The sequence below is a fragment of the Salmo trutta genome, chromosome 19, assembly GCF_901001165.1.
Source record: "Salmo trutta chromosome 19, fSalTru1.1, whole genome shotgun sequence".
Classification (NCBI taxonomy): Eukaryota; Metazoa; Chordata; class Actinopteri; order Salmoniformes; family Salmonidae; genus Salmo; species Salmo trutta.
Genome location: NC_042975.1, coordinates 50,481,995 through 50,626,173, shown reverse-complemented (window position 1 = coordinate 50,626,173; position 144,179 = coordinate 50,481,995). Strand labels below are relative to the sequence as shown.

General features: G+C 42.1%; 4 protein-coding genes and 1 long non-coding RNA gene across 8 annotated transcripts in view; 2 read left to right on the top strand and 3 right to left on the bottom strand.

Annotated features, from left to right (window-relative positions):
• Positions 1-4,274, bottom strand: part of LOC115153724 (uncharacterized) — a 6,192-nt gene extending 1,918 nt beyond the window's left edge. The window contains exon 1 of the long non-coding RNA XR_003867751.1: positions 4,112-4,274. This is a non-coding gene — a long non-coding RNA (uncharacterized LOC115153724). The remainder of the gene's footprint in view (positions 1-4,111) is intronic.
• Positions 4,275-7,530: 3,256 nt separating this feature from the next.
• LOC115154933 (eukaryotic initiation factor 4A-I) lies at positions 7,531-56,335 on the bottom strand. Its single transcript, XM_029701654.1, has 11 exons — positions 56,212-56,335; positions 44,436-44,493; positions 44,062-44,194; positions 43,294-43,433; positions 42,433-42,601; positions 40,460-40,569; positions 18,812-18,955; positions 14,852-14,989; positions 13,088-13,177; positions 12,636-12,715; positions 7,531-8,606 (listed from the first exon to the last, which is right to left on the bottom strand). The coding sequence occupies exons 1-11, from the start codon at positions 56,232-56,234 to the stop codon at positions 8,462-8,464; spliced, it is 1,230 nt and encodes a 409-aa protein (XP_029557514.1). The 5' UTR covers positions 56,235-56,335; the 3' UTR covers positions 7,531-8,461.
• Positions 56,336-80,208: 23,873 nt separating this feature from the next.
• On the bottom strand, positions 80,209-100,649 carry senp3a (SUMO specific peptidase 3a). Its single transcript, XM_029701653.1, has 11 exons — positions 100,491-100,649; positions 96,522-97,206; positions 94,502-94,681; positions 84,368-84,482; positions 83,957-84,104; positions 83,579-83,626; positions 83,261-83,338; positions 82,845-82,982; positions 82,170-82,253; positions 82,028-82,078; positions 80,209-80,331 (listed from the first exon to the last, which is right to left on the bottom strand). Exons 2-11 carry the CDS (start codon positions 97,159-97,161, stop codon positions 80,221-80,223), a joined length of 1,593 nt encoding a protein of 530 aa, XP_029557513.1. The 5' UTR covers positions 97,162-97,206; positions 100,491-100,649; the 3' UTR covers positions 80,209-80,220.
• Positions 100,650-105,959: 5,310 nt separating this feature from the next.
• LOC115154931 (CTD nuclear envelope phosphatase 1A) lies at positions 105,960-129,133 on the top strand. Of its 4 annotated transcripts, none has more exons than XM_029701651.1 (8): positions 105,960-106,077; positions 106,305-106,483; positions 116,515-116,581; positions 117,765-117,883; positions 118,013-118,084; positions 120,509-120,619; positions 120,888-120,999; positions 127,955-129,133. In XM_029701651.1, exons 2-8 carry the CDS (start codon positions 106,379-106,381, stop codon positions 128,239-128,241), a joined length of 873 nt encoding a protein of 290 aa, XP_029557511.1. In that variant the 5' UTR covers positions 105,960-106,077; positions 106,305-106,378; the 3' UTR covers positions 128,242-129,133. The 4 variants fall into 4 exon arrangements, with proteins under 4 accessions (XP_029557511.1, XP_029557510.1, XP_029557512.1 ...); XM_029701650.1 differs by having other exon boundaries at positions 106,252-106,483; XM_029701652.1 differs by adding an exon at positions 127,741-127,825 and having other exon boundaries at positions 105,960-106,483; positions 127,955-128,120.
• Positions 129,134-141,537: 12,404 nt separating this feature from the next.
• Positions 141,538-142,846, top strand: gabarapa (GABA(A) receptor-associated protein a). Its single transcript, XM_029701648.1, has 4 exons — positions 141,538-141,787; positions 142,191-142,269; positions 142,353-142,471; positions 142,685-142,846. The coding sequence occupies exons 1-4, from the start codon at positions 141,698-141,700 to the stop codon at positions 142,763-142,765; spliced, it is 369 nt and encodes a 122-aa protein (XP_029557508.1). The 5' UTR covers positions 141,538-141,697; the 3' UTR covers positions 142,766-142,846.
• Positions 142,847-144,179: the final 1,333 nt, after the last annotated feature.

Sequence of the window (144,179 nt, the reverse complement as noted above, 5' to 3'; positions counted from 1 at the left end):
CTCTTTAAAATCACCGGATGTTTTTGGAGGCAAAATATTACTGAACATAACGCGCCAATGTAAACTGAGATTTTTGGATATAAATATGAACTTTATCGAACAAAACATACATGTATTGTGTAACATGAAGTCATATGAGTGTCATCTGATGAAGATCATCAAAGGTTAGTGATTAATTTTGCCTCTATTTCTGCTTTTTGTGACTCCTCTCTTTGGCTGGAAAATGGCTGTGTTTTTGTGTGTGTAGGCGCTGACCTAACATAATCATATGGTTTGCTTTCACGGTAAAGCCTTTTTGAAATTAGACACTGTGGCTGGATTAAGAAGAAGTAAAGCTTTAAAATGGTGTAAAATACTTGGATGTTTGAGGAATTTTAATTATGAGATTTTTGTTGTCTTGAATTTGCCGCCCTGCACTTTCACTGGCTGTCGTCATACCGATCCTGCTAACGGGATCAAGCCATAACAGGTTTTAAACAGCTTGGAAAATTCCAGAAAATGATGTCATGGCTTTAGAAGCTTCTGATAGGTAATGTACTTTGGTGTGAAAAGTGCAAATCAATCCCAGAACAACAGCAAATGACCTTGTGAAGATGCTGGGGGAAACAGGTACAAAAATATCTATATCCACAGTTAAACGAGTCCTATATCGACATAGGTCACTCAGCAAGGAAGAAGCCACTGCTCCAAAACCACCATAAAAAAGCCAGACTACGGTTTGCAACTGCACATGGGGACCAAGATCGTACTTTTTGGAGAAATGTCCTCTGGTCTGATGAAACAAAAATAGAACTGTTTGGACATAATGACCATCATTATGTTTGGAAGAAAAAGGGGGAGGCTTGCAAGCCGAAGAACACCATCCCAACCGTGAAGCACAGGGGTGGCAGCATCATGTTGTGGAGGTGCTTTGCTGCAGGAGGGACTGGTGCACTTCACAAAGTAGATGGCATCATGAGGCAGGAAAATTATGTGGATATATTGAAGCAACATCTCAAGACATCAGTCAGGAAGTTAAAGCTTGGTCGCAAATGGGTCTTCCAAATGGACAATGACCCCAAGCATACTTCCAAAGTTGTGGAAAAATGGTTTAAGGACAGCAAAGTCAAGGTACTGGAGTGGCCATCACAAAGCCCTAACCTCAATCCTATAGAACATTTGTGGGCAGAACTGAAAAAGCATGTGGCGATCAAGGAGGCCTAGAAAACCTGACTCAGTTACACCAGCTCTGTCTGGAGAAATGGGCCAAAATTCACCCAACTTATTGTGGGAAGCTTGTGGAAGGCTACCTGAAATGTTTGACCCAAGTTAAACAATTTATAGGCAATGCTACCAAATACTAATCGAGTGTATATAAACTTCTGACCCACTGGGAATGTGATGAAAGAAAGAAAAGCTGAAATAAGGTGTATGTAAACTTCTGACTTCAACTGTATGTGTGAGTATGGGTGTATGTGTGTTGTGAGCGGAAGTCACTTTCATTACCGTGCCATCCCTTGTTTACTCCCTTCGACCTGCACAGTCGTCAGAGTGCCCTCATGCTCTGACAACCGCCTTTGTTCCTCCTGGCCAGAGCCGGGGATTTGTTCGAGCCGCCTTCATCTAATAAACCCCTTGTCTACTCCCTTCGGCCTGCACTCTTTCGAATCTAGTCACCATGAGGGTAATTATTATCCCCAGAATGATGCATTCTATGTGCCGTGCCTGTGTGCCTCTCACGGTTAGTTTCTCATAGCTTAAAGCCCCTGTCCTTGCAAACTCTAGAGGGTAAGGCCCTATCTAGTGGACCTGTTTTGTAAGATGGCCCTCCGACCTGCAACTGTCTTTTATGTTTATATATGTGTTCCCCTTCTTATAATGTATCTTATTGCCCCTTTTACTATCATCCTGGGCTAAGGTCTCCTTAAGAGAGTCATAGTTACTCCCACCATTTACCCACGCTTCATTGAATTTCTTCACTTTGACATTCAGAGCACTGGGCAAAAATCACATCGAGTCAACACCCACCTCGGGCCTTCGCAATGCTTTGTTTTAATTAAACAGTCGGATTCCCCTGCTCCGCACCAGTTCTGAGTCAGCTGCTAGGCGCCGGCTAAGGTGACCCGCTGGAGACCCATGCGTGAACGGGGCAGGCAAGCGCCGTAGCTGGGGAGATCCACGAGAAGGGCCTGGCACGCGTCCAGAGTAGCCGCCGCCAACCGTCGGACCAAACCCCCACCGGTCCGCCATCGCCCGGGGTCACTGCTCAGACAAACCTCCGCACGCAGCCCCATGCGAGACCATGCACGAGAGTCTGCGAGACGGGCCGCACGACGGACTTCCGACGGTTGCGAGAGGATGGCAACAGAGCGACTTCTCCCCAGCTCGAGCCCAGCCCTGCTTCGCACCCCAGCCCGACCGAACCAGCCTTTAGATCTGACTTGCCGACTTCCCTTACATACATTGTTCTAACATGCCAGAGGCTGTTCACCTTGTAGAGATGCTACGGATATGGGTACGGTCCAGGGAGAGATTTACACCCTACCCTCTCTTCTGGAATTTCAAGGGCCAGCGAGAGCTCACTGGCCACTGTCGGAACCGCAACGCTTTCCAGGGCTTTTTATGTTGAAAATGCTTTCTATACTTCAATAGATTTAACCCAATATGACTTGCATGAATACAACCAACTGTAATTGGTCCAGGAACCTCTTCCCACCAATCCACAGAAATACATTTTTTGCAGGGTTTTAGAATTGGGGTGACATAAAAAACAAAAAAACGGATAAACACTCCAAACAACCTACCTCACCGCGTGGAGGCATCCGCATGGACCTAAAGCACACCGTTAACTCGTTTTGTATATCATTCCAATGATGAAACTGGGGGGGGGGGGGACAAAAATGCATATTTCAGAATGTGGGGAAGAACACCCCCCCCATCCCCAGTGAAAGTTGCCCTTTTGACTTAGTCTATTTTTATCAATGTTAATCGGTTTTACATTACAAATACTTCCTTAAAACCTCAATTACTTTCATCACATATGACTTCTATGAATGAAAAAAATGACACACATTTACATTTAAGTCATTTAGCAGACGCTCTTATCCAGAGCGACTTACAACACGACACACACACACGAGACCAGCTTTCGCTCCACTGGCCATTTTATAACAGTGTGTCACCATTTGGCTACCTCAAGAGAGTCATATTACCCGCCGTTTACCCTGCTTCATTTAATTTCTTAACTTGACATGAGGAGCGCTGGCGAAATGGGGCTCGTCTCCTTTGAATATCATCAATTTGTCATTCGGTTGCGCCACATGGCCAGGTAGACTATTATAAATTTTTTGGACTACTTGCAGACTGACCGTCAGTCGACCTTCTAGGGAGGAGGTAAAGGCATTCGGGGCATTCTGTCGGGCTGTATCACAGCCTAGTACGACAACTGCACCGCCCTCAACCGCAAGGCTCTCCAGAGGGTGGTGAGGTCTGCACAACGCATCACCGGGGCCAAACTACCTGCCCTCCAGGACACCTACAGCACCCGATGTCACAGGAAGGCCAAAAAGATCATCAAGATCACCCGATCCACTGCCTGTTCACACCACTACCATCCAGAAGGCGAGGTCAGTACAGATGCATCAAAGCTGGGACCGAGAGACTGAAAAACAGCTTCTATCTCAATTCCATCAGACTGCTAAACAGCAATCACTAACTCAGCGAGGCTGCTGCCTACACTGAGACCCCATCACTGGCCACTTTAATAAATGGATCACTAGTCACTTTAAACAATACCCCTTTAAATAATGCCACTTTAATGTTTACATATATTACATTACTCATATCATATGTATATACTGTATTTTATACCATCTATTGCACCTTGCCTATGCAGCTCGGACATCGCTCATCCATACATGTACATATTCTCATTGACCCCTTTAGATGTGTGTGTATTAGGTAGTTGTTGGAGAATTGTTAGATTACTTGTTAGATATTACTGCACTGTAGGAACTAGAAGCACAAGTATTTTGCTATACTCGCATTAACATCTGCTAAACGTGTATGTGACCAATAAAATTTGATTTGGATTTGACTTGATTTAGTCATCAATGTGCTACGCACTACTTACATGGAGAAGAGAGCTTGACACTGGGGCTGACAATGCTATCGGTCGTCCTTTAGCTGGGGTGGGCATCCGTTTTCTTACTGCTTGTCTCCGTCTGACACTCTGAGACACCTGAGGGCAACATAAGAGGGATTATTCGTCTGGGAATCGGATGGTAGCGCCCTCAGCCATTGTAAGGACGCACAGTACCAGTCAAAAGTTTGGACACACCTACTCATTCAAGGGTTTTTCTTTATTTTTACTATTTTCTACATTGTACAATAATAGTGAAGACATCAGAACTATGAAATAACACATATGGAATCATGTAGTAACCAAAAAACAAATCTAAATATATTTTATATTTGAGATTCTTCAAAGTAGCCACCATTTGCCTTGATGACATCTTTGCACACTCTTGGCATTCTCTCAACCAGTTTCATGAGGTAGTCACCTGGAATGCATTTCAATTAACAGGTGTGCCTTGTTAAAACTTACATTTGTGGAATTCCTTTCCTTTTTAATACGTTTGAGCCAATCAGTCAGGCGGGTATACAGAAGATAGCCCTATTTGGTAAAAGACCAAGTCCATATTATGGCAAGAACAGCTCTAATAAGCAAAGAAAAACGACAGTCCATCATTACTTTAAGACATGAAGGTCAGTCATTCCAGAAAATAAATAGAACTTTGAAAGTTTCTTCAAGTGCAGTCACAAAAACCATCAAGCGCTATGATGAAACTGGCTCTCATGAGGACCGCCACAGGAAAGGAAGACCCAGAGTTACCTTTGCTGCAGAGGATAAGTTCATTAGAGTTACTAGCCTCAGAAATTGCAGCCCAAAGAAATGCTTCACAGAGTTCAAGTAACAGACACATCTCAACATCAGCTGTTCAGAGGAGCCTGCGTGAATCAGGCCTTCATGGTCAAATTGCTGCAAAGAAACCACTACTAAAGGACACCAATAAGAAGAAGAGACTTGCTTGGGCCAAGAAACACGAGCTATGGGCATTAGACCGGTGGAAATCTGTACTTTGGTCAGATGAGTCCAAATATAAGATTTTTAGATCCAACCACCGTGTCTTTGTGAGACGCAGAATAGGTGACCGGATGAACTCTGCATGTGTGGTTCCCACCGTGAAGCATGGAGGAGGTGGTGTGATTGTGTGGGGGTGCTTTGCTGGTGACACTGTCTGATTTATTTAGAATTCAAGGCACACTTATCCAACATGGCTACCACAACATTCTGCAGCGATACGCCATCCCATCTGGTTTGCGCTTAGTGGGACTTTGTTTTTCAACAGGACAATGACCCAAAACACCTCCAGGCTGTGTAAGGGCTATTTGACCAAGAAGGGGAGTGATGGAGTGCTGCATTAGATGACCTGGCCTCCACAATCACCTGACCTCAACCCAATTGAGATGGTTTGGGATGAGTTGGACTGCAGAGTGAAGGAAAAGCAGCCAACAAGTGCTCAGCATATGTGGGAACTCCTTCAAGACTGTTGGAAAAGCATTCCAGGTGAAGCTGGTTGAGATAATTCCAAGTGTGCAAAGCTGCTATTAAGTCAAAGAGTGGTTACTACATGATTCCACATGTATTATTTCATAGTTTTGATGTCTTCACTATTATTCTACAATGTAGAAAATAGTAAAAATAAAGAAAAACCCTTGAATGAGTAGGTGTCCAAATTCTTTAACTGGTACAATATAAGAAAATGTTTGAGCTTTGCCGATATGAGTGTGTGTGTGTGATACTTGTTACCGCTCCATCCCTTCGCACCTTACCTTGTGTTCGTCTCTGTGTGGGTGTGGGTGGCTGTGTGTTGTGAGCGGAAGAGAAGGCCTTTCATTACCAGGCCATCCCTTGTTTACTCCCTTCGGCCTGCACAATCGTCTGAGTGCCCCCTTGCTCTGACGACCGCCAAAGTGATCTCCCAATCGTGGTTGGGGTTTTCGTTGTCAGGAGTACCAAGGAATGTCAAACCCACTTGACCTGATGTAGCCCCGGGTGGTTTAAGCACCCTCGTCACTCAAAGCCTTTTCCTCGAGCAGATCTATGGAGTACAGCAGGACTCTCTGGCTTACCAGCTTTGCGAAGGCTGCCCTTCGGGACTGCTATACTCCCATGGGTCGCAGCACTTGGTTGTTACGAGTGGGCCACATGGCCCTGGTCCCTACCGGGAAGCCAAATGTTTCCTTTGTTGACTCCCGGAAGCTTCTCTAGGATTTCTGGGGCAGTATGGAGATGTGCGTGATCTTTTTAGATCTAGCCAACTCAAGAGTGTCAAAGCCGAATTCGTATGGCACTGTAACATTGACCACCAAAGCTACAGCTTTTTTCACGAGTCTGGTTTCCTCAGTTTCCCATTCTGGGAAAATAAACTTATCTCCTTGATAACGTTCCATCCGTTGCTTTCGGCTTCGGTTACTAATAGGTCAATTACCTTGTTGTGCCTATTTATGCAGGCTCCTTGGATCGATGGGCTTCGACCCAAGATGTGTGAACAAGATTCGTGTCTGGACAGCGCCTGCATGAGGAATCCATCTCTGGCCTTCCTCTTGCAAGCATCTCCGGGGTGGGATAAATGTTGGCCCTCAACTTAAGCCCTTTGATGTACTGTCCTTGCTTGAATCCCACTGAGGAAGGATTAGCCAGCCAAGTATTGCTGGTCTGCCATTACCAAAGGCCCTATACCTATACCTTGAGTTGCCAGGCTGATCCATTTCCGCATTTCCTCTTACTTCCAATCGCACGGTATTAGGCGCCGTGTCGTCACTAAGCCGGTTAAGTTGTCTTCGAGGGAGGCCCTCCCCGTGTCACTCCCACCGGCTTTCAGCCATGTTCCCTTGAACACCGATTCCTCAACCGTGCTGCGAGTTATCCTCCGGGTGCACTCATCAGAAGAGTGCCACAGCCGGTGGATCCTTCTGGCCTGGATCGATGGAATCTGGCAGACCAATATTATTTTTATTTGTCAAACGGCAGCCAAGCATCAATGATCATGTCACCATGAAGACCTTCGATATTGGAGAGGAGCATCAAGCTGATCACATTGCACTTTTACCACCCTGTGAAGTTCGTCATTTATTTCATATGTAGCCTAATAAACTGCAAGCTTTCACGATGAGTCGTTGTGGGAGGACAACACGTCATCACGTGACACCCAAGTTTACTTCAATATGATGGTTATTTGGTAGACACAAAACAATCCCACCTTGTCTAGCATATTTTGTTGTCGGCATTTGGAAAGTTAACCGGAAAATGTTGTTTCCATCAGGCCTGTCATGACATTTTTTATGCAACATGTACTTTACTCGCATAATAAGGTTGGATGGAAACCTGGTTAGTGTCGACAAACAAACAAAAAATCACTGGACAAGTTAATGGAAACATAGCTACTGATTATAATAAGATGATAAATAACTGGCAAAACAAACGCATTATTTATTTGGTAACTTTATTGAAGTCACCCCCCTCCCCCAATTTGTAAAATGAAACCAAACTAATGAATAAAAAAAGGTGTGGAAAATAAATAAAATGTTATACTGGGATTTCATTCCATGTAGTCCATTAAATGTCTTTGCACCCAAAGCAAAACTCCCAATAGCCCCCTCTGTACACCTTCAGTTTCTTCCCCCAAAATGCCAACCTTTGTGAAATGTAAATTATACACTTTAGAATTAAATATTGGTAGTTTTATATATTCAGTCAAAATATCTACCAACATTTTGTGTCTTACCACTCATTAACAGTGTTCAAATGAATAGCTCTACTTTCAAGGAGGCACATGGAGGATTTTTTTATTTTTTTTATAAACAATGTCATCCTTTGTTTGTTTAAAAACTGTCCTGCAGAAAATCTACTGCATATCAGCAATGGAGAGTGATAGAATATAACAACTCCAATGCAAATAACAAAGACTGCAACTGCATAGTGCAATCCCCATTCCCCAAAGAAGTTACCATTTCCTATTGAAATGGAGTCCCAAGGGGTCCTTGTATACAACATAAGGACATGAAGTCTGCTGCTAATGCAAACGTACTGATCCTCGTCTGTGGCCAAGTAAACATAAAATTCTAGGTTTTTATTATGCAAGGCTAGCAGGAGAGGTGGTCTCTTTCCTTTAAGCCATAGAGAACCAAATGAGTGGGGCTGAGCTGAGGGACCGCAGAGGGCATGGAAAAGGAGGGAAACCGAGGGTTCCCCTACCCCATTTAAGAGCGCAAAATTGGGGTACACGGGAGAGGCTTGTATAGGTGGGAATATAGGTGGGTGATAGGTAGGAAATGGGAGATTTTAGAGAACAGTGAGATGATAATAGTGGTATGTAGACCACCAGCAGGCAGGGCGCCAGGGGCAGGGTACTCTACTCTAGATCAGGTCAGCCACATTCATGGGCATCTCTTCTACTGTGGTGTTGTAGAACGTCTCAATGTCCCGGAGTGTGCGCTTGTCCTCCTCAGTCACCATGTTGATGGCAACACCCTTTCTGCCGAAACGGCCTCCTCTCCCGATCCTGGCACACAACAATTAAAGACAAGTTTCATATGAACCCTGCCGATCTGCATTTAGAATTAAAACAGTAGTGAAATAAACATGAAATGAACAAACCAGGAGGAATGTGAGCAGATCAATATAGAAAACTCTGGAAATGTAAAAAAAAAACAGGAATTCCTGATTAATGTGCTTTATAACTAGTGCATGACCTTAGGGTGGCAACAAATTCTACGGGTGGTATTCAAACCCGAGTTAAGCACATGTAAATTAAACATAATTCCCTTTTTATGCACTTCTCTCTGCGCATATTCTGACCTTTAATTTAAGCATGAGAATAGCATGCTATTCACACGCTATTCATTTTGGGGTGGAGATCCAAAAAATGAAGTTGTGGAAAAGGTGTCTTTATTCGCCGTATTCTGACCTCTACCTAATTCCCTCATAATTCCACTACCTTTACGCACGATGAATAACGTCGAGCAACTTGTCAATTCCAAGTGGAACATCTTTCTTTTATCCAACAGAAATAACACCATTCTCCATGCACTATTGATTAGAGCTAGGTAAATTAGTAAGCCGTTTGGATAAGGGGATTGTAAATAAATCTAAATAAATGTGAAACCAGTCATAGGGTAGCAAACTGAAGCATATCAACATATCACCTTTTCCAACAGTGAAGTTCATGAAATGCTGGCCTTATAACTTGGGGTGAAATTTGGAGAACCGAGCTATAGGCTTCTGTAGCCATGCACAAATGACAGTATAACGCCAAACCTATAGAGTTTATTAATGATTTCTAGAATGTTTTATTTACAGTGAGCTCCAAAAGTATTGGGACAGTGACACATTGTTGTTTGAAATGATACAAGGAAGTTAAAGTGCAGACTATCAGCCTTACTTTTAGGGTATTTTCATCCATATCGGGTGAACCGTTTAGAAATTACAGCAATTTTTGTACATAGTCCCCCCATTTTAAGGGACCAAAAGTATTGGGAAAAAATCACTTGTGCCTTGATTACTTCTGGAAGTTCGTTTTGCACAAAGTTTGTTTTGCATTTCCGGCATTGTTCACATGCCAACATCAACTTCTTTTTGTTCTAACCTATTGTACAACTTTCTCACCTTCTAATATTTCATGGATTGAACAATCAGAGTATCAAGATCAATGTATTTTAAATCTACCAATTGGTGCTGAAAAGGAGACCAACGTGTGTATTTACATGGCTTTCTTTCATCGATCCCTAATATTCTGAAGCGTTAGTGAGTGTCGAAAATAAAATAAATAAAAAGGTACAGCAAATTTAAAGTAATGGCTTTAGATAGATGTACTGAAAACCTTATTGACAATCGTTTCAGCGGTTGAATTAAATTTATTCAGAATGTTGCAACGGGGGGAGACAAGTTTTTTTTCTCCTGGTTAGGCCATCCTGATCTCTGGCTTCCTCGAGACATTTGTGGGTCTTAATTATTTAATCAAACAGCATGCTTAAAGCATCAGACAAGTTCAGTAGATATAGTTGATTTTATTAAAACACAAAGTGTGTGTCTATATATGGAAAAGTACACGTTTAACATTTAAAAATGTCAACCAATCGATTGGTCGAAAGAAGAGACTATGTTCGGTCAACCAATATTTTTGGGGGTCGGGGACAAACCTAATCCATACACCCAGTCACTACAAAGAAACAGGCGTCCTTCCTAACTCACTTGACAGAGAGGAAGGAAATCACTCAGGGATTTCACCAGGAGGACAATGGTGACTTTAAAACCGTTACAGAGTTTAATGGCTGTGAAAGGAGAAAACTGAGGATGAATCAAAAACATTGCAAGAGCTTTGCACACCTGGATTGTACAATATTTGCACATTATTCTTAAATTCTTCAAGCTCTGTCAAGTTGGTTTATGCTAGGCAGCCATTTTCAAATCTTGCCATAGATTTTCAAGCCGATTTTAAGTAAAAACTGTAACTAGGCCACTCCGGAACATTCAATGTCATCTTGGTAAGCAACTCCAGTGTAGATTTGTGTTACGTCCGTCGTTCAATGAAGACCAGCGTGCAGCGTGGTAGGCGTACATTATCTTTAATTTTAAATGTACCACCAAAAAACAATACAACGAACGTAAAGCTAGGAGTGCAAACACATGCAACACAAAAGACAAGATCCCACAACTGAAGGTGGGAAAAAGGGCTGCCTAAGTATGATCCCCAATCAGAGACAACGATAGACAGCTGCCACTGATTGGGAACCATACTCGGCCAACAAAGAAATATAAACATAGATTTCCCACCCTAGTCACACCCTGACCTACCAACTAGAGAATTTAAAGGATCTCTAAGGTCAGGGCGTGACAATTTGGCCTTGTGTTTTAGGTTAATGTCCTGCTAAAATGTGAATTAGTCTCCCAGTGTGTTGGAAAGCAGCCTGAACCATGTTTTCCTCGAGGTGCCCTTTTTATAGCCTACTTTCTGAAGGCACTGTAAATGTATGCGGGTATACCTGACAGTGGCTACTGATAGTGGCTATTTAACACGATACAAATTGTAAAAAATACAGTGAAAAGTCTGGGTATAATTAAAACATTCTAGAAATCATGAATCAACTCTGTAGGTTTGTTGCTATACTGTAATTTGCGCATGGCTGCAGAGGCCTATAGCTTGCGTCTCCAAATGTTATCCCAAGGCCAGCATTTCAAATAAACTTCATTGTGGAAATTGCTGCCATATGACTGGTTTCACATTTGTCTCCATTGTTAAGGTAAAATAGATCTAAAACAATTGTAATTTATATTTACAAATGCCTTATTTAAACGTCTTACTCATTTACCTAGTTCTTATCAATAGCTCTTATCAATTTGCTTTTATCAATTACAATGCATGGAGAATGGTGTTCTCTATATATAAAAAAAAAATATCCACATGGAACTGACAGGTTTCATCGTCCGTAAAGGTGGTGGAATTATGTTGGAATTAAGTCACGGTGAGAATACAGTATCTGTAGACGCAGCTCCGCCAAACCATTTCTTTCATATTCAGCCCAAACGAAAAGCGGGTGAATAGCATACTATTCTCATGCTTAAGTTTAAGGTCAGAATACGCATAGATAGAAAAGTGCATAAAAAGGGAATTCCGTTAAATTTACACGCGCTTAACTCGGGTCGGAATTCCCCACTAAGTGATTTCAATGGGGCTTTCTCCATTCTCATTGCTTAATATTGTTAAATCAAACTAAATACTAAGCATTTGAATCAATTTCTGCACTCCTTTGAGATCATTTCCACACTGCTACATAGGGCTGCACGATATGTGCCCAAAAAAATCTCAAATTTACCAAAACATTGTAATTGCGATTTAGATCAAAACACTTGCGTGCACTGTTGGAATCAAGGCAATAGAATTATTATTCAAATTCTATAGTTACAATACAATAGTGAGCACTTTGAATACAGTGTTGTTTGACATGACAATTAATGAAAAAGCCCAGGAATTATTGTGACAGGGTAGGAACCAAAGTGTTGGTCAGTGTTACCTAGGGGACCCTATAATCTAGCTACATTAAATGTTTTCTCTTAGCTACTTCATATAGCTAACATTTTCATGCTTCGCCTATTCCTCTTTGATTTAGAAGATACTGTTGCACAAAAACAATGATGACTTAGGCCAACACCAGCACTGGTATCAGGCTGTATTAGCTAGTTACATTTGCTCCGACTCAGTAAATGTATTAGCTAACTGGAGATTAGCATTAGCAGCTAAAACTAAAAAAAAGACATTAGCTGTTTGCACACCGCAAGACACACAACCTAATAGTGTAATTATAGAACACTTGTGGATTTATATTAAGAAGCAAAGTGGAAATGAGCATCGTTGTCATCAACATCTTGTCGCAAGTGCTGTATTAACCATGCAGACTGAGCGCAAGTGGTCGTAGCATATCACATTTAGCGGAGTAGCATATCACATTTAACAAACCAAACATTCAGGCTTCTGCATCAATACCAGTATATAGTAAAATACGCTATACCGCCCATCCCTAAGGGGCCCTCCTACCTGTGAATGTAGTTCTCACGGTTGGTCGGCAGGTCATAGTTGATAACCAGAGACACCTGCTGAACATCAATTCCTCGGGCCTGGAAGGAGAAACATGATCAGCACTCCTGCAATGCCTGACCTCTAGCTGACATTGCTTTATTACCCTGAACACTGGTGCAGGCTAGCTTAGTCCTGTGTGGGTCAGTTGGTAAGAGAGTGTGGTGATAGCAATGCCAAAGGTTAAGGGTTCAGATCCAACAGTGATCACATACTAAAAATGTATACATGTTGCCACTTGATTCAAACTTTGTCATCACTGTTCATTAAGAGTAGGCTAATTAAATAAATCATATAGAGCCCACTTGCACATTCGATTAATATAATAAGATAATAACATCATTTTACATCCAACATATGAAAAGATTCAGGGCACAGCGTGCTCTACCAAGGTAGTCCTGAACTCAACTCACCAGCAGATCTGTGGTGATGAGGACACGGCTGGAGCCAGAGCGGAACTCCCTCATGATCAGGTCCCTCTCCTTCTGGTCCATGTCACCGTGCTGGGGAGGAAGGACGACATTACATTTAGCAGACACTCTTATACAGAGCCACTTATAGTCAGACAAGATAGTTAGCCTGGATCTGACATCACCTTAGTGAATGAACGCCACAAGCATTTCATGAATCTCGATACTGTACCAAGATCAAACAGTTACAAAAATCATAAAAAAGACACAACAAATGCTGATCTATGGGAATCATCGAAATGCTGATTTATGGGAATCATACAAATGCTGATCTAACCATATCAACGGGATGTTTTCTGCACAAATAGAGGCACTAAGAAGTACAGGAGGAACTTTGTGACAAAGATAGGAACTATACTGTGGAGATCGAAGGCTGTGGCTTCTGTAGATATTGCAAACTAATGTGTTTAATGTAAACGATGACATCTCAATAGGATAAATTACAGACACTTCAACCCTGTGTCCGTATTAAGTGTCCAACTCAATGACGAGTTTGTGCCGATAGCATGTACCAACCCGTTGCTCACGGCAGAGTCGGTTGGGATGAATATGGCTTTGTCTCTCTCCCCCTGGCAGATAAGACTCAGTGCCACTCAAAAGACAGGGGTGGAACTAACCACTTTAAAAAAAATCAACGGCCCTCTCCCAGACACAGATTAAGCTAGTCCGAGAGATCATGCTTTTAATCCAGGACTAGGCATAAATCGGCACCTGGAAACCCAGCTCATAAACTGTTATCAGTTTTCAGAAGGTATTCACACCCATTGACTTTTTCCACATTTTGTTGTGTTACTGCCTAAATTTAAAATGTATAACATTTAGATTTCTTTGTCACTGGCCTACACACAACACCCCAATAATATCAAATTGGAATTAAGTTTTTACAAATTTTTACAAATAAATTCAAAATGAAAAGCTGAAATGTCTTGAGTCAAAAAGTATTTAACCCCTTTGTTATGGCAAGCCTAAATAAGTCCAGGAGTATCAAATCAAATGTATTTATAAAGCCATTTTCACAACAGCATGTCACAAAGTGCTAATACAGAAACCCAGCCTAAAACCGCAGAGAGCAAGCAATGCAAAGGTTTGAATATTTGCTTAACAAGTCACATAATACAGGGCCTTCAGAAAGTATTCATACCCCTTCACTTATTCTACATTTTGTTGTGTTATAGCCTGAAAATGATTGTCGAGCAATGATCAACAAGCAATTTGACATAGCTTGAAGAGTTTTTTAATAATAAATGGGAGACTTACCCAGAAAGACTCACAGCTGTAATTGCTGACAAAGGAGATTCTAACATGTATTGACACAGGGGATTGAACACTTATCTAATCAAGATATATTAGGGTTTTATTTAGATTGTCTTTTTTTATATACAAATGTTAGAATTTTTATTCCACTTTGAGTATTTTATGTAGACCGTTGACAAAAAATAACAATTAAATCCATTTTAATCCCACTTTGTAACGCAACAAAATGTGGAAAAAGTCAAGGGGTACTTTCTGAAGGCCCTGTATGCCTTTGTTCATCATCATCCTCCACATACCTGAGTGGTATATGACAACATATTATTAGTAAAACATCAAAGCCCATAACACTAACCATTATCAACCCATATGTCCATCACCAAACACATACCTGGGTGTTAGGTATGACAACACTGTGGGACATGGACACAGAGCTGGAGGTGCAGGAGCTCTTACCAGGGCAGAGACAGTAAAGTCCCTGGCGTGCATCTTCTCAGTCAGCCAGTCCACCTTCCTGCGGGTGTTGATGAAGATCACAGCCTGGGTGATGGTCAGGGTCTCGTACAGATCACACAGGGTGTCCAGCTTCCACTCCTAACAATGGAAAGGGGGTTGAATTGAGACTGAAGACATGGGAGTAACGTTGCTTTAAAGCTAAGTAGTGAAGAGGGAGAGATCCCAGCCACGGTGGAGAGCAGTCTGCTTTCTTTGCCAAAGAACACCGTTCCTCTAACAGCTTGGGAGACGGAGGGAACTTGGGACCCCAAAAACATTTAAAAGGGTGCTTAAAAGGATATAGCTACACATTATTAGTATCACTGTAGAAAGATATTTTCATACAAAATCAACCATCTTGATAATCAAATAATCAAGTACTACAAGTTTAACGAAGGAGAGGCGATCTCTAAACTCATCACTAGCTATGTTTTCATTAACCTTTCCAGTGATGGTCAACATTTAGAATGCTTGCACAGAAAATACATGCGACAATTGCCTGCTACGGTACGTTTCCACTGAGATATCTTGTATCGATAAACTCAGCTGGATGTAATGACGTCACACTTGACGTCACACTTTCGAAAAAACCCTACAGTGTCGGGAAAAAAATGAAGTGGTTAAAGTGTTGCGATTAAATTTCGCATTAATACATTGCCGACAGCCTGTATGCCCTCACACCAGCATGCATAGAATGCAATAATTGACTAATATTTGCCATATTCTAATAATTCTCATGTGTTGACATATGCCATGGTCCGTGGTATGGTGAAACTTGCACTCCTGTAGCGGTGAAACTTGCCAGCCAACCAGAAAAGAAAAGCGAAGCAATTCCGGCATTCTTGAAAGTCAGGAAAATCAATGTCCTGCAAAAAAACATTTTTATAGTTCGAAAAAATTATTTTGCAAGCAGCATAATTTAGAATTAAATGTGGAGCTTTATAGTTACGTGATGACACCACGTGCCCGACGAATTCAAAATTATTCCGCAAAAACAGTTTCCAGCATCATTTGTCACAACAAAAGTTCCACAAAAGAAAAATCAACCCCTGTTGAACGTATGTAAAAACTTTTTTTTTTTAATCTTTAGAAAATGTTTTCTATCTGCCATTTCCATTACAGATGTCACTAAGATTTTAGCTTTTGTCTAATAAACCTGGGTCACTGGAAACCTGCTTACTGATTAGTATTCTACAGTTGAAGTCGGAAGTTTACATATACTAAGGTTGGAGTCATTAAAACTCGTTTTGCAACCACTCCACACATTTATTGTTAACAAACAATCGTTTTGGCAAGTCGGTTAGGACATCTACTTTGTGCATGACACAAGTAATTTCTCCAACAATTGTTTACATACACATTATTTCACTTATAATTCACTGTATCACAATTCCAGTGGGCCAGAAGTTTACATACACTAAGTTGACTGTGCATTTAAACAGCTTGGGAAATTCCAGAAAATGATGTCATGGCTTTAGAAGCTTCTGATAGGCTAATTTACATTATTTTAGTCAATTGGAGGTGTACCTGTGGATGTATTTCAAGGCCTACCTTCAAATCAGTGCCTCTTTGCTTGACATCATGGGAAAATCAAAAGAAATCAGCCAAGACCTCAGAAAAACAATTGTAGACCTCCACAAGTCAGGTTCATCCTTGAGAGCAATTTCCAAACGCCTGAAGGTACCACGTTCATCTGTACAAATAATAGTACGCAGGTATAAACACCATGGGATCACGCAGCCGTCATACCGCTCAGGAAGGAGACGCGTTCTGTCTCCTAGAGATGAACGTACTTTGGTGCTAAACGTGCAAATCAATCAACAGCAAAGGACCTTGTGAAGATGCTAGAGGAAACAGGTACAAAAGTATCTATATCCACAGTAAAACGAGTCCTATATCGACATAACCTGAAAGGCCACTCAGCAAGGAAGAAGCCACTGCTCCAAAACTGCCATAAAAAAGCCAGACTACACTTTGCAACTGCACATGGGACAAAGATTGTACTTTTTGGAGAAATGTCCTCTGGTCTGATGAAACAAAAATAGAACTGTTTGGCCATAATGACCATCGTTATGTTTGGAGGAAAAAGTGGGACGCTTGCAAGCCCGAAGAATACCATCCCAACCGTGAAGGACGGGGGTGGCAGCATCATGTTGTGGGGGTGCTTTGCTGCAGGAGGGACTGGTGCACTTCACAAAATAGATGGCATCATGAGGGAGGAAAATGATGTGGATATAGTGAAGCAACATCTCAAGACATGAGTCAGGAAGTTAAAGCTTGGTCGCAAATGGGTCTTCCAAATGGACAATGACCCCAAGCATACTTCCAAAGTTGTGGAAAAATGGCTTAAGGACAACAAAGTCAAGGTACTGGAGTGGCCATCACAAAGCCCTGACCTTAATCCTATAGAAAATTTGTGGGCAGAACTGAAAAGGGGTGTGCGAGCAAGGAGGCCTACAAACCTGACTCAGGTGCACCAGCTCTGTCAGGAGGAATGGGACAAAATTCAAGCAACTTATTGTGGGAAGCTTGTGGAAGGCTACCCGAAACGTTGACCCAAGTTAAACAATTTAAAGGCAATGCTACCAAATACTAATTGAGTGTATGTAAACTTCTGACCCACTGGGAATGTGATGAAAGAAATAAAAGCTGAAATAAATAATTCTCTCTACTATTATTCTGACATTTCACATTCTTAAAATAAAGTGGTGATCCTAACTGACCTAAAACTGGGAATTTTTACTCGGATTAAATGTCAGGAATTGTGAAAAACTGAGTTTAAATGTATTTGGCTATTGTGTATGTAAACTTCCGACTACAACTGTATGTGATCAGAACAGTTACTAGTGAGGGGGGGGGGGGGGTTGCAAAAATCGATAGTTACATACAGTATCAAAACTGGAGTTCTAACCAGTTTTAGGAGGGCGTGTCATATTTTTATGGTTCCCCCCGTTGCCCCTCCTTCTCCCGACAGTAGGGCCTGCTCCGCTCCTTCTCCCGACAAGTGAAAGTGCATTTCCCAGCTGATAATCACCCCGAAACTCAACCTAAACAAAAATACGTTTTGTTTACTCTCTCAATACATTTGGAGCCCATTATAATGCCATTATTGCTTTTGTTCTGATTTTAACAAGGCCACTTGGCACTTATAATGATGTTTAGGTTACAGATGTTTTCATCATTAGACGGCTCGTGGTTGGGGTATTTTTTTAAATGTTGTCATTATAAAAAGCTGTTACCGTGTTCCAACACATATGCTTTCTGTTTCATACTGTAGTTGTAAAACAGGCACTCAACCAATAAAATAGATTGAACACTTTAATGAATTTGTTTGTTTTGTTTTTACATATATCCTACAGTAACAAACTAATGAAAATGCTATTGTGTTATTTTAAATTAAATACAAATCGTATTCCAATGCTATCCAAGGCCTTCATAAACACAATCTAATGAATATTTTTGAGATAGCATATATGACATTTATTAATTACACTGTTAGAATGTTGCAGTCTGGTGTTGAATAGGGAGCCAATTTGTTTTGAGCACTTATTTCCATAACTGATCAAAACTTGTTTTCTCATGGCCCTCTCTTGTCTCTCTGAAGCAGACATATGGTGAGCAATGTTTGAAACCTCGAATTGCAATAAAATCACAGAATTGCATATCGTATCTTGAGATCCCAGCCAATTCCGAGCCCACAGAGTTACTGTGTTGTATTGACAAAATGTGTCTACTTCATGACATTTGTTCTTCTTTAAATGTTAAAATCAACTGTTTTAGTTATATAGGCTGCTCCATGACTTTATTTATTACTAGTAGAGCAAAGAGCCTCACGAAACACTTGTATCACAAGCATATATAAAGAGCCATATATTTTATCTATATATACTTTTCTAGAACAAGCATCTAGAACCGCAATACCTCTTTCTCCACGTTAATGTAGAACTGGCGAATACCCTCCAGGGTGAGCTCCTCCTTCTTCACAAGGATACGGATTGGGTCACGCATGAACTTCTTGGTGACTTCCAGCACATCCTGAGGCATGGTGGCAGACAGGAGCACCACCTGGAAAATAGGGTTGAGAAAGGTATTAGCTAGGCTCTATAGAACAAAATACCTGACAGAGGAAAGTCTCTCTCTCTCGCAGAAATAAATATTCTATATTCACCAAGATGATGCTTAATTCTGTTGCGATATTTGTCAGCAAAACAATCTTAATTAAAAGTCCTGAATTTCCAGAGGCAGCAGGAAGAGCATGAAATCAAATCAAATTTATTGGTCGCATTCACAGATTTGCAGGTGTTATCACAAGTGCAGCATAATGCTTATGTTTCTAGCTCCAACACTGCAGTAATCTATATATCAGGAATCAAGGTAAGACCCAAGTGCAGACTGTGTGACGTAACAATGTTTATTGTAACAACAGGGGTAGGCAAACGACAGGTCAAGGAAGGCAGGGGTCGATAATCCAGAGTAGAGGCCATGGTACAGGACGGCAGGCAGGCTCAGGGTCAGGTCAGGCAGAGGTCGGTAATCCAGAGGCGGAGCAAAAGAACAGGATGGCAGGCAGGGTCAGGGACAGGCAGAGTGGTCAGGCGGGCGGGTACAGGGTCAGGATTGGCAATGGTCAAAAACCAGGAGGATGAGAAACGGAGAGACTGGGGAAAAACAGGAGCAGAGACAAACGCTGATTGACTTGAACAAACAAGACGAACTGGCACATACAGACAGAAAATACAGATATAAATACCCAGAGGATAACAGGGGAAGATGGGCAACACCGGGAGGGGGTGGAGACAAGCACAAGGACAGGGGAAACAGATCAGGGCGTGACAGTACCCCCCCCTAGGGACGCCACCTGGCGTTTCACCTGGGCGGATACCTGGTTGACTGGGGTGCCGGCGGTGAAAGGCGGCGATGAGGGCTGGGTCCAGGATGTCTTTAGCGGGAACCGAGCACCTCTCCTCCGGGCCATAACCCTCCCAGTCAACCAGGTACTGGAAATCCCTGCCCCGAACCCTCAGGAGGCGTCTCACCGTGTACGCTGGCTAGCCACCAATGACACGGGGGGAAGGGATGGGCCTAGAAACAGAAAACAAGGGGCAGTCAGACATGGTTTTGACTATAGACACAGAAAAGGTAGGAAAAATACGGAGGGTAAGGGGCAACAGAGGATGAACAGCAGAGGGGCTAATGATCTTGGAGTGGGGGGGAAAGGCCTCGGCATGCCAGCGCCTCAGGCTTGACCTTCTTGGATACCGGTCGGTGCTGCGGAATCGAAGTGGCCCGGGCCTTACTGAACCCCTCCCGGAGGTCCTGGTACTCTGCGAAGCTGGCGGAGAGGTCCGGGGCAATTTCCAAGCCCCCAGGAACACTTCCCGGGGCAGGCAGAGCTGACTTCAGGCAATGAGTGTGGCAGGACAGGCTCCAGCCCACAATGGCACCAGTAGCCCAGTCAATGGAGGGATTGTGTCGCTGGAGCCAGGTGGGATCCCTGAGTGAGCTATTGGGACCGTAATCGCACCTCTTCTCCCTCCTACATTCCCGTAGCCGACCATCGATCAGGATGGTTAAAGCAATGAGTGAGTCAAGATCCATCGGTAGTTCTCGGGCTACCGGCTCATCCTTTACCTCCTCCGATAATCCGTGCAGGAACGTGTCGAACAGCGCTTCCGGGTTCCAGGTACCCTCCGCTGCTAGTGTGCGAAACTCCACCGCATAGTCTGCCACACTGAGGGTGTCCTGCCAAAGCTGGAGTAACTTCTGGGCAGGCTCTCTCCCGGACACCGGAGCCTCAAAAACTTCTCACCTCTACCATGAATACCACCAGACTGAGGCAGACGGCAGATTGTTGCTCCCACACTGCTGTGGCCCAGGCGAGTGCCCTCCCGGACAACAGTGTAATAATGTACGCTATCTTCGAGCGGTCCAAGGGGAACGAAGAAGGCTGCAGCTCGGAAACGAGAGAGCACTGGGAGAGAAAGGCCCGACAGGTTCTGGAATCTCCACCGTAGCGCTCAGAGGGAGGCAAGCTGGGTTCCCGGGAAACCGGGGTGACAGCGCTGCTACCAGTCGAGTTACAGAGGGGCTGGGAGGTTACCGTCGTGGTAGGCTGCCTAGTAGACAACCCATGGAATTTCTCCCGCAATGCGTTCAAGGCTAGGTCGTGACGTTCGGCCACAGCCTGGAACCCTTCCATCAGACCGGGAAGCAACTCCTCGTGCCTCCCAATGGTGGCTTCTTGGGAGGAGATGGCGTTGCGGAGCTGGTCAAAGTCTGCTGGGTCAGTCATAGCCAGTTCTCACTATCAAGAATCAAGGTAAGACCCAAGTGCAGACTGTGTGAAGTAACAATGTTTATTGTAATAACAGGGGCAGAGGATAAGTGGGGAAGATGGGTGACACCTGGAGGGGGTGGAGACAAGCACAAGGCCAGGTGAAACAGATCAGCGCGTGACAGTACAGCAATATACATATAATCCAAAAGTAATAAAGACAACAAAAAATGTAAACATATTAGAACGAGCAATGTCAGAGACCAGAATATAAATATATAGTATTTAAATATATAGTATATAAATGGTGTATATAGACAGTATGGTCAGTAAATTAGGGTTGACCCCATTTAGTAGACAGGTCGATAGGCTGTGCAATAAACACTTGCTGTGCTGACATTTTTCTGCAGTAGGAAGGAGAGCGAGTCAACGTGTGCCAGTCACACAGGCACTCGCTATCATTTTTATTAACACAGTGTGAGTGTTACGCTCTTTGAGTCATTTGTGTGTCTTAATTATTTAATCAAACAGTGTGCTTAAATCATCAGACAAGCTCAGTGCATATGCCGTTTATTTTATTGAAACACCTGTCTATATATGGAAAAATAAAGTTTAAACATTTCAACCAATCAAACTTTTCAACCAATTGACTGGTTGAAAGAACAGGGCTTTTTAGTCAGGGACAGCCCTAATATGAATAGAAAAGGTGTGTACAGCAGTAGTTATATAGGATGAGCCATGACTAGAATACAGTATATACACACATAAAGTGGGCAAGACAGTATGTAAACATTATTAAAGTGGCCAGTGTTCAATGACTATGTACATAAAGCAGCAGCCTCATGGTTGAGGGTGGGGTACAGGACAGAGGCCAACTAGTGATTGATGATGAACAATGAAAAAGAATATATAATAATATATTAATTTTAAAACAAAGGACATCAAGGACAACTAAAATCATAACAGCAATGCCAACTGTATATGTTTGTGTGCATGTCTGGCACTATAAAATGTATGTGTGTGTTCTTGTATGCGTTTATTTGAATGAGAGTGTGTATATGCATGTGTACAAACACCTGCACGGCATCAGCCTCAGGCAAACCGGCATTAGTTGTAAAAACACTGCCCCTCAGTGTCATTCAAACATACTTTTTATTATGTTTTATTTAGACTTAAAAAAAAACGTTTATCTTTGACAAACATTCTATCTCCCGCACAGCAACTCCACTCCCACTTGTCTCCAATTCCACATCCCAACCCTCAGCTTCCCTCAGCCCATCCCATCTATCTCTGCTGGCCATCCACTTCGGGTTTCTACGCAACACATATCTTTCAACTATACTGTGATGTTTAACGTACAATTTCAATCTATCTAATCGAATCCACAGATTGCGAGTTGAAGATAAATATTTTACTAAGAACATTAGTATATTAGTCATTTACTGACCCAGTCTCTCCAGATCTCCTAACAGTACTATTTCTAGGGTCAATTTTAGATCAATGCTATGCATTTTCAGCCATTTCTAAACCTGAGACCAGAAACAGGCTACCAGAGGGCAATACCAAAATAAATGGTCTATTGATTCTGTATCCTCGATGATTTTATGCACCAAATATTCAACATTTTGTTGGTGGCAAGAATTCTATATAATAATTTTAGCTGAAAAGCACGAAGTCTTGAATCCTGCGTTGTTTTATATATCAACTTATGGAATCGGTACATTAAAAATATCCATGAAGGACATAACTCTACCATTACAATTTACAATATAATTTAAGAACAAAATAACCTTTTCAAACATCTTTCCCATAAATACAGGTATTCTATCAACCAGCACATTTGAGTTCAGCCATAATATTTGTTCTATCTTTTCAGGGGGATGTAATTGAAATAGTAGCCAGCTCTGCAATGCTTGTTTGAAAAAGAGAGATACTTTTAAAAAGTATAATTTTCTATTAATCGAAAATGAGACATGGCAATCTGCACAAAGGCAAAAAGGCAATTTTTAAAGAATGGATGAGCTTTTCTTAGTAATCTACTTGAGAACCGTTTAGTGTTCAAATAAAACTTTTGAATAAGTGAAGCTTTTAGAGAGAGGTTTAGTGCTTTTATATTTAATAATCTCAACACACCCAATTCATATTCATTATATACAGTTGAAGTAGGAAGTTTACATGCAAAATAGCCAAGTACATTTAAACTCTGTTTTTCACAATTCCTGACATTTAATCACGGTAAAAATTCCCTGTTTTAGGTCAGTTAGGATCACCCCTTTATTTTAAGAATGTGAAATGTCAGAATAACAGTGGAGAGAGTGATTTATTTCAGCTTTTATTTATTTCATCACATTCCCAGTGGGTCAGAAGTTTACATACACTCAATTAGTATTTGGTAGCATTGCCTTTAAATTATTTAACTTGGGTCAAACGTTTCGGGTAGCCTTCCACAAGCTTCCCACAATAAGTTGGTTGAATTTTGGCCCATACCTCCTGACAGAGCTGGTGTAACTGAGTCAGGTTTGTAAGGCCTCCTTGCTCGCACACCCTTTTTCAGTTCTGCCCACAAATTTTCTATAGGATTGAGGTCAGGGCTTTGTGATGGCCACTCCAGTACCTTGACTTTGTTGTCCTTAAGCCATTTTGCCACAACTTTGGAAGTATGCTTGGGGTCATTGTCCATTTGGAAGACCTATTTGCGACCAAGCTTTAACTTCCTGACTGATGTCTTGAGATGTTGCCTCAATATATCCACATAATTTTCCTCCCTCATGATGCCATCTGTTTTGTGAAGTGCACCAGTCCCTCCTGCAGCAAAGCACCCCCACAACATGATAATACTACCCCTGTGCTTCACGGTTGGGATGGTGTTCTTCGGCTTGCAAGCCTCCCCCTTTTTCCTCCAAACATAATGGCCAAACAGTTCTATTTTTGTTTCATCAGACCAGAGGACATTTCTCCAAAAAGTACGATCTTGGTCCCCATGTGCGGGTTGCAAACCGTAGTCTGGCTTTTTTATGGTGGTTTTGGAGCAGTGGCTTCTTCCTTGCTGAGTGGCCTTTCAGGTTATGTCGATATAGGACTCGTTTTACTGTGGATATAGATACTTTTGTACCTGTTTCCTCTAGCATCTTCACAAGGACCTTTGCTCTTGTTCTGGGATTGATTTGCACTTTTCGCACCAAAGTAGTGTATGTAAATTTCTGACCCACTGGAATTGTGATACACTGAATTATAAGTGAAATAATCTGTCTGTAAACAATTGTTGGACAAATTACTTGTGTCATGCACAAAGTAGATGTCCAAACCGACTTGCCAAAACGATAGTTTTTAACAAGAAATTTGTGGTGGTTGAAAAACGAGTTTTAATGACTCCAACCTAAGTGTATGTAAACTTCCGACATCAACTGTAGATAGGCACGTTTGATTTTGTCTGGTTTAGCGTCCCAGATAAAGCGACATATTTTTTGCTCATATGATTTGAAAAACGAATCATCAGCAGTAGGCAGCGCCATAAGTAAGTGAGTAAACTGAGATATGACTAAGGAGTTAATCAGGGCAATTTTTCCATAAATAGACAGCTATTTACCTCTCCATGGTCGCAGGATCTTGTCTATTTTTACAAGTTTCCTATTGAAATTCATTGTGGAGAGCTTAATTATATCTTCTGTGATATGAATACCAAGTATGTCTACTTCCCCATCAGCCCATTTTATAGGTAAACTGCAGGGTAATGTAAAAGTTGTAGCTTACGGACTTAATATAAAACTTGAGTCATCGGCATACATGGACACCTTTGTTTTTAAGACTTGGATTTCTAATCCTCTAATTGTCACAGGCGTCGTAGTGAACAGACCAAGGCGCAGCATGTTGAGTGCTCATCCTTTTATTTTCGAACGAAAAAGGCACTTCACAAAGAAAAAAACAAACGACAGCCAAACAGTTCTGTCAGGTATACAAACATACTAAACAGAAAGCAAACACCCACGAAACCCAAAGAAAAACAGGCTGCCTAAGTATGGCTTCCAATCAGAGACAACGAAAGACACCTGCCTCTGATTGGAAACCATACTCGGCCACACATGGAAAATGAAACATAGAAACAGAAAACTAGAACAAATCCCCTAGAAACAAACCAACCCCAAAACACACAAAACAACCCCCCTGCCACGCCCTGACCATTCTACTATGGTAAAATGACCCTTCTCACTGGTCAGGACATGACACTAATGTTGTTATTGGATCTGATTTTAATAGCTAGCATTTCAATGGCCATAACGAATAGATATGGTGACAGCGGACAACCTTGTTTAACTCCTCTTGACAATTCAAAACCCTCTGAGAAGTAGCCGTTATTTACTATTTTACACCTGGGGTTGCTATACATTATTTTTACCCATTTTCTAAGAGAATTACCGAAATTTTAAAAATCCAGGCATTTATGAATAAAGTCCAGTCTTACTTTATCAAATGCCTTTTCAAAATCCGCTATAAATACCAGGCCTGACCTTCTTAGACGTTTCATGATGTTCTATTATTTCTAGTAGTTGTCATATATTATCTTCAATGTATCGTCCATGTAAAAAAACCTGTCTGATCGATGAACAATACCTAGTAAAACCCTTTTAATTCTGAGTGCTATGCATTTCGCTTGTATTTTTGCATCACAACATTGAAGTGTAAGGGGCCTCCAGTTTTTTAGATAGACTGGGTCTTTATATTTGCCATCTGGGTCTTGTTTTAATAATAGAGAAATCAGACCTTCCTGCTGAGTACTTGACAGACTACCATTTCTATAGGAGTAGTTAAAACAATCTAACAATGGAGCTTTTAGTATATCAAAAAAGGCTTGATATACCTCTACCGGTATGCCAGCAAGCCTGGGGTTTTTCCAGACTGAAAGGATTTAATAGTCTCAAAAAGTTCTTCCTCTGTAATTTGGCCTTCGCATTAATGTTTCTGTACATTTGTTAATTTTCAATTTTTTATATTATTTGGAAAGAATTCCTTACCGTTATCTTCATTCAGTGGGAGAGGATGAGACGGAAAAGAGAACATCTACCTAAAATAATTAGCTTCCTCTTTTAAAATATATTTCAGTAACGAGTTTCAGCAAGTAACGAGTTTCAGCAAATTCTTTTTGTTAGCGTTCCTGTATTGGAGATTCATGAAGAATTTTGAGCATTTTTCTCCATATTCCATCCAGTTTGCTTTATTTTTGTAATATATTACATTAGACCGTTCTTGAATAAGTTCAAGTTATTTTTGTTTTTCCTCTAACTTATTTTGTATCTCTATAGTAGTGTTTTTATTGCTGTCTACCTGTACTATTTAGTTCATGGATTTCCCTTGTTAGTCTTGTCTCTTTAGCCATGAACTGCTTTTTTATTATTGATGAATATTGAATTGAATGACCCCTAAAGGTATCCCAAACAATAAGGCGATTTGCTGAACCTATATTATACAGGAAAAATTCAGTTATAAATGATTTTGTCTTAGTTAAAAATAAGTTGTCCTCCAGTAAAAGTTGATTAAATTTCAAATATCCCAGGTCCATGTGGAAAATCTATAGGTATCCCAAACAATAAGGGGATTTGCTGAACCTATATTATACAGGAAAAATTCAGTTATAAATTATTTTGTCTTAGTTAAAAATAAGTTGTCCTCCAGTAAACTTTGATTAAATTTCCAATATCCCAGGTCCATGTGGAAAATCTGTGAATGCCAATGAGATGATGATCCAATCGCATTCTGTCCCCTATTAAAACTTTTTTAACCTTTGATGCAAGAGAGAAAGACACAAGAAAGTAGTCAAGACGACTAGCTTGATTAAGTCTCCTCCATGTATATCTCACTAGATCAGGGTTTTTTAGTCTCCAAATATCCACTATTTCTAATGTGTCCATAATATTTGTGATTTCCTTAAGGGCACGGTGATGATAGTTTGAAGAGTGATTACCTTTACAGTCCATTGAGGCACTTAACACTGTGTTATAGTCTCCTACTATAATGATTTGATCATTTGTTGCCTGTAAGTTCAATAAATTGGTATAAATGTTTCGAAGAAGTACGGATAATCCTGATTTGGACCATATAGATTAATGAGCCAAATTTCATTTTCGTCCACTTTGATATTCAAAACGATCCACCTTCCTTGCGAATCCTTCCTGACTATTTGCACATTCAGATCGGAATATTTGTTAATTAATAACATCACACCTTTTGAGTTCCTTTGTCCATGACAGAAAGTTATTTCACCACCCCATTCCTTTTTCCACGCAACTTCATCTAAAGATGTAGAGTGAGTTTCCTGTAAACAGTATTTGTTATTTTCCTTTTCTTTTAGCAATGTAAAGACTGATCTTTTTTTTATAATCTGCTAAACCATTACAATTATAACTGGCTATACTTATTTCACCCCTTACCATAACTAGATACTATTCTCAGTCTAAATTGACCATAATTAGTGCTTGTAAAGTTATTGCCATCAGAGGTATTATGACGGTCAAAAGCTTTCAAATGTCTGATATTTAGAATTCAAGAAATAGGTTCTAGCAATATTTGTTTTATTCCCTTGCCTGTTTGCCTATTATGTGTGTAGTAAATCTGAGTATGTTGATGTGCATGATATTGGATGTGATTTAGTGAGAGTGTGTACGATGTCTGTAAAAGAATAAGACTATAATGTGTGATGTCCAAATAAATAATAACTTCTTGATGGTAGCGGGGTGAACAGGCCGTGGCTCGGGTGGCTGAGATCTTTGATGATCTTCTTGGCCTTCCTGTGACACACAGTAGATGTCATTGAGTGCAGGCAGTGTAGTTGCCGTACCAGGTGGTGATACAGCCCGGCAGAATGCTGTCGATGGTGCATCTTTAAAAGTTTGTGAGGGTCTTAGGGACCAAGCCAAATTTCTTCAGCCTCCTGAGGTAGTACAGGAGGGGGCTGGGCACACACCCCTGTGGGGCCCGTGTGTTGAGGATCAGCCTGGCAAAGGTGTTGTTGCCTACCTTCACCACTTGGGGTCGGCCCGTCAGGAAGTCTAGGACCCAGTTGGACAGGGAGGGGTTCAGACCCAGGGCCCTGAGATTAGTGATGAGCTTGGAGGGCATTATGGTGTTGAACACTAAGCTGTAGTTGATGAAAAGCATTCTTACATATGTATTCCTCTTGTCCAGGTGGGATAGGGCAGTGTGCAGTGCAATGGCAATTGTGTCATCCGTGGATCTGTTGGTGTAATATGCAAATTGTAGTGGATCTAGGGTGTCGGGTAAAGTGGAGGTGATATGATCCTTAACTAGCCTGTCAAAGCACTTCATGATGACAGAAGTGAGTGCTACGGGGCGATAGTCATTGAGTTCAGTAGCCTTTGCTTTCTTGTTGGGGTGTAACGGTACACGAATTCGTATCGAACCGTTCGGTACGGACACCTCGGGTCGGTCTGCACTGAACCTGAATGATTACATAAAAAAAGATGTACAAAATAAAAAAAACTCTAGGAATAGGCTATGACTACACTGCGCTGTATGCCTTGAGTAAATCTGAGCTGAAATAAACATGGTCTATTCCGTTAAAACAACTAAAGCCTATTGCACACGATGTAATGAGAATTCAAATCTTAATTGGGGCATTCCAAACTGTATTTTAGAGAGGCGCAGCCGGGAACTAGTTCTGTGCAATGACTAGTGTTGGGGGTCGATAAACTAGGAGGATTTTCCCTCATCGTTTAAAATGTTTGAAAAACATTTTGGCTTCCCAGTAGATTACAACGGCGATGGACAGATAGAGTATGTCGCCACTGCTCAACGAGAATAGCCTATGCAGCTGCCAACACCTCAAACATGTTGACACATTTACGCCAACACCACCCCAGTATTCATACCAACGGAGCAAGACGGAAACGCAAAAAAAAAAACCTTGTCTCCCGTCTGCATTCAAGCAGCCCTTCACAGCAGATTCTGACCGGGCCAAAGACATTTGAGAGCGATATGTTTATAGCCGCAGATATGCTCACATTCTTGTTCATTGAGAACAACATTGTGTTTCGAGCCACGTTACGAACTTCGCCCTCTCACACCCATTTCAGCAAATAGGTAATACCCGCTCTACAGTGCCTTCAGAAAGTATTCACACCCTTAGACTTTTTCCACCTTTTGTTGTCTTAAAGTGGGATTCAAATGGATTTTATTGTAAAACAAATTCTCAATGATCTATACAAAATACTGTCAAAGTGGAAAAAAAATTGTAAAGTAAAACAATATTTTGATTAGATAAGTAGTCAACCGCCTGAGTCAATACATGTTAGAATCACCTTTGGCAGCGATTACATCTGTGGGTCTTTCTGGGTAACTCTCTTAAGAGCTCTGCAAACCTGGATTGTACAATATTTGCCTATAATTTAAAAAAATAATTGTTCTTAAAGTTCTATTAAATCATGCCAAAATGTAAGCAAATTTAAGTCAAACTGTAACTAGGCCACTCAGGAACATTTAATGTTGTCTTGGTAAGTAACTTGTGTATATTTGGCCTTGCATTTTAGGTTATTGTCCTGCTGAAAGGTGGATTTGGTATTTGGTATTTTATTAGGATCCCCATTAGCTGTTGCAGAAGCAGCAGGTACTCTTCCTGGGGTCCTGTCACGTCCTGGCCAGTATAAGGGTTAATTGTCATTGTAGTTTGGTCAGGACGTGGCAGAGGGTATTTGGTTTATGTGGTTCGGAGTGGTGTTTTTGTAGTAAGGGCATTTGATTTAAGTATTCCGGGGGTTTTTGGGCACTGTTTGAGATTCATGTATTCTATGTTTAGTCTAGGTAGTCTGGTTCTATGTTTAGTTAAAGTGGGTGGGACTCTCAATTGAAGGCAGGTGTGGTCTATTTGCCTTTGATTGAGAGTCCCATATATTAGGGTGTGTTTGTGTTTGTCATTTGTGGGGGATTGTTTTTGCACTGCGTTTGTATAGCCTGCAAAACTATTGCACTGTCGTTGTTTCTTGTTTTGTATAGTGTTCACGTTATTGATTAATTAAATTCAAAGATGAACGCGACCTCCGCTGCGTATTGGTCTACTTTGTCAGATGAGGACTTCTCTATTTCTTCTGAAGACAAAGACAACTGTGACAGGTCCACACAAAACATGAAACATAATACAGAATGACATAATACAGAACATCAATAGACAAGAACTACTCAAAGACAGAACTACATAAAAAAAATGTAAAGGCACACGTAGCCTACATATCAATGCATACACACAAACTATCTAGATCAAATAGGGGAGAGGCGTTGTGCCGCGAGTTGTTGCTTTATCTGTTTTTTGAAACCATGTTTGCTGTTTATTCTGTTTATTTTTATTATAATACTGTACGCTTTCTTGAATTTGTTCTGGATTTGGGGATTGTGAAAAGACCCCTGGTGGCATGTCTGGTGGAATTAGTGTGTGTGTCAGAGCTGTGTGTACGTTAACTATGCAAACAATTTGGGATTTTCAACACATTGTTTCTTATAAAAAGAAGTGACGCAGTCAGTTTCTCCTCAACTCTTAGCCAAGAGAGACTGGCATGCATAGTATTTATGTCAGCCCTCTGATTACTATTAAAAGCAAAATGTGCCGCTCTGTTCTGGGCCAGCTGCAGCTTAACTAGGTTTTTCCTTACAGCCCTCGACCACACGATTGGACAATAATCAAGATTAGACAAAACCAGAGCCTGCAGAACATGCTTTTTGGAGTGTGGTGTCAAAAAAGCAGAGCATCTCTTTATTACGGCTAGACCTCTCCCCATCTTGACAACCATTGAATCTATATGTTTTGATCATGACGGTTTACAATCTAAAGTAACATCAAGTAATTTAGTCTCCTCAACTTGTTCAACAGCCACACCATTCATTACCAGTCAGCTGAGGTCTAGAATTTAAGGAATGATTTGTACCAAATACAATGCTCTCAGTTATAGAGGTGTTCAGGACCAGTTTATTACTGGCCACCCATTCCAAAACAGACTGCAACTCTTTGTAAAGAGTTTCAGTGACTTCATTAGCTGTGGTTGCTGATGCGTATATGGTTGAATCATCAGCATACATGGACACACATGCTTTGTTTAATGCCAGTGGCAGGTCATTTGTAAAAATAGAAAAGAGTAGAGGGCCTAGAGAGCTGCACTGTGGTACACCACACTTTACATGTTTGACATTAGAGAAGCTTCCATTAAAGAAAACCCTTTGAGTTCTATTAGATAGATTGCCATATCATGGATTTGGAGCTGAGGTTGAAAGCCATAACACATACGTTTTTTCAACAACAGGTTATGGTCAATAATATCAAAGGCTCCACTGAAATCTAACAGTACAGCTCCCACAATCTTCTTATTATAGATTTCTTTCAACCAATCATCCATCATTTGTGTCAGTGCAGTACATGTTGAGTGCCCTTTTCTATAAGCATACTGAAAGTCTGTTGTTAATTTGTTTACAGAGAAATAACATTGTATTTGGTCAAACACCATTTTTTCCAAAAGTTTGCTAAGAGCTGGCAGCAAGCTTATAGGTCTGCTGTTAAAACCAGTAAAGGCCGCTTTACCACTCTTGGGTAGCGGAATGACTTTGGCTTCCCACCAGGCCTGAGGACAAAGACTTTCCTCTAGGCTAAGATTAAAAATATGACAGATAGGAGTGGCTATGGAGTCAGCTACCATCCTCAGTAGCTTTCCATCTAAGTTGTCAATGCCAGGAGGTTTGTCATTATTGATCAATAACAATAATTTCCCCACCTCTCCCACACTAACTTTACAAAATTCAAACTGGCAATGCTATTCTTTCATTATTTGTTTTTTATGCATGAATTCAATTGCTCACCGTTTGTTGTTCACATTTCCTGCATAAATTTGCCCACTTTGCCAATGAAATCATTAAAATAATTGGCAACATCCAATGGTTTTGTGATGAATAAACCATCTGTTTCGATGAAAGATGGAGTTGAATTTGTCTTTCTGCCCATAATTTGATGTAAAGTACTCCAAAGTTTTTTTCATTGATCTTGGCTTCATAATACAGTTCCTTCTTCTTTTTGTTGCGTTTAGTCACATAATTTCTCAATTTGCAGTAAGTATGCCAGTCAAATGTGCAGCCAGACATATTAGCCACTCCTTCCCCCCCCCCATCTCTTTCAACCATACAGATTGGTCTCCCAGTGTCTGGTGGAAAGCAGACTGAACCAGGTTTACCACTAAGAATATGCCTGTGCTTAGCTCCATTCCTTTTCTTTTCACCCCCCCAAATAAACTCTAGTCCTTGCCGATTACAAGCATACCCATAACACGATGCAGCCACCCCCATGCTTAAAAATATAAAAAGAGTGGTAACTCAGTGATGTATTGGATTTGCCCCAAACATAATGCACAAAAAGATAATTTCTTTGCCAATTCTTTTGCAGCATTACTTTAGTGCCTTATTGCAAACATGATGCATATTTTGGAAAAATGTTCTTCTGTACAGGCTTCCTCCTTTTCACTCTAATTTATGTTAGTATTGTGGAGTAACTACAATGTTGATCCATCCTCAGTTTTCTATCACAGACATTTAACTCTGTAACTGGTTTAAAATCACCAATGGCCTCATGGTAAAATCCCTGGGCAGTTTCCTTAAATTCCATCAACAGGATCCCTGTAGATCTTTGTAGCAACAGGGCATATTAATAAACCATCCAAAGTGTAATTAATAACTTCACCATGCTCAAAGGGATATTCAATGTCTGCTTTTATTTTTACCCATCTACCAATAGGTACCCTTCTTTGCGAGGTATTGGAAAACCAACCTGGCCTTTGTCGTTGAATCTGTGCTTAAAATTCAATGCTCGACAGAGGGTGTCACGACTTCCGCCGAAGTCGGCTCCTCTCCTTGTTCGGGTGGCCTTCGGCTGTCGACGTCACCGGCTTTCTAGCCATCGCCGCTCCATTTTTCATGTATCCATTTGTTTTGTCTTGTTCCCTGCACACCTGGTTTTCATTCCCCAATCAATCTACATGAATTTATTCCTCTATTCCCCCTCATGTCTTTGTGTAAGATTGTTTGTGTGATATGTGTTTTTGTACGCACTAGGCTTGCGTGCGTTTTCTCTCTTGTTATTTCACAAAGACTGTTTGTATACATCTGATGGTTGTGACTGTTTTTGCGCGTTTTACACTTTGCCTTGTTGGCTGGAGGTTTTTGGACGCAGCTGCGTCCGTCTGTATATTCTCTCCTGACTAAATAATGTGTGTGCCTGTTCACAATTCTCTGCTCTCCTGCACCTGACTTCAGCACAAGTATGCACACGCCTGACAGAGGGACCTTACAGATGATTGTATGTGTGGGGTACAGAGATGGGTAGTCATTAAAAAATTATGTTATACACCATTATTGCACACAGAGTTAGTCCATGCAACTATCTGACTTGTTAAGCACATTTTTACTACTAAATTATTTAGGCTTGCCATAAAAACAGGTTGAACACTTGACTCAGTTTTACATTTTTTATTAATTTGTAACTAATTCTAAAAGCATTATTCCACCGACATTATGGGGTATTGTGTGTAGATCAGTCACACAAAATCTAAATGTAATCAATTTTAAATTCAGGCTGTAACAAAATGTGGAAAAGTCAAGAGGTGTGAATACTTTCTGAAGACATAAGCAATGAGCAAGTCAAAGCCGAAGTTGTCAATGAATTGGCCACTACAAGCTTACTACAGATGGATAGACCCCCAAGGCTACAGAAAGCTACTTAACAGTGACAGCCCATCACATTAGCCTGGAGTGGGAAATGAGAAGTACTGTACTACAGACATGCCCTTTGAGTCACACAAGTATGCATATTTTTCTCTTTGTAACAAAACATAGCATAAACCTATACAATGTCTGAAACATGTTTACATATTGATTTCAAATGCATATAGCACTTTATTTTAGCGTTGTTGTTTGCGTAATCGTGTGTTTTATTTAAGAAAATACAAAGTGTCGGTATTCCTTATTGTGCTCTCATGAGGCATTATATTACATGATTATATACTGTATGGAATCAGGAATACCAACACTTTGTATTTTCTTAAATAAACAAAAATGAACTAGTACCGAAACTAAGGGTGGGAATGTTTAAACATTAAACATTTTTAAACAAAGTTTGGATCCTTAACATTAAGAAAAATCCATAACCGAAAAACATTTCTTTGTTTTTCCCTCCCACTTAATTAAAATCACAGTTCATTTATCACAAAACATTTTCCGAGATACAGCCGATAGGCTATAAAGGCCTGTGGAAGTTGTGTAACTCAAATAAAACTAAAGAGGAAGAGGTGAACTTTAGGCTACTTGGTGAATTTGGAAGTCATGCAAGACAGACATTGCGAGATGCAGATTACCAAAACATAAGAGCAAGCTTCTGCCTCTCTCTTCCTCAAGCTGGCCTGCCTGCTCTACTTGCTCTGTCTCATTGCTAATGATGCAAGTGTGTGTTCAGTCTTCGGTCTGTTGCATTTAGAATATCCTAATACAGTGGTCGCCAACCGGTCGATCGTCGATCTTCAAGGCATTCCTAGTCGATCACCAAATATTTCTGTAGAAAAGCCAACGAACAATAAAGGCTTGTACTCCTTTATTTAAATCATGTTGAGCTGTTGCCGGTAGGTGCACTTGATTCAAAAGTCCTGCGCACCGGGTAAGCAAAGCGTTCCCATGAGACAAAATCTAACTACCCGGCGGACCGGCAAATCTGTGACTAAATCGAGTGCACCTACTGCGCTGCCCAATCGGATAGCTCAAATCAGCGTGGCTACAGAGCTTCCATGACCCTGGCCACAGCCAAGTTTAATAGGCTACTAGCCTACGTAAGATTTAATAACTTTTAAAACCATGACCACAGAGAGACTGTCAAGGAATACAGCAAAGAGCTGCTGTTTTTATGAGCGACTTCATGTTTAGGTTTATAATCAGCACTGTCACTGTTTTTATTCAACACTATTACAAAACGCGCTTCTCCGTACTCGCTCGGGCTGCAGCTGCAATGAATGAGTAGCCAAGTATCGATAGCCTTGCGTTTTATTATTATTAGCAGCTCGTCGTGTCAAATGTTAATATTAAGGAATATTTAACTTTCTTTGGTCATAGGAACAACATGAATTTGTACATGAGGCAGATGCGGTGCGACTCGAGTTTCGCCATCAGGTGGAAGACGGTGTTTCCTCTCTCTGGTCAGTCTCACCGGAGGAAAGGAAGGAGAGAGCAGGGACTGTGAGGGGTAGTTGGGAAAAATTGTTTTGAACGGTCATCCAACTCGGAATTCCAAGTCGGAAACTCGGAATTTTCGACCTGAAGATCACTGACGTCGTGCTTTGACCTCGTTGACCATCAGATGCAGCTACAATCAGTCCAGTAAAATAAAAAAAATGAATTATTTCAATTCATGCTCCACAGTGCCTCACAAGTGCTAAACGAACTGATCTATTTTGTTATCAAAGCTCGAGTTTTGAAATTGAATATGGTCTGATTAACAATATTGGCAGGCCAATCACTTAGCCAATATGATGTGATAATGTATTAGGCCTACTGCCCAAACCTTATTCCTACTAACCTGTTTGCGTGAGGTTAATGTAAAAAATAAAAACTGAGCAGTAGATATCAGCTTGCTTTTTGACTGCGAAAGTGATCTTGACTCAGAAAAGGTTGGTGACCACTGTCCTAGTCTATTCATGGAACTGATGTCTTCAGGCCAGTCTTGCGAGCACGGGTTGCCTACTCTTCGGTTTTGCCTCATATTAAATTACAGTAGGCTACCTGTACCCTGTATTGATTACACATTTCAGCCTCGGCTACGGCATTTTTGTTTGTTTATCTGTCTGTTAGGGTAGGCTACACAACAGTTTTTAAATGCCGACATGGAACCTTCTTTGGTGATATGAATGGACATTTCACTTGTCTGTAAAGGAATGCCACTTCTGAAGCGGGACTAAAGTCCATCAATAGGCAACCAGAACTGTCAATCAAATAATCTTGAGCTGCTGCTGTGTGCAGCCTGCTTGCCTGCGCACAGACCACACTCTGCTAAAAAATAACTTTGTTTGTTAAACACAAAGACATTTATATTTATAGTGAACACAAATATAAACCAACATGCAACAATTTCAAGGAGTTTACTAAGTTACAGTTCATATAAGGAAATCAGTCAATTGAAATTAATTAATTAGGCCCTAATCGAAGGATTTCACATGGCTGGAAATAAAGATATGAATGTGTTGGTCACATATACAGTACCAGTCAAAAGTTTGGACACACCTACAGATTCCAGGGTTTTTATTTTCTACATTGTAGAATGATAGTGAAGACATCAAAACTATGAAATAATACGCCATCCCATCTGGATTGGGCTTAGTGGGACTATCATTTGTTTTTCAACAGGACAATGACCCAAAACACACCTCCAGACTGTGTAAGGGCTATTTCACCAAGAAGGAGAGTGATGGAGTGCTGCATCAGATGACCTGGCCTCCACAATCACCTGACCTCAACCCAATTGAGGTGGTTTGGGATGAGTTGGACCGCAGAGTGAAGGAAAAGCAGCCAACAGGTGCTCAGCACATGTGGGAACTCCTTCAAGATAGTTGGAAAAGCATTCCAGGTGAAGCTGGTTGAGAGAATGCCAAGAGTGTGCAAAGCTGTCATCAAGGCAGAGGGTGGCTACTTTGAAGAATCTCAAATACAAAATATATTTTGATTTGTTTAACACTTTTTTGGTTACTACTGTACACTATTCCATATGTGTTACTTCATAGTTTTGATGTCTTCATTATTATTCTACAATGTAGAAAATAGTACAAATAAAGAAAAATCCTGGAATGAGTAGGTGTGTCCAAGCTTTTGACTGGTACTGTACCACATCTCCGTCACAGAGTTAATCAAGCTGTTGATTGTGGACTATGGAATGCTGTCCCACTCATCTTCAATAGCTGTGCGAAGTTGCTGGATATTGACCTGTGTAATGATCATGCTGTTTAATCAGCTTCTTGATATGCCACACCCATCAAGTGGATGGATTATCTTCACACAGGAGAAATGCTCACTAACAGGGATGTAAACACATTTGTGCACAAAATTTGAGCGAAATAAGCTTTTTGTGCATATGGAACATTTCAGGGATCTTTTATTTCAGCTCGTGGGACCAACACTTTACGTGTTGCATTTACATTTTTGTTCAGTATATAACTTCATTGCCTGGCCCTAGCGGTCAAACAAAAGTAACAGGACCATTATACTGCATTGTAAGTTCACCTGGAATTGTATGACTTTTTTATTATCGTATAATACACTTGAAGGCCTTACTCACGTTGGCCACAGAGATAGGGAGCACACAGTCCTCATTAGCGGCGGTGGCCCAATTTGCTTGTTTTCCTCAAAGTGGGCGAAGAAAAGGTGTTTAGCTTGCCCAGGAGTGAGGCATCGCTGGCTTTCCCATTATAATCTGTGATTGTCTGTCTGGAGTCCCTGCCACATGCTTCTTGTGTCTGAGCCGTTAGATTACAACTCCACTTTATCCCTGTATTATGATTTTGCCTCATTGCTTTACGGAAGTCATAGCTGTTCCCAGTCACCGTGTCGTGGTTAAATGTGGTGGTTCATGATTTCAGTTTTGCGAATGCTGCCGTCTATCCATGGTTTTTGGTTTGGATAATTGCTAATCGTCAAAGTAGGAACAACATACTCTATGCACTTCCTGATGAATCCAGTCACCAAGTCAGTGTATACGTCAATACTATTCCCAGAGGCGAACCGGAAACATTTCCCAGTCCGAGTGATCAAAACAGTCTTGAAGCATAGATTCCGATTGGTCAGACCAACATTGAACAGCCCTTACCACGGGTGCTTCATGCATAAGTTTCTGTCTATAGGTGGGGAGGTGCAGGATGGAGGTGTGATCTGATTTGCCAAAGGAAGGGCGGAGGAAGGCCTTGTTCTCTCCATGTGTAGCACAGGAGATGGGCTGGTAGAATTTCGGAAGCATTTACCTCAGATTTCCTTTATTAACTTCTTGAGGCTACCTGGGACGTTAGCGTGCCACCTGTGGCGCACCCTATCAACAGCAGGTGCATTTCAAGAGCGGCAAATTTGAAACCAAATAAATGTACAAATTCAAATTTCTCAAACATACAACTAACTTACAGCCTTTGAAAGATAAACATCTTCTTAATCTAACCACGTTTACCGATTTCAAAAAGGTTTTACGGGGAAAGCATAAAGTTAGGTTATGTTAGGAGAGTACATTGACAATAGCGGTGTGCAATGCATTGTCGATTCAAAGACAGGCTTCACCAAAACCATACAATCAGCTAAAATTATGCACTAACCTTTTACAATCTCCATCAGATGACACTCCTAGGACATTATGTTAGACAATGCATGCATTTTTAGTTCTATGAAGTTCATATTTATATCTAAAAACAGTGTTTTACTATGGCGTTGATGTTCAGGAAATCGTTTCCCTCCAATACCGGCAGTCAAGTCATGACAACAAAATAATTAATTAATATTAGAAAACATTGCTAAAATATTATATTGTCATTCAAAGAATTATAGATTTACATCTCTTGAACGCAATGGACTTGTCAGATTTTAAATTAACCTTACTGGGAAATCACACTTTGCAATAATCTGAGCACTGCGCCAGAAAAATACGCATCGCGATACAGACTAACCGCCATGTTGGAGGAATCTAAAATCGAAAATACTATATAAATAATCCATTACCTTTGATTCTCTTCATCAGATGTCACTTCCAAAGAGTCCCAGGTCCATAACGAATGTAGTTTTGTTCAAAAAAGCTCATCATTTATGTCGAAAAACCTCCGTGTTGTAGCGCATGATCTAAGCCAGCCGGACTTCACTTCACTTCAAGAACGGAAAAAATATATTTCCGTTCGTTCAAACATGTCAAACGTTGTATCGCATAAATCATTAGGGCCTTTTTTAACCAGAACATGAATAAAATTCAAGGCGGACCATTGGGTTTTCTTTTAAAACGTTTCGGAATGAGAGTACCCACCATCAAATCGCGCGCCAGGGTGAATAATGGACCATCACGTTCCATGGCTCTTATTCGGTCAGATCTCACTGTAGAACACTCAAAACACTTTGTAAAGGCTGGGGACATCTTGTGGAAGCAATAGGAAGTGCCAGAATATACCTCACCCCCTTTGTTTTTCAATGGCATAGGCTCAAAGTCAATTCAACACATCAGGTATCCACTTCCTGTCAGAATCTGTCTCAGGGTTTTGCCTGCCAAATGAGTTCTGTTATACTCACAGACACCATTCAAACAGTTTTTGAAACTTTAGGGTGTTTTCTATCCATATATAATAAGTATATGCATATTGTAGTTACTGGGTAGGTGTAGGAGGCAGTTAAAAATGGGCACATCTTTTTTCAAAAAATTCTCAATACTGCCCCCTATACCCTAACAGGTTAAAGTCAACAGCTACAATAAATGCGACCTCAGGATATGCGGTTTCTAGTTTGCACAAAGTCCGGTGTAGTTCCTTGAGAGCCAATGCGGTGTCTGCTTGGGGGGGATATACATGACAGTGACAACCGAAGAAAATTCTCTCTGGAGGTAATGCGGTTGGCATTTAATGGTGAGGTATACCAGATCGGGAGAACAAAAGGCCTTGAGTTGGTGTACGTTTCCACAATCACACCATGAGTTGTTAAATCATGAGACATACCCCTCCACCTTTGTTTTTACCAAATGGTTATTTCTTCCTGTCCGCGCGATGAACAGAGAACCCTGCTGGCTGTATGGAGACAATAAATCCAGTGAGCCATGATTCTGTAAAACTCAGTATGCTACAGTCCCTTATGTCTCTCTGAAAGGAGATCCTCGCCCTGAGCTCGTTAGCAAGTAATACACTCTGAAGCAGTGGATGATTTGCTCGCCGACTGAGCCTGACTAGAACCCCACTTCTCCCTCTCCTCCAACGTCAACGGTTTGGTGTAACACCCAGGATGAATGGGGCTGCCTCGGGAAGGATCCAGGTCAGAGAAGTCAAATTTCTGGTGAGTGGCCACCGATTGAATGTCCAAAAGTTATTTTCGGCTGTAGGAAATAATACTACAAACATTCCGAGCAAATAATGTATGAAATAACACTCCGAAAATGTCTGCAAATTTGTCTAGGAGCTAGAAACAGGGTGACCGTGTCTGTCGGCGCAATTTTGTCATGATCATAGCTTTCTAACGGACTGTTTGACAGTCTGTGCCCTTACTTGTGCGTGTGGTCCTCTTACCTGTGTGCTGGTACCGAGCTTCTGGAAAATCTCATAGATCTGGTCCTTGAAACCCCGGCTCAACATCTCATCAGCCTCGTCCAGGACAAACATCTTGATGTACTTAGCAGCTGTAGGGGGAAGATGAGCACTTAGTTCAGACAACTTGAACACAAAATAGTCCAATCCCAATACTCCATTCAGCAAACAAATAATTTAATAAAACATACTGATGTAAACAACAACTTGAGAAAAGTATGACATAAACAGTTATGTTATCTCCAGAGGTTAGAACTGAGATTATTTTCCAATCGTTTCGTTCTGAACAGAACAATTATTTTGTTCGTTCCGTTCCACTGTTCCAACCAGTAAAATAAAGTTCTGAACCGGTTCGAACCAAAAAAAAGTAACAGTTTATATCGTTCCTTTCAGTTCCTTTTTAAACTTGTGAAATATAATTTTTTTTAAACATTTAGTTTGCCATTACATTACCTTACCAATCAGTGGGGATAGAGCAGCTTAATTGCTATGGAGCAGGCAAGCTATTTACATGCATTGGACAGATGCGTGTAGGGTGCGACATGTGCCAAAAATGTTGTGGGTGGGGAGAGAGCGAGAGAGGGTGGAGGAAGAGGCTTGAAGTGTTGGGCAAGTTGTTGTTGTGACAAGCATTTATACAATTATACCAACGCAGGAACAGCTTCTATGAAGGAATTTTGAATGTCTTTGAACTTCAGAGTTGGCTTAACGTTGGACCAGCTAGCTAGCAAGAAAGCATGTGTGTGCAGAGCAGCACCAGAATTTTAATTTAAAACAAGTCTTACCTTTTTGTAGTTAATAAATCCAATGTGAATCATGAAAACGATAGTACCCTTAACTAGCATTGAATAAGTTAATCTATTCTCAAATTAAAAATCTCTCACCTCGTTTCTGAATCACGCTAGTAACGTCAGTAGGCTACGAGACTATGCTTTGGAGGGGGAGGGGCAGGTTGTCTACACGCACACACACTGGCAAAGATTTTCAGCTGGCAGGCAGGCATTCACGGGAATACATTTCTGAGTGGCAAAGTGTGGGCTTTGCATAGGCACTTTGTTGCGTTTTTTTGTGGGACTGGAAAAAAATTCCCGAGAACGTAAAAGAACATTATTAAAAAAAAACTAGAGTCGATTGATGCACCCGTGCTTCACATCTGTAAAACCTAATATGTCACCAATATCGAAAGTGGAGATTCCCACGAACACGACAGTCTCTGTTGTTTGGGTCTATGATATCCACAAGCTTTACGGCAGTTGTCTGAACTCTGTCGCGGATGTCCTCATTTCGAAGAGGTCTTCTCAAAACACTGACTGTCCAGACCGAACCGTTGGAGCTACAAACTAATATGCCACCAATATCAAAAGGGGACTCTCACAAACAAGAAGGTGTCGGTTGTTCTGCTCTACGCCAGTACCGGGCTGTAAAAATGGCAAAAAATGCATTAGGGGGTAAAATGTGCCAAAAGGTAAAAAACACTTCAAAACCTTGTTCCTTATGATTTATTTTTTTACTTTGTGTTTTGCCATTTATGAATGGTGTTATTCAATGCGTTTCTATGGGTTATAGCAGTAAAGTCTAAATTCAATGTTTCATCAAATATATATTTTCTATACCTACAGAGGTCCTAAAATTCTAAATCAAATGGCTAAATTATACATTTTATGATCATCTTAAAACAATTTCATATGTTAGCATAGTAGATATTGCGATCTAAGGGCTTAGACCTACAGGGTTAACCAGTACCCATGCTTTTAAAATAACCGTTCTGTTCCGGAACAGTATAGATCACTTTTTTTCGCTGTTCTGATTCTGTTCTCTGGAAAAAAAATATTTTCCGGTTCTGTTCCCTGAACCGGTTCCAACCTCTTGTTATCTATACAAATCTGGTCACAAAAAAAAGAAAATTAATGCAGAATAACACAAAAGTAAACAAAGACCCTGAGGTCATTACTCACAGAGGAACTTGCGGTTCAACATGTCAAACACGCGGCCTGGCGTTCCAACCACTATGTTCGGAGCCTCAGCCTGGAGCTTTGTCACCTCGTTACGGACGTTTGTGCCGCCAATACAGGCATGGCAGGAGGCTCCCATGTAGTCACCGAGGGCCAGGATCACCTTCTGGATCTATTGAAGAAGAGAGGGAGTCAATACTATTTATTAAAACCCTTTTTCACATCCGCAGTTGTCACAAAGTGCTTTTAGAGTAACCCAGCCTAGACCCCAGAGAGCAAGCAGAAGCACAGTGGCAAGAGAAAGCTCCCCCTCTGGCACACATTTTACTACATTTACATGCACACAATACTCATGAAGAACCACATTACAATTCTATTCCATATGTTCTTAGTCGAGGTAATTCCATGGTCAAGATACTTTTAGCTTTTTCATAAAAATGTGTATTACTTTGGCAAGCAACAATATTCATAAGGAATCAGATTTTTGCAACTCAATTATGAGTTTGTGCCCATAGCATGAACCAGCCTGTTGCTCACTGCACCGAGTCGGCTGGGATGAATATGGCATTGTCCCTTTCCCCTTGTCACTCAGTGCCACTCAATGACACTTCCTTGCCCAGAGACAGAGATGGCACAATACAGTACATGGTTTGATTCACACTATGGAGCAAAGCCGAGCCACGCTTTACTGTGCTGGTCTGGTTACTCATCCACCATAGTTGCTAGAACCGTACTGGAAAGGACCATGTCATATTAAAATACCAGAGGCACCATGGTACAGTATCGGTACGACTGTGTAAAGGGTACAGGAGTTGCATTCACAGTTAACTGTTTTTAGGGCAATTTAATGTTTGTGCAACCTGCCTGCTGAGCCAGCTCTCGGGTGGGAGCGAGGACCAAGGCCTGGGTACCCTTCAGCTCGATATCAATCTGCTGGAGGATGGAGATGGCGAACGTGGCAGTCTTCCCTGTGCCGGACTGGGCCTGTGCAATGACATCATAACCTGGTGGGGAATGAAGGGTCGTATTAATTTGTTCACACCGTAGCAAAACATTTTGTAACAGAAAACAAAAACAAGTGTTTCTAATTGGACAAATTCAGGTAGGTCCCTCCCTGTTTCATCCCATTTGGTTCTTAGTTGCAAAGACCAAGGATACACTTTAATAAAGGCATTTGGGTCACTCTGTTTTGAAGCTTAGGAAATGTGTACGCTTAATGATTAACTTGCATGAAAATAATAAAAAATGAAAGATTGAGAACATCTCTAAACCTGACCGGTAGGATACTCTGGAATAAATTAAAGCCAGTATAGTATGATCTCTCAAGAAAACCTTATGTTCTACACAGGAATTAAGAGGATTAAGTAATTAAATAAAGGTTAAATGTTTTTTTTAAATACAATTTTTAAGTAAGTAAGTATAGGTGCTCATGCAACTTCAGTCAGCAACAATTTAGGCTAGATCATCTTGAAGCAAAAAGCAATGTTCAAGAATCAACACATAATAGGCATTTTGGAACCTTAGCTTATACCCATCTTGAAAAAGGTCTGACTGAAACGTGAACAAAATAAACAACTTGCAGAGGTTATATCCTGTGTGTGTGAGTTTATATTTTAGGAAGCTTGTACTTACCCTTGATACAAGGGAGGATAGCCCTCTGCTGAATGGCAGACGGTTTCTCAAAACCATAGGCATAGATTCCTCTCAGGAGAGTCTCACGCAGGGCCATCTCATCGAAGCTGTCCACGATCTCATTCCAGTTACTCTGTGGAGAGATAAAATGATCGTAAAGCACGGTCAGTATAAATAGCACGCCAGTACTGTACTTCTTATACACAAACCCCAGTACTGTTTTTTTTGCCAGCGGAGACAGAAAACCAAGTGTGAGATACATGCTTCTTTTCTTCCATTCCATTAGACAACATGCCATTCGATATTCAACAATGCAACCTGTCCTTTATCCAACATTTAACAAAGTGTAGCTTGACACACACACAAACACTTACCTCAATGATGCCATCTGGCTCCATGCCCTCTGGGCCATTGTCTCTGTTGGAGAGGTCTCTGTAGGAAAACGTTCAATGTTGGATACTTTATGATACATGTCATGTTGCATACATTTGCTAATTATAATGATATCTTGGGAGAAAAAAAAATTCTAACCAAAAATCTATAAGGGGTCTGCCAGAACGTGATTGGCTCATTACAATGATTGCATTGAGGCAGCCATGTTCAATAAACTTGCATATCGTTGCTGACGAACAGCAATGCAAAAGCTGGGGCACACACCTAACTTGCGTGATACATTCTGAGGACGAGGTGAAGCGAGAAGCTCTACTCCCATCAATCTGTCAACACGAAAATACAGCAATAAGCAGACCAATTGGGATTTTTTTTTGATGGAGGTCTATGAGTGTCAGATTTAGTCAACAACATTTTTTATTGCTAATTTGCTAAGTGAGGCTTATTTGATCTAATATAAGTTTCGTAATGTTTAGTTTGTTATGAACGTACTGATATAAGTGGACGCACATGGTATTTCCGCAACTTTGAGAAAAACTATTTTATATCGTAGTTGTCTGTTGTTCACATCCGTAATCTGCCCTCTCATTGGCTAGAATGTTCATGCCTGATCTCGCCTCCTTCCGCTTGACTTTCTGCCAACAACTACCATTGTTATGGCACAGATAAGACGATCTTGTCATTAACTAAAGCAAGGGTGCACAATTAGAATTCAAAGAGGTCCAGTGATTAACAACAGGTCCAAACCATTAAAATGTCTAACGTGCGCTATGTTTTGGGGGCATATGTAGTTGTATATGTATAGCTAATAAACAAAGTAATACATTTCAATAGCATTTCAACAATATTTATTGCACATTTTCAATGTAGACACATTAAACATGTGGTAAAATAAATAGGCAGCGTAATCATAAATAAAAGTAGGCTATCACAAATGTTTTCACTTCAAGCCAAACAAGACTGCATCTTCACAACATTTTTTACAAAAGTGCCTGTTTCTGAAAAAAGTGCTTTGATTTTTGAACAAATAAGAAACCACAGGTTTAATATTTATCTTTACGACTCTCTCCCGCTCCACTTCTCCATCTCTCTTCTTTAGTGAGAGAAATGGGCTTTTGCTTGCCCTGCCAGTAATTTGAACCTTGGCTGGAATGGAGTCAGTGCCATTCTCATGCACATATGTAGGTGCTCATTGGTGAGTCTAGAACGGTACTTATTTGTAATGATGTTCATAGTGGAGAAAGAAGACTCACAACGATATGTGGAGCCAAACATGGTCAAGGTGTGTAGTTCTACTTTGGTTAGACCAGGGAAAACAGTCTCAGACACAGCCTGCAGCCGGAAAGTGTCATGATCAGTTAGTTGAAAGTGCTCTCTTAGTGCAACATTTGCTTGCAGATCAATCAGTTCCATCTGTAGAGATCCAGCATGTGCCCACTTGAAGGTCTGTGTCACCTCCTTTGCAAATCCCCTGACATCTGTGATGAGGAATGGATTCTCAATTAGAAGGAGATGCTATCTTAGGCTGAAGCTGTCAAAGCGATTTCTGAAGTTTCCAATCAGCTTATCTATGAGGTCAACATGAGGAGAAGCATCTCTCTCACCCTGAATCTGTTTCTGCACTTTTGAAGATCCTTGAAGATCTTCATTTCCTCTGGAAGGAGAGGACAGATGTCATCAAATCACAAACTGAATTGTTCTTGCCCTGTAGTTTCACATTGAGCTCATTAAGGTGTGATGTGATGTTTACCAAAAAAGCAATATCCATTTTGCTCGTCTTGCAAAAAATGTGAAAACTGTGTTGCCTTCTGACTCTTGAGCTGTACTAGGAAAGCTTTTATATCCTTTCGAATGGACCATAAAGCGTTTCAACACCCTGCCTTTACTGAGCCATCTTACGTTGTTGTGCAGCAGTAGGTCATTTGCATTTGCCTCAACTTCTTTCAGGAATTCTCTCAGTAGGCGATGTTGATGAGACGGGGATGCCCTGAGGAAGTTAATGAGTTTCATCATTGTATTCATCACTTCAGCATACTCTTCTGACAGATTGCTGTGAGATCAGGGTTTTCCTCTTTCAGCCATGCCCCACAGCTCCTCTCTCTCTTCCTATCATGGCAGGGGCCCCGTCTGAGGTGATAGAGACCACTTGTTTTAGATCTATTCCCCTCGTTCTCGCATGTCCTTTATGGCCATGTATATGTCCTTTCCTCTTTTATGTGTCTCGAGTGGTGTTACACCTAACAGGTCTTCACAGAATTCCTTCTTCTCTGTGTGGTAAAATCTAACATACACCAGAAACTGGTCATTATCACTCACATCAGTAGATCCATCAACAGCTAATGCTATGCATGGTGCACTCCGAATAGCTTCATCAAGCGGTGTTAATACATCCTCTGTTCGTATTTCACTCTTTCTTGCTGTTGTTGTACGTGACATTGGGATTTTCTTGATCTTTTCACACAGCTCGTCTTTTTGTTTACCGTCAAGTAAAATTTCAGCAACAGCATTCACGCACTCCATCGCCACTCCCCCGTCAGTAAAACGGCATTTGGTGTTGACCCAAAATCCAAGCTATTTTTAGTGAACATTCATTTGCACGTTGTTGGGCAGTGAATGCATGGGAGAGGACTCTAGACCAATCATACTGGGCTTTGAGTTTGTTTATTTTGCGTGCCTTCACCTCAGACTGCTGTGGATATGTTTGCTCAAAAGATCTGTGCTTTGTCTCGTAGCGGCGCTTCACGTTGGCACTTTTTATTAGAGCCACGGTCTCTGAACATATCAAGCAGAGTGGTTGGACACTCGCTGCGGAAAGGATAAAGGCATATTTGTCTGTCCACTCCTCTTTGAAAGCTCGATTTTCTGTATCGACTTTCCTGACTTTTGCGCACGCCATTCCTCCTCTCGCTTCCGCCTTTTCTTCTCTTGCGGTCTCTCGCTCTCTGACAACATCAGTCTCCTAACATGCATTGTAAACATTCGCTTTGATTGGCTGAGTTTCGTGAAGTGATTTAAATAACGCACGCGATTGGACAGCACACAGTAGTATGGGGCGCTGTCTGGGACCTTCCAAGCTGCGCTGTATGTGTACATTGAAAAAAAGGGTTGCTTCATCAGTATTTAATTTAACAATCCGGACCGAGGTCCGCCAATTGTGCACCTCTGATATAGAGTATCACTAGCTAGGTTGCCATGCAATTTACAACTATCTGAAAATGTGCATTACATTTTTTTTGCATTTCCCCACCAGAGGTGTGTTTCCATCAGATAAAAGGCTTTGCGTGATGACGCAAAATAAGGGCTATAAATACATAGGCCTACCGGTAGGCTGAAACATGGGGCTTGTCCATCTGCATTTACCCCAATGGAAACATTCTGATTATTATTATTCACAAAAAAAAAGTTTAATATTAAAGTATTCTCATTGTAAATATTCTAACTTTTTAACCATAAATGGTAGAGACAAGGGGTTTGGACTATTGTTTTTCTAACCTAATGTTCTATTGAGTGGGCATATTTTTTATAAACCTTGAATGAATTTATCATTTTATGGGTGAACACCCTACAAAGTATGTCACTGCCCTTCTAAGACACCAATGTCCCTTTAAGAGCTCTGTTGGCCGAAAGACCAATACACGCCGTGACGTTTGGGTGAGTTTTTTTGGAGCAACGCGCAACTTTTGGTAACATGAAACCCTAGCCGGTCCATGTTTCCATGACTCTTATTCACAAGGGGGCGATAGCTTTGTTATTTTTTTGGTCTTCTCATTTGTGGTGAAAGCAAGGAAGAGTCATCTTCCCATGTTAGTAGTAGTTAGCTGGCTTTAGCCTTTTCAGCGTCCCACATCTCAGATTTATAATGAAATAATATGACCTGGCAAATGTTCGTATAGTTGTCAGTGTAACCTACAAAATGATCCTAGTTTGATATGCTGCTTGTATGTATTCACTCCCATATTAGCTAAAAATAGACTGTCATGTTTTGGTCAGAGAGGGGAAAAAAGCACACGGTAACAGCAGTTTTTACCGTTTCATAATAGCCTGGAATCATTAGTTATTATTTCTAAACAAAATGCCTTTTGGGGGAATTCAAATAAGCAATAACCAATATTGGTTGGTTTATTGTTTGAGCAGTTGCTGAGATTATATTGGGTTATCAATGCAAAATAGGCTACTTTGATGCATAACATATAGTTCAGATCAAGGACCAATGCGACATGGCAATAATAGTAGCACGGGAAAGTTACGTCCTGAATGATAAAGTATAGGCTTTGAATTACTTTGCCAGCAGCTACAGCAAAGATTGTAAACTCTTGCTACAGTTACCTACACACTGCTGTTTGAGTTGAGCGCTGCGGCGTTGCGCATTAAAGACGACTTAATTCCCTTCATTTGAACATCGGAGTGTGAGCAATAACCATGCATGTCAGTTCAGTGCACAATGCGTAACAGAGGAAAATAAAACATTTCGGCTTCTGATCAAAATCGAAGTATGCATACACTGATTAAAACACCTGTTTTTCTGAGCAATCTTTCAAATGATTAATAGGAGTTCCAGTTGTGTATTTGATCTGCACATGTTCTAGCACCAGCTGAGCGAGCCTCCCTCTTTAGCGCGAATGAAGTGAGTTTGGAACAACTGAATGGCTGTTTCTCAATATGCGACACCGTGCGCCACACTTTCCGAGTGCATTCTCCGAGGACGTTCTTGTGAGGACGAGTGTGGAGAACGCATGAAACATTACATTTGAAAAGCACTCTCACTCCCCCTACTGTATTACCTCACGCTGCACATTCACTGAACCTTCTTCTATCCAGGACAACAATACAGACAAAACAAGATATACACAAAGCAAGGTAGATGTACATTTTTTTGTGGGTAGCTAGCTACCAATTCTTCGTGGCTAGCTAACTATAACTATAACTTGACTATGGCCTTACCCATTCACTGAACATTCTTCCAGCAATAGAGATTAAACAAGCGTTTTCCTTCATAACTATCAGCTAGTTATATGTGAATCATAATAATGTAGCTAAAATGACCTAAAACGAAGGTAGATAGCTAGCTAACAATTATTCATGGATATCTGGCTAGGTAACAGTAGTAGCTAGCCAGTTAGCCCTATTGAATTAGTATGGGCTTGCAATCTACGATAAGTAGGTAGGTAAACATGCCAAAATTAGCATAGCGGGTATTTATTAACATGTCAATTTAAAATATTGTAGTCAGCAAATAGGGCTGTCTTGTTCAACCGAAAGTCGTCTGTACTTTCGACCAATCGATTGGTCAACATTTTTAAACGTGAATTTTTCCATATATACAGTGCCTTCGGAAAGTACTCAGACCCCTTGTCTTGTTCCACATTTTTTTTACATTACAGGCTTATTTTAAAATGTATTAAATTGTTTCCCTCCCCCACATCAATCTACACACAATACCTCATAATGACAAAGCAAAAACGTTTTTTTAGATTTATTTGCTTAAAAAATATATTTTAAAAATATCACATTTACTTAAGTATGTATTTAGACCTAATCAGTACTTTGTTGAAGCAACTTTGTCAGCGATTACAGCTTCGAGTCTTCTTGGGTATAAACGCAACAAGCTTGGCACACCTGTATTTGGGGAGTTTCTCCCATTCTTCTTTGCAGATCCTCTCAAGGTCTGTCAGGTTGGAAGGGGAGCATTATGCACAGCTATTTTCAGGTCTCTCCAGAGATGTTCCATCAGGTTCAAGTCCGGGCTCTGGCGGGCCACTCAAGGACATTCAGAGACTTGTCCAGAACCCACTCCTGCATTGTCTTGGTTGTGTGCCTCGATCCTGACTAGTCTGGTAGACTAGTGTAGCTGCTGAAAAGCAACCACACAGCATGATGCTGCCTACACCATGCTTCACAGTAGGGATGGTGCCAGGTTTCCTCCAGACGTAACGCTTAGCATTCAGCCCAAAGAGTTCAATCTTGGTTTCATCAAAACAGAGATTCTTGTTTCTCATGTTCTAAGAGTCTTTATGTGCCTTTTGGCAAACTCCAAGCGGGCTGTCATGTGCCTTTTACTGAGGAGTGACTTCTGTCTAGCCACTCTACCATAAAGGCCTGATTGGTGGAGTGCTGCAGAGATGGTTGTCCTTCTGGAAAGTTCTCCCATCTCCACAGAGGAACTCTAGAGCTCTGTCAAGAGTGACCATCGGGTTCTTGGTCACCTCCCTGACCAAGGCCCTTCTACCCCGATTGCTCAATTTGGCCGGGTGGCCAGCTCTAGGAAGAGTCTTGGTGGTTCCAAACTTCTTCCATTTAAGAATGATGGAGGCCACTGTGTTCTTGGGGCCCTTCAATGCTGCAGAAATGTTTTGGTACCCTTCCCCAGATCTGTCACTCGACACAATTCTGTCTCGGAGCTCTACGGACAATTTCTTCGACCTCATGGCTTGGTTTTTTGCTCTGATATGCACGGTCAACTGTGGGACCTTACATAGACAGGTGTGTGCCTTTCCAAATCATGACCAATAAATAGAATTTACCACAGGTGGACTCCAATCAAGTTGTAGAAACATCTCAAGGATGATCAATGGAAACAGGATGCACCTGACCTCAATTTCGAGTATCATAGCAAAGAGTCTGAATACTTATGTAAATAAGGTATTTCAATTTATTTTTAATTATAAATGTGCAAAAAAATCTAAAAAACGGTTTTCGTTTGTCATTTTGGGGTATTGTGTATAAATTGATGAGGAAATGTGTCACGTCCTGACCATAGAGAGCCCTTGGTTCTCTATGGTGTTGTAGGTCAGGGCGTGACTAGGGGGTGTTCTAGTTGATATATTTCTATGTTTGGGTTTGAGTATGGTTCCCAATTAGAGGCAGATTATCGTTGTCTCTAATTGGGGATCATACTTAAGGTGTCCCTGTTCCCACCTGAATTTGTGAGATATTGTTTTGTGTATGTGCATGTAGCACCACTACTTTCACGTTTCGTTGTTGGTTTATTGGTTTGTAGAAGTTTCACTTAAATAAATGATGTGGAACTCTAATCACGCTGCGCCTTGGTCCGTCCATTTTCACGAGCATGACAGAATATCCCACCAAGCAGCGTGTGACAGAGTTAAAGGAGTTTTGGACCTGGGAAGAAATCATGGGAGGACACGGGACCCTTCCTTGGCGGGTGTCGCAGAGGACTCAGGAGGGACAGCGACGACGCCGGGGACCGCGGCCACAGAAACCCCAAGATTTTTTTTGGGGGGGGGGGGGGCACGAGGGGTGGTCGGCCGAGCCAAGGAGAAAGCCAGAGCCCGCCTGGGAGTCGATGGAGCACTGTGAGTAAGGATATCGGAGAATGATGTAGGCTAGGAGTATGCTGCAGCGCAGGCGTGCTGAAGAGCGTGACACCAGTCCGGTGCCATCTGCGCCGGCTCCACGCACCAGGCCTCCAGTGAGCCTTCTCAGCCCGGTACGTCCTGTGCTGGTTCCTCGCACTCGCCCTAACGAGTGGGTCATCAGTCCGGTACCATCTGTGCCAGCTCCCCGCACTTGTCCTGAAGAGCCACAGACCGTCAGGGAGGCGATGGAGAAGTTGGGGGAGAGAGAGAGAGGAGAGAAATGTTATGTCGGTGTGTTCTCCACGGCATTCGACCTGAAGAGCCTGTCAGCAGTCTGGTGAGTCCTGTGCCAGCTCCCCGCACCCTCCCTGAAGTGCGTGTCATCAGTCCGGTGCCACCTGTGCCGGCTCCATGCACCAGGCTTCCAGTGCGCCTCCCCAGTCCGGTACGTCCTGTGCCTGCTCCCCGCACTCGCCCTGAAGAGCGTGTCACCAGTCCGGTGCACCCTGTGCCGGCTCCACGCACTAGGCCTCCAGTGCGCCTCCCCAGTCCGGTACGACCTGTGCCGGTTCCTCGCACTCGCCCTGAAGAGCGTGTCATCAGTCCGGTGCCGGCTCCACGCACCAGGCCTCCAGTGCGCCTCCCCAGCCCGGTACATCCTGTGCCGGCTCCCTGCACTCGTCCACCAGTGTGTGTACGGTCCAGAGCTTCCAGCGACGGTTCACAGTCCGGAGCCTTCAGTGACGGTCAACGCCCGGAGCTTCCAGTGATGGTCAACGGTCCAGAGCTTCCAGTGACGGTCCACGGCCTGGAGCTTCCTGCGCCGGTGCCATGGCCGGAGCCGCCTTCTGTGCCGGTGCCCAGTCCAGGCACGGCCTCCAGTCCCGCTCCATGGCCGGAGCCTTCCTCTGCACCGGTGCCCAGTCCAGGCACGGCGTCCAGTCCCGCTCCAATGCAGGAGCTTTCCTCTGCGCCGGTGCCCAGTCCAGGCACGGTGTCCAGTCCCGCTCCATGGCAGGAGCCATCCTCTGCGCCGGTGCCCAGACCAGGCACGGCGTCCAGTCCCGCTCCAAGGCCGGCGCCTACCACTGCGCCGGTGCCCAGCCCAGTCCAGGCACGGCCTCCAACCCAGCTCCATGGCCGGAGCCCTCCTCTGCACCGGTGCCCAGTCCTGGCACGGCATCCACTACTTTCACGTTTTGTTGTTGGTTTATTGTTTTGTAGAAGTTTCACTTAAATAAATGATGTGGAACTCTAATCACGCTGCGCCTTGGTCCGTCCATTTTCACGAGCGTGACAAAATGTTATGTAATTCATTTTTTAATAAGGCTGTAACATAACAAAATATGAAAAAGTAAAGGATTCTCTGGTCTGATGAAAGAAACCAAGCTTGTACTCGTTCCTGAAAGCCAAGTGTCACATCTGGAGGAACCCTGCCACCATCCATACGGTGAAGCATGGTGGTGGCAGCATCATGCAGTGGGGATGTTTTTGAGCGGCAGGGACTGAGAGACTAGTCAGGATCGAGGGAACAACAAACGGACCGAAGTACAGAGACAGGACCTCAGACTGGGGCAAACGTTCACCTTCCTACAGGACAACAACCTTAAGCACACAGCCAAGGCAATGCAGGAATGGCTTCGGGACAAGTCTCTGAGTATCCTTGAGTGGCCCAGCCAGAGCCCGGACTTGAACACGATCAAACATCTCTGGAGAGACCTGAAAATAGCTGTGCAGCAACGCTCCCCATCCAACCTGACAGAGCTTGAGAGGATCTGCAGAGAAGAATGGGAGAAACTCCCCAAATACAGGTGTGCCAAACTTGTAGCATCATGCCCAAGAAGAATCGAGGCTGTAATCGATGCCAAAGGTGGTTCAACAAAGTACAGAGTAAAGGGTCTGAATACTTATGTAAAATTTGATATCAGATTTTTTTAAATAAATTGGCTAAAATTTCTTAACCTGTTTTCATTTTGTCATTATGGGGTATTGTGTAGATTGATGAGGGAAAAAATGCTCTAACAAGTCATATATATATTACAGCTCAACTAAAACAATCTCAGTCGACCAACAGCCAAACAATCGATTACCAGTCGACTAATTGGGGTAAGCCCTACCGGCATCATATGAGATGTGAATAGGCAACATTTCATTCCGTAGTCAGAGTATATTTGATCTCGCTTCAGCTCAAATAATGGCCCCATTGATTTCAATAAATTTTGCCTTGTTTTTTGCTTGGTTGCGTCATAATTCTTTGCATACTTTCCGTAATATGTACAAACTGAGTATGCATTCGAGAACTACCCTCCTTGCTCCGTTTCGCCCATTTTGATTTGGACTCATACTCCAACCCTCCAGTGCTCCAATTTGCATGCTTGTAGCACAGTAATATGCATTTTGAGAAACACCCAATTTATGATGTAAGACCACACCGCTCACGTTATGTGCGCGACTGTTGCAAAATAAATGTACACATACATGTTATTCAATCATTGCATCCAAACTGCTCAGCGCATCAACGAGCATCCGCGTTGCCAGGCACTACAATAGAACTTGGTTCTATTTGTGATGCTTCATGTGCTGCAAGTCCTTCCCCTCCCATCTCCTTATTGGTTTTTATGAGCACATGGGTGATTGAAATATTTACTGAGGTCCACACTCAAGTCCAGTTGGGTGGTAATGCACATTAAAGTTTGTTGCCAACCGCCATATGAAGTCCAAAGAAGACTGAAGGAGGAGCGATTACTAGAAACTAACTTGGTTTACCCTTTTATCTGTGGATTTATTGTCGGAGTAGAGGACCTGGTGCATTTCAGGTAAAATAACAACCCAATGTTTATATCCCAGGACAAATTAGCTAGCAACAGCAAGCTAGCTAAATTGCCATGAATGTTTAATGCCTTTCGACCTGTCCCCAAATTAATATAGTTTGTTCGGAGTTCGTTTTGATATTTCAACCAGTGTGTCCTGATCGCGTCTGGTGTGGCTGGACAAACTCCACATGCGCGCGATGGCACACGCACGCCCCGTCTAGACAGCATGTTACAGTAGTTTTCACATACAAACTTTATGTCTAAACTCAATCAAATATGCTTCCCAAAAATAGCATGGTCGCTGTGGTAGAACGTTTATTTGCACCGGCATCTATCATGAACACCTGAAAAGTGCCGTCCATGTAAATAGGATTATTAGGGAAATCGTTCTTGCAAAGCATGTAAACGTTTTAATCGAAATATTATATTAATCCGACTATCCACAATAATCTCATTTTGTGCATGTAACCGTACACAGTGACAGAACCATAACCCCTGAAATGTACCTACACATGGTTATTCTAGCAACAATTGTGAAAGAAAACGTTTCCACCGCAATTCGTCACATGATACATTTTACAGACACAAAATATTGGTAGTCTGTTGACATTTATAACATTGTACCAACACTTCCTGTTTCCATCACACTTGTGTTTTTTTTTATGACTTTACTGTGGATCGAAACGTGTTTTCTGATACATTTGCTCACGTCTTCCCAATGCAGACGATTTAAACACGCCCATACAGTTTATTGTGTTCAGACAGAGGTTTTGAAGAGAACAGTACGAGTGGTCATTGTGGATAACAAAATTGGTGGGGGTTCGCTGGCTAGGCGCTAACGTTAGTGGACATTTAAACCCCGTGATTAAACGCCTAGCCTACTACTAGAAGCTAGCTAGCAAAACGGCACTACTACACATTCAGCAGGGATAACCATACTACTTTAGCTGGAATTAGCTAAATACTAGCAACAGTCAATCCGATAGCAAATCCTTCCATTTTGTACAAGCTCGTACACATAACGTTAACATTTGGGGTAGCTAAGAAATGTAACGTTAGCCAGCTAACGTTAGACACTACATTATCTAGCAAATTAGGGTCCGTTAGCTAACGTAGCTAAACATGACTAAAGACACTCACTGGGGCAGAACATAATTTGTGCACGGTTGCGGGGCTTGCTGGTGGTGAGACAGGCCACCATTTTCCCGCAACCTCTGTCTGGTGTTCGCCTGCCAAATTATAGCTAACGTTAGGTAGCTAACTATTTTAGTTAACCGATTAGCAGCTCGCCTGCAAAGTCAGTCAATTCGCGAGCTGACCAGCAAATCAGTGTTTACAATTCATGGCACAATATTCGCTAACAAGCTAGTTAACATGTTATAACGTGATAAAATGTGCAAACGGCTTGGCGTTAGAGACATGGCTAGCAACTCCAACCAGACTACCAGAAGCTAGTTTACAGTTGCTAACGTTGCACTAAAACGACAGCACAAGGAAATCGCTAACGCAAGCTAGATAAAATTGCATGCTGCATTTTATAACGGGGGAAAAAATCACGGAATTGCTGGACTGACAGTGTTATCATATCAACGTATAACTGGTTATAATAAAAAAATTGCTGGGCTCTTTACCTCTCTTCATAATCTGCCGACATTGTCACAAAGGGCGAATACGCCGAAAAAATGTTTTAGGTACCACAACGTGATCTGGAAAGTACAGTTTTGATTGCAGAAGGGGACTATCGTTCAATGTTGGCCACACCCATTGGGATATTTTATTGGGTATGTAAGACGTCATTAAACTTGTGGTCTACGCCTTTTTCAACATCATAGGAGTGAAAGGACGCGTCTTTTCGTTCCTCCCCTGCAACAACACCAAACAAGGAAAAATACATTCATCGAAGTTCTTAACTATGACGCAGTAGACATCATTTTGAGTCCGGCGAATGACAAAATACAGTGCTGTCAGTACTGAACCTGGCAAAAGATATTCAGGTGCTGAAAACAGTAATGTTCTGGCTAGATTTTTTTCTCTCCAGAATAATGAAATAAATATTTTAAAGCCACACCATGAGAGAGATGTGCATACTGTCAAAGAGTGGGTCACCAATAAAACCGAAAATGTGTCAGAAAGATCCGTGAAAACATTTTATAATTTCATTATTTTGAATTCCTACTCAAAACAGAGTGGAAAAACTTGTTTTCTAATTTATTGTGTCAAAATTGGAAATGTAATAACGAAAACAAATAACTATATTTGTTAATAACTAATAACTATATTTTTTCATACACGGCTCCTAATAGAATATTCACTGGGTTTAGGAGGTGTGGGTGGTTCAGGCCCTGAATGCTGATTGGCTGACAGCTGTGGTGTATATATATACCACCTATGACAACATATTTATTTTTAGTTCTCTAATTACGATGGTAACTAGTTTATAATAGCAATAAGGCTCTTTGGGGGTTTGTGATATATGGCCAATATACCACGGCTAAGGGCTGTGTCCAGGCACTCTGGGTTGCGTCGTGTTTAAGAACAGCCCTTGGCTGTGGTATATTAGCTATATACCACACCTCCTCTGGCCTTATTGCTTAATTATACTGTGAGTGTGACAGGACAATAAAAATGATAATGTTAGCTAAGATACATAACTGATATTGAAGTTAGCATGCCAATAGAACAAACTCAACAACAACTGAACAAAGTTGGCTTGCACTACCTGGTTTGTGGCTATAGACATGCTAGTAGTAGCTAGTGGAAGTAAGTTAGTCCCTCAACCTGCTATAAGATGAAGCTGCCCGACCAGAGCTACAGTGCATTCGGAAAGTATTCATACCCCTTGACTTTTTCCACATTTTGTTACGTTACAGCCTGAATTCAAAATAGATTAAATATTTTTTGTCTTCTCATCAATCTACACAGAATATCCCATAATGACAAAGCAAAGCAGGTTTTTAGATTTTTTTGCAAATGTATTAAAAATACAAAAACTGACATTTAACTTTTACTTAAGTATTCAGAACCTTTACTCTGGACTTTGTTGAAACACCTTTGGCAGCGATTACAACCTTGAGTATTCGTGGGTATGACACTAACAGCTTGGCACACCTGTATTTGGGGAGTTTCTCCCATTGTTCTCCGCAGATCCTTTCAAGCTCTGTCAGGTTGGATGGGGAGCGTCGCTGCACAGCTATTTTCAGGTCTCTCCAGAGATGTTCGAAGGTGTTCAAGTCCGTGCTCTGGCTGGGCCAGTCCATGACATTCAGAGACTTGTCCAGAAGCCACTCCTGTAATATCTTGGCTATGTGCTTAGGGTTGTTATCCTGTTGGAAGGTGAACCTTCACCCCAGTCTGAGGTCCTGAGCACTCTGAAGCAGGTTTTCATCAAGGATCTCTCTGTGCTTTGCGCCGTTGATCTTTGCCTCAATCCTGACTGGTCTCCCAGTCACTGCCGCTGACAAAACATCCCCACAGCATGATGCTGCCACCACCATGCTTCACCATAGGGATGGTACCAGGTTTCCTCCAGACGTGATGTTTGGCATTCAGGCCAAAGAGTTCAATCTTGGTTACATCAGACCAGAGAATCTTGTTTCTGGTGGTCTGAGAGTCTTTAGGTGCCTTTTGGAAAATTCCAAGCGGGTTGTCATGTGCCTTTTACTGAGGAGTGGCTTCCGTCTGGCCGCTACCATAAAGGCCTGATTGGTGGAGTGCTGCAGAGATGGCTGTCCTTCTGGAAGGTTCTCCCATCTCCATAAATCAATTCAAATGTTTTTGGTCACATGTGCCAAATACAACAGGTTTAGACCTTACCCTGAAATGCTTACTTACAAGCCCTTAACCAACAATGCAGTTAAGAAAATAGAGAGATGAAAATATTTGCTAAATAAACTCAATATTGTTTTTTTTAAGTAGCACAATAAAATAACAATAATGAAGCTATATACAGGGGGCACCGGTTCTGATTCAATGTGCGGGGGTACAGGTTAGTCGAGATAATATGTACATGTAGGTATGGGTAAAGTGACTATGCATAGGTAATAAGCAGTAGCGAGTAGCAGCAGTGTAGAATAGTCCGGGTGGCTATTTGATACATTTTTCAGCAGTCTTATGGCTTGGGGCAGAAGGAGGATCAGACCCTTTTTTTCCATTTTCGCCTGTAGCTCAGGACCTGAAGCACTGATATGCATACTATTGATGCCATTTGACAGGAAACACTTTGAAGTTTGTGGAAATTTGAAATGAATGTAGGAGAATTTTAACACATTAGATCTGGTTAAAGATAATACAACGAAAGAAACGAGTTATTTTAATTTTTTTCAGCTTTGAAATGCAAGAGAAAGGCCAATATATGATTTAGGAATCTAGGTGCAATTTAGATTATCGCCACTAGATGGCAGCAGTGTATGAGCAAAGTTTTAGACTTATCCAATTGCATTTCTGTTCAAAATGTTGTATCAAGACTGCCCAAATGTGCCTAATTGGTTTATTAATACATTTTCAAGTTCATAACTATGCACTCTCCTCAAACAATAGCATGGTATTATTTCACTGTAATAGCTACTGTATATTGGACAGTGCAGTTAGATTAACAAGAATTTAAACTTTCTGCCCATATCAGATATGTCCTTGTTACTTTAAACATGTAGGTATTACAGACTCGGTCAGGGAGAGGTTGAAAAAACTATAGTGTTGAACGCTGAGCTGTAGTCAACGAACAGCGTTCTCACATATGTGTTCCTTTTGTCCAGGTGGGAAAGGGTAGTGTGGAGTGCAATTGAGATTGCATCATCTGTGGAGCTGTTGGGGTGGTATGCGAATGGGACTGGGTTTAGGGTTTCCGGGATGATGGTGTTGATGTGAGCCATGACCAGCCTTTCAAAGCACTTCATGGCTACCGACGTGAGTGCTATGGGGCGGTAGTCATTTAGGCAGGTTACCTTCGTTTCTTGGGCACAGGGACTATGGTGGTCTGATTGAAACGTAGGTATTACAGACTCGGTCAGGGAGAGGTTGAAAATGTCAGTGAAGACACTTGCCAGTTGGTCTGCTGTCAGTGTGACCATCGGGTTCTTGGTCACCTCCCTGACCAAGGCCCTTCTTCCCCGATTGCTCAGTTTGGCCGGGCGGGCCAGCTCTAGGAAGAGTCTTGGTAGTTCCAAACCTCTTCCATTTAAGAATGATGGAGGCCACTGTGTTCTTGGGGACCTTCATAGCTGCAGACATTTTTTGGTACCCTTCCCTAGATCTGTGCCTCAACACAATCCTGTCTCGGAGCTCTACGGACAATTCCTTCGACCTCATGGCTTGGTTTTTGCTCTGACATGCACTGTCAATTGTGGGACCTTATATAGACAGGTGTGTGCCTTTCCAAATAATGTCCAATCAATTGAATTTACCTCAAGTGGACTCCAATCAAGTTGTAGAAACATCTCAAAGATGATCATTGGAAACAGGATGCACCTGAGCTCAATTTCAAGTCTCATGGCAAAAGGTCCGAATACTTATGTAAATAAGGTATTTCTGTTTTTTAATTTTTTTATAAATGTGCAAACATTTCTAAAAACCGGTTTTCGCTTTGTCATTATGGGATATTGATTGATGAGGAAAATGTTTTATTTAATCAATTTTAGAATAACGTTGTAACATAACAAAATGTGTAAAAAGTCAAGGGATCTGAATACTTTCTGAATGCACTGTAGATCTAACCCTCAAGTAAATTTCCGCGCCCCCGTGGAAATCTAATTAGTGTTATATATATTTATTTTAAACGGTTCATCTATTTTTTGCATGGGCTGCGTCTAAATCCACCATATCCGCTATTGGTGGCCTTCCGCATCTGCGGTGGAAGGTGACCGAGCTACAGAGGTGTTTGTCAAACCATGAGACATCCGAAAATCGGTCTTCTCACGGAAACGCATTTTGCATCTGAACGGGTTGGCCTATAAACGAATATGACCACTCTATGGAAAGGTGAGACTCTCTACAACCCCCACAAGCCTCAAGAGTCGCTTGAAGGCAGCTCGGTACCAGTTTAAAAAATGAATGGAAGTATATAACCACCTAAAAAAGTGGTTAAATATGTATATTAAAAATATATAGTTTCCTGATCTTTCTTATATTTCTCAGTTATAGGACAGACACTTCAATACAAACATTTTTCATCTGTTCTTTACTATCTGTTTTTCCATGTATGAATCTGTTATTCAATGTGTTTCTGTTGGCTAATAGCAGTAATGCCAAATTCAATCTTTCATCAAATATTTGTTTTATATTTTGGGGGGGATACCTAAAGGGGGTCCTAAAATTCAAAATCAAATAGCTAAATGATCCTTGCTATGACCATCCTAAAATGATTCCATATATTAGCTGGAGTTCTTGGTAAGCGACTCCAGTGTAGATTGGACTTGTGTTTTAGGTTATTGTCTTACTGAAAGGTGAATTAATCTCCCAGTGTCTGGTGGAAAGCAGACTGAACTCAAATCAAATCAAATTTATTTATATAGCCCTTCGTACATCAGCTGAAATCTCAAAGTGCTGTACAGAAACCCAGCCTAAAACCCCAAACAGCAAGCAATGCATGTGAAAGAAGCACGGTGGCTAGGAAAAACTCCCTAGGAAAAACTCCCTAGAAAGGCCAAAAACCTAGGAAGAAACCTAGAGAGGAACCAGGCTATGAGGGGTGGCCAGTCCTCTGGCTGTGCCGGGTGGATATTATAACAGAACATGGTCAAGATGTTAAAATGTTCATAAATGACCAGCATGGTCAAATAATAATAATCATAGTAGTTGTCGAGGGTGCAACAAGCACGTCCGGTGAATAGGTCAGGGTTCCATAGCCGCAGGCAGAACAGTTGAAACTGGAGCAGCAGCATGGCCAGGTGGACTGGGGACAGCAAGGAGTCATCATGCCAGGTAGTCCTGAGGCATGGTCCTAGGGCTCAGGTCCTCCGAGAGAAAGAAAGAGAGAACGAGAGAATTAGAGAGAGCATACTTAAATTCACACAGGACACCGGATAAGACAAGAGAATACTCCAGATGTAACAGACTGACCCTAGCCCCCCGACACATAAACTACTGCAGCATAAATACTGGAGGCTGAGACAGGAGGGATCAGAAGACACTGTGGCCCCATCCGATGATACCCCCGGAGAGGGCCAAACAGGCAGGATATAACCCCACCCACTTTGCCAAAGCACAGCCCCCACACCACTAGAGGGATGTCTACAACCACCAACTTACCGTCCTAAGACAAGGCCGAGTATAGCCCACAAAGATCTCCGCCATGGCACAACCCAAGGGGGGGGCGCCAACCCAGACAGGAAGACCACGTCAGTAACTCAACCCACTCAAGTGACGCACCCCTCCCATGGACGGTATGGAAGAACACCAGTAAGCCAGTGACTCAGCCCCTGTAATAGGGTTAGAGGCAGAGAATCCCAGTGGAAAGAGGGGAACCGGCAAGGCAGAGACAGCAAGGGCGGTTCGTTGCTCCAGCCTTTCCGTTCACCTTCACACTCCTGGGCCAGACTATACTTAATCATAGGACCTACTGAAGAGATAAGTCTTCAGTAAAGACTTAAAGGTTGAGACTGAGTCTGCGTCTCTCACATGGGTAGGTAGACCATTCCATAAAAATGGAGCTCTATAGGAGAAAGCCCTACCTCCAGCCGTTTGCTTAGAAATTCTAGGGACAATTAGGAGGCCTGCGTCTTGTGACCGTAGCGTACGTGTAGGTATGTACGGCAGGACCAAATCGGAAAGATAGGTAGGAGCAAGCCCATGTAATGCTTTGTAGGTTAGCAGTAAAACCTTGAAATCAGCCCTTGCCTTAACAGGAAGCCAGTGTAGGGAGGCTAGCACTGGAGTAATATGATCAAATTTTTTGGTTCTAGTCAGGATTCTAGCAGCCGTATTTAGCACTAACTGAAGTTTGTTTAGTGCTTTATCCGGGTAGCCGGAAAGTAGAGCATTGCAGTAGTCCAGCCTAGAAGTAACAAAAGCATGGATTAATTTTTCTGCGTCATTTTTGGACAGAAAGTTTCTGATTTTTGCAATGTTACGTAGATGGAAAAAAGCTGTCCTTGAAACAGTCTTGATATGTTCTTCAAAAGAGAGATCAGGGTCCAGAGTAACGCCGAGGTCCTTCACAGTTTTATTTGAGACGACTGTACAACCATCCAGATTAATTGTCAGATTCAACAGAAGATCTCTTTGTTTCTTGGGACCTAGAACAAGCATCTCTGTTTTGTCCGAGTTTAAAAGTAGAAAGTTTGCAGCCATCCACTTCCTTATGTCTGAAACACAGGCTTCTAGCGAGGGCAATTTTGGGGCTTCACCATGTTTCATTGAAATGTACAGCTGTGTGTCGTCCGCATAGCAGTGAAATTTAACATTATGTTTTCGAATGACATCCCCAAGAGGTAAAATGTATAGTGAAAACAATAGTGGTCCTAAAACGGAACCTTGAGGAACACCGAAATTTACAATTGATTTGTCAGAGGACAAACCATTCACAGAGACAAACTGATATCTTTCCGACAGATAAGATCTAAACCAGGCCAGAACTTGTCCATGTAGACCAATTTGGGTTTCCAATCTCTCCAAAAGAATGTGGTGATCGATGGTATCAAAAGCGGCACTAAGATCTAGGAGCACGAGGACAGATGCAGAGCCTCGGTCTGACGTCATTAAAAGGTCATTTACCACCTTCACAAGTGCAGTCTCAGTGCTATGATGGGATCTAAAACCAGACTGAAGCGTTTTGTATACATTGTTTGTCTTCAGGAAGGCAGTGAGTTGCTGTGCAACAGCTTTTTCAATTTTTTTTGAGAGGAATGGAAGATTCGATATAGGCCGATGGTTTTTTATCATTTCTGGGTCAAGATTCGGCTTTTTCAAGAGAGGCTTTATTACTGCCACTTTTAGTGAGCTTGGTACACATCCGGTGGATAGAGAGCCGTTTATTATGTTCAACATAGGAGGGCCAAGCACAGGAAGCAGCTCTTTCAGTAGTTTAGCTGGAATAGGGTCCAGTATGCAGCTTGAGGGTTTGGAGGCCATGATTATTTTTATCATTGTGTCAAGAGATATAGTTCTAAAACACTTTAGTATCTCCCTTGATCCTAGGTCCTGGCAGAGTTGTGCAGACTCAGGACAATGGAGCTTTGGAGGATTTTTCCTGTGCTTAGCTCCATTCTGTTTCTTTTTTTATCCTGGAAAACTCTCCAGTCCTTAATGATTACAAGCATACCCATAACATTATGCAGCCACCACTATGCTTGAAAATATGGAGAGGGGTACTCAGTAATATGTTGTATTGGATTTGCCCCAAACCTAACACTTTGTATTCATGGAAATAAGTTAATTGCTTTGCCACATTTTTTGTAGTATTACTTTTGTGCCTTGTTGCAAACAGGAGGCATGTTCTGTAATGTTTTTATTCTGTACAGGCTTACTTCTTTTCACGCTGTCAATTAGGTTAGTATTATGGAATAACTACAGTACATGTTGATCCATCCTCAGTTTCCTTTCACAGCCAGTCAACTCTAACTGTTTTAAAGTCACCATTGGACTCATGGTGAAATCCCTGAGCAGTTTCCTTCCTCTCCGACAACTGAGTTAGGAAGGACGCCTGTGTCTTTGTAGTGAATGGGTGTAATTAATAACTTCACCATGCTCAAAGGGATATTCTATGTCTGTTTTGTTTTACCCATCTACCAGTAGGTTTTCTTCTTTGCGAGGCATTGGAAGACTTCCCTTTGTGGTTGAATCTGTTCAACTGAGGCATTTTACAGATACTTGTATGTGTGGGGTACAGAGATGAGGTAGTCATTCAAAAATCACGTTAAACACTGTTATTACACACAGAGTGAGTCCATGCAAATTATTATGGGACTTGTTAAGCAAATGTTTACTCCTGAACTTATTTAGGCTTGCCATAACAAAAGCGGTGAATACTTATTGACTCAAGGCATTTTTTATTAATTTGTAAAAATGTACAAAAACATAATTCCACTTGACATTATGGGGTAGTCTGTTGGCCAGCGACACAACATCTCAATTTAATCTATTTTAAATTCAGGCTGTAACGCAACAAAATGTGGAAAAAGTCAAGGGGAGTGAATACTTTCTCAAGGCACTGTAAGTTAACTAGATCTTTTGGCTGGCTGATGGTGCTTATTGACTGAGTAATAATGAACTGCAGTTACTGTAAATTCTTAACTATCTGACACTTTGCATAGCTATCTTAGCTATTGCTTACACATACAACAATATCCAATGAAGTTATAGTCAGTGCTGATTTGTGTGTGTGTGTGTGTGTGTGTGTGTGTGTGTGTGTGTGTGTGTGTGTGTGTGTGTGTGTGTGTGTGTGTATTTTCAAACAGTTTGACATGAGGTCTTTTCCACCTCCTCATTAATTCACATAGAAGTAGCACATTTCACTGTGGCGGACAATTTAGGTTTGAGGCATGCTATGCTAATGTAAGGCGAGGACTAGATAGATGAGCCAGACGAACTTCTGTCTTCGATGAGAACCTAAGCACTCCTGCTTCCCCAGGTCAAGTTTGCAGACATTTGCGCATCTCCAGTCAGAACAAAACCTGCACTAACTTCTTCCCCTGGCGCATTTTCCGTCTGGCGCCCGAATTGCCTTCCTTGTTGTTTTCCTTACTTATAATACATTTACACATGTGTGGGTTCCTATCAAAGTAAGTGCCTTATTACATTATAACAATAGTTTCTGTATAACTTATGTTGTTTCTACTGTAGCACACCGCATATACAGTTGAAGTCGGAAGATTACATACACCTTACACGGAACTCAAACCGGCTGCGCGTGTGCGCCATCGTGCATATATTTATTTTGTCCCCCCACACCAAACGCGATCGCGACACGCAGGTTAAAATATCAAAACAAAAACTCTGAACCAATTACATTAATTTGGGGACAGGTCGAAAAGCATTAAACATGTATGGCAATTTAGCTAGCTAGCTTGCACATGCTAGCTAATTTGTCCTATTTAGCTAGCTTGCTGTTGCTAGCTAATTTGTCCTGGGATATAAACATTGAGTTGTTATTTTACCTAAAATGCACAAGGTCCTCTACTCCGACAATTAATCCACACATAATGCGGTCAACCGAATCATTTCTAGTCATCTCTCCTCCTTCCAGGCTTTTTCATCTTTGAACTTATATGGGGATTGGCATCTAAACTTTCACAGTATTACCACGACGACCTGCAAAACAGTTCGTCTTTCAATCACTCACGTGGGTATAACCAATGAGGAGATGGCACGTGGGTACCTGCTTCTATAAACCAATGAGGAGATGGGACAGGCAGGACTTTCAGCGCGATCTGCGTCAGAAATAGGAATGACTTCTATTTTAGCCCTTGGCAACGCAGACGCTCGTTGACGCGCGTGAGCAGTGTGGGTGCAATTATTGAATAACATGGATTTCTACATTTATTTTGCAACGTTCGCGCACGTGACGTGTCGGTCTGGTCAGCAAGTTAGCCAAATACATTTAAACTCAGTTTTTCACAGTTCCTGATATTTAATCCTATAAAAAATCACCACTTTATTTTAAGAATGTGAAATGTCAGAATAATAGCAGAGAGAATTATTTATTTCAGCTTTTATTTCTTTCATCATATTCCCAGTGGGTCAGAAGTTTACATACACACAATTAGTATTTGGTAGCATTGCCTTTAAATTGTTTAACTTGGGTCAAACGTTTCGGGTAGCCTTCCACAAGCTTCCCACAATAAGTTGGGTGAATTTTGGCCCATTCCTCCTGACAGAGCTGGTGTAACTGAGTCAGGTTTGTAGGCCTCCTTGTTCACATGCTTTTTCAGTTCTGCCCACAGATTTTCTATAGGATTGAGATCAGGGCTTTGTGATGGCCACTCCAATACATTGACTTTGCTGTCATTAAGCCATTTTGCCACAACTTTGGAAGTATGCTTGGGGTCATTGTGAATTTGGAAGACCCATTTGTGACCAAGCTTTAACTTCCTGACTGATGTCTTGAGATGTTGCTTCAATATATCCACATCCTTTTCCTGCCTCATGATGCCATCTATTTTGTGAAGTGCACAAGTTCCTCCTGCAGCAAAGCACCCCCACAACATGATGATGCCACCCCCGTGCTTCACGACTGGGATGGTGTTCTTCGGCTTGCAAGCCTCCCCATTTTTCCTCCGAACATAATGATGGTCATTATTGCCAAACAGTTATATTTTTGTTTCATCAGACCAGAGAACATTTCTCCAAAAAGTACGATCTTTGTCCCCATGTGCAGTTGCAAACCGTAGTCTGGCTTTTTGATGGCGGTTTTGGAGCAGTGGCTTCTTCCTTGCTGAGCGGCCTTTCAAGTTATGTCAATATAGGACTCGTTTTACTGTGGATATAGATACTTTTGTACCTGTTTCCTCCACCATCTTCATAAGGTCCTTTGCTGTTGTTCTGGGATTGATTTGCACTTTCCGCACCAAAGTACCTTCATCTCTAGGAGACAGAACGCGTCTCCTTCCTGAGCGGTATGACGACTGCGTGGTCCCATGCTGTTTATACTTGCGTACTATTGTTTGTACAGATGAACGTGATACCTTCAGGCGTTTGGAAAGGATGAACCAGAATTCTGAGGTCTTGGCTGATTTCTTTTGATTTTCCCATGATGTCAAGCAAAGAGACACTGAGTTTGAAGGTAGGCCTTGAAATACATCCACAGGTACACCTCCAATTGACTCAAATGATGTCAATTAGCCTTTCAGAAGCTTCTAAAGACATGACATCATTTTCTGGAATTTTCCAAGCTGTTTAAAGGAACAGTCAACTTAGTGTATGTAAACTTCTGATCCACTGGAATTGTGATACAGTGAATTATAAGTGAAATAATCTGTCTGTAAACAATTGTTGGAAAAATTACTTATGTCATGCACAAAGTAGATGTCCTAACCAACTTGCCAAAACTATAGTTTGCTAACAAGAAATGTGTGGAGTGGTTGAAAAACGAGTTTTAATGACTCCAACCTAAGTGTATGTAAACTTCCGCCTTAAACTGTACACTTGACATTATGGGTTAGTGTGTTGGCCAGCGACACATCTCATTTTAATCTATTGTAAATTCAGGGTGTAACACAAGTTGCGTCGTACTGCAGCACAGCTTGCGGGCTGCCGCAAAATTCTATGGCACGTTATTTAAGTGTCAGCCATTGTTGCCATTAATGTTAGTTAGTGCTAGTTTGCCCACCAGAGGGCATCTTTGAGAAGCTAAATTATTTAAATGACATGGAACTGTAGGCCTAAAATGCTGACCAAACCCGCCAACCTGCGCATGGTGATTTTGTACCCCCACACCAGACACGATCAGGACATGCCGGTTGAAATATGAAAACAAACTCTGAACCAATTATATTAATTTGGGAACAGGTCGAATGCATTAAACTTTTATGGAAATTTTGCTAGCTAGCTTGCTGTTGCTAGCTAATTTGTCCTGGGATATAAACATTGGGTTGTTATTTTACCTGAAATGCACAAGGTCCTCTACTCCGACAATTAATCCACAGATAAAATTGTAAACCGAATTTGTTTCTCGTCATCTCTCCTCCTTCCTTCAGGCTTCTTTTTCTTCTTTGGACTTTATATGATGGTTGGCAACCAACGTTACGAACTGGATTGTGGACATCAGTTTATCTTTCTTTCACCCACATGGGTATATGCTCCTAAAAACCAATGAGGAGATTTGAGAGGCAGGACATGCAGGCGTTGAGCGTCACAAATAGAACCAAGTTCTATTTTAGCGCCTGGCCATGCAGATGCTAGCTGTCTCGCACGAGCAATGATTGAATTACATGTATGTGTACATTTATTTTTGCAACCACATGTCCGGTCTGGTCAGCATGTACGAGTCAAAGGGAGCCTTGAATAGAACAGACTATATGGGATTGTATTTTTTTAGAAATGTAGCTTAATTAATGAAATTGATGAATGCTATTCTATTCCAAGAAAAACGAAAATGCTTTCCTTACTCTAGCTGTTTTAGCGGAACTTACTTATTGGCATAAAGGCCTACTTAAATATACAGTAAATCAATCAATCACTCATTAATTTGTGCATGTCATCAAACAGCATACAAGTCATCCATGTCTTTAAATACAGTCAAGCATTTTAGTTATAAAACTAAATAACAAAGGGAGCCTTGATTCATTTTACAATCACGGCTTAAGCGATTTAATTAAGGGTTTCAGTTAGGAAAATAAGGCACTGTACAAGATGACCGGTAGGGAGTAGGCCTAGGCTACTAAAGTGACTGCGAATGAAGAGCAAAATAATCCTTACATTTCCACATAAAAAATCTGATTGATTTATAAAGACCAGTCCCCATGCTCTGTCATCGAGTGATATTTATTCCCATAGTAATTCGTTATGGATCCATCCAGATGTGGTTAGAAAACAGTGGATTTGGTGGGCTATGCAAAAGAGATGGGAGAAGTGACATGCCTCACAAACATCCATTAATACATTTAAAGTGCCTAAACAAGTCCCTTTACACTTGTGTGTATAAGGTAGTTGTTGTGAAATTGTTAGATTACTTGTTAGATATTACTGCATGGTCGGAACTAGAAGCACGACAATTTCGCTACACTCGCATTAACATCTGCTAACCATGTGTATGTGACAAATAACATTTGATTTGATTTGACTCGGCAAGAGTCTATTGTCCTGCTGATAGTTGAAATAAACATCTGCATTTTGAAAAAGTATTTTTGTCATTATTTTATTAAACGAAAGCATAAATATGTTGATGAACAAATACTGTACAGTACTGTATATGCTTCATCCAACATTTTGCGGTTGCATTAGGTTTGGAGTTAGAAATGTAAAACTTTAGAGTACATTGCAAGTTGGGGGGATTCTTTTTCACACCTAGCCAAGCTATTAGACTATCCTTTTGTAAAGGTAAGAGTCTATTGTCCTGCAAATAGCTCAGCATGGAAACATTGTTTTCAGAATTCACAGCCTGCTACGCTTGTGAAAAACAAAATGCCTCCAGCTGTCCACCACTAGTGTAAATAAAAACACAGCATCTACAGTGGAACCAATATATTATTGAATTAGCTTTTTTTATGCACATCATTTTCTAATTTATACTAACACGTGGTTGCCATGGTGAATAATTCAATAATTATTGGTATGACACGGCTCTCGGAACTCATTAAGAGGCGGATTCTAAATTAAAATACTTGCAGATCAATAAAAAGTCCCTGTAGATGTAATTCAATTTAGAGGATTGGAAGATTCTAAATTAATATCTAAGAGTCATTTTTCATTAGGGCAAATCTGATCTGTGATATTGAGTTAGAAATGTAAAACCTTAGAGAATATCTAAGGGATTTTATATAATTATAATGCAGGCTTAATAGTAATAATAATAATAATCGTTGGATAACAGATCGGCCCTCAGAACTCATTAAGAGTTTCTATCTTCAATATAATAATTAATTCAGAAGGCTAACCCATAGATTTTAGGCCTGCAGTCGGTTATAATAATCCATGCCTTCTGGGAATGTTAAAAAAAAGTTATGGGTGGAATTTGAATTTTGGCTGTCAGAAGTATTAAAAGCAACCAATGTCGGCCTTTAAATGCTTTATTATCCAAATGTTTAAAGTGCGTGTGGGCGACGGAGAGAAAGAAAATGGTGTAGTTAAGGCCATGAGGCAGAGAGTGATGCTGGAGATAAAATAAATGAGTACAAAAAAAGAGGAAAAATAAAGCTTGCAACACAGATCTTATTATTCATTATGGATAGGATTTATTTGGTTTACATTCTTCATTGTAACCACAATGTCACAAATAATTGAACACCAACATGAGCAGATTAACTTGGTCAGGTCAAAACAGTCAAAACATTGGCAGTCTATGTATATTTGTAAACAACAGCTGGTGCACGAAATCTAAGGAAGTCTCAAGGTTTTGCTCGCCTGAGGTAGAGTATCTCATGATAAGCTAAAGACCACACTATTTACCAAGAGAGTTTTCATCTGTATTTTTCGCAGCTGTCTACCTACCACCACAAACCGGTGCTGGCACTAAGACCACACTCAATGAGCTGTATACTTCCATAAGCAAACAGGAAAATGCTCATCCAGAGGCGGCGCTCCTAGTGGCCGAGGACTTTAATGCAAATCCGTTTTACCTCATTTCTACCAGCATGTTAAATGTGCAACCAGAGGGGAAAAAAACTCTAGACCACCTTTACTCCACACAGAGACGCGTACAAAGCTCTCCCTCGCCCTCCATTTCGCAAATCTGACCATAATTCTATCCTCCCGATTCCTGCTTACAAACAAAAACTAAAGCAGGATGCACCAGTGACTCAGTCAAAGAAAGTGGTCAGATGAAGCAGATGCTAAGCTACAGGACTGTTTTGCTAGCACAGACTGGAATATGTTCCGGAATTCTTCCGATGGCATTGAGGAGTACACCACATCAGTTACTGGCTTCATCAACAAGTGCATCGATGACGTCGTCCCCACAGTGACCGTTCGTACATACCCCAACAAGAAGACATGGATTACAGGCAACATCCGCACTGAGCTAAAGGGTAGTGCTGCCGCTTTCAAGGAGCGGGACTCTAACCCGGATGCTTAAAATAAATCCCGCTATGTCCTCCAACCATTAAACAGGCAAAGCATCAATACAGGACTAAGATTGAATCTCACTACACCGGCTCCGACGCTCGTTGGATGTGGCAGGGCTTGCAAACTATTACAGACAACAAAGGGAAACACAGCCGCGAGCTGCCCAGTGACACGAGCCTACCAGGCGAGCTAAATTACTTCTGTGCTCGCTTTCGAGGCAAGTAACACTGAAGCATGCATGAGAGCATCAGCTGTTCTGGATGACAGTGTGATCACGCTCTCCGTAGCTTGTGTGAGTAAGACCTTTAAACAGGTCAACATTCACAAGGCTGCAGGGCCAGACTGATTACCAGGACGTGTACGGCGAGCATGCACTGACCAATTGGCAAGTGTCTTCACTGACATTTTCAACCTGTCCCTGCCTGAGTCTGTAATACCAACATGCTTCAAACAGACCACCATAGGCCTTGTGCCCAAGAACACTAAGGTAGCCTGCCTAAATGACTACCGACCCGTAGCACTCACATCTGTTGCCATGAAGGGCTTTGAAAGGCTGGTCATGGCTCACATCAACACCATTATCCCAGAAACCCTAGACCCACTCCAATTTGCATACTGCCCCAACAGATCCACAGATGACGCAATCTCTAGTGCACTCAACACTGCCCTTTCCCACCTGGACAAAAGGAACACCTATGTGATAAGGATATTAGTTAACTCCAGCTCAGCGGTGTCCTCAAAGCTCATCACTAATCTAAGGACCCTGGGACTAAACACCTCCCTCTGCAACTGGATCCTGGACTTCTTGACAGACTGCCCCAGTTGGTAAGGGTAAGTAATAACACATCCGCCACGCTGATCCTCAACACGGGGGCCCCTCAGGGGTGCATGCTCAGTCCCTCCTGTACTCCCTGTTCACTCATGACTGCATGGCCAGGCACGCCTCAAACACCATCATCAAGTTTGCCGATGACACAACAGTGGTAGGCCTGATCACCAACAATGATCAGACAGCCTATAGGGAGGAGGCCAGAGACCTGGCCATGTGGTGCCAGGACAACAACCTCTCCCTCAACGTGATCAAGACTAAGGAGATGATTGTGGACTACAGGAAAAGGAGGACCGAGCACGCCCCCTTTCTCATCGATGGGGCTGCAGTGGAGCAGGTTGAGAACTTCAAGTTCCTTGGTGTCCACATCACCAACAAACTAGAATGGTCCAAACATACTAAGACAGTCGTGAAGAGGACACAACAAAGCCTATTCCCCCTCAGGAGACTGAAAAAAATTTGGTATGGTTCCTCAGAACCTCAAAAGGTTATACAGCTGCACAATCTAGAGCATCCTGACTGGTTCCATCACTGCCTGGTATGGCAACTGCTCGGCCTCTGACTGCAAGGCACTACAGAGGGGAGTCACTGGGGCCAAGCTTCCCGCCATCCAGGACCTCTTTTCCAGGGGGTGTCAGAGGAAGGCCTATCACCAACCCCCGGGGTAGACCTCCCGGGATACCACCCCCCTCCCCCTGACCGGGAGGGAGGCGTGCTCAGGGCTCGATTTACATCCCTCCTGGAGAGGGCGTCCACATTGACGTGCTGGGCCCCCAACCTGTGGATGACAGAGAAAGAGAATTGCTGTAAGGACAGGAGCCAGCGGGTGACACGGTCATTCGTGTCCTTACCTCTTGCCATCCACACAAGTAGGGGCATGGTCAGTGATCAGGGTAAACTTTCTCCCGAGGAGGTAATGCTTAAGGGTGTCCAGTGCCCACTTCACGGCGAGGCACTTCTCGACAATTGAGTACTTTTTCTCCCTCGGGAGGAGCTTCCTGCTGACATACATCATGGGGTGCTCCTCGCCTTCCTGCTCTTGGGACAAGACGGCCCCAACCTCTGTGTCAGGAGGTGTTTTGAGAAGTCCGGGGTGACGAGTACCGGGTGCGAACATAGCGCTTCCTTCAGGGCCTGGAACGCCGCCTCTGTCCTTCGTCCATCTCACCATCTGGGGCATACCTTCGTTAGGTTTGCGAGGGGAGAAGCTAATGCGGCAAATCAACTGTAGTAGCCTGTTAACCCCAGGAACGACTTCACCTGCCTCTTGGTTCGAGGACCAGCCATTCCCTAATGGCAGCAACAACAAAAAATCTTGGGGCTTGTTATCCCAGGTACTCCACCTCGGCGTAGCCCAACTTGCACTCATGGGGGTACGTGGTCAGCCCCGCATCCCTTAGCGCATCCACCACTGCCTGTAACCTACAGAGATGGGACTTCCAACTGTCACTGTGCATAATTATGTCATCAAAATAAGCAGCAGCGTACTCTAAGTGCGGGCGCAGGATGCGGTCCATGAGTCGCTGAAAGGATACTAGGGCCCCGTGGAGCCTAAAAAGAAGAACCCGGTAGTGGTAGGCCACTGCCAGCAGCACCGGAAAGTACCCCTTCATCAGGTCCAGGGTGCTGACGTATCTTGCCTTCCCCCAAGCGGTCGATCAGTTCGTCCACCCAGGAAATGGGGTAGGCGTCGAATTTACTGACCTCGTTCAGGCCCTGGAAGTCATTGCAGAAGCGGACGGTTTCGTCTGGTTTCGATACCAGTACTATAGGGCTAGTAAGGGTCCACTATAGGGCTAGTAAGGTGTCTCGGTGAGCGAGGTACCCAAGCGTCCACTGGGTTCTCCCCCTTTGAGCTCCTGCCAGCCAAACCCTCCCCTAACCCGGACGACACTGGGCCAATTGTGCACCGCTGCGTAGACAATTGGTTGGTTTTCTCCATACCCAGGTGTGCCCCAACCAGGTGGGTGTGGGCAAGCTACAAGACAGTCCTTTCATACTGGGTGGGTATGAGTATCAAGTCTTTCGTCTCCCCATTGTGCTTTACTACTTGATACAATAAATGGTGCTTGATGGCAAAGTGGGGGTAGCGCCACTCACTTACTCCAAGTAACAGCACCCCCTCCATCGCAATCACCTGGCCCCTCGCGTTCTGGAGGTTGGGGTCTTCTTTTTTCTTTTTTTCCCCCCTTTTTTCCCCAATTTCATGGTAGCCATTTGGTAGTTACAGTCTTGTCTCATCGCTGCAACTCCCGTACGGACTCAGGAGAGGCGAAAGGTCGAGAGCCGTGCGTCCTCCGAAACACAACCCAACCAAGCCGCACTGCTTCTTGACACAATGCCCACTTAACCCGGAAGCCAGCCGCACCAATGTGTCAGAGGAAACAACGTACACCTGGCGACCGTGTCAGCGTGCACTGCGCCCAGCCCATGTGACAAATAAAATTTGATTTGACTTATTTATTTTGATCCAAAGCCATGAATGAGTGAGTCACTCAGCTTTATACTGACAAATCCTTGCTTTCATTCATTTTCTTTCATTCTGTTTCTTCTTCACATCAGCAAAGAAGAACTCTGTGTTTCAGAAACGCACTTCATATAGAGGGGCTATCATTCTTTCTCACTGTGGTAAATAAAGACAGTTTGTTTTTTAGAATTATTTAATTCTGTTTTTAGAAGGAGAGAAACCAAAAGCCCACCGTAACTATTTTTAGAAAATCGTCAGTCCACATGTCAAGTGTAATTCCCCCATTGTCTTTTCCCAAGTTCTCTCTTAACTCCAGGACCACCGAAAGTTGTTGTTGTTGCCTGATGCAGGACTCTAGTGCAGTGGTTCTTAACCTGGGTTCGATCGAACCCCAGGGGTTCGGTGAGTCAGTCTCAGGGGTTCGGCGGAGGTCAAGACACACACCCGACTCATATGATTCGTGATGACACGCCCCGCTTGGCCATCATTGGCTGCAGGTGATCACGCAACATCGCTTGGCCTATCTGTGCTGCAGGGAATTTGGCGCGCTCAGTAGTCGAATTGTGACTGTCGTGATGGTACGTCGTGTGATTTCTTTCTTAATATTTTAATCCCTTCATACTAACTATGTCGAGCAAAAAAAGAAAGTGGTCGGACGAATATGTACAATATGGATTCACATGTATAACGGAACGTGATGAGAGTCAGCGTCCTAACTGCATGATTTGCAATGCCAAGTTGAGCAATTCTAGTTTAGCACCGGCAAAACTAAGAGAACACTTCCTTAAGCTGCATGGAGATGGACAATACAAGAACACAACGCTCGCTGAATTCAAGGTGAAGAGAGCCATTTTTCCAATTAAGAAGGGTTCGGTGAATGCGCATATGAAACTGGTGGGGGTCAGTACCTCCAACAAGGTTAAGAACCACTGCTCTAGTGCCAGAAAAGAGAGACTCTCGGACTGAAAACACCTCCATTAATTTACAAAAATATTGTCAATTTGTGCCACAGTTTAGACTACCGATAGATCAGTGTTCTAACTCCCTCTTGTGTTAGTGTGGTGCAATGACAGAATGCCACCATCTACCACTAAAGGTTGCGGCATAAGCTCAACACTTTTAAAGGAAGAACCACTGTATGTATGGAGCTTAATGTATTCTGTGTGTATTTCTTTATAACCACGGGAGGTACTAATTTCATAACCTTTATGCTGTTATACTCAATTGTGCTTATGTAGCTAGCTACATTTTTCTATTATCTCTGTAAAACAATGCTAATGGCTTCAGAGAAGTATTAGCTTGTATTTTATCCTTTGAAGCTGCCCTGTCCTTATCATGACTATGGCCTGTGTATTCATTTGGCCTGTTTAGCATAGGTCTGCCTTGCCTCCTTATGGAGCCCTTGTCAAAGCTCTTCAGTTACTGTTTCTTATATCATTCATAATTGTGATTGTCAATGCAACTTATCATTTTTATAGCAGTGTTATGTTACTTCATTGTAATGTTGTTTTATTGCTGTATCTTGATATTGTATTCTAATTATATTTCCTCTTTATTCTGTACTTTCAGGAACCACACACATTGAACATTATTTGCCAACATCATAACTGGAAACGGACATCTTTCTTGAGATTGATGCCAGCTTTTGTAGGCTAGCAACATACTGTTTGAACATACACTCATGTACAGTTTTCTACACAAAAAAAACATCAAGACGTAGGCCTATATGTAATGGTTGTGTATTTTATTTAAGTATTGTTAGTGGTTAAACAACAGAACAAAGTTTTACTTGAGGAAAAAAATTGCAAGAAAAGACTGACAACTTATTAATATGCATAACCAATATTCATTCCCACCCCTAAAGGTATAGTACTATGGCAGGTCACCTGTCAAGTCAGTCCGTCAGTAATTTCGGCAGATGTGCTCAAAAGTGCTTGAGCGTATGGTACTCACCAAAGCATGGCGCAACACACAGGGTTATGTCACTAACTAAACACATCTTCTTTGTCAACCTCCTCTGCTTCCTTCTCCTGGTGCCGGACAGGCAGACTTTGTAGTCCCTCCGTGTGCGACTGCCTTAAGCAGCAGTTTGAGGGACTTCGGAGGGACAATGCTGTGCAGTGAGGCGTAGGGGATTGTCTGCAGCAGGATGGCCCTTAGTGCATGGACTTTGAGGGGTGTGGTGCTCCTCCAGCAGCTCTCTCATGCGGTTCTCTCTGTACTTTTGGTAGGTAATCACCTCACTTATGGGGAGAGGGGGTGGAGAGGATAAGTGAGTGGGCAGGTGGGTGAGATATTGTCAATATAATTGTATAATGGAACTGTATGTTATTTGTATGTGAATTATATATCCAATTACAAAAAATACCTTGTTCAGTAATCATCTCACCTGTTAGCTGACTGTAAATTATGTGGCCATTGAAGACAGCAGTGTCGATCAGATGGAAAAATATATTCTTATAACACCTGGCATTTTCCCAATGGCATTCCACAAAGCTGTTTATCATGTCTGACATGGTTGCTGTATGGACAGTGGAAAGGACATGGACGTCTCGTTTGTCATGCCACTTTACTGCCAGCTGTTGACCGTTGTCCTTGAACTGGAAGATGTTGGAAGAGCGTGGGTCTGCTGTACCAATTGTCCACATACAAATTGTGGCGATTCGCGGGATGAGGTAGCCAGTATGGTCATTACCACAGATCTGGACACCCCAAGCCCCTCATAATGTTGGTTGTCAGTGGTGGACCCTGTAGACTATAATGTCCTGGACAAATCCTGTCTTCATATCACACATAACAAAGACATTAAAAGGCACAGGTTTGGGGTCAGAGGGAATATATTGACGGAATGCAGCCCTACCATAACATCAGGGACTAACTAACTAACACAGCAGGTTAGGTAAATTAACGTACGAGGTTAAGAGAATGAGGTTAGGTTAGGAAAAGGGTTAGCTACAATGCTACAGTTGTCAACAACTGTTGTCCCTGATGCATCCACTAGATGGAGTAGCTAGGCCTAAAATGGCTCCATCTTGCCACAATGGTAGAAACGTAAACCAACCATCTGTTGCTGTTATTCTACTGATGAGTTGACGCAACATGCACCACTTGCATCAATAACTTACTATCAAAATGGTTTGTGTGGTAATCACTTCTTTATTTACTGTTTTTTATTCACATTTTCAAGTAGTGGTGCTCCTGACCGCATCACTGTGCTCCTCTCAAATTTTGTAACAATGCAGAGGGCTCCGTATAGCTCCGCATTGACATGGTTGGTTGATGGTAGGTAGGGGCGGGAGGTCCTGTATAAACACAAACTCACTTCCTTGACAACTTCCTTCACAAAAGCTCTGCTATGCTCCGCGAAGTATGATTGCCCTGACTTCTGCAGAGGTCATATCACCTTAAATGTTGCACAGCCAATGCAGACATCAGATTGACAATGCAGCGCGTTTTAAAAAGGCTTGGTGGCGCATCAGAATTTCAAAGGACACGTCATATGCTCATAGGTCCGTGGACAGAGCTCAGTTTTTATATCGTACCTAATTATTGATGTATACTGAATGAAAATATTAACGCAACATGTAAAGTGTTGGTCCCATGTTTCATGAGCTGAAATAAAAGATACCAGAAATTTCCATATGCACAAAAAGCTTAACTAAAATTGTACACAAATGTGTTACCATCCATGTTAGTGAGCATTTCTCCTTTGCCAAAATAATACATCAACCTGACAGGTGTGGCATATCAAGAAGCTGATTAAACAGCATGATCATTTCACAGGTGCACCTTGTGCTGTGGACAATAAAAGGCCACTCTAAAATGTGCAGTTTTGTCACAAAACACAATGCCATAGATGTCTCAAGTTGAGGGAGCGTGCAATTAGCATGCTGATTGCAGGAATGTCCACCAGAGCTGTTGCCAGAGAATGTAATGTTCAAACTCAGTCTGATTGGCTGGGCCTATGCACTCCCAGGCCCACCAATGGCTGTGCACCTGCCCAGTCATATGAAATCCATAGATTAGGGCCTAATGCATTTATTTCAATTGACTGATTTCCTTACATGAACTGTATGTAACTCAGTATAATTGTTGAAATTGTTTGATGTTGCGTTTATATTTTTGTTCAGTATAGTTTATAGGCTCATGAGAAATGTCCAGATCCTGAAATGGGCAAAACTAGAAACTGTTCCCCATGGGTCATGACCACAGTGTAGATCATGAACGCGCAAATTTTACCAGACCACGTTTAAATGTCTCTATAACGGAATATTGAATGACATTCGTGCTTTCCTGTAAAATCGATTGGTTATGTTTTTTAAGCTCATAGGCACTAAAGCTTGTGGTGATCACCTGCATGTTATTGAGCCTATCCACAATTATATTGACTACAGGTTAAAGTGCTTAGGATTGTAAAAGTGGCTTTCTCACTGACCTAGGGCAATTTGGACTGGGCACATGACCCACTATAGTGACTGTCAATCATCAAATCAACGGAATGAAAATAATATATTTACAAAATAAATAACGTTTATCCGTTTATTCGATTACATAATACGTCAAATCAAAAACATGAAGAACGACCCATTTATCATTTTCTGTGTTGTCAGCAAGACACGACTATTCATTGGCCAAAACGTACTGGTGCACAGCTTAAAACAGAACCGATAATTAAAAACACAACATTTGAATAATCAAATCATTAATTTTCTCATTATTTAATATTTCCTTTAGACAAAACAAACCCGTTTGTGTTGAATGATTTCAGATTCAAATAAAAATAAATCATCTTGTCATCTAATAGGAAATATTAATTCGCCAAAAACTAAATGGATCACAAACCATGTTTCCTAAAAATGAATACAAATCAACTGAAAATAAGGTTGTAGTCCATCAACACTTCATCAAGACTTAAATGAAAGTTATTTTATTTTCAACACTATACCCCTGGCTATCCCCCAACAACATCAAGGACCAAAAATAATCTCTCGTGGCCTCCCGAGTGTCGCAGCGGTCTAAGGCACTGCATCGCAGCGCTTGAGGCGTCACTACAGACCCGTGTTCGATCCCAGGCGGTCACAATCGGCCGTGACCGGAAGTCCCATAGGGATAGCACAATTGGCCCAGGGTCGTTCATATTAGTGGAGGGTTTGGCCGGGGGGGCTTTACTTGGCTCGTTGCGCTCTAGCGACTCCTTGTGGTGGGCCGGGCGCCTGCAGGCTGATGATGGTCATCAGTTGAATGGTGTTTCCTCCGACACATTGGTGAAGCTGGCTTCCGGGTTAAGCGGGCAGGTGTTAATAAGAGCAGTTTGGCGGGTCATGTTTCGGAGGACGCATGACTCGACCTTCACCTCCCCGAGCCCGTTAGGGAGTTGCAGCGATGAGACTAGATCGCAATTGGATATCATGAAATTGGGGAGAAAAAAGGGGTAAAATATATATTTTTTAAAATATTATAATAATCTCCTACATCACACCCTAAGTGCAACAATCGTTCTTTTGTTTAGTGTCCTCATAGGAGTACAGTTTACTTATATCAAAAAGGAAAATAAACCGATATAAAGAGTGAGTGGGTGTGAGCAAGAAAATAAAAATGCAACAATGTCCATCTTGTAAAAAACATATATGCCTAGAGAGCTGGGGAAAGGGAAGGGTGAATAGTCTTCGTCTTCTTTCGTTCTTTAATTCAAGCTCACAGTGAGAGCTTGCAATGACACAACTCTTTGTACATGAGTCTCCTTAGCTTTGGCATATCCAGCTGGCCAAAACTGAAAGGCTGCTCTAAGGCTAGGCACTTACAGTACTGTGGGGAAAAAACAGAAAAACGACGCAAAGTTAATGTCAATATCAATGGCAAATGTAATGATATAATCTTAGCAAAAAAAGAAATTCAGGACCGTCTTTCAAAGATAATTAGTAAAAATCAGAATAACTTCACAAATCTTCATTGTAAAGGGTTTAAACACTGTTTCCCATGCTTGTTCAGTGAACCATAAACAATTAATGAACATGCACCTGTGGATCGGTCGTTAAGACACTTAACAGCTTACAGACGGTAGGCAATTAAGGTCACAGTTATGAAAACTTAGGACACTAAAGAGGCCTTTCTACTGACTCTGAAAAACACACAAAAAAAAGATGCCCAGGGTCCCTGCTCATCTGCGTGAACGTGCCTTAGGCATGCTGCAAGGAGGCATGAGGACTGCAGATGTGGCCAGGGCAATAAATTGCAATGTCCGTACTGTGAGACGCCTAACACAGCGCTACAGGGAGACAGGACGGACAGCTGATCGTCCTCGCAGTGGCAGACCACGTGTAACAACACCTGCACAGGATCGGTACAGCTGAACATCACACCTGCGGGACAGGTACAGGACGGCAACAACAACTGCCCTGAGTTACACCAGGAACGCACAATCCCTCCATCTGTGCTCAGACTGTCCGCAATAGGCTGAGAGAGGCCGGACTGAGGGCTTGTAGGCCTGTTGTAAGGCAGGTCCTCACCAGACATCACCGGCAACAATGTCGTCTATGGGCACAAATCCACCGTCGCTGGACCAGACAGGACTGGGAAAAAGTGCTCTTCACTGACGAGTCGCGGTTTTGTCTTACCATGGGTGATGGTCGGATTTGCGTTTATCTTCAAAAGAATGAGCATTACACCGAGGCCTGTACTTTGAAGCGGGATCGATTTGGAGGTGGAGGGTCCGTCATGGTCTGGGGCGGTCTGTCACAGCATCATCGGGCTGAGCTTGTTGTCATTGTAGGCAATCTCAAAGCTGTGCGTTACACAGAAGACATCCTCCATCCCCATGTGGTACCCTTCCTGCAGGCTCATACCGTCATGACCCTCCAGCATGACAATGCCACCAGCCATACTGCTCGTTCTGTGCATGATTTCCTGCAAGACAGGAATGTCAGTGTTCTGCCATGGCCAGCGAAGAGCCCGGATCTCAATCCCATTGAGCACGTCTGGCACCTGTGAGGGCTAGGGCCATTCCCCCCCAGAAATGTCCGGGAACTTGCAGGTGCCTTGGTGGAAGAGTGGGGTAACATCTCACAGCAAGAACTGGCAAATCTGGTGCAGTCCATGAGGAGATGCACTGCAGTACTTAATGCAGCTGGTGGCCACACCAGATACTGACTGTTACTTTTGATTTTGACCCCCCCCCCCTTTGTTCAGGGACACATTATTAAATTTCTGTTAGTCACGTCTGTGAAAGTTGTTCAGTTTATGTCTCAGTTGTTGAATCTTATGTTCATAGTTAAGTTTGCTGAAGATAAATGCAGTTGACAGGGAGAGGATGTTTCTTTTTTTGCTGAGTTTAGTAGAGTACTGCATTTATGATAGATATCAAAGCAAATTACTTTTCTACCGGTTTGTGTGTAGCATACAATGAAGTGTGTTGGTAACAGTTTCATACAACATGATTAGATAGACAGGTTGCACTTTAGGTTCTGTTATTGAAATATGAATAATGATATTTAAGTTAACCCACCTGAAGGACAAATGCTCCACAGTCGCTGTCATTGTTCTGCCTGCCCACGTTCTAGGAAACACATGGGACAAAAACAATCACAAAAACATGGTATCAACTGACAAATAAACATTGCCCACCAAAAATCCAAAAGCCCTCTTACCATTTTGAAGAAACCCTTCCACCCTGTGATAAAATCCTTCTGCTCTTTCTTGATTGCCTCAGCTTGTAAGTATTTTGCAATGTGCTAAAAAAACAAGAGAAATACATGGGTGAATATGAATCCACTGAGTGATAACAAAAATACAAGTATATCCACTGAGAGGAGCAGATTTGTAATCCTATATATCAGTGGTATTCGAAGTCAGGGTCACGGGGGAACAAAACATTTTATGATAAAAAAAATCAAGAGTACAGATTATTGTATGGGACAGTATACAAAGTTTGAGACAGATCATGTGAAACATTTACTCAAAAGTTTATTTACTGGCTTCTTTTTATTTTGATAAGAGATAAAAATGCAATGAATTGAAGGTTATTTGTTGATGTAAAAATCTAAATGTACAGGTTTTAAGGTTGTGTCATTAGATTTGGAGTGGGGTCGTGAGAAATTCTTGGGGGGAAAAAAAATAAAATAGGGTCCCCCGAAATTCTGGCGGAAAAAATGGGGTTCCCCTAAAAAAGTTTGAATACCACTTCTATAGATCAAAATTACAGACTGACCGAATGGAGTGTTTTAAATGGCATAAAGGCAAATGTATACTTTCCACATTCGTATAACTGCACGGGTCTGACTGCACAGATAGGCTTTAAGCCCAGGGAGGTACACTACACAGACCTTTGGGCAGCGGCGGTTGAGGGTGCGCTGGGAGTCAAAGTATGTGATGGCGCGTTGTGGGACGTCCACACACACCAGAGACCAGTGCACCTCCAGATGGATAGGGATCAACAGTAGCCTCTTCTGGAAAATGTTCACCTGGAAAAAAGGATTTGGGTGGAATTGTAATTAAATTTTTTACATATTTTTCCCCTCTACTTTTCTTTACTCTCCAGGGACTACAGTGATACATTTACAGAAATGCTGATCAGTGTGCATTGTTCACATAAAATAAAATAAATTATAATAATACTTATGGCATGTTGATACAAAAAAAAAAAAAAAAAAATGTATACAAACAAACCAACAAACACACTTGACAACATAAGTAAACTATAGAACTCCTGCTAAATAAAATTCCGGCAAGGATAACTCACATTTTTTGTCCACCGTTTGACCCCGTCATAGCCCTTTGTCCTCAACTTGTCGTAAAAAAAGCTGTTGAAAAAATGAACCTGAAAGAAAGAGGAGAGTAGCCACGGTGTGAATGGGAACACATAACACACAAGTTGCGTTTGTGCACACACACAATAGTGGGGCTTTCCTGTGTTGGCGGGAAAAATGCAGGCAAATGAGGAAATGGGCATAACATGACCGATGAGATAAGAGGATGCCAGCACCTAAATGTCATCAGAATCTCTCTCTCCTAAACATATATTTTACATTCATATTACTAGGCATGTTCATTTTCTCACCTCTTCTGGAACTGTGTCCATAACCATATCTCCATACATGTTCATAATCTGTGGTTCAAGACAAGATATTGTTAAAGACAAAACTTTAATATAATTTCCTAAAAACACAAATATTTATATTATTTAGTCAAAATGTTTACCTAAATCAGACACTGAAAAATAAATGAAAATCTCACACTCTATTCTATACTGAATCATATATAGAATTGGCAAATCATAAGTACATTTGAAATATTTAATAAACTGCTAATGTAAAAAAACCTCACAAAATGTAAAAAATGTGTGGTGATTTGGCCTGACCAAGACAGACCAACTGAGATGTGCTATTGTGGCTCAGAGAATAGAGTGTTCTTTTCAAATGTTAAAGAGTAGAAGTACCTGGTCATTGAGCCAGTTCTGTCCATACAATGTGCTGAGGTCATCCATTGTGAGGGTGTGGCGCTTGTAGTTGACACGGAACCCCCTCACCATGGCAGTCCCAGACAGATGCTGGTAAGACTGGATGAGGTGCTGCACAACAACTTTCCTTTGGAAGGGACAACAACACTTAATGAGAAACCTTTCAACATGAAAATACAAAAACACATGTTCATTAGACAGACAACAAATGTTTCGAACAGCAGTGTGACGGGGAGGGACTACTTGGACTTGTACAATAAGAAACGCTCGTTTTCATTTCCCACTGCAAAACACTGAAAATTAATTCCCATCGTGTGCCTAATGAAAATGACCCAGGATGCTGAAATGCAATGAGCATGATGAGGTTAAAGGCCAATTATCGTGACAAACCTGTGTGGATCGGAGAAGCTCTTGCTGGGGAAGATGTCCTGTAGCTTGTCCACCACCTCATCCACATGGATAGGGATCATGCTCCCGTACTGGTGCAGGAATTCATTCAACATACCTGGGAGAGATCAGAGACAGTCAAAGTCACACAAATTAAATAACACCTTTTATTATATAAATCACCAAATTACATGTTTTTAATCACCTTGTTATATTGTATCTATGGTTAAAGCTTCAGTCTGGAGCTTGAGGTTAATCAATGCATAATTTCTGGTATAAATAGTAAAAACAATTTGCCCAGTCAACGTTGACCCTAACCCTTTAATGGATCATTTAGGAATCTTTCTTCATTAGCCTACCACATCTGGAGTGAATTAATTAAGGGCTGTCCCTGACTAAAATAAATCTTGGTCGACCGAGAGACATCCAGTTCTTTCAACCAATCGAAATGTTTCAACTTATTTTTCCATATAGACAGACACCCTATGAGTTTGAATTAAATCAACTACATAAGCACTGAGCTTGTCTGATGCTTTAAGCACACTGTTTGATTAAATAATGAAGACACGCAAATGACTCACACGGTGTTAAAAAAAATTGACAGCGAGTGCATGCGTGACTGGCGCCGTTGTCACTCTCCTAACTACTGCAGCGAAAAGGCACCACAGCACAGCAAGTGTTCATTGCTCTGTCCGTGCTGAAGCTGCAACATCATTACAGCCATTTCTGACTGAAATGTTGTTTTACCGAAATCCCTAATTTGTTCAGGAAAAACATTCCCTATTCCCTCAACCCTTGCTCTTTTTAACCTGTTTGGGATAGGGGGCAGTATTTTCACGGCCGGATGAAAAAAACGTACCTGATTTAAACTGGTTACTACTCTTGCCCAGAAATGAGAATATGCATATTATTAGTAGATTTGGATAGAAAACACTGAAGTTTCTAAAACTGTTTGAATGGTGTCTGTGAGTAACAGAACTCATATGGCAGGCAAAAACCTGAGAAGATTCCAAGCAGGAAGTGGCCTGTCTGCGAATTTGTAGTCCTTCTGTTGCGTCTCTATCGACACTACAGTATCTGAGCTGTTACGTGACACTTTCTTAGGCTTCCATTGGCTCTCTAAAGCCTTCAGAAACCGGATTGAGCCGTCTCCTGTCTCTGGCCAGATAATAGCAGCTCAGTTTGTCAGTGGACTGCCTGGTGACAAAGAGATTGGAGATGCGCATTCACGAGATCACGCCATTTTTTCTTTTCCTCTTTGAATGAATACAGCATTGTCCGGTTGGAATATTATCGCTATTTTACGAGAAAAATAGCATAAAAATTGATTTTAAACAGCGTTTGACATGCTTCTAAGTACGGTAATGGAACATTTAGAATTTTTTTGTCTGGAAATGCGCTCACGCGTTACCCTTTGGATAGTGACCTGAACGCACAAACAAAAACGGGGGTATTTGGACATAACAATGGATTATTTGGAACAAAAACAACATTTGTTGTGGAAGTAGCAGTCCTGGGAGTGCATTCTGACGAAGAACAGCAAAGGTAATAGAATTAGTATTAGAAAAATTGTGAGTTTAGTGAGCCCCGAACTTGGCGGGTGTCAAAATAGCTAGCCCTGATGGCTGAGCTATGTACTCAGAATATTGCAAAATGTGCCTTCGCCGAAAAGCTATTTTAAAATCTGACATAGCAATTGCATAAAGGAGTTCTGTATCTATAATTCTTAAAATAATTGTTATGTATTTTGTCAACGTTAATCATGAGTAATTTAGTAAATTCACCGGAAGTTTGCGGTGGGTATGCTAGTTCTGAACATCACATGCTAATGTAAAAAGCTGTTTTTTGATATAAATATATACTTGATTGAACAAAACATGCATGTATTGTATAACATAATGTCCTAGGAGTGTCATCTGATGAAGATCAAAGGTTAGTGCTGCATTTACATTTACGTCATTTAGCAGACGCTCTTATCCAGAGCGACTTACAAAATTGATGCATTCACCTTATGATATTTAGCTGTGTTTTGGGTTTTTGTGACATATATGCTTGCTTTGAAAATGTCAAGTGATTATTTTTGGCTGTGTACTCTCCTAACATAATCTAATGTTTTGCTTTCGCTGTAAAGCCTTTTTGAAATCGGACAATGTGGTTGGATTAACGAGAGTCTTATCTTTCAAATGGTGTAAAATAGTTGATTGTTTGAAACTCAGAACACGGTAACACGTGAGAACAAGGAGGACGTCAAAAATAAACTTGAAATGGGCAAATGTTAGTTTACTGGTTGCTGAGGAGGGAAAGGGGAATTCAGATCTGTGGAAGACATTTAACTTAGTTGGGGAAGCTACTGGAGATCAAGAAAAAGGAGGGTATAGAAGCAAAAAACGATATATAAAGCCTTTATTACAGCAGACTAAAAACAGTTGCATGCATTCGTGAATTGCGGTTTATTTATTGTTTAGGCTAATTATTCAAAAGCTCCATTTGTTATTTAATTTTAAAACTAAAATGTTGGATTGCATTTCACAGCATTAGATGTCTTGTATGCTGTGTGATGGCATGAACAAATTCATGAGATTGATACAGTAGCCTAAATATTGAAATATAGGTCTAAGTAAGTTACGGTATTAACACTAAACAGGACGCACTCTTAGGCCTATAGCTTGATGGTGGTTATAAAAGGTTTCATCAGACCAGAGAATAACATAACTTCTTATAATAATGATCATAATAATAATTTTAATAACAATATGGAGATCAATAAAAAGGAGGGTATAGGAGTGAGAGCTGTGTGCATATTGTGTGACAAACCGGTGCTGTTAGATTACAATATAATTTCATGCCTGTTTGGAACAGTGTAAATAAGAAATACCAGTCTGTTCTAACGGGAAGAAATTGTAAACCCTTTATTACAGCATAGCAAAGATTAAAGATAGACGAATCTGTGAAATTGCTTTATCCGCCATTTTGCCGTTTCAAGAGGCTTGGTGCTCACAGAATCAGAAGGCTATTAAACAAACACTCAAACAGGCAAAAGAAGCAAGATCCGTCTTATTTCTGTAGAAGTGTTCAGACACCTTGACTTTTTCCACTTTTTGTTATGTTACAGCCTTATTCTAAAATTGATTAAATTGTTTTATTTTCCTCATCAATCTACACACTATACCCCATAATGACAAAGAAAATGTGACTTTTACATTTTTTTTTTTAAATGTATCACGGAAAAATGACATTTATATCAGTATTCAGACCCTTTACTCAGTACTTTGTTGAAGGACTTTTGGAAACGATTACAGCCTTCAATATGACACTACAAGCTTAGCACACCTGTATTTGGGGAGTTTCTCTCATTCTTCTTTGCAGATCCTCAAGCTTTGTCAGATTGGATGGGGAGCGTCACTACACAGCTATTTTGAGGTCTCTCCAGAGATGTTCGATTGGGTTCAAGTCCGGGCTCTGGCTGGACCACTTAAGGACATTCAGAAACTTGTCCCGAAGCCACTCCTGCGCTGTCTTGGCTGTGCGCTTAGAGTCGCTGACCTGTTGGAAGGTGAACCTTCACCCCAGTCTGAGGACCTGAGCGCTCTGGAACAGGTGTTCATCAAGGATCACTCAGTACTTGCTCCGTTCATCTTTGGCCTCAATCTTGACTAGTCTCCCAGCCCCTGCCACTGAAAAACATCCCCACCGCATGATGCTGCCACTGCCATGCTTCTCTGTAGGTATGGTGCCAGGTTTCCTCCAGACGTGATGCTTGGCATTCAGGCCAAAGAGTCCAATCTTGGTTTCATCAGACCAGAGAATATTGTTTATCATGGTCAGAGTCCTTTAGGGCCTTCTGGCAAACTCCAAGAGGGCTGTCATGTGCCTTTTACTAAGGGGTGACTTCCATCTGGCCACTCAACCATAAAGGTCTGATTGGTGGCGTGCAGCAGAGATTGTTGTCTTTCTGGAAGGTTCTTCCATCTCCACAGAGGAACTCTTGAGCTCTGTCAGAGTGACCATAGGGTTCGTGGTCACCTTTCTGACCAAGGCCCTTCTCCCCCGATTGCTCAGTTTGGCCGGGCAGCCAACTCTAGGAAGAGTCTTGGTGGTTCTCAGATCCGGTCTCAGAGTTCTAAGGACAATTCCTCATGACTTGGTTTTTGCTCTGACATGCACTGTCAACTGTGGGACCTTACATTGACAGTTGTGTGCCTTTTAAGTTGTAGAAACATCTCAAGGATGATCAATGGAAACAGGATGCACCTGAGCTCAATTTCAAGTCTCATAGCAAAGGATCTGAATCCTTATGTAAATAAGATATATTTCTGTCTTATTTTTAATACATTTGCTAAAATGTCTCCAAAACGGTTTTCACTTTGTCATTATGGGGTATTGTGTATAGATTGATAAAAAATAAAATAAATCCCCATCAATTTTAGAATAAGGTTGTAACTAGTGATGCACCAATATGACATTTTTGGGCCGATATCCGATATTTTCCTTGCCAAAAAACCTGTTACTGATATTAAACATTTTTGCTGCCTTAAGCATTCTAGTACAGTTAAATAGTTAACACACATGGACCCAGCGGTCTAAGACACTGCATGAGGTGGCACTACAGTCCCTGGTTTGAATCCAGGCTGTATCACATCCGGCCGTGATTGGGAGTCGCGTAGGTCGGCGCACAATTGGGTCAGCGTCGTCTGGGTTTTGCCGTCATTGTAAATAATAATTTGTTCTTAACTGACTTGCCTAGTTAAATAAAAGGTTAAACACACACACCCCAATGAGCAAAAAATTTTGTTGGCATTTACGCATGTCCCCATTACCAGTAAAACATAATCAAAACCTATTTCTTTAAAACTTACTTGCTGTGCTTTCGTTGTTCATTTGTTAAGTAAAAATAAAAGTGTTCATTGTTCATTCAGTATTGTTGTAATTGTAATTATTTCAAATATATTTACATATATAAAAATATATATATATAATAAATATATATACAATAATAATAATAATAAAAAAAATCTTAAAATCGGTATCGGCTTTTTTTTGGGTCCTCCAATAATCGGTATCGGCATTGAAAAATCATAATATCGGTCGACCTCTAATATTTAACCGTTACTCCCAGACTGAGTCTCCTCCTACACATCTGAACAGCCAATGCATTTCTGTTGCTAGACAGAACCTTAGTGATATCGGTTCTTCCTCATGTCATCTGACCTGACCTCTACCCCAAAGTGCTCACTCCTCCCCAACTCACGGCTGTCATGGTGCCTGGTACCAGGCTGTGTCTTCTCCTCATAGAGGATCCCTGATGGCTAACAATAACATATTCTGACATAATGTAAACGTTATACATTACCCTCTCTCCCTCAGTAACATGAATAAGTATATTTCATATTCTCAGAACACAACACTAGTTAATACTTACTCACAAGGATTCCTAAATCATTGCTAAGAATAATGACAATGGCTGCAGTTTCTACTGGTCATTGTTTTCAGGCTGGTTGAATTGGTGCTAGCTAGGTACCAAGCTAAATCTAGCTAGCCACCCCAGAAGTTGAGGTCGAACAAATAATGCTTTATTACCAACGTGGTATTGTAAACACGTCGTTCGTGGCTGGTGTTTGCAGACTTTTTTGTACAGCATCTTTCAAATGACTGCTCGACTTGTTGACTGCTCGATCCACACTGCAGACATTGTGGGCTAGGTTAGGAATGCTGTGTTGCACATGTAGCGCATCATTTTACGTGGCGTCATTACGTCAAGTACAGTGGGGCAAAAAATTATTTAGTCAGCCACCAATTGTGCAAGTTCTCCCACTTAAAAAGATGAGAGAGGCCTGTAATTTTCATCATAGGTACACTTCAACTATGACAGACAAAATGAGAAGAAAAAAAATCCAGAAAATCACATTGTAGGATTTTTTATGAATTTATTTGCAAATTATGGTGGAAAATAAGTATTTGGTCAATAACAAAAGTTTCTCAATACTTTGTTATATACCCTTTGTTGGCAATGACACAGGTCAAACGTTTCTGTAAGTCTTCACAAGGTTTTCACACACTGTTGCTGGTATTTTGGCCCATTCCTCCATGCAGATCTCCTCTAGAGCAGTGATGTTTTGGGGCTGTCGCTGGGCAACACAGACTTTCAACTCCCTCCAAAGATTTTCTATGGGGTTGAGATCTGGAGACTGGCTAGGCCACTCCAGGACCTTGAAATGCTTCTTACGAAGCCACTCCTCCGTTGCCCGGGATCATTGTCATGCTGAAAGACCCAGCCACGTTTCATCTTCAAAGCCCTTGCTGATGGAAGGAGGTTTTCACTCAAAATCTCACGATACATGGCCCCATTCATTCTTTCCTTTACACGGATCAGTCGTCCTGGTCCCTTTGCAGAAAAACAGCCCCAAAGCATGATGTTTCCACCCCCATGCTTCACAGTAGGTATGGTGTTCTTTGGATGCAACTCAGCATTCTTTGTCCTCCAAACACGACGAGTTGAGTTTTTACCAAAAAGTTATATTTTGGTTTCATCTGACCATATGACATTCTCCCAATCCTCTTCTGGATCATCCAAATGCTCTCTAGCAAACTTCAGACGGGCCTGGACATGTACTGGCTTAAGCAGGGGGACACGTCTGGCACTGCAGGATTTGAGTCCCTGGCGGCGTAGTGTGTTACTGATGGTAGGCTTTGTTACTTTGGTCCCAGCTCTCTGCAGGTCATTCACTAGGTCCCCACGTGTGGTTCTGGGATTTTTGCTCACCGTTCTTGTGATCATTTTGACCCCACGGGGTGAGATCTTGCGTGGAGCCCCAGATCGAGGGAGATTATCAGTGGTCTTGTATGTCTTCCATTTCCTAATAATTGCTTCCATAGTTGATTTCTTCAAATCAAGCTGCTTACCTATTGCAGATTCAGTCTTCCCAGCCTGGTGCAGGTCTACAATTTTGTTTCTGGTGTCCTTTGACAGCTCTTTGGTCTTGGCCATAGTGGAGTTTGGAGTGTGACTGAGGTTGTGGACAGGTGTCTTTTATACTGATAACAAGTTCAAACAGGTGCCATTAATACAGGTAACGAGTGGAGGACAGTGGAGCCTCTTAACCTCTCTGGGCTAGAAATCGTCCCACCTACGCAACAGTCAGTGTAATCCCGTGGCGCGATATTCAAATACCTTAGAAATGCTATTACTTCAATTTCTCAAACATATGACTATTTTACACCATTTTAAAGATAAGACTCTCGTTAATCTAACCACATTGTCCGATTTCAAAAAGGCTTTACAGCGAAAGCAAAACATTTGATTATGTTAGGAGAGTACATAGACACAAATAATCACACAGCCATTTTCCAAGCAAGCATATATGTCACATAAACCCAAACCACAGCTAAATGCAGCACTAACCTTTGATGATCTTCATCAGATGACACTCCTAGGACATTGTTATACAATACATGCATGTTTTGTTCAATCAAGTTCATATTTATATCAAAAAACAGCTTTTTACATTAGCATGTGATGTTCAGAACTAGCATACCCACCGAAAACTTCCAGTGAATTTACTAAATTACTCATGATAAATGTTGACAAAATACATAACAATTATTTTAAGAATTATAGATACAGAACTCCTTTATGCAATCGCTATGTCCGATTTTAAAATAGCTTTTCGGCGAAAGCACAATTTGCAATATTCTGAGTACATAGCTCGGCCATCACGGCTAGCTATTTAGACATCTGCCAACTTCGGGGTCACCTAAACTCAGAATTACTATTAGAAAAATTGGACTACCTTTGCTGTTCTTCGTCAGAATGCACTCCCAGGACTTCTACTTCAACAACAAATGTTGTTTTGGTTCCAAATAATCCATAGTTATATCCAAATACCTCCGTTTTGTTCGTGCGTTCAGGTCACTATCCAAAGGGTAACGCGCGAGCGCATTTCATGACAAAACAATTCAAAATATTACATCACCGTACTTAGAAGCATGTCAAACGCTGTTTAAAATCAATTTTTATGCTATTTTTCTCGTAAAATAGCGATAATATTCCAACCGGGCAACATTGTATTCATTCAAAGAGAGAAAGAAAAACATGGCGAGTTCTTGTGACCGCGCATCTCCAGTCTCACTGTCCCCAGGCTAACCACTTACAAACTCTGCTCCTATACTTTGCCCAGAGACAGCAGACACCCCATTCCACTTTCTGGCGGCTTTAGAGAGCCAATGGAAGCCTTAGAAAGTGTCACGTTACAGCACAGATGCTGTAATTTCGATAGAGATGTAACAGAAGGACCACAAATTGTCAGACAGGGCACTTCCTGCATGGAATCTTCTCAGGTTTTGGCCTGCCATATGAGTTCTGTTATACTCACAGACACCATTCAAACAGTTTTAGAAACTTCAGTGTTTTCTATCCAAATCTACTAATTATATGCATATTCTAGTTTCTGGGCAGGAGTAGTAACCAGATTAAATCTGGTACGTTTTTTATCCGGCCGTGAAAATACTGCCCCCTATCCCAAAGAAGTTAAGCTATTGATTACAGACCTAATTAAGTTTGGGTTTCCTCTCTCCTCAATTTTCTTAGGCAAAGGCAAGGGCTGTTTCCTCGTCTCTGCTGCTGCTGCCTTCGCCGCATTGTTCTCAATCCTAATATGCTGGTTAACTTTGCTATTATGCACATAGCAACATAGGGAAAGGTGCCAATTCTACGGCGCACTGAAGATTATGTTTCAGAACCGCGGACAGCGATCGTATCCAACGCGGGAGAAAGCGCATGTTATAAAATAATATTCAATGTATTAGTGTTGCACCATTATTTTTACATAATATAACCATATACAACTTCAGTATTACATGTCTTAGAGTGATGGACTGTGCAATCCCCGTGGGCCCTCGCAATGGATTAGTCCACTGAGACAGGAGCGAATCAGACAGGTGTCTTGCGTACCATGAATTTGCTCAACTAAAGAAATCTCAGTCAAAAGAATCGACCAGTCGACTAAATGGGTTCAGCCCTACCTAGCGTGGTTTTCCATTTGTTTTTAACTTGTTATGGATAGGGGGCAGTATTTTCACGGCCGGATAAAAAACGTACCCGATTTAATCTGGTTATTACTCCTGCCCAGAAACTAGAATATGCATATAATTAGTAGCTTTGGATAGAAAACACTCCAACGTTTCTAAAACTGTTTGAATGGTGTCTGTGAGTATAACAGAACTCAAATGGCAGGCCAAAACCGGAGAAGATTCTGTACAGGAAGTACCCTGTCTGACCATTTCTTGGCCTTCTTTGTCATCTCTATCCAAAACAGAGGATCTCTGCTGTAACGTGACACTTTCTAAGGCTCCCATAGGCTCTCAGAAGGCGCCAGAACGTTGAATGATGACTCTGCAGTCTCTGGCTGAAAAACAGTAGCGCATTTGGATAGTGGTCGACCTGAGAACAATGAGACGGGCGTGCGCGTGCACGTGAAGAGTCCATTTTGCATTTTTAGTCTTTGAACGAAAACAACGACTCTCGGTCGGAATATTATCGCTATTTTACGAGAAAAATCGCATAAAAATTCATTTTAAACAGCGTTTGACATGCTTCGAAGTACGGTAATGGAATATTTCAAAAAATGTTGTCACGAAACGCGCCGGCGCGTCACCCTTCGGATAGTGTCTTGAACGTACGAACAAAACGCCGCTATTTGGATATAACTATGGATTATTTGGAACCAAACCAACATTTGTTGTTGAAGTAGAAGTCCTGGGAGTGCATTCTGACGAAGAACAGCAAAGGTAATCCAATTTTTCTTATAGTAAATCTGAGTTTGGTGAGTACCAACCTTGGTGGGTGTCAAAATAGCTAGCCTGTGATGGCCGGGCTATCTACTCAGAATATTGCAAAATGTTCACCGCGATTGCATAAAGGAGTTCTGTATCTATAATTCTTAAAATAATTGTTATGTTTTTTGTGAACGTTTATCGTGAGTAATTTAGTAAATTCACCGGAAGTGTTCGGTGGGAATGCTAGTTCTGAACGTCACATGCTAATGTAAAAAGCTGGTTTTTGATATAAATATGAACTTGATTGAACAAAACATGCATGTATTGTTTAACAGAAAAGTAGACTAGTACTCAAAGCTGTTTTACCTTGTACACAGGAGATGTGTTCACTGCTGAGTTGCTGCTGAGGTGGTGGTTTATCCCTATGGATGGTTGGCAGGCCTATAGGCGATTCCCGGAAGCCCAGCCCGTCCCTGTCCCCAACCTTGGCTGCATTACTCGCCACCTCATTTCCTATGAGTCCATTTGTCCCACACACCCAAGGGTCTGAGGGAAAATAAGAGATGGGTGCATATCGTGTAAAAAATATTAACATTTATTAACCATTTCATCGCTACAGAACAGTCTGTGATCATTATTTCATGAAATGCTACTGCTCATTTTTGAAAACACAAATTAAGTAAAGGGGGTGGAGGGAAACAAGTCAATCTGATACAACTTCCAGTCTACATGTTGGCATATATTAATATACTGCTCAAAAAAATAAAGGGAACACTAAAATAACACATCCTAGATCTGAATGAATGAAATAATCTTATTAAATACTTTTTTCTTTACATAGTTGAATGTGCTGACAACAAAATCACAAAAATAATCAATAGAAATCCAATTTATCAACCCATGGAGGTCTGGATATGGAGTCACACTCAAAATTAAAGTGGAAAACCACACTACAGGCTGATCCAACTTTGATGTAATGTCCTTAAAACAAGTCAAAATGAGGCTCAGTAGTGTGTGTGGCCTCCACGTGCCTGTATGAACTCCCTACAACGCCTGTGCATGCTCCTGATGAGGTGGCGGATGGTCTCCTGAGGGATCTTCTCCCAGACCTGGACTAAAGCATCCGCCAACTCCTGGACAGTCTGTGGTGCAACGTGGCGTTGGTGGATGGAGCGAGACATGATGTCCCAGATGTGCTCAATTGGATTCAGGTCTGGGGAACGGGCGGGCCAGTCCATAAGCATCAATGCCTTCCTCTTGCAGGAACTGCTGACACACTCCAGCCACATGAGGTCTAGCATTGTCTTGCATTAGGAGGAACCCAGGGCCAACCGCACCAGCATATGGTCTCACAAGGGGTCTGAGGATCTCATCTCGGTACCTAATGGCAGTCAGGCTACCTCTGGCGAGTACATGGAGGGCTGTGCAGCCGCCAAAGAAATGCCACCACACACCATGATTGACCCACCGCCAAACCGGTCATGCTGGAGGATGTTGCAGGCAGCAGAACGTTCTCCACGGCGTCTCCAGACTCTGTCACATGTGCTCAGTATGAACCTGCTTTCATCTGTGAAAAGCACAGGGCGCCAGTGGCGAATTTGCCAATCTTGGTGTTCTCTGGCAAATGCCAAACGTCCTGCACGGTGTTGGGCTGTAAGCACAACCCCCACCCGTGGACGTCGGGCCCTCATACCACCCTCATGGAGTCTGTTTCTGACCGTTTGAGCAGAAACATGCACATTTGTGGCCTGCTGGAGGTCATTTTGCAGGGCTCTGGCAGTGCTCCTCCTGCTCCTCCTTGCACAAAGGCGGAGGTAGCGGTCCTGCTGCTGGGTTGTTGCCCTCCTACGGCCTCCTCCACATCTCCTGATGTACTGGCCTGTCTCCTGGTAGCGCCTCCATGCTCTGGACACTACGCTGACAGACACAGCAAACCTTCTTGACACAGCTCGCATTGATGTGCCATCCTGGATGAGCTGCACTACCTGAGCCACTTGTGTGGGTTGTAGACTCCAGTCTCATGCTACCACTAGAGTGAAAGCACCGCTAGCATTCAAAAGTGACCAAAACATCAGCCAGGAAGCATAGGAACTGAGAAGTGGTCTGTGGTCACCACCTGCAGAACCACTCCTTTATTGGGGGTGTCTTGCTAATTGCCTATAATTTCCACCTGTTGTCTATTCCATTTGCACAACAGCATGTGAAATGTATTGTCAATCAGTGTTGCTTCCTAAGTGGACAGTTTGATTTCACAGAAGTGTGATTGACTTGGAGTTACATTGTGTTGTTTAAGTGTTCCCTTTATTTTTTTGAGCAGTGTATATATTCATGTTTCATGATACATCCAACATTAAATTTGGTCCAAAAACAACAACATTATACATACCATCTCCAGCCTCTATATCTTCCCTTCCCTTAAAGCAGCCCTGAGTTCGCCCATGCAGACGGGATCTTCCTGGCTTCTGTCTGTTGTGGAGATGTTTGTTCCTGCTCCCGAGGTGCCACCTCCTAGGCCTAGCTCGCCTGTACCCCAGGCCCAAAGACCCAGCCCATTTAGCCAGCTGGCACCATGTCCTCCAATGCAGGGCCAAGCGAGTGCGGCGGTTCACAGTCCTACTGAGTCTATACCAGCGCAGCAGCCTCCGCATCCTGAATCCATTGGGCTGTGTTTTTATTTGTGAGGGGCTACCAGAGTCACTGGCTGTGGATCTACTCTGATGATGCGATGGCGATAGAAGTGGTGCAGTCCAATCATCCTCTCCTGGTTCTTCCCAACTGAAACCCTCCTCCTTATCCTCTTCATCGTGGTCCATATCCATATGTTCTCCCATGCCCCACATGCTAGCTTCCTCCTCAGGCCGCCCTAGCTTGAAATGCATGGAACTTCTATGGACATGGTGAGGCGTTCTGGAGTCCACCAGATATCCTGGTCCAGTGGCCTCCTGTCTGACTGTCTCAGGGTCCCCTGCCAGTGTCAGCTCATTGGTCCAGTGGTTCTGTGCCAAGCTGTCTCCACTGTCTCGCATCTCTCCACGGGCACCCCACCAACAACACCTGCTTATAGCCTCTGCCTGGAATACAAAACAAGTGAAGTGGAAATTGTAGTTAAGGAACAAGTGATAGTAACTACTGTAACAATAGTAATAGTAGTATTAGACCAGGTAATACTCTTAAACCATTCATTCCCACAATTTTCCCAGACAAGCCACTATGCAAATCTTATGCGATTTGTAACCCTAACATGTAATCCATATTGCTTTTTAGAGAGAGAGGAGAGTAGAGAGAGTGAAACATAGTGCTCTGCCTATAATAAAATTAACTGACATTTTCCCCTAATCCTTAGCCCCAATACAGTACATTCGTAAAGTATTCAGACCCCTTTGACTTTTTCACATTGTTACGTAACAGCCTTATTCTAAAAAGGATTAAATAAAACATTTTCCTCATCAATCTACAGAACGACACCCCATAATGACAAAGTGAAAACTGGTTTTAAAAAATGGTTTGCAAGATCGAATCCCTGAGCTGACAAGGTAAAAATCTGTCTGTCAAAATCCTAGGCCATCATTGAAAATAAGAATTTGTTCTTAACTGACTTGCCTAGTTAAAAAAAAAAGGTTACATTTATTTTTTTAAATAGGTCTACTGCTACATCCGCCCCAATTGTAAAAATAGGTGTACTCCTGCATTTCAGCCCCAATATTCATACAAACCAGGTCCACACCTGTACTTCAGCTCCAATTTACATACCTACAAAGTCTGCACCTGTGCATAAACCCAATTAGTCAATTGGTCCCATGTGCATCAGTTGGTAGAGCATGGCGCTAGCAACAGCAGGATTGTGGGTTCAATTCCCATGGGGGACCAGTTAGAAAATATAGGCACTCACTACTCTAAGTAGCTCTGGATAAGAGCGTCTGCTAAATGACTAAAATGTCAAACTAAGCCAGGTCTAAATGTCCTCCAAGCCTGAATACTCAAACTGTAAACCACCCCTGCACCTCAGCTCCAGAACTCTTACAAACCAGGTCCACACCTTTGAATGCCAATGCTAATATAAAGACCTACACCTGCATATTTCAGATCAAATACCCCTACGAACCAGGTTTACACCTGTGACTATGTCCCAACACTGATAAACCAGGTCTACCCTTGTGATTATTCAGCAAACCTCATATAAACCAGGTCTACCATTGATCAAGAGAAACCTAGACATTAAATACTTGTTAAGTTATTAAACTAATTCAGTTTATGATGTATCTATACATGGCCAATTCCCCAAAATATGAAGTTTTTGTCAGAATCACTGATTTAAAACATATCTAAAGGCTAATGGAGAATGGAAAAATAATCTGTAAGAACATATTGGTCAAGTATATCCATAACCCAATTCAAATCTACTGAAAAAATAAATACATCTGCTATAATTAAATATGATAATAAATTGGAGCAAATGTGACCGCAATACACTATATATAGAATAATATGTGGATGCCCCTTCAAATTAGTGGATTTGGCTATTTCAGCCACACCCGATGTTGACAGATTTATAAAATCGAGCACACAACAATGCGCTCTCCATAGACAAACATTGGTAGCAGAATGGTCCATACTGAAAAACTTTGTGACTTTCAACTTGGCACCATCATAGGATGCCACCTTTCCAACAAGTCATTGTCAAATTTCTGCCCTGCTAGAGCTGCCCCAGTCAACTCTAAGGGCTATAATTGTGAAGTGGAAACATCTAGGAGCAACAATGGTTCAGCCACGAAGTGGTAGGCCACACAAGCTCACTGAACCGTACCGGCAAGTTCCAAACTGCCTCTGGAAGCAACGTCAGCACAAAAACTGTTCGTCGGGAGCGTCAAGAACTGGGTTTCCATGGCAGAGCAGCCGCACACACGTCTAAGATCACCATGCACAATGCCAAGCATCGGTTGGAGTGGTGTAAAGCTTGCTGCCATTGGACTCTGGAGCAGTGGGAACGCATTCTCTAGAGTCATGAATCACGCTACACCATCTGGCAGTCCGACGGTTGAATATGTGTTTGGCGGATGCCAGGACAACGCTACCTGCTCCAATACATAGTGCCAACTGTAAAGTTTGGTGAAGGAGGAATAATGGTCAGGGCTGTTTTTCATGGTTCAGGCTAGGCCCCTTAGTTCCAGTGAAGGGAAATCTGACCGCTACAGCATACTAGACAATTCTGCGCTTCCAATTTTGTGGCAACAGTTTGAGGAAGGCCCTTACCTGTTTCAGCATGAAAATGCCCCCGTGAACAAAGCAGGTCCATACAGAAATGGTTTGTCAAGATCGGTGTGGAAGAACTTGACTGGCCTGCACAGAGCCCTGAACTTAATGAATTGCCTTCCCTGTAGCTCAGTTGGTAGAGCATGGTGTTTGCAACACCAGGGTTGTGGGTTCGATTCCCACGGGGGGCCAGCACAGAAAAAAAAAAAAAAATGTATGAAATGTATGCATTCACTACTGTAAGACACTCTGGATAAGAGTGTCTGCTAAATGACTAAAATGTAAAAATGTAAAATGTAAAATTGGTATGCCGACTGCTAGCCAGGCCTAACATCAGTGCCCGACCTCACGAATGCTCTTGTGGCTGAATGGAAGCAAGTCCCCACAGCAATGTTCCAACATCTAGCAGAAAGCCTTAACAAAAGGAGGTTGTTATAGCAACAAGCAGGTGTCTACATACTCTTGGTCATAGATTCAATGTATTGAAAATGATGGCAGATATGTAAACTAGACACTTTAAACATTATATTTACAAAATCAACAATGTATTTATTTTTTAAGCTGTTTAATAGACTTTTGGTACCAAATTCGTCAATAAATGTACACATATGAGATTTATACTTAGGGGTCTTTTGACCATTTTGAAAAATCATGAAACTTCCCTGAATCATACTTGACACCTTAATAATGCATAACATATCACTTATTTGTTGATAAGTACAACTTTAACTTCTCTTGACTCTGTAAAGTACAAATGTAAATGTTTCAACTATTGTGACCGAAGAGATTAAATGGGTTAAGTGTTTACTTATCACGGGAGGCCATGGCATGGATTACTGAAATATTAGTGCTTAGTTTAGTTTCGGCAAATGTTTCTAGCAAACTGGGATTGGCTAAATGTATGTCGTGAATAAGAACCTTCGTTGTGTTAAGTGAAAATAAAATGAAACAGACGATACTTCATCCAACCGGATAGGAGGTCAGAGGAGAAGTATCTTGCTGGCCAAATTGTCTTTCATATGAAGCGCGCGCAGAGCACATAAAATCGGATTCTCAACCCCGCGAGGTGTCGGTTGGATGAGTGAGGGAGAAAACAACTACTTACCGTTTAGATCTAGTGTTTCTCCGAAAGAGACACGCGTCAATTGTCCATTCTGTGTGTATTTTCCGTTATTTGAATTGAATACACCGAATAAACGATAAATGCTTTCCCATTCAATGAAAACTGGCGCTTACTTACGCTACTGTGAAGCAGACAACAATAACTAAGTACTTCCGGGTCACAGATTTTTTGGAATCCTCCAGAATAAGTGTCCTATGAGGTATACTTTGTGAATTAATAATTAGGACAGAAATGTACACAATTATCGATATTTTATACTAGTTATCATACAAAGAATAATTTAAAGTATTTCTATAAGATATGTATCACACAACACAATGCCAAAGTTTTGAGGGAGTGTGCAATTGACATGCTGACTGCAGGAATGTCCACCAGAGCTGTTGACAGAGAATGTAATGTTAATTTCTCTACCATAAGAATTTGGCAGTATATCAAACCGGAAAACCACGTGTATGGCGTCCTGTGGGCGAGCGGTTTGCTGATGTCAATGTTGTGAACAGAGTGCCCCATGGTGGAGTTATGGTATGGCAGTAGCGGTAGGTGTGTAAAATCACTGAGGAAGCCAAGCCAGTAAAAAAGACATATTACAACCTATGGTGTGATAATTGCATTGTTTGCTCTATAACCCATTTGTTCATACGACACCCTGATATAAAATAAGGCCGTGCCAACAAAAAGACAACAGTCACACAGTGGTGGAATAACTAGACATTAGTTTGTTTCATCACAAAACCGGAAAGCAACATCAGTCCGGTGAAGTCCACAAAGCAAATATTGCATACAAACAGTTATAGCACCTGTAGCATGGTCAAGCAAGTTAATGTTTTCAACAGTTTACTAACCAACTACTGATTTAGAACCACGTAGTTACCGCAAGTAAGCACAAAGTCAATAGGCGCACTGCCTCCGCTATTCCAGTACTATTTCAACTTAAACATTTAAACATCAAATCAAAAAGGCTATATTTTCTTAGTTTAATACACGTAAAACAAACTTAAAGATACCAAAAAACATTTTAGTCCAATCAACGTTGCTAAATATCATATGGCTGTCCATGGTACTGATTTCTTTGTGTGTGTGTGTGTGGGCGTGCGCAAGTAAAACTAAAATGTCGACTCACCTTACTTGTAGACTAGTTGAACAGCAATGCCATCCACCTCTCTTTCATGTTGGCATAACGGTCTATGGCTCTGTCATACAGTAAGTACAATGAACCCGCGAAGTTAGCTAGCTAGCTAGTTAATGTGAGCTTACTATCTACAGTGCATTCGGAAAATATTCAGACCCTTTGACTTTTTCCACATTTTGTTACGTTACAGCCTTATAAAAAAAAATGTCTCATCAATCTACACTTATTACCCCATAATGACAAAGCAAAAACGGGTTTTTAGAAATTATTACACATTTATTAAAAATAAAAAAACAGAAATACATTATTTACATAAGTATTCAGACCCTTTGTTATGAGACTCGAAATTGAGCTCAGGTGCATCCTGTTTCCATTGATCATCCTTGGCCTTCCCTGTGGCTCAGTTGGTAAATGACAGATTGTCATTTCTCTTTGCTTATTTGAGCTGTTCTTGCCTTAATATGGACTTGATCTTTTACCAAATAGGGCTATCTTCTGTATACCACCGCTACCTTGTCACAACACAACTGATTGGCTCAAGCGCATTAAGAATGAAAGAAATTCCACAAATTAACTTTTAACAAGGCACACATGTTAATTGAAATGCATGCCAGGTAATTACCTCATGAAGTTGGTTGAGAGAATGCTAAGAGTGTGCAAAGCTGTCATCAAGGCAAAGGTTGCCTTGAAGAATCTCAAACACCTTTTTGGTTACTATATGATGCCATATGTGTTATTTCATAGTTTTGATGTCTTCACTATTATTCTACAATGTAGAAATAGTAAAAATAAAGAAACTGTGATGAGTAGGTGTGACCAAACTTTTGACTAGTACTGTATGTACATGTAATATTTCAGTTTTTTTCTTATTGTTAATACAATTTGAATACTTTCAGACCCCTTATTGGCTGGGCCTAGCTCCCAAGTGTCTGGGCCTATGCCCTCCCTACCCCACCCATCACTGTGCCCCTGCCCAACCTGCCCTGAATGACTGGTCGCCACTGCATCTACCTGACAGGTGTGGCATATCAAGAAGCTGATTTAATCTCTACACCAATGGTGCCCCCCCCAGCTCCTGCTTTCCCAGTCAATCTTTTTCTCGCCCTCCTGGTTTTGACCCTTGTCTGTCCTGACTCTGAGCCCACATGCCTGACCACTCTGCCTGAGCCTGCCTGTGTAACAGTGTAGGTTCCGTCCCTCTCTTCACCCCAACCTGGGCTCGAACCAGGGACCCTTGCACACATCAACAACTGACACCCACCGAAGCGTCGTTACCCATCGCGCCACAAGAGCCACGGCCCTTGCAACGCAAGGGGAAACCCTACTTCAAGTCTCAGAGCGAGTGACGTCACTGATTGAAATGCTATTAGCGCGCACCACCGCTAACTAACTAGCCATTTCACATCGGTTACACTCACCCCCCCTTTGACCTCCTCCTTTTCCGCAGCAACCAATGATCCGGGTCAACAGCATCAATGTAACAGTGTAGGTTCCGTCCCTCTCTTCGCCCCAACCCGGGCTCGAACCAGGGACCCTTGCACACATCAACAACTGACACCCACCGAAGCATCGTTACCCATCGCGCCACAAGAGCCACAAGAAACCCTACTTCAAGTCTCAGAGCGAGTGACGTCACTGATTGAAATGCTATTAGCGTGCACCACCGCTAACTAACTAGCCATTTCACATCGGTTACACCTGCCGACCTATACCTTTGCCCCATCTCTGTATTGTTGACCTCTGCCAACCCTGACCCTGCCTGCCGTTTGGTACCGTTGCCTCACCTCTGGTTTACTGCCCCTGCCTGCCTTCACATGTCTATTGCCTTCCCCTGTTGGAATATTAAACCATTGTCAATTCGACTTGTCTGCATCTTGGTTTTACCTTGATTCCTGATACACTGCTGCCATCTAGTGGCCAAAGTCTAAATTGTGCCTGGGCTGGAATAATACATTATGGCCTTTCTCTTGTATTTCAAAGATGATGGTACAAAAGAAATACAAAAAAAACATGTTTTTTTTTATTTATATTATCTTTTACCAGATCTCATGTGTTATATTTTCCTACATTAATTTCACATTTCCACAAACTTCAAAGTTTTTCTTTTCAAATGGTGTCAAGAATATGCATATCCTTGCTTCAGGTCCTGAGCTACAGGCAGTTAGATTTGGGTAAGTCATTTTAGGTGAAAAAAAAAAAAAGGGGCGGATCCTTAGTGAACAGCATGATCATTACACAGGTGCACCTTGTGCTGGGGACAAAATTGACTCTAAAAGGTGTTTTGAGGGAGCATACAATTGGCATGCTGACTGCAGGACTGTCCACCAGAGCTGTTCACTTGCGGTTCTGGGGGGGGGGGGGGGCAGGGGGGGCCAGTGCCCATGTGACAACAATTTTGGACCCCCTTGTGGCCCCCCTAAATGTGGAGTATGAAATAATCTTTACATAACTCATTTTTGCTATGGTTCTTTTTTTACATCCGTTATTAGACAGTGGCAATGCGGAACACTAATTTAACTCACACATTTTCTAGAAGGACGGCTTTAGGTGGAACACAACAGTATCGTACCACATGCAAAACGATATGACAATAACGTCTAATGTACCTGGCCCCTCTAACAGTACAACTGGCCCCAGCTTGGCCCCCCCAGTTGAAATGGTCTAGAGCGGCCACAGGAGCTGTTGTCACGTCCTGACCATGGTAAGCTGTTATTTTCTATGGTAGAGTAGGTCAGGGCGTGACAGGGGGATTTATTCTATGTGTTCTATTTCTATGTTCTTAGGTTCTAGTTTTTGTATTTCTATGTTGGTTTGTTTGATCTCCAATTAGAGGCAGCTGGTCCTCGTTGTCTCTAATTGGAGATCATACTTAAGTAGGGGTTTTTCTTCCTGGGTTTTGTGGGTGATTATTTTTGAGTAGTGTTTGTTTCTCCTCTGCATCACAGTTTGTTGTTTTGTCTAATCAGTTTTTTGATGTATTGCATAGTTTCACAGAGTAAATAAAATGTGGAACTACACAAACGCTGCACCTTGGTCCTCTCCTTTTGACAACCGTGACAGCTGTTGCCAGAGAATTTAATGTTAATTTCTCTACCATAAGCCACCTCCGTCATTTTGGGGAATTTGGCAGTATGTCCAACCATTCTTACAACCGCAGACCACATCCAACTTCTTCACCTTTTTTGATCCACCCAGACAGCTGATAAAACAGAAGTATTTATGTCTGTAATATATAGCCTTTTTTGTGGGGGAAAACTCATTCTGATTGGCTGGGCCTGGCTCACCCAGTGGCTATGCCCTTCCAAGCCCACCCATCGCTGCATCCCTGCCCACTGGGGCCAAGCTTCCTGCCATCCAGAACTTCTATACCAGGCGGTGTCAGAGGAAGGCCTTAAAAGTTGTCAAAGACTCCAGCCACTATAGTCATAGACTGTTCTCTCTGCTACCGCACAGCAAGCGGTAACAGAGCGCCAAGTCGTCGTCGTCCCCCCCCCCCCCCCCCCCTGCAAATTGACTCTGTACCGGTACTCCCTGTATATAGCCTCGCTACTGTTATTTTACCGTTGCTCTTTAATAATTTTTATTTTTTACTTAACACTTATTTTTCTTAACTGCATTGTTGGTTAGGGCTTGTAAGTAAGCATTTCACTGCAAGGTCTACTGTACACCTGATGTATTCGGCGCATGTGACAAAATGTGATTTGATTTAAATAGCCTCTAAAATATATGCAAACAGACCATAAATGTCTCGGATTTTGTTTTCTTGGAAAGCTGTGAGCGCTATTATATAATAACATATGAGTACTTCTTGCATTTACAACTTGTCTAAGTCTTATCATCAATGAATTCGGTGTAGGAAATGTGGGGACCTGGTGTCCAATGAGGCTTTATGTGTGTGTAAAACATTTCATCATGGGTAAGACCAACTCCCTGGCCAACGTGGCTGACATTTGGACAATCTTAGTAAGGTTCATGGCCATTCTAGTATTCTAATTCCTAATTTTATGGTCCCAACTAACACTGCAGACGTTTGTCTGGACTGGAGCCGTTTTAGAACAGCACTGCAGCCTAGCGGTTGTCTGAACTGGGTGTAACAAAATAGTTCTGTCTGGCATTATTTTATCCACCACGGTCATTGATTGCGCTTCATAATAGATTACAGTATATTACAATGCAGTAGTGTATTTCTAATGACCTGCCTGTTGGTCAATGCTGGTCTTAACCATATTGAGGTCAGTACCTGCGGCCTGGGTGTGACTATTTCGCGGGAGGAAAGTATTTGAAAGGAGCGCATGTTTTTCTCTACGGAAGTGACAGCGACACACTTATGGCGGCACTCTGTCCATTTCCTGATTTGTTTGAAAGTTGTGTTGACGGTGTCTAGTTGGGACTTTTGCCATATTTCGTAAACCAACTTATTTATCAACGAAACTAAGCAAGGTTAGAAGGGCATTGTTTGCATTTCATAAAGACATCTTTTCACACTTTAATGAACGTCTAGCTTGCGAGGGCTAGGTAGTGACCGAGAACCAGTGAATGTTATTCGTCTGGATTTCTCGCTTTCGTATTTAATGACGGTTTTGCGTGTAGGTTACTTTTTTCATTCATTTTCAGTGGAGTGTGGCGAAAGTGAGATTTGAACTGAGCACACGATTGCCATTGGCCAGTGTCTACTCGACCTGCAGGTTCGGGAAGGAAGAGGCTGGGGTCCCGACTCAACTGGAGTCGCTCGGGTTGTACCATGCTGAAGACCCGTCACCGCTTTCTTGGCATTCACACTTTCGTCGAAGTTACATCTAGAATATGGGGGTTTATTCTGTACATCCTCAGGAAGTATTTACGGACGGTGAGTTTTCTAGAACTAAAAGTGTAATAATTGTGGCCCCTGCTAAGGTATTTCCCCTAATTAATATCACTTGGATAAGTGATATTGGAAGCTGGATAAACTAATATACACACGGCCCATTTGGACTTTCCAATGCTCTTGACAGACAGTTAATCGGAAGCTCTCACACACGCCAATCTATCTATTAAAAGGTCTGAATGGTACTTCACTGTGCTATTTGATTACAAATTAAATCTTGGTAATTGACATTTCAAAGACCTCGAGGAAAACTGTCAACAGGTGTAATCAATACGGTTTGTCTTAACATGTCCTACTACACTTAGCAAAACGCAACATTTAAATTGTTTCATGAGCTTAAATACAATGTCTCTGAAATTTTCCATACACACAAAAAGCTTATTTCTCTCAATTTGTGCACAAATTTGTATACAACCCTGTTAGTGAGCATTTCTCCCTTGCCAAGATAATTCATCCACCTAACAGTGTGGGATATTAAGAAGTTGATTAAACAGCATGATCATTACACAGGTGCACCTTGTGCTGGGGACAATAAATGGCCACTCCAAAATGTGCAGTTTTTTTCACACAACACAATTCCACAGATGTCCCAAGTTGAGGGAACGTTCAGTTGACAAATTGTATTTGTCACATGCGCTGAATACAACAGGTGTAGACCTTACAGTGAAATGTTTACTTACAAGCCCTTAACCAACAATGCTTTAAGAAGTTAAGTAAAAAAAAATGGATTAGTAGAAAATAAAAGTAACATAATTGTTGCAACCCCTATTACTAGCCTGTTAAACCTCTCTTTTGTATCGTCTGAGATTCCCAAAGATTGGAAAGCTGCCGCGGTCATCCCCCTCTTCAAAGGGGGAGACACTCTAGACCCAAACTGCTACAGACCAATATCTGTCCTACCTTGCCTTTCTAAGGTCTTCGAAAGCCAAGTTAACAAACAGATTACCAACCATTTTAAATCCCACTGTACCTTTTCCGCTATGCAATTTGGTTTCAGAGCTGGTCATGGGTGCACCTCAGCCATGCTCAAGGTCCTAAACGATATCATAACCGCCATTGATAAGAGACATTACTGTGCAGCCGTATTCATCGACCTGGCCAAGGCTTTCGACTCTGTCAATCACCATATTCTTATCGGCAGACTCAACAGCCTTGGTTTCTCAAATGACTGCCTCGCCTGGTTCACCAACTACTTCTCTGATAGAGTTCAGTGTGTCAAATCGGAGGGCCTGTTGTCCGGACCTCTGGCAGTCTCTATGGGGGTGCCACAGGGTTCAATTCTCGGGCTGACTCTTCTCTGTATACATCAATGATGTCGCTCTTGCTGCTGGTGATTCTCTGATCCACCTCTACGCAGACGACACCATTCTGTATACTTTTGGCCCTTCTTTAGACACTGTGTTAACTAACCTCCAGACGAGCTTCAAAGCCATACAACTCTCCTTCCATGTCCTCCAACCGCTCTTAAATGCAAGTAAAACTAAATGCATGCTATTCAACCGACTGCTGCCCGCCCATCCAGCATCACTATACTGGACGGTTCTGACTTAGAATATGTGGACAACTACAAATACCTAGGTGTCTGGTTAGACTGTAAACTCTCCTTCCAGACTCACATTAAGCATATCCAATCCAAAATTAAATCTAGAATCAGCTTCCTATTTCACAACAAAGCATTCTTCCCTCATGCTGCCAAACATACCCTCGTTAAAACTGACCATCCTACCGATTGACTTCGGCAATGTCATTTACAAAATAGCCTCCCAACATGCTACTCAACAAATTGGATACATTCTATCACAGTGCCATCCGTTTTGTCACCAAAGCCCCATATACTACCCACCACTGCGACCTGTATGCTCTCGTTGGCTGGCCCTCGCGTCATACTCGTCGCCAAACCCACTGGCTCCAGGTCATCTATAAGTCTTTGCTAGGTAAAGCCCCACCTTATCTCAGCTCACTGGTCACCATAGCAGCACCCACCCGTAGCACGCGCTCCAGAAGGTATATCTCACTGGTCACCCCCAAATCCAATTCTTCCTTTGGCTGCCTTTCCTTCCAGTTCTCTGCTGCCAATGACTGGAACGAACTGCAAAAATCACTGAAGCTGGAGGCTCATATCTCCCTCACTAGCTTTAAGCACCAGCTGTCAGAGCAGCTCACAGATCACTGCACCTGTACATAGCCCATCTGTAAATAGCCCATCCAACTACCTCATCCCCATACTGTATTTATTTTCTTGCTCCTTTGTACCCCAGTATCTCTACTTGCACATTCCTCTTCTGAACATCTACCATTCGTGTTTTAATTGCTATATTGTAATTACTTTGCCACCATGGCCTATTTATTGCCTTACCTCCCTTTTCCTACCTCATTTGCACATAAAGTATAGAGCCTTTTTTCGACTGTATTATTGACTGTATGTTTGTTTATTCCATGTGTTACTCTGTGTTGTGTGTCGAACTGCTTTGCTTTATCTTGGCCAGGTCGCAGTTGCAAATGAGAACTTGTTCTCAACTAGCCTACCTGGTTAAATAAAGGTGAAAAATAAATAAATCAATAAATAAAATCTGGGAAAGGGTAGTTTAAATATAGGTCAAAAAAATATATATGTATATGGCCAGCATCCCGGAGTTGCCTCTTCGCTGTTGAGACTTGTGTTTTGCGGGTACTATTTAATGAAGCTGCCAATTGAGGACTTGTGAAGCGTCTGTTTCTCAAACTAGAGACACTAATGTACTTGTCCTCTTGCTCAGTTGTGCACCAGGGCCTCTCACTCCTCTTTTGATTCTGTTTAGAGCCAGTTTGTGCTGTTCTGTGAAGGGAGTAGTACACAGCGTTTACAAGATCTTCAGTTTCTTGGCAATTTCTCGCATGGAATAGCCTTCATTTCTCAGAACAAGAATATACTGACGAGTTTCAAAGAAAGTACTTTCCGTCTGGCCAAACCCACAAATGCTGATGCTCCAGATACTCAACTCGTCTAAAGAAGGCCAGTTTTATTGCTTTAATCAGATCAACAGTTTTCAGCTGTGCTAACATAGTTGCAAAAGGGTTTTCTAATGATCAATTAGCCTTTTAAAATGATAAACTTGGATTAGCTAACACAGCGTGCCATTGGAACACAGGAGTGATGTTTGCTGATAATGGGCCTCTGTACGCCTGTGTAGATATTCCATAAAAAATCAGCAGTTTCCAGCTACAATAGTCATTTACAACATTAACAATGTCTACACTGTATTTCTGATCAATTTCATGTTATTTTAATGGACCAAAAAACTTGCTTTTCTTTCAAAAACACGACATTTCTAAGTGACCCCAAACTTTTGAATGGTAGTGTGTGTATATAGAAAAATGATCTAGCAACTTTGCACAGCCATTGAAGAGGAGTGGGACAGCATTCCACAGGCCACAATCAACAGCCTTATGACCTCTATGCAAAGGAGATGTTGCGCTGCATGAGGCAAATGGTGGCCACACCAGATACCGACTGGTTTTCTGTTCTTTTTTTTTATATAGGTTTCTGTGACCAACAGATGCATATCTGCATTCCCAGTCATGTGAAATCCATAGATTAGGGCCTAATTAATTTTTAGATGGGCATATGTTTATGCTTATAATTTGACGTTTTGTTAGTCAACTTGTCTATAATTAGATACATGCAGATTCTCTTCTGTTGGTCTACTTGTTGCCCTAGAAGTCTAAATAAGCTTTTGCTCGCCAGAATGTCATAAATCATCAGAACGAATGCTTCAATCTACAATGAACATAATTATAAATTTAACATGCAACAATTTCAACATTTTTACTGAGTTACAGTTCATATAAGGAAATCAGTCAATTCAAATGAATTCATTAGGCCTTAATCTATGGATTTCACATGTCTGGGAATACAGACATGCATCTGTTGGTCACAGATACCTTAAAAGAAAAGGTAGGGGCGTGGATCAGAAAACCAGTCAGTATTGTGACCATTTGCCTCATGCAGCGTGACATATCTCCTTTGCATAGAGTTGATAAGGCTGTTGATTGAGGCCTGTGAAATGGTTTCCCACTCATCTTCAATAGCTGTGCGAAGTTGCTGGATATTGGCGGGAACTGGAACGCACTGTTGTACATGTTGATCCAGAGCATCCCAAACATGCTCAGTGGGTAGCGACATGTCTAGTGAGTATGCAAGCCATGGAAGAACTGGGATGTTTTCAGCTTCCAGGAATTGTGTTCAGATCCTTGCGACATGGCCATGCGTTATCATGCTGAAACATGAGGTGATGGCGGTGAATTAATGGCATGATAACGAGCCTCAGGATCTCGTCACGGTATCTCTGTGCATTCAAATTGCTATCGATAAAATGCAGTTGTGTTCATTGTCTGTAGCTTATGCCTGCCCATACCGTAACCCCACCTCTACCATGGGGCAACTCTGTTCACAATGTTGACAACAGCAAACCGCTCACCCACACAACGCCATACATGATGTCTGCCATGTACAGTTGAAACCGGGATTTATCCATGAAGAGCACACTTCTCCAGCATGCCAGTAGCCATTGAAGGTGAGCATTTGCCCACTGAAGTCGGTTTACGACGCCAAACTGCGGTCAGGTCAAGACCCTGGTAAGGACGACTAGCATGCAGATTAGCTTCCCTGAGAGTTTGTGCAGAAATTCTAAGATTGTGCAAACCCACAGTTTCATCAGCTGTTTGGGTGGCTGGTCTCAGACGATCCCGCAGGTGAAGAAGCCGGATGTGGAGGTCTTGTGCTGGCGTGGTTACACGTGGTCCGTAGTTGTGAGGCCGGTTGGATGTACTGCCAAATTCTCTAAAACGATATTGGATGCTGCTTATGGTAAAGAAATTAACATTAAATTCGGAGACTGGTTTGGAGACTGGCTAGGCCACTCCATGACCTTAATGTGCTTCTTCTTGAGCCAATCCTTTGTTGCCTTGGCCGTGTGTTTTGGGTCATTGTCATACTGGAATACCCATCCACGACCCATTTTCAATTCCCTGGCTGAGGGAAGGAGGTTCTCACCCAAGATTTGACGGTACATGGCCCCATCCATCGTCCCTTTGATGCGGTGAAGTTGTCCTGTCCTCTTAGCAGAAAAACACCCCCAAAGCATAATGTTTCCACCTCCATGTTTGACGGTGGGGATGGTGTTCTTGGGGTCATAGGCAGCATTCCTCCTCCTCCAAACACGGTGAGTTGAGTTGATGCCAAAGAGCTCCATTTTGGTCTCATCTGACCACAACACTTTCACCCAGTTGTCCTCTGAATCATTCAGATGTTCATTGGCAAACTTCAGATGGGCATGTATATGTGCTTTCTTGAGCAGGGGGACCTTGCGGGCGCTGCAGGATTTCAGTCCTTCACGGTGTAGTGTGTTACCAATTGTTTTCTTGGTGACTATGGTCCCAGCTGCCTTGAGATCATTGACAAGATCCTCCCGTGTAGTTCTGGGCTGATTCCTCACTGTTCTCATGGTCATTGCAACTCCGAGGTGAGATCTTGCATGGAACCCCAGGCCGAGGGAGATTGACAGTTCTTTTGTGTTTCTTCCATTTGCGAATAATCGCACCAAATGTTGTCACCTTCTCACCAAGCTGCTTGGCGATGGTCTTGTTGCCCATTCCAGCCTTGTGTAGGTCTACAATCCTGTCCCTGACATCCTTGGAGAGCTCTTTGGTCTTGGCCATGGTGGAGAGTTTGGAATCTGATTGCTTCTGTGGACAGGTGTCTTTTTATACAGGTAACAAGCTGAGATTAGGAGCACTCCCTTTAAGAGTGTGCTCCTAATCTCAGCTCGTTACCTGTATAAAAGACACCTGGGAGCCAGAAATCTTTCTGATTTGAGAGGGGGTCAAATACTTATTTCCCTCATTAAAATGCAAATCAATTTATAACAATTCTGACATGTGTTTTTCTGGATTTTTTTGTTATTCTGTCTCTCACTGTTCAAATAAACCTACCATTTAAAATTAGACTAATTTCTTTGTCAGTGGGCAAACGTACAAAATCAGCAAGGGATCAAATACTTTTTTCCCTCACTGTAAATCCGGGACACTCCAATTAGTATAATATGTTACATTTCGTATGGTATTTATTCATTTGTGGATGTCCATCATCCATTTTGTATGATACACTAGGTGACCAAAGGTATGTGGACACCTGCTCGTCGAACAGCTAATTCCAAAATCATTGGCATTAATATGGAGTTTGCTGCTATAACAGTCCCAACTCGTCTGGGAAGGCTTTTCACTTGATATTGGAACATTGCTGCAGGGACTTGCTTCCATTGAGCCACAAGAGCATTAGTGAGGTTGGGCAATTAGGCCTGGCTCGCAGTCGGCGTTCCAATTCATCCCCAAGGTGTTCGACGGGGTTAAGGTCCGGGCTCTGTGCAGGCCAGGTAAGTTCTTCCAAACCCATCTCGACAAACCATTTATGTATGGACCTCGTTTGTGCACGGGGGCATTGTCATGCTGAAACAGGAAAGGGCTTTCCCCAAACTGTTGCCACGATGTTGGAAGCACAGAATTGTCTAGAATGTCATTGTATTCTTTAGCATTAAGATTTCCCTTCACTGGAACTAAGGGGCCTAGCCCCAACCATGGAAAAACAGCCCCAGACCATTATTCCTTTTCTACCAAACTTTACGGTTGAAACTATGTATTGGGGCAGGTAGCGTTCTCCTGGCATCCGCCAAACCCAGATTAGTCAGTCAGACTGCCAGATGAGGAGTGTGATTCATCACTCCAGAGATCGTTTCCACTGCTCCAGAGTCCAATGTCGGTAAGCTTTACACCACTCCAGCCGACGCTTGGCATTGCCCATAGTGATTTTAGGCTGCTTGGCCATGGATATCTATTTCATGAAGTCCCATACTAACTTATTTTGCTGACGTTGCTTTCAGAGGCGGTTTGGAACTTGGTAGTGAGTGTTGCAACCGAGGACAGATCATTTTTATGCACTACACGATTCAGCACTTGGCGGTCCTGTTCTGTTAGCTTGTGTGGCCTACCACTTCACGGTTGAGCCGTTGTTGCTCTTAGACGTTTCCACTTCACAACAACAGCACATAAAATTGACCGGGGCAGCTCTAGCAGGGCATGAATTTGACGGACTGACTTGTTGGAAAGGTGGCATCCTATGACAGTGCCACGTTGAATGTCACTGAGCTCTTCTGTAAGGCTATTCTACTGCCAATGGTTGTCTATGGAGATTGCACGGCTGTGTGCTCAATTTTCTACACCTGTCAGCAACGTGTGTGGCTGAAATGGAAGAATCCACTAATTTGGAGTGGCCACATACACAAAAGTATGTTACCAATTGTAATTTGTACAATAAGTTACAAATTCCAGTTTGTTTTTGCTAACGTTAGTTAGGTGGCTAACATTAGTGACGTAGCTAACGCTAGCTAGGCTAGGGGTTAATGTTAGGTTTAGGTGAAGGTTTAGCTAACATGCTAAGTAGTTGCTAAAAAGTAGTAAGTAGTTGCAAAGTTCTTAACCTGTTGGGGATAGGGGGCAGTATTTCCACGGCCGGATAAAAAACGTACCCGATTTAATCTGGTTACTGCTCCTGCCCAGTAACTAGAATATGCATATAATTGTTTGATTTGGATAGAAAACTCCCTAAAGTTTCTAAAACTGTTTGAATGGTGTCTGAGTATAACAGAACTCCATTTGGCAGGCCAAAACCTGAGAAGATTCCAAACAGGAAGCGCTCTCTCTGACTTTTTCTTGGCCTTCTTGATCATCTCTAACCAAAACAGGGGATCTCTGGCATAACGTGACGTTTTCTAACGCTCCCATAGGCTCTCAGAAGGCGCCAGAACGATGAATGGTGGCTTTGCAGGCCATGACTGAAAAACATTAGCGCATTTGGTAAGTGGTCGATCTGAGGACAATGAGACTGGAGGCGCGTGCACGAGCCGACACCATGTTTACTTTCTCTCTCTTTGAACGAAAACAACGACTCCCGGTTGGAATATTATCGCTTTTTTACGAGAAAAATAGCATAAAAAATGATTTTAAACAGCGTTTGACATGCTTCGAAGTACGGTGATGGAATATTTTGACATTTTTTGTCACGAAACGCGTCGGGCGCGTCACCCTTCTTTACCCTTCGGATAGTGTCTTGAACGCACGAACAAAACGCCACTATTTGGATATAACTATGGATTATTTGGAACCAAACCAACATTTGTTATTGAAGTAGAAGTCCTGGGAGTGCATTCTGACGAAGAACAGCATAGGTAATCAAACTTTTCTAATAGTAAATCAGAGTTTGGTGAGTACCACACTTGGTGGGTGTCAAAATAGCTAGCCTGTGATGGCCGGGCTATCTACTCAGAATATTGCAAAATGTGCTTTCACCGAAAAGCTATTTTAAAATCGGACATAGCGAGTGCATAAAGGAGTTCTGTATCTATAATTCTTAAAATCATTTGTTTTTTGTGAACGTTTATCGTGAGTAATTTAGTAAATTCACCGGAAGTGTTCGGTGGGAATGCTAGTCACATGCTAGTCACATGCTAATGTAAAAAGCTGGTTTTTGATATAAATATGAACTTGATTGAACAAAACATGCATGTATTGTATAAGATAATGTCCTAGGATTGTCATCTGATGAAGATCATCAAAGGTTAGTGCTGCATTTAGCTGTGGTTTGGGTTTATGTGACATTATATGCTAGCTTGAAAAATGGGTGTCTGATTATTTCTGGCTGGGTACTCTGCTGACATAATCTAATGTTTTGCTTTCGTTGTAAAGCCTTTTTGAAATTGGACAGTGTGGTTAGATTAACGAGAGTCTTGTCTTTAAAATGGTGTAAAATAGTCATTGAAATTGAAGTAATAGCATTTCTAAGGTATTTGAATATCGCGCCACGGGATTACACTGGCTGTTGAGTAGGTGGGACGCAAGCGTCCCACTGGCCCAGAGAGGTTAATGAGCTAAAATGCTGAAGTTGTCCATGAGATTTGAAACCACAACCTTTGGGTTTCTAGACGTTCGAGTTATACGTCCACCCATCCACCTCGACCAATCGCCCTACTTTTTTGTTTTTGCATTAAGTAACCTGTCTTATGTAACCATACCAAACGTAACACATCTTACTAATTTGAGTCCTGGATTTACATTTACTATGACACGTCTAGTTTATGAGACTAGGCTGGAACAGTTCAGTTCCCTTGATGTGCCATTTAAGTCCCCATTTTGTGACTCATTTTTTAGCACCTCACGATCATCACACGAGTCATCGTCTCGTACCACTTTACCAAATCTTTCCCAAACTGACTACTTTTCTGGGTTTCACTTCTATTTATTTTTAACTTCTCTTATTGAATGAACGGCAATGTTTTTGCCTCACTTTATCGACGTTCGCTTTTTCTGCCCAAGTTCCCAAATGCATTTGTCAATTGGCGTGTATTTGGCGTGCTACAGTTAGGCCCTAAAGCTTAGGCTAAGGCTATAGGCTAACGGCGGATAAAAATTATGAAAGAAAAACTTCCATGTCGCCTATAGATACAACTTGCACTAGAATTATACATGTAGGCATTTTTTATGAATTATTTTCTCTCTATTCAAACCGCCTGCCACCCACCCGCCCTTCATCCACCCAATATTTCATGACCCTAAAACCAGCCGCACCCTCTGATATAACTGCGGGTTGAGTCAACCTGCGCATCACTAGTACTGTACCCACAACTATCTGACTGTCATTATACACTGACACCTACAGAAATGACTTCTTTACTTTATAGACATCTGTCTGGAACCCATCAGAGGGTTGTTCAGTTCACACAACTGATCGAGGCCTAGTTCCAAGTGAATGGAGAACAACAACAAAAATATTTTTTAAATACTCCAGCACGCTGGTATTTCTCCACAATGTATTTAACAAATGGCCTATTGTGTTTATCCCAAAAATATTTTGGACTAGTTAAGTTTTGGTAATTTGACATTTCAGTTTATCAATTGTGACCAGTTGCTCATCTCTACCTCTGCAGATAATCCAGTACCAAACAGTGCGTTATGACACGTATCCTCTGTCGCCTGTGTCCAGAAACGCACTCAGTAAGTATCCTGTCACTATAGTGTCTAAAAGGTCAAAGGGTGCCTTAGACCGCTCCGCCTCTCGGGAGGCCTGTAGTGCATTCAAACATATGTCTCAAGTAAAAAGCCTGGGGTGGTGAGTTGATAGAATTCCAAGTCAGAGGTTAAAACCATATAAAGACTTATGGCAGAGTATACTTTTTTTAAAGAATGTCTTCGGTGGGGTAATTGGCATTACCGAGAATAAAAAAATATATACATTTTGGGAGCCATGCCATTCTGAAGAGGTTTATTCTACCTATCAGATTCATGGGAAGATTGTTCCATTTTAATTAGGTCTGTTTTCATATTGTTGAGTAATGGGATAAAGGTATCTTTTTATATTTGTTGTTTTGTCAGTTATTAAGCATCCTAAGTATTTTATATTTTTTTGTGGTCCACCTGAAGGATTGCCGTAGATCATGAGTTATTCTTTTTATTTTACCTGTTGCCATTATTTCAGTTTTTTTTACATGTACATTTTATATCCTGAGATTGAATTATTCTGAAAATATTTTTTACCAAGGGAAGCATTGAGTTTTCAATATTGGTCAGGTATATCAGGAGATCAGCAAATAAGTTTAGATTATATTCATGTTTACCAATACTGATAGCTGTTACGTTTTGGGTCCTGTCTAATTCTTTCTGCAATTGTCAGTGCAAACAGGAGAGGAGAGAATACATCTGTCTTGTTCCCCTTTCTTAAGCAATTTCAGATAATGTATTATTTGTGTATTTTATGACATTTATTTCAGCTGGAAAGTTGAAGGCTTGCAGAGTTTAAAAAATATATTTTTTATAGGAAAGACCATTCAAGACAGTTGAAAGCCTTTTCGGCATCAACAGCCATTATTGATAAATGTATATATTTTTTTTTGCGTATTGTATCGTACTGCAACATGTTCTTGTATTTTTTTTGTAAATGTCTATGTCTAAACTATTATTGTCGTTGTCATGACATTGAATGTAAGGGTTGCAAGCGACAGAACAAACAAACTTGGACCAGGCTATGACAGTAGGAGTTATTGGTATGACTTAACAAACAGATCTGGGACCAGGCTAGAGACCAGAGATCTATGGCTTTGAAATTGAAAAATGAGAGGTTACTTGTTTAGTTTTTCTCTGTGGTATTGACTGTGATTGGACTTGGGCTCCTGCTCATCAGATGCAGTCAAGAGGAAGATTCTGGTGCTGGACCTTGACGAGACCCTAATCCACTCCCACCATGATGGGGTGGTGAGACCCAAAGTGAAACCAGGCACTCCACCAGACTTCATCCTAAAGGTATTGGCCTATATGGTCACTGTCTGATTTAATTAGCGTCGTGCTGTCACCTTGTTAACACACGCCAGACTGACTCACATGCCTAACCTTACCTGTTCTCTTTTCATATTCTCTTTCTCTCCCGTGAAGGTGTTAATCGACAAATATCCTGTCAGGTTTTTAGTATATAAAAGACCGCATGTGGACTTCTTCTTAGAAGTGGTAAGTGTCAACATCCAAATAAGTACAATATAGTAGCAAGTATGAACATTATTCAAATAAGCTTTGGTTATAGGATTTCAAGCAGCTAAATACTTTTGTTAGCATCTTGTTTATTCTCTCTGCAGTGTTTCTTGGTGCCAAAAACTGGTTAGAGTTGTGCTTTGAATAAAGGACTGTATCTTGACGTTTGAGTTGGGGCTATTGTCGTGGTGCTATTTAAAATACAGAGAGGAGGATGGCAGTTTTATTATTGCAGTTTAAATCATGAAATTATATTGAAGGATGAATGGATATTAGGACAATTACGGTGAAAGGATGGTTAACTGGGGGAAAAAAAATAAATACATGACAGTGATTTGATATATGGTAAAACAAATGCATATAAATGTACTCATAAACCTCATAACATTTCAAAGGAATATCACAGGAGTGAAAGTTAAGCAATGGGTTAAAACACGAGTAAAATAAAGTTATGGTAAACATATCAATTAGTAACAGTAAATGTTCTCAATCAAATTCGAATACAAATCAATAAACAAGAACTTATGTGATCAATAAACGCATCCAAAACACAAAGGAAAGGTTATAAGAGAAGGTGTGTTGTAACAAACACACTGAAAAGGTAAGGTCTGGCACTGATGCTTTTTTTTCTTTGTTATCATGGTGGTTTGCACATTTTGTTTGTTCATGCTGCCACCTACTGTGCGGGAGTGTAGTCGATCACGTTACATTTTGTGATACAAAAATAAAAAGGACCAACTAACCCTACACTGAGTGTACCAAACATTAGGAACACCTTCCTAATATATCGAGTTGCATCCCTTTTGACCTCAGAACAGGCTTAATTTGTAGGAGCATTGACTCTACAAGGTGTCAAAAGCGTTCCACAGGGATGCTGGCTCATGTTGATGTCCAATGCTTCCTTCCCTCAGTTGTCAAGTTGGCTGGGTGTCCTTTGGGAGGTGGACCATTCTTGATACACATGGGAAACTGTTGAGTGTGAAAAGCCCTGCAACGTTGCAGTTCTTGAAACACTCAAACTGGTGTGCTTGGCACCTGCTACCATACCCCGCACTTAAATATTTGGTCTTGCCCATTCACCCTCTGAATGGCACACAGTAACAATCCATGTCTCAAGGCTGAACAATCTGTCTTTAACCTGTCTGCTACACTGATTTGAAGTGGATTTAATAAGTGACATCAATAAGGGATCATAGCTTTCACCTGGTCAGTCTGTCTTGGATAGAGCAGGTGTTTTGTACACCGTCTATACCACTATTTCCTAAAAATGATAACACCACCCCATTACACTACTTTGACTAACTGATCTTACACCAGGCCAGTAACCTGGGAGGACAGTACTATTTTGTTCCACACACCTTGTAACTCTTCTGCAGTAAAACCTTATACACCCAAGTACTTCTCTGCAGCTCCCACCACAACCATCTGTTTTCTGTGATTTCCGTTCTATTTCTACAGTTGATAACCATGGCAATGAATGTGAAGAAGCCAACCTTACCAAAGCAGAAATTCATATCACTTTGTATTGCCCAAGGCCTGGTACTCACCCTTCACCCATCATCCTTTACTCCAGTGTTTCCCAAACTCGGTCCTCGGGAACCCAAGGGGTGCATGTTTTGGTATTTGCCCTAACACCTGCACAGCTGATTTCAAATCATCAAAGCTTGATGATTATTTGAATCTGCTGTGTAGTGCTAGAGCAAAAACCAAAACGTGCACCCCTTGGGCCCCCGAGGACCGACTTTGGGAAACCCTGCTCTACTCTCTTCACTGCCTCCAGCATATGACACCTTCTGTTCTACTCTGACCCTGGCAGTCTCAACTTGTCTCTCTCGCACCAGGTAATTCTGATCCCCAGCAACATGGGCACCGCCACAATTGACTTTATTTTTTCACCGATACTACACATTCCTTTGTCCCATGCCCTCCTGCACACTTCTCACATCTCGGAATCTCCCTCCTACACACTGCTGCAACATGACCATAAGCTTGGCATCTGAAACACTGTAATGGGTTCACCACAAAAGCTCTTACAGGATAACTGAAATATTCTAACATGACTTTGTCAGGTAGAATGCTTCAAAACTCAATGACAGACAGTGTCTTCTCAGTTTTACCACGCTGATTAGGGAAAGGTGTGTGTGTATTTAAAGCCTCTGCTGGAGGGGGATTGGACAGGGTAGAGTGCTTGGTGATAGAATGAGGGGGACTGTCAGTCAGGGTAGGGGCAATTGGACAACAGTGATGACAAATGTATTTATAAAGTGTTTTGAGCTAGCAATCAATACATTTTCATTTTGGGGTTGTGTACTATACAGTTAATCTATTTCATTTATCATTTTGTGCATGTTTGTTTGGTGGATCTCTTAGCTGTTTGTGTGAGATGTAACTCAATGTTTTTAGGTGAGTCAGTGGTATGAGCTGGTGGTTTTCACGGCCAGTATGGAAATATATGGCTCAGCCGTGTCTGACAAGCTAGACAGAGACTTCCTTAAACGAAGATACTACAGACAGGTAAACAAACCCACTGACGGGTTCACTTCAGCTCTGTACAGTTATGCACTCTGCTGAGTCTTACACTCTGAGGGCTGGTTTCCCGGATACAGATTTATGCCTCATCTTATCCTAAAAAGCACTTTCAATAAAAATTCTGTGTCCAGGAAACCGGCCCTGATTGTCTCTGTCATTATTTAAAGGTTCTCTCTATGTAAAAGTTAGACTTATCACTCTTTTGCAACATATAAAACTAACTTTTATTCCTAATTTTCATTTCTTTATTTAGCACTGTACATTGGAGCTGGGTAGCTATTTTAAAGATCTTTCTGTGGTGCACAATGATCTATCTAGCGTAGTCATCCTGGACAACTCGCCTAGAGCCTACCGCATCCACCCTAGTAAGCAGCTGTTACCATGTTATAATGACTACATGTTAGGCTTGGGTGATATACCATTTAAGAAAGATAAGTCACTTGGGGGCTGTGTGCTCCACCCCATGCATATAATGATTTATGTCAAATTATATCCAGCTCAGGGCTCCAGCTTTGCATTTTGTTTGCTAAATGGGTAGTTGTCAAAAATCAAGTCATTCTAGTCTGAGTACTAGTCTCTTTAGCTAACATTCCACTCCTCCCACTCCTAGTCATTGCTAAAGAGACTGGCCTTTCTGCCATGTTCAAATATTAACATTCATCATTAATGAGCTCGAGGAGAACAGAAGAGTTAATCATGATTCGATAACCCTCACAGCTATAATCCAATTACGATTATCCAAATATTGGAACTATAACCCTTTTTTTCTTTCACAGAACACATTGGTATCCAGTTGTTAAGCAACCATATTTTGTTTGTCCAGACAAAACCAGTCCATCAAAATCAAGCTGCATATTGAATGTTGAGATTGCCCGAAACGCCAGTCTCTTTGGCAATGACACGGAGTGGAATGTTAGCTAAAAAGACTGGTACCCAGACTAGAGACGTTCAATCCCTTTCTCGATCAAGATCCCTGTTGCCTAAATTGTGTGCACTTCCGTTAATACCGTATACCCCGGTATGGTACAGAAATTGTATGATAATCTGGATACCGCCCAACCCTACCACATGTACAGGTAACTGCCAAAATAAAGGAAACACTTGAGTAAACGAGGGATATAAAGTATATTGAAAGAAGGCGCGGCTCCTGAGTTAATGGAACGATTTTCCCATTTTGAATCTTATACTGTTTTTGTGCATCTCTGAGCGATGTTCCATTGATTTCCAGGGTCATTTCATGTATATCTGAGCTGTTGCCGTTCAAGCAGGCAGAAATTCAGCCGGTATCACGTAGCATTGCAATAAAGCCACTCGCTACACTGGACGTTAATAGGAATACGACTTTTAGGTCTTTGACCGTTGCGAATGTCAGACTCCACTCTGCGAGGCACATCGATCTATACGTTGAACATGGTGAGATTGTAGACAGCTATATTGATAGTGCAGTTTGTTTAGGCGATTTTTACAGCTAATTAGCTACTTTACATGCTGTTGCCCAGCCATCCCATAGAGAGCATTATAACAACAAAATGTGTTCACCCCAAAAATATTGTTATAACATTAGTGTTATTTAACAATGTAAATTATAGGAATTAGTGGTTTTGGGTGTATTTTTCCATTTAATTAAGCAATTAACATCCCATCATGCTTAGGGTAGAGTCCTGCATCGGATCGGATACCTACAGTTTCCCGCGGACGACCCGCAAAAAAAAATCTGCTGGCATGTGGAATGAAAACATTTTAAGCCGAGGGTCGGCACACTGTTCAGAACAAATATTTTGTGGGTAGGAAATTTTTTCAATCAAGAAACGTTTTACAAATCCAGGAGCTTGTGTTGCATTGTTCCGAATTCCATTCTGTAATAATGAGGCAGACATCGTAGCCTACGCCTAGATGGATACACAGCCTGCAAAAAGTGCAAGCAGGTATTTGTTTACGATAATTCAGTTAATTATTAATTCAGGCTTTAGATCAGACCATTTTCAGGGCATATTATGTTCCAACCTGTGCGGCTGGAAAAAGTTTGAGGATAGCCTACTAAATAAATGTAGGCTATTTTTGCAGCCCATAGCCTATTCCATTCTCAGAATTGTATGTTTCAATTAAAATATTTGATCTAAACAATATCGAATGTAAAGGTTTTGTTATGCCGGCTATAGGCTTTCATTAGGTAAGAAAGCTAATTAGAAAGGTTTTTTTTTTTTTTCCAAAAGTGATTTGAGTTAATGTATTGGGAAAATAAGATATTGTTATTAATTCATGGCATGGTTTCTTTTTGTCCAAATGTTGGATAGACATGCAGACAAATTCATGTATGGAAGGGGAATAGCCTGGAGTCATAAAAACTATTTAAATAAATTGATGTTATTTGGTGGGTCACGGATTGGATCTCGGGAACAATGCAATGCGGGTGGGTCAGGTTACAGAAGGAGATCTTCCCCGATGTCGGGTATTGGTTGGCTCGGAATTGATGTGCCCAGGGCGGGTCAGGCTCCAAAAAAACTGACCCATGCAGGACTCTAGCTTAAGGTCATGTATAACAATGCCCAGTTGCGCATCATTTTGGATAACATGGCTTGAAGAAGAGATCTCAGTGACTTTGAGAGTGGTCTCAAAGGAGCATAAGGTATTTAAACAGTGTGTGTGTGCCTCAGTCAACACATCTGAACAGTATGGGAGATTCTGGAGCAGCTATGGAGTGATTTCAGTACCAACAGAGATTGTTTTTGAATTTCATAATTTTGAATTTGTATTAGGATATTGAATTCAAAGCACACGTGTAATCATTGAATTCATAAATTGAACTTGTATTTCATGTGAGCGGACCAAGTCATTTGGTGTCACTCTAAAGTGGAAAGGTGGAATAAACGAGTCCAGAGTAGGTTTTCTTGATTCAACACAGTTCTCTATTGAGGGATTTCTGACAATACAAACACTCCAACACAGTCAATGAGAATCTCCAAAGGAACAACATACATCTTCTTTAGATGACACAGGATCACATTACGATTATCTTCAAACTATAACAACAATCACATATTCATCACCGTCTTAATGGCTCTTCATGGATAGCACCTCTCTCTCCGTAGCCATTCTCCAAAGATAGTTTATCTTCCTCCCTTCTTGCTGGTTCCATCCTCTCTCTTGTAGGGGAAAGAGAATATCTCATTAGTACCGTCAACTGTGCTTAATTGACTCTGGTTACCTGGTCTCACATGCCTTGTTGGGCTACTATCCGTGAGCCCAGCCTGCCCTCTGGTGGTCCTTCCACATTCATGATTTGAAACTGAATTGAATGAATATTGCTTTCAGTTGTAAAATTTCATTGAATATTCAAACTGATATATATGATGTTTCAATATGGTATATTGCATTCATTGTCTGTATCAAGTTTACTAAGTATAAATTCAGGTGTATCAAAGTTTCATATGTTCAACCTCTGAGATTCAGTTTTCAAATTCATTTCTCTAAATTCTAATTTATTTAACCTGTTGGGGCTAGGGGGCAGTATTTGCACGGCCGGATAAAAAAACGTACCCGACTTAAACTGGTTACTACTCTTGCCCAGAGAATATGCATATAATTAGTAGATTTGGATAGAACACACAAAAGTTTCTAAAACTGTTTGAATGGTGTCTGTGAGTATAACAGAACTCATATGGCAGGCCAAAATCTGAGAAGATTCCATACAGGAAGTGCCCTGTCTGACAATTTGTTCTCCTTCTGTGGCATCTCTATCAAAAATACAGCATCTCTGCTGTAACGTGACATTTTCTAAGGCTTCCATTGGCTCTCAGAAGGCGCCAGAAAGTGGAATGACGTCTCTCCAGTCTCTGGGCGAAAAACAGCAGGAGATTTTGTGAGTGGTCAGGCTGAGAACAGTGACACTGGAGATGCGCGTTCATGTGAATTCTCCATGTTTTTATTTCTCTCTTTGAATGACTACAACGTCGCCCGGTTGGAATATTATCGCTATTTTACGAGAAAAATCGCATAAATTGATTTTAAAACAGCGTTTGACATGCTTCGAAGTATGGTAATGGAATATTTTGAAATTTGTCACGAAATGCGCTCGCGCGTCACCCTTCGGATACTGACCTGAACGCACAAAGAAAACTAAGCTATTTCAATATAACTATGGATTATTTCGAACCAAAACAACATTTGTTGTTGAAGTAGACGTCCTGGGAGTGGATTCTGACGAAGAACAGCAAAGGTAATCCAATTTTTCTTTATAGTAAATCTGAGTTTGGTGAGGGCCAAACTTGGTGGGTGTCAAATTAGCTAGCCGTGATGGCCGGGCTATCTACTCAGAATATTGCAAAATGTGCTTTCACCGAAAAGCTATTTTAAAATCTGACACTGTGATTGCATAAAGGAGTTCTGTATCTAGTGAACGATAATCGTGAGTAATTTAGTAAATTCACCGGAAGTTTGCGGTGGGTATGCTAGTTCTGAACATCACATGCTAATGTAAAAAGCTGGTTTTTGATATAAATATGAACTTGATTGAACAAACATGCATGTATTGTATAACATAATGTCCTAGGAGTGTCATCTGATGAAGATCATCAAAGGTTAGTGCTGCATTTAGCTGTGGTTTTGGTTTTTGTGACATATGCTTGCTTTGAAAATGGCGCTGTGATTATTTTTGGCAGGGTACTCCTGACATAATCTAATGTTTTGCATTCGCTGTAAAGCCTTTTTGAAATCGGACAATGTGGTTAGATTTACGAGAGTCTTGTCTTTTAAAATGGTGTAAAATAGTCATATGTTTGAGAAATTCAAGTTATAGCATTTTTGAGGTATTTGTATTTCGCGCCACGCGATTCCACTGCCTGTTGACTAGGGTGGGACGCAAACGTCCCACCTTGCCCAGGGAGGTTAAAACCAAACCAACATCCTGGTACTTTGCCTGCCAGGAAAGGTAGAGGAGAACAGATAGAATCAAATGCTCTCTGTGGGGAAACAACAGAAGTTTCTGCCGTTTTCTGAAGCCAATATGGCATGTTGATTTAATTTTGGCGACAAGCTATTATTTGAGATCACGGCATCAATATAACTGCCTGTGTTCGAAATCAGGCCTAATGCACAACACTTTCAGTGGCAAGCAGAAGGATCTGTGCACTCCATTTAATGAATGCAACAGAGTTGGTTTGGTGATGAGCAACCTTGCCTGAGACCTGAAGAGCTGTTAGTTTGACTAATGAGGTTCTAACCCAGGTCTCCTGTGCGCCAGACAATGCAACTTTTCAGGTCTCCGACAAGTTACTCATCACGCAAGCGTGGTCACCAAAACCACATGCTACACCCGCCCCCCCCCCCCCCCCCTTAACCACCTTGAATAGACCTGACCAAGTCACAGGACCAATGCCTAGGCTTTATCTCGGCAAGCTAACGGTCACGTTACCCTTACCGGAGACTTGAAACTAACACGTCTTCAGGTTGCTCATCATATTAGCATGTATCACCAAACCACACTGTTTTGATGCGTAACCTTGCTGGATCTTGAAGACTTCTATGAGTGTAGCAGATGGGGATTTGTGGAACTCGATCCTCAGCATGAAGGGTCGCCCCTTGCACAATTGAAGGCCTTTTTTAATAGCACAATTGGTGGGAATGCTTCAGGAGGGCGGTCGTGTGTTTTTGAGGCAGAAGTCCTGAGTTTAATCTTGGTACTGTATGAGCTGAGTCGGGGGGGAAAGCAGTACTCGTTAAGCAAGAAGCAGGTTGTCCTTTACATTAACTTCCTGAACTTATTCCTATAGGTTTTAGCTAAGTGGGCTAACATAGTCTTGTGACATGTAGGAGACCTGGTTCGAACCCAGTCAGTCACGAGCAAGCTTTTAAATAGGGAGTGAAAAGGCTATCCTTTAGAAGGGCTACGACAGGGCCATTCAACTATGTTCTTAATGGGGGTCAAATTGCGCATTATTGTGACACCCTTCCAATGTGTTCTGTGCAGCCTGTGATCATCGTAAAGGGGAACGTCCATGTTCCACAGAGTCTTTGCTTTCAGGAATGGGGTCATAATAGTTTATAGCCAAAACGGTTCAAATGCTAGAGCCAAATTCATAGGAAGAAAATAAATGAAACATACCACATTGGCTTCAGAAACAGTCAGAAGCTTCAGTTTACCACAGAGCATTTGATTCTGTTCTGTTCACCTCTACTTTTCCTGGCTGGCAAAGTACCAGGATGTTCTCTGGTTGAATTTGAAAACTGAATCCGAGAAGTTGAATATGCTATTTGAAACTTAAACTTGAAATTATAGTTTAAACTTGATACAGACAATTAATGCAATATCTACCATATTGAAACTGAATATGTAAATATTGGGTTAGAATATTCAAACTGCATTTTAAAACAATACAATATTCATTAAATTCAGTTTCAAATCATGAAATACAAGTTCAATTCATAAATTCTATGTCGCATACTTCGTAAACAGGTGTGGACTAAGTGAAATGTTTATTTACGGGCCCTTCCAACAATGCAGAGAAAGAAAATAGAGAAATAATAAAGTAAAACAGGTAATTAAAGTAATAATTGATTCACAATGAGTAACGATAGCTTTGGTATATACAAAGGGTACCAGAACTGAGTTGGTGTGCAGGGATATGAGGTAATTGAGTTAGATATTCAATATCCTAAAGCAAATTCAATATGGGATTCAAATATCATTTCTGCTGGCACTGAAATCACTCCATAAGCGGCACCTGAGACAGCATTTTCCACCACCATAAATGAAACACCAAATTATGGAATTTCTCATGGAAGAATGGCATCACATCCATCCAATAGAGTTCCAGACTCTTGTAGAATCTATGCCAAGGCATATTGATGCTGTTCTGGCGGCTCGTGGTGGTCCACGCCCTATTAAGACACTTTGTTTGTTTCCTTTTATTCTGTCAGTTACCTGTACAACTCACAGGATTATATGTTAAGTGTATTTGGCTATTTATTTCAAACTAAGTTTAGGTAGATGCCAAGTGCCGTTTTCATTGGATTGCTTATACAGAAGGGGCTATTGGGTTGTAACAGTTCTGTCATGGATCTGGCCTGTTTCCGTACCCTCTTGTCAAACATTTGTGTTCGCCTCACAGACAATGCAATACCCATCAAATCGTGGTTCAGTGACCCAAGTGATACAGCTCTACTTAACCTGCTACCCATGCTAGACGCACTTAGGTATGTCTCAAAGATGTTACACCTGTGATGAGCTGCCAAGATTAGAGATGCCTCTCATCATAACTTATCAGTATGTTGATTTTTCCATAGTCATGTTTCTTTATCTTTCCCTCTTCCTCTCAATCTCAGGTTCACCTCAGATGTCCGATCCGTCCTCAGTCGAAACATCCATCGGCGTCGGCCAAGGGGATTCGTCCATCAGAGCTAGTATCAGCACCTCCACTTCCTCTCTTTTTAGAATGCCCTTTCTCCTGGTTTGCACGACCCCTTTCTCTGCTCTGCCCACATCTCTCAATCTCCATGGTGTGACCCTTTTTAAGAAGAGGGAGGACAAAGACTGGGGGCCACAAATACAGAGGGGGGGGGCGCTACGTATAAGGAAAACAAAGTGGAGAGGGCAAGGTTTTTTTTTCTGAATGGAAACTCTTGCCTTACAGTCCTTGGATTCTGGGAGTTCATGTCGAGTGTTTGTGTAAATTTGTGAGAGTCGACTTGCATTAGTTACATTTTCTTTTTTTTTAGATAAATTATGAAATCTTTTTAACTGTTGACTATGGAAATACTGATGATATGAGACTAAAGAAACCAGTCATTTCTGATTTCCCATCCCATCTTATTATAGTTTATGCCCCTAGAACTCAACTCTCTCTCCACTACTATACCCAGTCTATCATTCTTTCTCAACATGTCTGTTAATCTTTTCCGTTTATCATCTACCTTCTCAGGTAAGGGTACTTTTTAATAGTTTGGTTCTGGAATTAAAGTTCAGATTAAGGAACAACTAATAGATAACTGATCAACAAGCCTAAATAGAACTGAATATTTACTCAGTGGTTAGAGATGGACTGGGTCAGGCCAGGTTGGGAATATCTTTCAATTATTGGGATGTGGATTTTTACTGAGGGGTCAACAGGGTGGTTAAGTAATGAGTTATTTTCTCCCTTTGTTGAGAATATTTTTTTACTCTTAAATAATTTGTTCTATTCAGAGATTTACAGAAATAACAGAAAATTACTTGAACGTTTAGTCGATAGAGAAGACTTCTCCATCCACAGAGCAAAGGTGGGTTTTCTTTTTGATTTTTCAAAAAGCATTCTATTCATGAGCACGTTTTGTTCCTTGTACTTTTTAAAGCCTGATTTACACCCATTCACTTTCAACCGTGCACACATTATCACATTTCCTTCAATGTAACCCCAACATCCCAGCTCATTGAACAATGTACGCTAAGGCCTTGGTTGGGTTTCTGTGTCGCTCAAAATCACATCTATCAGTGTTTCCAATAAAATGCTAGGCATCATACTCCTCTTCTTTACTGACTTTTAGATCATGATTGTCTCATGTAGATTATTCTATTACTGCTTTTATTTTGTGACCTTAACTTGCTGCATTCCATGGTGAATCTCAAACTAAATTCAGAGCCATCTTTTATTATTTAATGGAGAGTATTTTCTTGTAAGTGACTACTGGTACAATAATACAGGTCCCAAGGTTCTCTGGTCTAACAGGGACGGTTGTCACTAGTTAACACAAAGTCAGAATTATGGTTAAACCCTGCAATTTATCTTAACATTTTATTTTAAAACAAACCTTAACCACACTGCAAACCTTACACCTAACCTTTAAATGAACACCAAAAAGCTAATTTGTTAGCCAATTTTTTACTTTGCTTGTGGAATCTGACTTATCTAGTGGAAACCCTGGAGCCCAGGACATTTTTTGTGTTACTACATACAGCCGTAAATAACTTTTTGATATCAGAGTGGCGGTAACTCACCAGCTTTATGACCGGAAATACAACTTTTGAATTGGATCCTTTGTTCGTACCCCCCCAGGGCAATTGAACTGATTCCAGAGGCTGATCCAAAACACTGCCAGCAGAGAAGTGGAATTCGGAGTGAACTTCTAGTCCGACTCAGGAGGCGTGCACACCATCCACCGCTTCTGAGTATATTACTCGCTAATGTTCAGTCTCTGGATAATAAAGTAGACGAGCTCAGGGCGAGAATCTCCTTCGAGAGACATCAGGGATTGTAACATACTCTGTTTCACGGAAACATGGCTTTCTCAGGATATACTGTCTTTGTCCATACAGCCATCTGGGTTCTCAGTATATTGCGCAGACAGGAATAAAGAACTCTCCGGGAAGAAGAAAGGTGGGGGTGTATGTTTCATGATTAACCACTCAAGGTGTGATTGTGATAACACAGACACTCAAGACCTTTTGTCTACCCAACCTAGAATACCTCACATTCAAATGCCGACCGTATTGCCTGCCAAGAGAATTCCCTTCGGTTATAGTCACAGCCGTGTATATTCTCCCTCAAGCCGATACCACGATGGCCCTCAAAGAACTTCACTGGACTTTAAGCAAACTGGAAACCACATATCCTGAGGACGCATTTATTGTATCTGGGGATTTTAACAAAGAAAATTTGAGGAAAACGCTACCGAAGTTCTACCAACACATTGACTGTAGCACTCGCTCTGAGAACACATTTATACCACTGCTACTCAGCTTTTCGAAATGCCTACAAGGCCCTCCCCTGCCCTCCCTTTGGCAAATCTGATCACGACACCATTTTGCTCCTCCCTTCCTATAGGCTGAAACTCAGGAAGTACCCGTGCTAAGGTCTATTCAATGCTAGTTTGACCAATCGGAATCCACGCTTCAAGATTGTTTTGTTCACACGGACTGGGATATGTTCCAGGTAGCCTCTGAGAATAACATCGACGAATACGGTGACTGAGTTTTATCAGGAAGTGTAAGGGATGTTGTACCCATTGTGACTATTAAAACCTACCTTGACCAGAAACTGGATAGATGTCAGCATTCGTGCAAAACTGAAAGTGCGAACCACTGCATTTAACCAAGGCAAGGTGACTGGGAATATGGCTGATAAACAGTGTAAAACGTCAATACAGACACACAGTGGAGTCGCAATTCAACGGCTCAAACACGAGACGTATGTGACAGACAATCACGGACTACAAAGGGAAAACCAGCCAAGTTGCAGACACCGTCTTGTTTCTGGGCAAGCTAAACACCTTCGCCCGCTTTGAGGATAACACAGTGCCACCGACGCGGCCTGCTACCTAGGACTGTGGGCTCGCCTTCTCTGTGGCCGATATGAGTAAGACATTTAAGCGTGTTAACCCTTGCAAGGCTGACGGCATCCCTAGCCGCATCCTCAGCGCATGCGCAGACCAGCTGGCTGGAGTGTGTACGGACATATTCAATCTCTCCCTATCCCAGTCTGCTGTCCTCACTTGCTTCAGGATGTCCACCATTGTTCCCGTTCCCAAGAAAGCTAAGGTAACTGAACTAAATGACTATTGCCCCGTAGTACTCACTTCTGTCATCATGAATGCTTTGAGAGGCTACTTCAGGATCATATCACCTCTACCTTACCTGACACCCTAGACCCGCTTCAACTTGCTTACCGCCCCAATAGATCCACAGACGATGCCATTGCACTGCCCTATCCCATCTGGACACGAGGAATACCTATGTAAGAATGCTGTTAATTGACTATAGCTCAGCCTTCAACACCATAGTATCCTCCAAGATCAAAATTACATTTTGGGGCCCTGGGTCTGAACACCGCCCTGTGCAACTGGGGCCTGGACTTCCTGAAGGGCCGCCCCCAGAAAGTGAAGGTAGGAAACAACACCTCCACTTCTCTAATCCTCAACACGGGCCACACAAGGGTGGGTGCTCAAGCCCCCTCCAGTACTCCCTGTTCACCCATGACTGCGTGGCCATGCACGCCTCCAACTCAATCATCAAGTTTGCAGACGACACTACAGTGGTAGGCTTGATGACCAACAACGACGAGACGGCCTACAGGGAGGAGGTGAGGGCCCTCGGAGTGTGGTGTCAGGAAAATAACCTCATATTCAACGTCTACAAAACAAAGGAGATGATCGTGGACTTCAGGAAACAGCAGAGGGAGCACCCCCCCTATCCACATCGACGGGATAGTAGTGGAGAAGGTGGATAGTTTTAAGTTCCTCAGCATACACGTCACTGACAAACTGAAATGGTCCACCCACACAGACAGTGTGGTGAAGAAGGCGCAACAGCGCCTTGGGTGGAAATTTGGCTTGTCACCAAAAACACTCACAAACTTTGCATCTCTAAATCGAGAGCATCCTGTCGGGCTGTATCACCGCCTGATACAGAAACTGCTCCGCCCACAACCCTAAGGCTCTCCAGAGGGTAGTGAGGTCTGCACAACGCATCACCGGGGCCAAACTACCTGCCCTCCAGGACACCTACAGCACCCGATGTCACAGGAAGGCCAAAAAGATCATCAAGGACAACAACCACCCGAGCCACTGCCTGTTCACCCCGCTATCATCCAGAAGGCGAGGTCAGTACAGGTGCATCAAAGCTGGGACCGAGAGACTGAAAAACAGCTATCTCAAGGCCATCAGACTGTTAAATAGCCATCACTAACATTGAGTAGCTGCTGTCAACATACTGACTCAAATCTCTAGCCACTTTAATAATTAAAAATTGGATGTAATAAATGTATCACTAGTCACTTTAAACAATACCAGTTTATATAATGTTTACATACCCTACATTACTCATATGTATATACTGTACTCTATATCATCTACTGCATCTTGCCTATGCCGTTCGGCCATCGCTTATCCATATATTTATATGTACATATTCTTATTCATTCCTTTACACTTGTGTGTAAAAGGTAGTTGTGAAATTGTTAGATTACTTGTTAGATATTACTGCATGGTCGGAACTAGAAGCACAAGCATTTCGCTACACTCGCATTAACATCTGCTAACCATGTGTATGTGACCAATAAAATGTGATTTGATTTGAAAGATTCAAGTTCCTCGGCGTACACACTGACTCTGAAATGGTTCACGCACACAGACGGTGTGGTGATGAAGGCGGAACAGCGCCTCTTCAACCTCAGGAGGCTGAAGAAATTTGGCTTGTCACCTAAAACACTCAACTTTTATAGATGCACAATTGAGAGCATCCTGTCGGGCTGTATCACCGCCTGGTATGGCAACTGCACCGCCCACACCCGCAGGTCTCTCCAGAGGGTGGTACGGTCTGCACAACGCATCACCGGGGGCAAACTACCTGCCCTCCAGGATACCTACAGCACTCGATGTCACAAGAAGGCCAAAAAGATCATCAAGGACAACAACCACCCGAGCCATGACCTGTTCACCCCGCTATCATTCAGAAGGCAAGGTCAGTACAGGTGCAACAAAGCTGCGACCGAGAGACTGACAAACCGCTTCTATCTCAAGGCCATCAGACTGTGAAATAGCTATCACTTGGCTGCTTCCACCCGGTTACGTAACCCTGCACCTTAGAGGCTGCTGCCCCATATACATAGACTTGAAATCACTGGCCTCTTTAAAAATGGAACACTAGTCACTAATGTTTACATATTTTTGCTTTACTTATCTCATGTATATACTGTATTCTATCCTACCGTATTTTAGTCTATGCCACTCCAATATTGCGCATCCTAATATTTATATATTCCTTAATTCCATTCTTTTACTTTTAGATCGTGAATTGTTAGATATTACTGCACTGTTGGAGCTAGAAACACAAGCATTTCGCAACACCCGCAATAACATTTGCTAAATATGTATGTGACAAATAAAAATGGATTTGTAGTTCTTTGATAGCCACATCAGCAGCTAATTAGCATTTCATTTTGGGGAGTAAATACAGTCAAATATATTGATAAGTCACCTTGTCCTAGAGAGATTGCCACTTATGTCATGCCAGGGTAAGACTACATTGGAAACAGCCCTTTTAAATTAAGTGTTTCTAAAATCCCGTATGGGGGAAAAAAACAATTGGAACCATTACGTTGTTTGACTGCTAGGTTTGATGGGTATTATGACTCTGTGGTACTCTTGCTGAGTTTAAAACAACTACTGTAGGAACATCAACAACAAAAAAAGTCAAATCATGACGTCGGTGATCTCATGTCAGAAATTTGGTGCTCAAGAAAGATGCTGGATTACCAACGTGGAATTCAAAGTCCCCCCCCCCCCCCCCCCCCCCCCCCCCCCCCAGAGTTCACCAAGACAAAGTCAGAGCAGCCTAGGCACCGATCTCCTGTACATTTGTACATAATTATTTTTAGGGGGTTTTAATTGTTATTTTAATCAGCTCTTTTGTTTTTGATAACAACGGATGAAAGTAAGGCGGTCCGGTATGGCGACCTGGTAAAATAAAGTGGGGGTAAGCTGTACCAGTAAAACGTGATTTTCACATCATACCCCCAAAAACTATAGACTACACCATTATTTAACATTACTGCATGTAAGCCTCATGAAAAAGTTGAGAATTGACCGGAAACTGGGCTGTATATGCTCCCAATTTTGTTGTGGTTTGAGGAGAACACTTACATTTTGTCAAGGCGGAGACCGAGGCGCGGGTAGACAACAGTGGATGCATCAACTCAGGCTACATGTGTAGGCCTAATGACAATCGCAGAATTTCATTATAATACATGTATGTGTTTTGTAACTGTCTATTTCCATTCATCAAATCGCAGGTGCACTGTCAGGATTTGGATGCTGCTAGCCTCCAGGAGCTCCTTTTTAAGTGATTGTTTGACAATTGGATGGAAACATCTAGACTGGTTGTCTTTATGCCACGTTGAAAGGCATTGGCGGCTTGTCCATAAGGCTAGCGGAAGCTACGCTTTCCCTAAAGTAAATTGAATGAAATCGCCAAAATGACAGTCCTAGCCTGATTAGACCAGCACAAAAACATCCTGTGGCGTTCTGCATTAGCATCAAATAGCCCCCGCGACAAGCAACTTTTCAGGGAAGTCAGGAACCAATATACACAGTTAGTTAGGAAAGCTAAGGCTAGCTTTTTCAAAAAGAAATTTGCATCCTGTAGCACTAATTACAAAAAGTTTTGGGACACTGTAAAGTCCATGGAGAACAAGAGCATCTCCTCCCAGCTGCCCACTGCACTGTCACCACCAAAAGAATCTATGATAATTGAGAATTTCAATAAGTATTTTTCTACGGCTGGCCATGCTTTCCACCTGGCTACCCCTACCCCGGCCAACAGCTCTGCACCCCCTGCAGCAACTTGCCCAAGACAGAACCCCCACCCCCCGTGCTTCTCCTTCACCCAAATCCAGACAGCTGATGTTCTGAAAGAGCTGCAAAATCTGGATCCCTACAAATCAGCTGGGCTAGACAATCTGGACCCTCTCTTTCTAAAATTGTCACCCGAAATTGTTGCTACCCCTATTACTAGCCTGTTCAACCTCCTCTTTCGTATTGTCTGAGATCCCCAAAGATTGGAAAGCTGCCGCAGTCATCCCCCTCTTCAAAGGAGGAGACACTCTCAAACTGTTATGGATCTACAGCCATCCTGCCCTGCCTTTCTAAAATCTTCTAAAGCCAAGTTAACAAACAGATCACCGACCATTTCAAATCCCAACGTACCTCCTCCTCTGCACTATGGTTTCCGAGCTGGTCACGGGTTCACCTCAGCCACACTCAAGGTCCTAAACGATATCGTAACCACCATTGATAAAAGACAGTACTGTGCAGCCGTCGACGTCAACCTGGCCGATACTTTCGACTCTGTCAATCACTGCATTCTTATCGGCAGACTCAATAGCCTTGGTAAACCAGGCGAGGCAGTCATTTGAGAAACCAACTACTTCTCAGAATTCAGTGTGTCAAATCGGAGGGCCTGCTGTCCGGTCCTCTGGCAGTCTCTATGGGGGTGCCACAGGGTTCAATTCTAAGGCCGACTCTTTTCTCTGTATACATCAATGATGTCGCTCTTGCGGCTGGTGATTCTCTGATCCACCTCTACGCAGACGACACCATTCTGTATACATCTGGCCCTTCTTTGGACACTGTGTTAACAAAACTCCAAACGAGCTTCAATGCCATACAACATTCCTTCAGTGGCCTCCAACTGCTTTTAAATGCTAGTAAAACTAAATGCATGCTCTTCAACCGATTTGCTACCCGCCCGACTAGCATCACTACTCTGGACGGTTCTGACTTATGTGAATATGTGGACAACTACAAATACCTAGGTGTCTGGTTGGACTGTAATCTCTCCTTCTAGACTCACATTAAGCATCTCCAATCCAAAATTAAATCTAGAATTGGCTTCCTATTTTGCAACAAAGCCTCCTTCACTCATGCTGCCAAACATACCCTCGTGGAACTGACTATCCTACCGATCCTTGACTTCGGCGATGTCATTTACAAAATAGCCTCCAACACTCAGACTGCATCCAATTTGCTGAGTAATCACAGTGCCATCCGTTTTGTCACCAAAGCCCCATATACTACCCACCACTGCGACCTGTATGCACTCATTGGCTGGCCCTCACTACATATTTGTTGCCAAACCCACTGGCTCCAGGTCATCTATAAGTCTTTGCTAGGTAAAGCCCTGCCTCATCTCAGCTCACTGGTCACCACAGCAACACACACCCGTAGCACACGCTCCAGCAGATATATTTCACTGGTCATCTCCAAAGCCAACACTTCCTTTGGCTGCCTTTCCTTCCAGTTCTCTGCTGTCAACGACTGAACGAATTGCAAAAATCACTGAAGCTGGAGACTTCTCCCTCTCTGACTTTGAGCAGCTTACCGATCACTGTACCTGGATCTGTAAATAGCACACCCAACTACCTCATCTCCATATTGTTATTTATCTTCTTGCTCTTTTTCACCCCAGTATCTCTACTTGCACATCATCATCTGCACATTACATTTACATTTAAGTCATTTAGCAGACGCTCTTATCCAGAGCGACTTACAAATTGGTGCATTCACCTTATGATATCCAGTGGAACAACCACTTTACAATAGTGCATCTAAATCTTTTGGGGGGGGGGGGGGGGTTAGAAGGATTACTTTATCCTATCCCAGGTATTCCTTTAAAGAGGTGGGGTTTCAGGTGTCTCCGGAAAGTGGTGATTGACTCCGCTGTCCTGGCGTCGTGAGGGAGCTTGTTCCACCATTGGGGTGCCAGAGCAGCGAACAGTTTTGACTGGGCTGAGCGAGAACTGTGCTTCCTCAGAGGTAGGGAGGCGAGCAGGCCAGAGGTGGATGAACGCAGTGCCCTTGTTTGGGTGTAGGGCCTGATCAGAACCTGAAGGTACGGAGGTGCCGTTCCCCTCACAGCTCCGTAGGCAAGCACCATGGACTTATAGCGGATGCGAGCTTCAACTGGAAGCCAGTGGAGAGAGCGGAGGAGCGGGGTGACGTGAGAGAACTTGGGAAGGTTGAACACCAGACGGGCTGCGGCGTTCTGGATGAGTTGTAGGGGTTTAATGGCACAGGCAGGGAGCCCAGCCAACAGCGAGTTGCAGTAATCCAGACGGGAGATGACAAGTGCCTGGACTAGGACCTGCGACGCTTCCTGTGTGAGGCAGGGTCGTACTCTGCGAATGTTGTAGAGCATGAACCTACAGGATCGGGTCACCGCCTTGATGTTCGTGGAGAACGACAGGGTGTTGTCCAGGGTCACGCCAAGGTTCTTAGCACTCTGGGAGGAGGACACAAGGGAGTTGTCAACCGTGATGGTGAGATCATGGAACGGGCAGTCCTTCCCCGGGAGGAAGAGCAGCTCCGTCTTGCCGAGGTTCAGCTTGAGGTGGTGAGCCGTCATCCACACTGATATGTCTGCCAGACATGCAGAGATGCGATTCGCCACCTGGTTATCAGAAGGGGGAAAGGAGAAGATTAATTGTGTGTCGTCTGCGTAGCAATGATGGGAGAGACCATGTGAGGATATGACCGAGCCAAGTGACTTGGTGTATAGTGAGAATAGGAGAGGGCCTAGAACAGAGCCCTGGGGGACACCAGTGGTGAGAGCACGTGGTGCGGAGACAGATTCTCGCCACGCCACCTGGTAGGAGCGACCTGTCAGGTAGGACGCAATCCAAGCGTGGGCCGCGCAGGAGATGCCCAGCTCGGAGAGGGTGGAGAGGAGGATCTGATGGTTCACAGTATCAAAGGCAGCAGATAGGTCTAGAAGGATGAGAGCAGAGGAGAGAGAGTTAGCTTTAGCAGTGCGGAGAGCCTCCGTGACACACAGAAGAGCAGTCTCAGTTGAATGCCCAGTCTTGAAACCTGACTGATTAGGATCAAGAAGGTCATTCTGAGAGAGATAGCAGGAGAGCTGGCCAAGGACGGCACGTTCAAGAGTTTTGGAGAGAAAAGAAAGAAGGGATACTGGTCTGTAGTTGTTGATATCGGAGGGATCGAGTGTAGGTTTTTTCAGAAGGGGTGCAACTCTCGCTCTCTTGAAGACGGAAGGGACGTAGCCAGCGGTCAAGGATGAGTTGATGAGCGAGGTGAGGTAGGGGAGAAGGTCTCCGGAAATGGTCTGGAGAAGAGAGGAGGGGATAGGGTCGAGTGGGCAGGTTGTTGGGCGGCCGGCCGTCACGACGCAAGATTTCATCTGGAGAGAGAGGGGAGAAAGAGGTCAAAGCACAGGGTAGGGCAGTGTGAGCAGGACCAGCGGTGTCGTTTGGCTTAGCAAACGAGGATCGGATGTCATCAGCCTTCTTTTCAAAATGGTTGACGAAGTCATCCGCAGAGAGAGAGGAGGGGGGGGGGAGGGGGAGGAGGATTCAGGAGGGAGGAGAAGGTAGCAAAGAGCTTCCTAGGGTTAGAGGCAGATGCTTGGAATTTAGAGTGGTAGAAAGTGGCTTTAGCAGCAGAGACAGAAGAGGAAAATGTAGAGAGGAGGGCGTGAAAGGATGCCAGGTCCGCAGGGAGGCGAGTTTTCCTCCATTTCCGCTCGGCTGCCCGGAGCCCTGTTCTGTGAGCTCGCAGTGAGTCGTCGAGCCACGGCGCAGGAGTGGAGGACTGAGCCGGCCTGGAGGATAGGGGACAGAGAAAATCAAAGGATGCAGAAAGGGAGGAGAGGAGGGTTGAGGCAGAATCAGGAGATAGGTTGGAGAAGGTTTGAGCAGAGGGAAGAGATGATAGGATGGAAGAGGAGAGAGTAGCGGGAGAGAGAGAGCGAAGGTTGGGGCGGCGCAATACCATCCGAGTAGGGGCAGAGTGAGAAGTGTTGGATGAGAGCGAGAGGGAAAAGGATACAAGGTCGTGATTGGAGACTTGGAGGGGAGTTGCAATGAGATTAGTGGAAGAACAGCATCTAGTAAAGATGAGGTCAAGCGTATTGCCTGCCTTGTGAGTAGGGGGGAAGGTGAGAGGGTGAGGTCAAAAGAGGAGAGGAGTGGAAAGAAGGAGGCAGAGAGGAATGAGTCAGAGGTAGACGTGGGGAGGTTAAAGTCACCCAGAACTGTGAGAGGTGAGCCATCATTAGGGAAGGAACTTATCAAGGCATCAAGCTCATTGATGAACTCTCCAAGGGAATCTGGAGGGCGATAAATGATAAGGATGTTAAGCTTGAAAGGGCTGGTAAATGTGACAGCATGGAATTCAAATGAGGAAATAGACAGATGGGTCAGGGGAGAAAGAGAATGTCCACTTGGGAGAGATGAGGATTCCAGTGCCACCACCCCGCTGGCTCGATGCTCTAGGGGTATGCGAGAACACGTAGGCAGACGAGGAGAGAGCAGTAGGAGTAGCAGTGTTATCTGTGGTAATCCATGTTTCCGTCAGCGCCAGGAAGTCTAGGGACTGGAGGGTAGCATAGGCTGAGATGAACTCAGCCTTGTTGGCCGCAGACCGGCAGTTCCAGAGGCTGCCGGAGACCTGGAACTCCACGTGGGTCGTGCGCGCTGGGACCACCAGGTTAGAGTGGCAGCGGCCACGCGGTGTGAAGCGTTTGTATGGCCTGTGCAGAGGGGAGAGAACAGGGATAGACAGACACATAGTTGACAAGCTACAGAAGAGGCTACGCTAATGCAAAGGAGATTGGAATGACAAGAGGACTACACATCTATCACTTCAGTGTTAATGCTAAATTGTAATTATTTCACCTCTATGGCCTATTTATTGCCTTACCTCCCTCTTCTACATTTGCACACACTGTACATAGATGTTTTCTATTGTGTTATTGACTGTACGTTCGTTTATGCAACTGTGTTGTTTTTGTTGCACTGCTTTGCTTTATCTTGGCCAGGTCGCAGTTGTAAATGAGAACTTGTTCTTAGCTGGCCTACCTGGTTAAATAAAGGTTTCATAAAAATAACCTTACTCCTGTATATACAGAAATGTTACAAAATAATTCAAAATAGGCTACTATACCAGAAAGCATTATTTGGCCACAGAAGCATTATTGGCTTATAACTCACCGAGGATATTACGGCCGATGTTCTCCGCCGGTGCCAATAAAATAGTTGAGCGGACAGTAGCCTAAATTGAGAATTTTGATGGGTAAATGACAGATTGGAGTCGTTTCATTGTGCTCTATTTACAGCCATATCCATTTGCTTCCCAAACAGTTTTTCCGCGATTGTATTTTTAAATATTGCGATATGCCTGGCTGGGTCTCTGCTTTTCACTGACAGTCACAATTTAACAATCATATATTTGGTATTTGCAGCGCGCACTGCCCAAATTGCGAGCCCTTCCGAATGTAGGCTATACGATTTGGTGAGTGTGCATGTTCACTGTCTTTATCATTGGGTCAGTACCAATTTTTTGTTTGTTTTTGGACAATCATTTCCTCCTCCAGGTTAATGGACGTCATATTGTATTTGTGTCTCCCCTTTTCGTAGGTCAATTATATGGATCAGACAACAGTTTGTATTGATCTGTTTGTCAGTGTCAGCAGAGTAGGCTACCCTGTAATTTTTGTAGTATTAAAAAAAAATGTGCGTGGGCGCACTTGGGTGTCCCGTACGGGTAAGTAATTCAATCTACTGTCACCCCTGGATAACGTTGAGTTTTAATTGCATGTATCGGTCGTTTTAAACCACGGGTTTGCAGATTGACTCACTTTTTGGCTTGGCTAGCTAGCTTTTGTTTAAAAAAAAAAAAAATGGATCTGGACACAGTACCATCTTATTTGTTTTTCCTGGCTGACAGTTCCTGATATTTTGAGAACATATTTTGAGGAATCGCTTGAAGCGTGAGATGAATACAACAGTGCTGAGGCAGAGGGCTCATAGAGAGGACGACGCTACTATTCTGAATTTTGTGTGATGAGTTTTCTGTCGCCCAGAGCTGCTGATATAGTGGAAGTCCAGTTGCTATGAGACTCGGGCTGGTTCCCAGATTTGCCCTCTACAAGATCACCTGCAGACCCCATCACCATAATCTACCATCATCGGAAAATACAGTTTTCAAATAAACTAGGACATTTCCGACTTGTAACTGGTTGTAGATATACACGTGCCGCGTTCAACGAATCAGCATGTCGGACATTTCCGAGTTCCGACTAGCATATGAACTTGGCATCTTTTTTAGATTTTATTTTACCTTTATTTAACTAGGAACACTGGGTTAGGAACAGTGGGTAACTAGGAACAGTGGGCCTTGTTCAGGGGCAGAACGACAGATTTGTACATTGTCAGCTCAGGGATTCGATCTTCCAACCTTTCGGTTACTAGTCCAACGCTCTAACCAGTAGGCTACGTTGACCCTTCATGATGTATTGTTTGTTTTGCGTTTTAAGTGCTTTTAGATTTTATGAAAAGCGCTAAATAAATGTAATACATTATTTTTCCGAGTTCCCAGTTTTTTTGAATCACTTGTTTAACCTAGATACGTCATTGTTCTATCCCTTTGCGTCATAACGTTCAACGTCACGAAATTAGCATTAGCAACAAGGCTATCAGATTCTATAGAATTGCATAATTTTGCTACCATACAAAGGGCAGGCATAGGCTAGCTTGAACTGTCATCCAAATTTAGAGTTTGGAGGAATCTTAAACCGTGACAATGAAATTCCTGTATAAAGAGGAGCACCCATTTGAGAAGAGAAGATCGGAGGGGGAAAAGATCAGGAAGAAGTACCCAGATAGAGTGCCAGTGAGTTGCTGCTAACTAGCTAGCCAATGCTTGCGAAATGCTAACCGCTTAGCTTGTCGCTGTAACCCACACACAACACAATAACAAAGAGAGGAACTTCAGAACATTGACATTGTTAGTACTAGCTACAACCTTAACATATGGTTGTACCTTTGGAAAAGTTTTCAAATTAATTGGTCACAGATTGTTTTGATTGAACGTTTTACACTGTCATTCTAGCCAGCTAGCTAACGCTACATTCCTAGGTAGCTAACTAACGTTAGTTGTTAGCTAATTTGCTAAATTGACATATTTTTGACACTATCAATATATATATTTTAACGTGTTGCTTTGAGAATCGGTAAGCATTTCATAAATTATTTTTTTGTTATCTGACTGCCTGGGGCATTTATTTAATTTGCAGGTGATAGTGGAGAAAGCCCCCAAAGCCAGAATTGGTGATTTGGACAAGAAGAAATATCTTGTACCCTCTGATCTTACAGGTGAGATACAGGACATGTATCGAATTGTGTTGGGTCTATTTCCACATTTTGATCTGAATTAACGTATTTTCTTATTTCTTAAGTGGGACAGTTCTACTTCCTGATAAGGAAGAGGATTCACCTGCGGGCAGAGGACGCCCTTTTCTTCTTTGTCAACAATGTCATTCCTCCCACCTCAGCCACCATGGGACTACTTTACCAGGTACCGAGCCTATTTATCCAGGCAGGGCTTCATTTTTTATTCCCTCTTATACATTATGCATGGTGCTGTGGTATTTCCTCCTGATTAATCAGGAATTCCTGCCTTTCTGACATCCTACATCTGGTCTATCCTACTTATCCTGAAATGTTCCTTTATTTTCTGTTGTCTCAAACACATTCCTGATTAACCGAATGTTGAATCTCTCTGTAATAGGAACACCACGAAGAGGACTTCTTTCTTTACATAGCCTACAGTGATGAGAGTGTCTACGGAGACATCCAAACGAAAGTCTAGCTAACCACCTTTCAGCACATCTGCAGTCTGATTGACTCTGCATCATCACAAAGATAAATAAAAGCAATTTAGTTGCCACCAGATATTAATATTTTAATGCACTTTCAAACCCTCTTGCCCCTTTTAAAGCTAAAATCCTTAATTGAAACAATAACAAAGCGACCATCCCGCCTCTGTTTTGGTAAAAAGCAGCGGGATGGACCTGTAGAAATGTAACCACTCTCAAATTCATAGACCGAGCTATTGATGCAAGGACTGACCATGCATGATATCAAAATTATAGTTTTAACAATATTTTGAGGCTATACAGTGTTTTTTTTTTTTTTTACATTATTTACCAAGCTTCTATTTTGGGTTCAACAGTTGAACTAAGCTCATGAGGCATTTCTAAGTTATATTTTTCAAGAATCAAGGGGTGTATATATATATATATATATATATATATATATATATATATATATATATATATATATATTATTCCCAAAACTGATGTTACAACTAAGGATTCTAGCTTTAACATTCAGACTACCAAATCTCCATCTGTATTCTCCTGTCATAGTTGTTATCCACAGCACATTTTTATGTCTGTTCGTTTCACCTTCCAAATGGCTTAGGGATAGTTTCCTGGACACAATTCAATCCTTGTCCAGGACTAAAAACTAAGTTTCCATAGATATTCTCCATTGAACATATGTTTTAGTCTAAACAGGCCCTTAATCTACCCGATTACTGTCGCTAGCAATCATCTTTTTTAGTTTACTTGAAAGATTAGATTTTAGACCTATATGCATTTATGTATACAGTATGCATTGACATTGCACCCAAACATTTCAGTGGACAGTTTTGGTGATTCATCTTACTGTAGCTGCATAGACCAAATGAAGGATATTTCGGTGATATGAAGGATATGTTAGCCTGAAAGCCAGACCTGTTTCTTTCTCTCCCTGCGTGACCACCTCCCTCAGATGACCACTCAAGCCATTAACTTTCTAATGATTGTCCATCCTATGATGTTGTGATGTTTTTTTCTAAATTGCATGCGTTTTTGTTTAGCTTTAAAGCCCATTGAGATTCTTTATGTAATGAATAGTGCTATAAAAGTTGAATAAATTATTATTATTTATCTGTCCAGGAAACTGGCCCTATATGTTTGTTTGCTCAATCTTTGGTCTAGTTGTAGTGTTTTAATCATTTTTACCATGCAGCCGTGAACAGTAAACAATGAAGCAAATTAAATGTTCACGTGCAAATAGTTATTGATTGCCTACGATATATCTGTAGTTTTTTAAAATGATGAGCGACGACAGTTGTAGCCTATCAAAGGGTAGCAGGCAATGATGTATATAAACCCTGGATTGCTGATGCTATGTATTGGCCATTGAGAGACCAAAAAGCTATTGGCACACCCCAGTAG

Excerpts from the sequence above, each read along its gene's own strand:
- LOC115154933 (XM_029701654.1), bottom strand. The coding sequence starts at position 56,234 with ATGTCGGCAGATTATGAAGAGAG. Across the intron at positions 44,494-56,211 it reads TCGGCAGATTATGAAGAGAG|AGACCTCTCCAACAGAGACA; the intron begins GTAAAGAGCCCA and ends GTTTTCCTACAG. Across the intron at positions 44,195-44,435 it reads AGCCAGATGGCATCATTGAG|AGTAACTGGAATGAGATCGT; the intron begins GTAAGTGTTTGT and ends ATCTCTCCACAG.
- senp3a (XM_029701653.1), bottom strand. The coding sequence starts at position 97,161 with ATGCGAGACAGTGGAGACAGCTTGGCACAGAACCACTGGACCAATGAG. Across the intron at positions 94,682-96,521 it reads AGATATAGAGGCTGGAGATG|ACCCTTGGGTGTGTGGGACA; the intron begins GTATGTATAATG and ends ATTTTCCCTCAG. Across the intron at positions 84,105-84,367 it reads AGCTTCTCCGATCCACACAG|GAAAGTTGTTGTGCAGCACC; the intron begins GTTTGTCACGAT and ends TCCCTTCCAAAG.
- LOC115154931 (XM_029701651.1), top strand. The coding sequence starts at position 106,379 with ATGCTGAAGACCCGTCACCGCTTTCTTGGCATTCACACTTTCGTCGAA. Across the intron at positions 106,484-116,514 it reads TCAGGAAGTATTTACGGACG|ATAATCCAGTACCAAACAGT; the intron begins GTGAGTTTTCTA and ends CTACCTCTGCAG. Across the intron at positions 116,582-117,764 it reads TGTGTCCAGAAACGCACTCA|ATGCAGTCAAGAGGAAGATT; the intron begins GTAAGTATCCTG and ends CCTGCTCATCAG.
- gabarapa (XM_029701648.1), top strand. The coding sequence starts at position 141,698 with ATGAAATTCCTGTATAAAGAGGAGCACCCATTTGAGAAGAGAAGATCG. Across the intron at positions 142,270-142,352 it reads TGTACCCTCTGATCTTACAG|TGGGACAGTTCTACTTCCTG; the intron begins GTGAGATACAGG and ends TTATTTCTTAAG. Across the intron at positions 142,472-142,684 it reads CCATGGGACTACTTTACCAG|GAACACCACGAAGAGGACTT; the intron begins GTACCGAGCCTA and ends TCTCTGTAATAG.